The sequence below is a fragment of the Varanus komodoensis genome, unplaced genomic scaffold (assembly GCF_004798865.1).
Source record: "Varanus komodoensis strain SLA01 unplaced genomic scaffold, ASM479886v1 scaffold12, whole genome shotgun sequence".
Classification (NCBI taxonomy): domain Eukaryota; kingdom Metazoa; phylum Chordata; class Lepidosauria; order Squamata; family Varanidae; genus Varanus; species Varanus komodoensis.
Window position 1 is genome coordinate 1,340,525 of NW_025335349.1, and position 144,179 is coordinate 1,484,703.

Sequence of the window (144,179 nt, forward strand, 5' to 3'; positions counted from 1 at the left end):
TTTAAATCCCCCAGGACACAATAGCTGATACTAATTTGTTGAAACATTTGTTTTAAGCATTTTGAGAAGAACATTTTGTTATGCATTTAGGAACTGTACCAGATCCAAACATTTCTCCTGGAAATTGGAGCCAATTCTTCTGTCTCAGTATTTCTTTACCTGACATATTGGCAATACAGCCAGTGTATGTTTTCTGCTACCAGTGAAAGTTTGCCATGGGTGTTTTAAATTTAGGTGTTAAGCTTCTAGCAGTTTCAGGAAGGGACTTGGAAGAATGTGTTCCTTATGCAAGTTTGTTTGTCAGAAGCTAAACTGAATGAAACTCATCAAAATGGAGTTTGGCCTCAAAAGTGAAATATTCATCTGAAACCTGAAACTTTCAGAGGTCAAGGGGGGTCTCCATATGTGCTAAAACTGGCCATCACAATGTCCCAGGCAGCAGGTGAATCAACCATCCATTGTGATTTGAAATGCTTTAATTGCTCTGCTTTTCTGCAGTGCACTATTCTTTTCAATAGGCAAAGAGCACATCTTTGGAATGAGCCTTTCAAAATAACTGAACAATTCTAGATAGTGTGATTGATAGCTGGGCCCGTAAACATAAGCTAACAGACTGCTCTTTAATCCTATTTGCATTAAATTAGTAGAAATCATGCCAAACAACTAAGTCCAATATTGTGCTAGTGGACATCGGCTCCTCTCCCCACTTACTGTTGATAGAAGCCATTCCATCAGCCTGTGAGATTAATGGGGTATCGTTTTAAGTAATTTATAAACTGTAGTCTGAATTGATGGAAACATAAAGCTGTGCTATGCATGCTCATTTAAATATAGATCTCCAAATAGGTGTACAGTGGGATGACCCCCAAGATGTGTTTCTTAATGTTAAAAGCTGAAGAATATATTAGTGATAGTGAGTCTCAGAAGTCTGTATGCTAGATTACCTCCATAGTATTTTATAGTACTGTCTTTATTTTATTTTATTTTATTTTTATTTGGGTAATTTTTACCCCGTCCAATACCCAGTGGGTCTCAGGATGGCATAAGTTTGACATAAGTTTATCAAAAACCTTCATAATTTGGGAGAACAGGAATAACCCAGCTTCAATAATCTATGCTCTGGCACTATTCTAGCTGGGCTACTGCAGTACACTCTACATAGGACTGCCTTGAAAACTGGTAAGAAGCTGCAGCTTGTGCAAATGTGGCAGCCAGATTAATAAGGGGGCCCAAATTCTGGCAATTTTGTACAGGCTGCCAGGACATTTCCAAGCCTAGTTCAAAATGCTAGTTTTAGCCTATAAATTCCTGCAGAGCTTGAAATTGCTAGAACACCCCTTTTGACCTAAATTGACCTGGACACTATAATCTACATATGAGGCTTCCTCCAGCTGAGGATTGGAGGGAGACAACAAGGACACTCTATTCCAAATGCAGAGTGGAGGGAGCAGCCCAGGCAAAAATCACCTGTGCACCCTGCACTGGATGGGTGTTTGCCTCCACATTCAGGGGCTTACATGCATCGCTTGTGCCCTAACCTGGGCATTTATAGCACTAAAATAATGAAGGCCCACAACAGTCCGCATTTAAATCTAGGACATTGCTTTTGCATTTTTAGAATTTGTTCTGATGAGGACACATCTCTCTACTTGATGGACTGTCCACTGTATGCAGATCTTTGTTCCATTCAAACTGTGATAGAAGACAGGAATGTTTATTATTAAAAGAGTAATGGACTTTGGCTTGTTTAAATCAGATGAAGCACTGCTAGAGATAGTGATCAGTACAGGAAAGGACAAATCTGTTTTTTTTTCTGGTCTGCCTCACCTTTGCTCATGTTCGTTCACACATCTGTTGAGTCTCTTCATTAATCTGCATTTCTTTTTTTAAGTATGAAAATCCGTATGTTTGAGACATACTTTATATCAAAATACACATTTCTAAATGTATTTTCTATCAAAGTTTGTTTCTAATTATAAAAGTCTACTTCAGCTGTTCCAAACTTGGCAACCTCTCAACATTTTGATGAACAATTCCCAATGATCAGGGATGATGGGGGGTTCTAATCCAAAACATTGGAAGTGCAACAGGCTGGAGGGCATGTTTACTTAGTGTAGTGCTGAATGGTTTAGTACTCTGTTTTTTAACTGTGACATTCATTCCTTTTATAGGCAATAGTCTATATACACTAATTTGCACTTGTTCAAGATGTTTATAAAAACCTTCAATTGTAAATCCACCAGGGTCATTGAGCAGATTCATTTTTGCTGAAGTAAAGGAGCAGGAAGGGTATTCTTGAGAGGGGAGAGGGAGAGGGAGAGAGTCATTCAGAAATGTGTTCATTTTATGTATTTATATCCCATCTTTCCAGTAAAGCTTGTGCTCCACATTAAAAAGAAAGTGAAAGTTTTTGGATTCATGCCTGCTGTAAGTTCTCAGCATTTCACCTCACCTGTATCCTTTTTATTATCTTCTCAATGACCACCTACTCCTTTTTTTTTTTTTTTGTGAGAAAGAATATGAAAATACTTTCAAGATATTTATTTGAAAAAGGTATTCTTTGACTTTTATTAAAGCAAACACCAGTTTGGACTTTTTGTTTTCCTGCCAGCTTCCAGCAAAGATACTGAATAATGTTGAACTGGAACTTCTACAATTTCTTACCCTGCAATCCAGACATTTATTCCTAGTTGCCAGACATTTCCTAACACTCAGCACAGATTTTATTTTTCTTCAGAGCTTGCTACCTAAGGGGCTCAGTGCCTTGAGCCAAGTGAGTAACTAACTAGTCTCGTCACAAATGAATGATGCCTGCGTATTTATTTAACATTTAGAAGAGCACCGAAGCAAAACTTGTGGTACTTTATTCCCAAAAACAAAAACAGAAAGATGGCAATGCCTACAAAGGGATTGTGGTAATATTGAGAACTTGTTTATACATTGCCTCTGTCAGCAAACTGGCATCAAATACCAGTTCTAGATGTTTCAAGGACTGACCTTATACAGAACAAGCTTGACATGAAGCAAACGGAAGTGACCACCTCAAGCACCAGAATTCAGGGCACTTCAAAATGCGGCGAGTTGTCTCCACTACCTCTCTAGCCTCTGGGATGAGAAAGAGCTCACCCAGGCCCTCCTTTGATCCCTATTTGGTCCCTAATTTTGTCTTTGGTCTTGACCAGAGAAGCAATAACTTCAGGGAGCTTGCTTCTGCTCTCCCTGGTTCTGACTGCTGGTTGCCCTTGGACTATACAGCGCAAAGGAAGCACTCAGTGTCCTCTGCCTGAAGACCAAAGGCAAGGACAAATTTAGGCATGTGAATCTGGGCTGACAGACATGTCTACCCATTTAGCAGGTTCCCCCTAACCCTGCAGCACTGGGGGTAGGCAAAGGGCTAGAGAACAGTGTGGCCACCTCTACATTGATAAAAAAAGAGAACATGTAGCACTGAAAAAAAGGGGGGGGAGGGGGACATTAATGTCAATATAATTTGTGTGCGTTCACGGATAGATATGAAAGTAAAGAGATAGTTACTGTGTCATTTCAATCAAAATTAAGTAGAGTCATCAGTGGAGAAGACCATGACTAATGGATCTCCTCTGTCCTGTGGACAGATCAGTCTACTGCCCAGGTATGAACTGTTCATGGAGTAATTCAAAGCCCTTGCTCTGTTTTCTCAAGTTTCTTTAAATGGATTTTGACCAGACAGTCTTCCAAATAGAGGACACCTTCAAAGAGAAGACTTATCTCTGAGAGCCTTTCAAATAGAGGACTGTGCTTTGTAAAGTAAGGCATACAGCCATGGTATTGAAGAGTCTGCCATGAGGAGGATATGGTGAGAAAGGCCTCTGTACCCAGCCTAGTCACAGACCTCAATCTGGATCCAATCCATTCTAATTAAAAAACAAAACCAGAATCGCTGATAAAATGAGAAAATGGAGCCAAGCAGCTAAAGGCCTCAAATAAAACTGGCCTAAAGGCAAACTAAGAGAGAGCTCAACAGAATGTCTTGGGAAAATATTCTAGCATCTCAGCACTGTGACAAAAAAGTGCCCTGCCCTTCATGACTGCCTAACACACCTCCAATGAGAGAGAAACATGAAGCAGGGTATCTGGTGTCAGTCTTAGCATTCAGGCCAATTTGTGTATGAGGAAGCTAGCTGTTCATGTCTGATGTGGTGCAGGCCAAAAGAATCAACAGGTGTCTAATGTAGGCTATGAAGCATACATGTGATTGTATGTAATCAAGATACACATGCAAACAGTTCTCAAATCTGGCACTGAAAACAGATTTCTCAGCTTAGCCACAGTGGGCTATGACTCAGATTAAGTTCTGCCAATGCCATACACCCACCAAATGTGCGATGTGCTTACACTGTCACTTATGATTCAGAAGCCTATTATGGGCATATGGAGAGCAAATCTCCCAATTCCCATTAGTAAAATGTCAACCTTAATTCATCCTTTACTACATGTCCATATTTTCTTTTGGAATTCTTATAAAGGATTTCTATTATCTGGGATGGTTCCAGGCTAAGTTGGTCACACTTTGTCCCATTGAAACCATTATGGCAAGGTCATCCTAACCATGTTAAGGCCCATTGATTTCAGAGGGGCTACAGCATGACTAACCTAGCTTGAGTTAAATGAAACATAAGGAAAGTCCTCTAGCTTAGTGGGTAGAGCACCTGCTTTGCATGCAGAAGGCCCCCTGCTTCAGTTCTGAGCATCTACAGGTAGGACTGGGAAGAACTCCTTCCTGAAGGAAAGCTGCTGCCAGTCAATGTTGACAGTAATGGCACTGATGGAGCAATGACTGGATTCCAGCTGTCTTATGTTCAGTGTCATTAAAGCATGACTAACTGGCTGTGTTCACAAAAGATAATAAGCAACCCTGCATGGTTGCCATGGCTCATGGTCTTCTCACTGTGAACTACCACAAGTGAATCAAGTGGTTTCTATTTTATCATGGTTCCACCTTCTGCACTCAGTCCTTTCACTGTTGCCATGTATCCCATCGGCCACTGTACCTGAAATTTAATCCCAAGATGCCTATGTCACCTGCCTCTTCTTCATTTGTCTACACAAAGGTACTCCTGAAGTGCCGCTATTTCCAGGGTTAGTTGCATGCCAGGTTCTTAGAAACCATGATCCTGAGTTTAGACATCAAACAACCCATGATGGTACAAAGAAAACATAGAACAAACCATTGTGTCTTATTATGGTTTTCAGAACCAAAGTATTATGGTGAAATACTATGACAGGGTTCAAATAACATGATAGACCAACAATGGTAACACCCCCCTTCCCCCACCATCACAGCCTGTCAAGTTGTCTGAACCAAGCCACTTAGTCTGGGTCCAACTGTCTATCTGCTTATCCTGTGCTCGGTGCTTCCTGCTTCTCTTTTTGTCTCTGTTGTTTTTAATGGCAATAATTTCTTGCTTGCTCTTAAGGGTATGTCCTGATTCTTAAATTAAATGGAAGGTGAAACCAATGCACTCAATTCCTTTCATTTATTTTACCTATTTAGACAAGTGGAAATTCAAACAAGTGTGTTCTGAACAGCTGTTTGTTTTTTCTATTTAGGATTGAAAAATTGAACATCCTGAAACAGCCTATGCAGATCCCAGAAAGGTTAGACCTGATACTTGCAAACATGTCTGCTTCTCCTATGTAACCCTAACCCTAACCCTATGCTTTGCTCTTTCTAAATTACTGTGTGTGATGTGTGAACCTGAACCACTGTTTTGCTTTGGGACTGAACATATCAGTGATTAACCCATAGAATTCATTCACACTGGGTCAAACACATGAAGTACAGCATATTTACGACTGCAATCCAAAGTACACCTACTACAGAATAAGTCCCATTAAATGCTGAGCAACTTACTTCTGAGTAAACATGTTCAGGATTGCATTGCAGGAATATAATGCAAAACTCCAGTGAAGTTTTGTTTCTGTCTTTCCATGAATTATATTGTCTTAAAATATCCCGCCAAAGCCCACACAGCAGGTTGTGGTAGTGCCAAGAATATAATAAAGTTTGTTTTTTTAAATGCAGTTACAGTGTTTTTGGTTTCCAGACTTCTGGTTCCAAAGTAGTTTAAAATATTTTACAGTGCTTATTAGTGGTTGATGTAATAGAAAGTGTTAATGGTATCAGGAAAAAAAATACAACATCATAGCTTCTTTTTGATGGAACACCAGCCTAAAATTATATGAGGCTGCACTGAACTTTCCAAGCCATTATTTAATACTGGGATAAAAATAAAATAAGAAATGAGCTGCCAGTATAGCCTGGTCTGCTGAAAAAGAAATGTATTTGGAGATGAATGTTTGGGACATCATGGCAGGTCTGATTATTCCATCAATGCATGAAGATGATCTAATACACTGGTTGGGAATCCAGATGTTATTGACTACCATTCCCATTATCCTTGGCCATTGACCATGCTGGCTAATGCTAATGGGAACTGGGGTCCCATGTCATCTTTATGGCCACATTGTTAGACTAACTGAAAGCAAGTAGATGGCACCGTACCTTCTCAGATGAGAAGTTAGCAAGAAAAGGTAGGGTGTTTTTCTCCTGCCCTTTCCATCCACCAGGTTTCATCTCTCTGAAGAACTGTGTCAGAAACATCCAAACATGCTGCCTCTAGCTTTTAATGAAGGTAGATGTGTGTGGCTGGAGTTGATTTAGAGCAAAGCCTTATGCATGTTTAGAAACAAAAAGTGCCACAACTCCAGCATTCCCTAGCCATGCTAGTGCTTAATTTTGGCTGGATTGTGCCTACGCTACAGAATACAATAGCATAAAATGTACAGATTTTATTTTGGGCATTGTGTTGATCTGAAGCAATCTTTCCCCAAGTTAAAAACAAGCATGTAATTCAACTGCAATTTACTCATATTAGCTTCCAGTTGCCTCACAAATGCACATTTCTTCCAAAAATATGAGCAAAACTGAATATTCATTAAAATCTTTATTGGCATAAAATGTATGTGGTTTAAGTTAAATGACAAAAAATAATATGCTTTCTGAATTTACCATTTTTCTGCTGTTGCCATCGTAACTTTCTCTTTAGAGTCCAGAAATAGCACACATAAATAGAATATGTAAATGTCTGGTCTTCTTTTGTTTTGTGCTGATCTTTTAAAAGGATGCCTTGCTTTAGAATGATAAAATCAAAGACTACAGTCTCCAGCATTTCAGGTAACTGGTTAGCAATATAATAATGATGATGGTAATAATAATAATTTATGAAGAAATTATAATAAATTATAACTCTCACATAAAGAAACAGTGGAAAAAGGTCTCTGTTGTGGAAATGTCAGTTTCCCATCCAATATGAGACTTCCTAAAGACGTGCAATTATCCACCATCATACAGGGAAAAAATTCTCATTAGTTCTACAATGAAAAGCTTTTTTTCCATTAATGGCTGCAGGAAGAGACCTGTTGCTACACAGAAGTGCCCTCTGCCAGAGAAAAAATACACTAGATGCTAAGCAGTAGAAGAGCAACCTATATAGCTATTCACATTTGTCCATTCAACAATTCATATTAAGATGCAATGAAGATACTATAGAACCCAAGAAATATGTGGGAATGCATACAACTAGCAAGTTTTGCAATGTAACAGTCCTTTGATTTTTCTTTCTTGTGGTTTGGCTTGGCTTGCTGAAGAGTTCATGTGAGTGTATATATGTCTGTATGTATGTATACTGGTAATTTCCAGGTTATGAACATCTGGGTTACAAACAACTCATACTTGTGGATTGCCATAAACCTGATATAAATATCTCTAGTGAAAAGCTCTTTATATTTCTAGGAAACTACATAATACATTTGGCGACATGTCATCAGTGGCCACATAGTTCCCTAGAGATAGTCACAGCTATATCTAGGGAACTATGCGATGTGTTTGGTAACATGTCTCTTAGTGGCTGTGAGGTTACCTAGAGATGCAGTATTCACAGCTTCTATTCTGCAGCATCTGGACCCTAGACTCCAGTGGTGACCACCACACCCTTCAGCAGTACAATCAAACCCCAGCTCTCCAGCACCAGGTCCATCTCCATCAACATCAGTTAATTTTAGACTTAATGTTAACTCAAGAATGTTCTAAACTGTTTTAAGAACGGTTTCTTTTGTTTTTTATAATACTGCACCCCTAGACACATACATACCTCCCTCCCTCCCTCTCTCTCTCTCTCTCTCTCACACACACACACACACAGAGAGAGTACCAGTAGTTACTTTATTATTACTGTATTATAATCATATAATCATTATTACAATGCTGTATTGTGTTTAGAATGTTTAAGTGAATAGGGACGTGTTTCTTAAGTGTTTTATAGGCATAGTAAGGTAAAATATATACATATACTAAGACAAGCATTTGGCTTACTCGTGTGATCTGACTTACATATAAATTAGACTTAAGGACATTCTCAGGAATGAAACTCATTCTGAACCCAGGGACTACCTGTATGTATGTTTTATGTGGCATGAATATGCTTATGGATTTCTGTGAATGAAGATTTCCATGTGATGATAATGTATACTGCAAGTGTTTTTTCTACTGTGTTTTTGGACAATCAGATTGTTAGTATGGTGTGGAGAGAATTCTTTGTTGAAAACATAAAGATATGGTGTGATTGTTTCTAATATAGTTAGCGTTCAGCAGGCAGAGAATACAATCAGTCAACCTTAAGTAACTGACCCTGACAGCAAACATACATCTGGGACATTGTGTTGTCTCTACCTTTCCATAAGAAATCTAAACATAAGATAACTTTAAAAGGCACTTAGAACAATCCTAAATATAAGCAGCAGTCCCAATGTGTATCATAGATACTTCTAGATTATTTTAATCATATAAGAATTTTGCTTTATCATCTGTTGAGAGTCCTGTATGAGTATGCTGATCTCACTGCCCTGAGGAAAAATTGTCTGTCTCTAAACCACAACCAAGAACATTATTTAAATTATTGAAGACAATTAAATTCATGGAATATAATCAATGCCAAAGTGTTTTGTTCTGCTGCCACCTGCTGGATATCTCCTATGAAATAACATGAAGCATCTGTAGCAAGTATCTTTTACTTTGGCCAAAGTTGGGAAATGGGGATTTTTTTTTAAGTATAAAGACTTAGCAATTTCAGGGGACAATACTGAGGGAAAACCAGAACCAGACAACTTATTTTTTCCAAGATAAAATAAAAGCTTCATCGATAAACCTGAAGGACATTTTATAAACCTGAAGTTTCAGATATAATGACAGTTAAAAATTATTAATTTATACTAAAACTAAGAACCCCATAAAATTCCTGATCAGTATAAAAACAGCAACAGTCAGAAACCTACAAATACTTATGTTTTGTAGTATGTATGTTTTCTTTTTGCATTTCAATGAAATTGTAACTCTTGAGTCTTTTTAGATTTCTTTGTAATAACAGACAGAAGCTTACAGACAAGAATTCACCTAGTCAGTTTGAATCCATGGTATATGAAATTCAATTTCTCAGTGCTTTCCGGCCTGGAAATACTTTTGGCCACTGCCTGTGCACTTTTTACTCCTTCCCAGCATATAGCAAATCCTGTCTATAGGCTGCGTGCAGTTTATCTAGAATCCCTTTCCCTTTGGTCCTTCTGTTTCTCAGTTTCCTTTCTTTCCCATTCTCCCTTTTAGGCCTCTGCCTTCCCCATCCCCTCTATGGGATGAGAGCACCAGGGATGCTCCAGTTCACCAGGCTTCTCCTAACCTCTTGCTCCCATTTTTGTTTGCAACTTATTTTTCCTTTTTCTGAGGGAAGCACACATATCTGTATATGCTTTTCAAAGCTATGCATTTCCCTGTATGTACTGAAGTGTGAACATGCATGCATTTGTGTGTGTGCACATGTATAAAATGACCATAAAACATATTTTAAGGGTAATTCAAGTTCAGTATTGTGTCAGCTTTTCCCAAAAATGCATTTGTTTCATTCAGAGTTTATTTGCAAATTGAAATAGACCTTTTGACCACCCCTACCCATTTTTCCCTATATCTCTGCAGAATCACTATGTGCTGACTCATTTTCTATTGATATTACCTTTCCATGAGTAATTAAAACGTTTGTACAGTGTTCCCTGATATCCAAGCAGCTCAGCTAGCATCTGGCAGGAAGGGGCTTGAAGGCACCCATCACATTACAGCCAGGGTGTTTTTCTTTTTCTTTTAGAGGTGAGCAAAAGGCAGACCTGGTCTGTTGGGGAATGATTTGCAGCAGCCTTTCAAGGATTTCTGACTGCCACTTGTTTAGTAATAGAAACAAAATGACCCCTCCCACATTATACTGCTGACATGGATAAAAATATGGTAACAACAATTATGTGAAAGGACTATGAGGATCACTTCTGATAATCGTAACTAATTCCTAGGCTAGAAAGCATTTAATTCTGTGTGTGCCTTCCACATCTGTTTCCAGTTGGTGGCCCCTAGAATTCTAGTAGAGAATAAAGATCTCACAAATCTAGTATAGAAGTCTAGTCCCTCCTGCCTCATAACATGCTACATTAATGCAGCAGAAAATATAATTCATTACAAATATCTTGATGCATCAGGAATGTTGACTTAATGAAAGTTAGTTTCTATCTTTTTGAACTATTTCCTCCTGTGCTATATAAGATGACAAATCAGTTTCTCAGTGGAGTGCTTAGGGCCATGTTTGCATACTATACCTTCCTTTCTACAATAAGATGAATACTTTGTGGGCACAACTGGACATATCCATGTGCATGCAAAACATATCCATGCAAAACATATCCCTGGATAAGACAATGGGGGTTCCATACAGGCATGCTTTGGATCATATCCAGGGATGATCAAACAGGAGATAATCCTTTGGAAAAATGAGTTTCTCAAGTAAAGTCTTGCAAAAGAAGGCAGCTCAACAAGCAAAACAAAACAAACAAAACCCTGCATTAATAAAAATGACTATTATTATAACAATTTCTGTAAAAATTTATTTTACCTTGAATGTCAAGCACCTTACAAATGATGGAAAAAACAACAACAAAGGGCCAGTTATAAAGTTTTGAAAAGCTTCAGTAACACTCACTTTCCATTAATAGTTAAAATGGATTCAATCTTTTATGGAAATTGTACAACTGAGTTGATAAAGTTGCCAGCAGTGCTTCTTGATTGCATCTCATATTACAAAATGAACAAAGAAATGCCTTGCTTAAAATGCACAAAGAAGTAGCATAACAAACACTTCCGTTATGTAATAAGCATAAAGCATATCTTGTAAACTTCTGTTTGACAACTGCAGTCCTATGGAGCATAGCAAAAATGGCACCAAGATCTATAGTCAGGCTAAAAAAAAATTAAATACAGTTTTATTGTGCAAAGTTTTGTTTTTTAAGAAAAGCTTTGCCAGACCATAGTCAGAAAACAGTTGCTTTACGATGTATTTTTAATTGTTTAAGGCAGGGGTCTCAAACTCGCAGCCCACGGGTCAATGGCCGGGACAGGTGGGGCACGGGGAAGGGGCCCTGCGGCCTCCAAAGCGCTGGCGGCACCCGGGCCGGCTTCCGAGAGCGACGCGGGATGAGCGGCCCACCCCCACCGCGGTGGTGGAATACTTGATGCGGCCCAGCCTCACCCAGACTCTACTTCCAGAGGCCCCCGGGTAAATTGAGTTTGAGACCCCTGGTTTAAGGTGTCCCTAGAGATTGGAAATGTCTAATTGAATTTTTGCATGAATTCATTAAGGGCAATGTAACTGCATGAAAATGTCTGATGTTAAATTAATGATGAACACAAAATCTTTAGTGTATGCATTTCTCAAAAGAAACCTGCAACCAGTGAAATATGAACCAGATACAATTGAAAGAACTTCACAAACATAGAAAATAACAAGTAGCCATGTACTATTAAAATTAAGACACTGTATATCCAGGGAAGACAACCTGTGGCCCCTCAGATGTTTTGGCTTATAACTCCCATCATTCCTCATAATTGGCTATTTTGGCTAGGGCTGATGGGAGTTGTAATCAAATCATCTGGAGGGCTACATCCATATGGCATATATGGGATTAATTAAAAGTATTTCACAGTGATTTAGACCTGATCACCAAGTACCAAAGGCCCAATTCTGCTTTTGACATTTTTTTTTAAATGCCAGTGGACTTCAAAGGGAAGTGTCACAGGGCAAAATTATAGGCTTCAATGCACTCTTTCCTGGAGATCAGAGCCCCAATCCAGCTGAAGTTTGCCATGATTCAGAGCAATGGGACTTAATTTTTTGTCATTTCAAAAGGGCAGTGATAACTAAGTTTAACTAGATCAGGGCTCAGAGGTTTAATCAGTCTGTAGGCCCCACATGTTTAGAGACTTAAACTGAATATGGAATATTTTACCATATTACTTTACACATCAGAGGTACTTTAATTCCTAGAAAATGGGATTATTGCCAGTCTTCTTCCTGAGACTTGAAAAATCATAAAAGGCAAGCACCAGGCTAGTCTGCCACTGTCACAGACCCAGATTAATAATTTGGTCCCTTTCTAAATGGATCTCTTCCTACAATTACACTGAAGCATAAAGAAGGGTCACAAATTCCAGGTGGTCCAGTTTGTCCAGGAATTCCAGGATTTCCACGGTCACCATCTTTCCCTGGTTCCCCACGTGCTCCTGGAGGTCCTTCTTTACTTACGCCAGGTGGGCCTTCAGGACCTTAACAACATATGGGATAATACATGGGGAATGTTTAGTATCCATACAACATTACAATGGAATGAAAATTTGTAGCCTGATCCACCCCACCAGGCTGGGTCTTTTAAATAATTAAAGCATTTTGATAGCCTCAATTTTAAGTCACCGGCATGAATCATGCGTGAACAGGGCCTAAGCCTTGTTTAGGAGCCTATGCCAGCAGCCAGGGATGTCACAAGGACACTCCTCACTTGACACTAGCAGTAACACAGCTGCACATTCCAGCCATCCTGGCTGAGATGCTTCTTGCTTCATTTTGGGGCAGCTTCCCTGGCACATCTGTGCTGTCACCAATTGAAAAGTCTCCCCCAGATTGAAAAACAGAAAGCGATAAGGAAAAATGAGTGACAGAGCACAGCAAGGCTGTCTATGACCAGATGGCTAGGCAAGGAGGAACATTGTGTGCCTTGGAATTTACTAGCCAATGTCATGTCAATGGACCTGCAGTTTAGAATGTGCCAGGAGGGACCCGAGGTTCAATTTGGATGCCAGGAAGTACTTCCTGACAGCTAGGACCCCAAGGGTATGGAATGGGTTTCCATGGGAAATGACTGAAGCCCCATTGGTGAGGGTGTTCAAGGATAGGCTAGGCATACACATGGTCGGAATGTCATGAGTGGAGCTGGCTGGAGCTGGGGGTCAGACTAGATGACCCAGGAGACCCCTTCTGACTCACTCTGTTTCCATGTTTCTATGTAACACACTAAAGCTGCAGGAAAGGGCTTAACCTCCAACTACTTGAAATTTTATCAGTGCTTGAGAAGATCTCGACGTAAAAGGGCCTCTTTCAATTGAAAGCTAACAACTACCATTCTTTGGGGCTCTTCCTAAGAGAAAGTAAGTCTTCTACCTTGGGGTACAAAGCCAAATTACAAGGAAAAACCATTGTTAGTTTTATGTGCCCTTCAACTGCAGCCCTGATCAGCCATGAGGCTTTAGAAGATAGAGCTACCAAACAAGAAAGCAGTATTGTATCTCCTCTGCATAAAGCGACCACTTTCACACTATAATCTTGATGACTGGATGATGTCGTGCCAAAAGAGTACCACTAAAACAGGAGCAGGGGACAAGATTCTTGATCCTGGGGATAAAATTTCCCCCGAGCCAATCTGGCAGCTGGTTTGCATCAGGGGGCAGCCCCCTGTCTGCCAGCAACATGAATCCTTCTCATCAGCGATTGGAGGTAACTTCAGGCATTCCAAGTAAAGAGGGAACAGCTCCTGAGGAAAAAAATCTCTGCAAGCTTGAGGGTCTCCACTCCTGTATTCTATGTAACCAAAGTATGAGGGATTCAGCTAAGGGATACATCTTCAGAAGATGTAGCTCCACAATAATAAAACACAAAAATTGGGCTTGCCAAACAATACCTGGAGGTCCTGGAGGACCCTGCATTCCAGGGACTCCAATTCCTTGGCTTCCTTTAGCTCCATTTTTTCCTGGTGTTCCTGCAAGGTACCAGAGACACGTACATCGTCAGTCAGTCATTCCCAAACTGTGCACGAAGGCAAACTAAGGTTCTGAAAAATGAATTCAAGACTCAGTTTCTGGCTGATGGAATTGTTTGGTCCTGCCTCCATCTAATCAATGAGTGATGTGTTGATGGTGGTGGTAATTCAGCTGTCTTTTTGCATCTGGTATGATATGGACATTGTGTAACTTCCAAAGCAGACATAAAGGCTCAAAAGAGGCTGTCTGCATAACCCTGCGGGTGTTGCCTCCTTTCAATCAGGAAACACCTTTAATTCAGGAAAAAAAAACAGGTCAGAAGCTTTCACAATTTGGAATAAATTCAACTAATGTGTAAGAATGGAAATGTAGAACTAGATAGCCTGCATGTAATGGTTAAAGATCCAGAGACCCACCTGAAAACTCCTTATTTGGCCATGAGTCACTGGATGCCTGGATTATCATTAATTCCCTGCCTCACAGGATTAATGACAGGATAAACTGGGGAAGGAAAACTCTGAGTTTCCTGGAGGAAGGTAGAGTTTTAAAGCAATACATAAATAAAATAATTATTGAAATGACAGAAGCTAGGAGGATGCTCAGTGAGTTGATTCAGCATGGAAACATGATTTCACATGCATTTAAGGTTGTGTATCATCAAATGAAATACCTGGAAAAAAAATAAACAAAAATTTGCACCAGACTGCATAGTTTAATTATCCTGTTTATGTTTTCAGACTACATAGTTTAGTTAAAGATGTGCTTAGAGTCATCTGGTAGTTTATGTATACATTGGAAGACCATGACAAGGAAGGCAAGTAGAGTATTTGAAAAGGTCTTCACTGGAATGTTGGAGAAGGAGGTTCACAAAATATCACTATTATTACATTGCATTTATATCACAGCTTTTTCCTTTTGTGAGGAATTCAAGGCAGCTTAAATAGTCCTCCTCTACTCCATTTTGTCCTCACAAAAGCAACCCTGTGAAGTAGGTTAGGCGGAGAGTCTGTGACTAGTCCAAAGTCAGCCAGTGAACTTCATGGCTGCATGGAGACTAGAACCTGGGTCTTCCAGGTACCCAGTTCAAGACTCAAATCATCATGCTACATTGGCTCTCTTTACTATGTAAACCTTTGAGGAAAGTGACTACTACTGGGTCTGTTTTGCCTTGAGAGGAGAGGAGAGGAGAGGTGATATGATAGCATTCAAGTACTTGAAAGTTTGTAACAACGAGGAAGGACAGGATCTCTTCTCAGTCATTGCAGAGTGTAGGACATGAAATAATGAACTCAGGTTGCAAGAAACCAGATTCAGGGTAGATATCAGGAATAATTTCCTGTTAGAACAGTACTACAATATAACCAATTACCTAGGGAGGTTGTGGACTCTCCCACACTAGAAGCATTCAGGATGTAGCTGGACAGCCCTCTGAGAGGGATGGTTTAACCTGGAGTCCTGCACTGAGCAGAAAGCAAGCCCAGACTGCAATGGCCCAAGGATGGTATCGCTGACATTCTTCCTGATTCAGTATCCAAGGAATATAATTCATGAGACTAAAGCATGAAATTATTAGGAATTGAAAATACTAACTACATGGAATAAATATTGCTCATGCTCTTCAAGTTATTGTGCTAATATAATCTTTCTGTTAACAATAAACAATTACATGCAGCCATTTTAGCACAATGATTATCTTATAGCACAGGGCTTTTAGTTTGGGGTTAGCACATTTTAAAAAATCTTTTTCCAGGCACCATTGCAGGGTGTGTGTGTGCGTGCATGTGTAAGTATTCCTTCACTGGGTTTGAAAACTATAGAAAAGTACCCAGTACTTTCAGTGCTGCTCAGAAACTTGTTAGTCAAATGTGTCTGATCTCAAGTCTGAACACAATTGAGATGTAGTCATGGCCATAATCCAGAAGTAGGCAAAGTGGTATTCATAGGCACCAGTGCACCCACAAAGACTTTTCTTGGTGCCCCATCTCTCTCACTTTAAAAAAAACAAAACACATTTTCTTTCCAGCTGCCAAGTTTGCTGTAAAAGAGATTTCTGTTGCTGCTAGCAGCTGTGAGTTCAAAGGAAGAATCGAATGTGTTGGGGCTCAACCCCCTACCTGCACTTTGAACACTTAGGAGGTCTTTTGAGAAGTTTTCTTGTCCTTTGCCATGCTTCCCATAGCAGTCATCAACTTAAAAGACCCCACCTACTCCCACCACTCTGCATCTACATGTCTAAACTTTGGTAGGGCTTCTGCCCTCAAAATGGGCAACGGTGCCTGAAAATTTCATTCAATTCTGCCATGAAATAAAAAGGGTATAGAAACTTTTCTAGACTTAGCAGATATATCTGTTCCAATTACACTACATAGTTAAGATCAGCTCTCTCCCCAAAATGTGTTTCCTTTGCTGACTTTCCATTTGTTCCACTATATAACCTCTAGGTGGTGCTGTGGGATACTGTGAAAATGCAATTACACTAGTGGGAACTTGAGTTTTGTTTCAAGATGTCAAAAACCCTACTTTTCCCCTCTGTAATAAAACCTACCAGCATTCCCCTTAAATCAGAAACTGAAGAGTAAAAACACTGTCTAAAGCACCTTTAAACAATTGTGAATGAGGAATGAGAGCACACAATAAAAGCCTCATGTAGAAAAGGTCTAGGTCATTATAAATAGTCTCACATTCTAGAGAGTCATAGTACAGAACCCCCCTGCCCCTAATTCATCTGCAATCTAGAAGGATCCATCTACTCAAAAATAGTTATTGTGCCTGCAGGTTTTTTTTCCAATCCTAGTCCACCCCTACCCTGGTTCAATTCGTGTTCAGAACAGCTGCCTACGCTTAAAAGAGAAGTGTGCTTTGTGAGATATCCATACGGTTACCTTTTGGCCCTCGTGATCCGTGACGTCCGGGGGGTCCTATCAAACCCGGGGCCCCATCATTCCCTTGCAAGCCAGGAAAACCTCGAGGACCTTGAGGGCCAACTGGGCCTGCTGGACCGGGAGGTCCTGGGGCAGCAGCATGAGATTGACAGTGATCACAGTGTTGTAGTCTTCCATTCCGAAGTATAGTAGGCAACTGGGCTAAGGAAAAAACAAACAAAAATGCTTAGTCCAAGAGGGCGCAAGTCACCACCAACAGAAATCCACTGAACTTCAGAGTTTATAAGATTGCTAAAAAGTGTTAACTCAGTTCAGCCATTTAAAGTTCCGGCTGAATCCTGGCTCACAATGTGTTCTTTATAAGCTGCTGTCCTAGTGGAACAAAATTCTCCGACACAGTGCCATTCAACATTTTGGTCCACAGCTCTTAGTATTCTTGATTGCTGGCTGGAGCTTCACCCTGCAGCACTGGGAGGTACCAGGTTGGGGAAGGCTGCCGTAGGCCAACAATAAGCTAAAACAGAAACGGATTTCAATTTGCTGGACTCACTTCTTAGCACATCTGCACAAACTTGCCGAATGAATTCTTCTGAAAAACTTCTTCCCTGAATGGAACACGGAGAAAAAGGATACATTTTTCATTTTAAAATTAAATTGGATGGCAAGAACAAAAAGATGTGTGTCGGTTGGCATACATACAGGTTTCCCATCTGACCCAGGAGTTCCTGGAGATCCCCTCTCTCCTTGCTCTCCCCTTGGTCCTGGTGGACCAATGAAGCCATTAACTCCAGGTTCTCCCTTTTGTCCATGGAGGCCACTCACGCCAGGATCTCCTTTTTCACCTTTCTGAAATCAGAGAAAACGACTGCCATGAGCAACAACTGAATTCACAAAAAGCATGTGGCAGTGTGGGAAGATCTGAGAGCAGAGATCCTACCTTACCCAAAGCCAGGATCAAGCCAGCAAAGTGGAAGGGAAGGTGGAGTTGCCTATTAGGTCTCTTTCTTAAGATACTACTTTCTTCCAGTTGATTTCAATAGGTGCAATTAATCTGTACGAGCTCCAGGGATGGTGAAGACCTGCTGCTGTTTCAGAAGTGTGTCTGGAGATCAGAAAAACTAAGAATCCTTCAGCCTGACTTGCTTCTGAGCATGCCTAAAGTGGATGGCAGGGTGATAACAGACAACAGGAAAAGGCAGAGTTGCTCAATTCCTACTTTACCTCTATCTTCTCCCACAAGAAAATCTACAACCAAGAAGAAGTACAAGCTGAAAGTGGTGGCCCAAGATTGACAGACAAATGGTCAAGGAATACCTAGATGGAATAAACACGTTCACATTTCCAGGGCCCAATGAACTCCATCCCAGAGTCATAAAACAGCTAGCGGAGAAAGTCTCAGAACCACTGGCTATTATCTTTGATAAATCTTGGAAAACAGGAGAAATGCCAGATGACTGGAGAAGGGCTAATGTTGTCCCTATTTAAAAAAAAAAGCGGGGGGAGATGAACCTGGGAACTACAGACCAGTTAGTCTGACATCAATCCCTGGAAAAATTCTGGAGAAAATTATTAAAAAATCTGTTTGCAAGCATCTTGAAGAAAATACAGTGATTAATAAAAGCCAACCAAAAATAAATCCTGTCAGAATAACTGAATCTCATTTTTTGACTGGGTAACCTCCCAAACAGACAGAGGGAACACCATGGACACAATCTACCTAGACTTTAGCAAAGCTTTTGACATAGTATCCCATGACATTCTGAGAAGCAAATTAGCAAAAAGTGGACTAGATGGAAAAACTGTTAGATGGATCCAAAATTGGCTGCTAAATCGGGCACAAAGAGTACTCATCAATGGCACCTTCTCAAACTGGATGGAGGTAATTAGTGGGGTGCTGCAGGGTTCAGTCCTGGGCCCAGTGCTCTTCAACATCTTTAATAATTTAGATGACTAGGTACAAGTAAAGATAATCAAATCTGCAGATGATATAGAACTGGGTGGAATAGTAAACACCCTAGAAGACAGAAAGAAGATCCAGGGTGATCTTGATAATCTTGAACACTGGGTTGAAAGCAACAGAATGAGATTCAATAGGGACAAGTGCTAAGTCCTCCATCTTGGAAAAAGAACCCAAATGGATTGATACAAGATGGGGAACACATGGCTCAACAAAAATGAAAAAGACTCTGGAATAATTGTGAACAATGGGCTAAATATGAGCCTACAAAGTGATGCAGCTACAAAAAGGGAAAATGCTATTCAATAATAGAAATATTAGTTCCAAATCATTAGAAATAGTAGTTCCCCTATACTCCTCAGTAGTCAGACCTCATGTGGAATACTGTGTCCAGTTCTGGACACCAAGATTTAAGAAAGATGCAGAAAAAGTAGAAAGGGTCCAGAGGAGGGCAACAAAAATGACCCAGGGTTTAGAAACACGGTCCTCTGAGCAGAAACTGAGACAATTGGACATGTTCAGCCTTAAGAAGAGAAGACTGAGGGGGACATATCTCCCTCTATATGTACCTCAAAGGCTTTCACAAAGAGGAAGGTAAAGATCTCACTGATACCAGATTGTAGGACATGGAATAATCAACTCAAGGTGCAACAACCCAGATTCAAGCTAGATATCAAGAAAAGCCTCCACGCTGTCAGAGCAATACGACAGTGGAACCAGCTGCCTAGAGAGGTGGTGGGTTCTCCCACACTAGAGACATTCAAGGTGAAACTGGACAGCCATGAGTGGGATGGTGCAAACTGGTGTCCTGCAACAGCAGGGGCTGGACCCGATGGTCTTCATGGCCCTTGCAATTTCACTATTCTATGCCTCCAGAACTTCCTACCCAAACCCACTTCAATGTTGCGAAGCACCAACTGGAGGTTTGTACAACTGGATGGCAATTTCAAGGTAAAATTTTCATAAGGGCAGAGTGATCTGAGAACATCTGGCATATTCTATGGTCCCTGGGAGGACATCCTAGAGACCACAGAAGCACAGCTTTAATGGGCTTATCAGAAAGTGTGTACATTATGCAGTAAGGTCACTTCACAAACCAAAAAGACAACAAAATGTTTTAGCAGCACATTTTGTTACCCAAATAGTATATTCTGTGCTAGTATATTCTGTGTATATTCTGTGCCTTTTTATGTTTCAAGCAACTGAGTAGGTGCCTCCTAAAAGAATCTGAACATTCTGGCTACTGGATAACGTGGAGTCAAATGTGCTTACGTTCACTGATTAAAGTGTGTTGAACCATGACTTACACTGATCTGGACACTTTTCTCATGTTAATTGCAATGGAATAAAGCATTTTCACCCTCTTTCTTTTGCTCTCTTTGAAGGAACAACAACAAAGCAAGATAGTGAAAGTAAGCATAAACACATAGTCATAGATAGTAATGCCACTCTTGCATCAGTGAATAGTCTTTCTCCTTTAAGCTATTTATTGGCTAGTGGAAAATCTTAGGAAGGTATTTTGAAATTACTGAAAATAAAATAGTATTCACTGTGAGCTCTGTGACTGAAAACTGCAACAACTTGCAGAATATGGCAAACAGTTAGCTGAAATAACTTTTCAAGGAGCATATTTTTACTCCTGAGCCAACAACATCCTGCTCATGACTTTGATGGCCAGCCATTACTGTTTGGTGGAAGCAAAATAAGCCAAGTTTGTTTGCTTTTTCAAATGAAACTTGTTACAGATACCAAAAGGGGGGCATTAAAACATATTCTATATTAAAATGTTGCAACAAGCAGCATTAAGGTAAAACCTGAAAATAAGAATATGGTGTTCTTCACAATATAAAATAATTTTAAAATTTATCACAAGCATTTGTTTAACAGAATATGCACACAACAAGGGTCTATAGGTTTGCATTCCTAGTCCACAGGGACACACACACTTGACCACAACCTCAGTGAAGCTGCTACCTCTCCAAAGGAACTGGGCATGTTTACCCTTGAAGAGAGAAGATGGGGTGGGGGGGGGTGGGGAGAGGAAAGCTTGCTTCAAGTACCTAAAGGACTATCACACAGAAGAGGGCAGTAATGTATTCTCTATCATCTATGGAAGTCATAAAATAAACAGAACTAACAAGAAGGCAGATTTCAGCTGAGTATCAGGAAAACTTCCTAACAGAACCGCCAGACAACAAACCCACTATCTAGAAAGGCAATGAGTCCCCCTTGTTCCACATACTCAAGCAGACCAGACAGCCATCAGTCAGGGACCGGATTGCTACACTGAGCAGGGTGACAAGGTTGGACTCTGGGGTCGAAATGTCCCCTTCCCACTCTAATTTGAACTTCTGTGAGCTAAAGCAGGCATTAATGTAATTATGTCTCAAATTGCTTTCGTTTTTTATTCTAGAAGGTGGAGAGGGCCCAATCCAGACTGGGCCACTAGTTTAGGGAAGATGTGGTGACTTTTAGAGATCCAGATTGAGGCCCTCCACCTAACTGGCCTAAAAATGGAAAAAAGACATCATTGCTAGATATGGATTAAAAGTAATTTTTGTTTTGGACTTGAGTAGTCATTGCATTGTGCTGAGAGTTTTGCTAAGGGAAGACAAACAAACAAATTATACATGATCAAGCATTGCTGTTGGCCATCTGGTTCACTGAAAACAAAGGGGATGTTGTACAAGCTGTGTGGACTAACAGTCAATTCCATCCTTGTAAGAACAAGCTGCATTTCTTTGCATTTGACTGTACTTTGATCCTGTGGATTTATTTCAAAGTTCACAATCCTTTTAAACAACTGCTTCATACAATAAAATATGAATATTTGACCTATTCTGTAACACTTGCTCTTAGCAGGTCAACACCAGAGGGGGGCATCCAACATTCAAGGGATGAAAGCAGCACGGGTGTTCCCATAAGCAGAAGCCTCATTTCATCAATGGAAGTCCTTTCAACTCACTGAGCAAAAGAATGCAATGTCACCCCGTAGTTGCTCTGTTCTGTCAGAGTTTATTGGGTCAGCCTAGACACTTATAAGAGTACACAAGCATTTGAATTTCATCTCTCCATCCTTACATTATAGAACCAAACAAATACCCAGCCTATTAATTTTATCACAAATGCCTGGGAATTGAAATGTACCACCATTTGAGAAGATCAACGTATTCTTGCTCATATGACTGGCCTCTGCCATTGTAGCTGGGAATTCTAAATGCTTTGTAAACCATCTCCAACTTCCTGGACTGTCACCTAAGGCACAGACCGCCTTAGAGAAGACTGAGGAACTCCAGGAAACTTGTACTTCATCTGCTGTGAAATTGCTCCAGTTTATTCATTCATCTGTGCTGCATTAGTTGCCTCTTAAGAAAGGCAAAGAAGAATTACATTTGAGTGGGAAGTGTATGTTAAAGTATGCTGGAATTAATCTCTAAAACAAAATTATATTGCGATACGTCACAAATTTCTGTGGGCAGACCTGAAGAGCCATCCTAACGCATACCATAGTCTGGTTGAGGGGGAATAACATAAGGAAGAAGGTCTCCTTGTTGGTGGCATGGGCTGTGAAGCTACACAAGCACAGGACTGTGTTGCCACTGCTGGGAGGCCCCAAAATGTGACATTCTGGAAATAGCCCCTTGCTCCCCTAGGAAACGGCCGCATTGGGCCCCTCACCTTCACCAGCCTTGAGCCATCTGAAGAAATTTCTCTCCCATATTTGCACCAGGAAATAAAAATAAACCAGTGCTCTCCACCTCCTTCCCTGGCCAGTGGGTGGCTGCAAGACTTTGGGCATGATGAATCTCCTGCCACAATACTCCAAACCCCAGCCTCCAATTTCCTATTATTTTCCCTTTTATTGTGCTATTTTATTTGCATTATTTTGTTATTCTTCGTTACTATTTGATTTCCACATTTAACTACCTAATTTACTAACTGTATGATCATCCATTATATATTACCTTATAAAAGATATAATGATTATATTCCTGTTTAGGGCTGATTTGCTTATATCTATTGTTTTCATCATGTTTTCAGTAATTTTCTATACAATAATTAATTTCATGAAACAAAGACAATAATTGTATAAAATCAGAAGTATATCTGAGTTGCTTCCCATCCATCTTTTGATCTGAAATGGTCTTCCAGAACATTTATACTCACAAAGCAAGGGAATGGAAAATTATCTTTGACAACCATTCACATCGGCTTAAATACAATATAGTGCAAGCAGATGTCCACTCATGCAACAGAACTTCCCCATACTTTCCTTCCTGCTGTGGTCCCTCAGCCCTCCCAAGCAAATTAGGGGGGCATACAGGGAGAAGGACCAATCCAATCTACCAATGGTTTCCATTCTACCACCAGATGGCTGCAACCTACAATCTCAACTTCTTTCCAAAGCATATTACTGAAAATTAGGGGTTGTGATCTAACAGCCTACTCATTATTATGTATTAAAAGCATATACCCATGAGTTCTTAAGACAAATAACATACATTCAGGCCAGCAGAAAAATCACTAGCACAAGCCAGTACAAAAGACATGCTAAGATTATGCAGGTGAAAAAGAAAGGGACAATAATTTTCAGGGAGTATAAAAATAACTGCACATACATACCTGCCCTTCAGCTCCATTTAATCCCATAGCTCCCTTTTGAAATCAAAATTATAGAACACATTATGAGTTATTGTGAAGATGTATCTTTTTCTATTCACAAAAGGTAAAACTATAAAAAGTAAAAAATGTTTGTTAAAATATTGTATCATACAAACAGGTCCAGGGTTATCAAGCATCTAGATATTTAGAAGAGCTATTGATGATGATTTATTAGACCATGACTGGTGTTTTGTTGTTGTTTTTGTTTGGGGTGGGGCATGGCCCTGAAAAATTAACTCTGCAATTTTAAGAAGAGAAAGATAGTACCAGTTCAGAAATAAGCACCCAGGACTGGATACTGTGAGTGAACTCCTGCTGCAGGATGTTGGGAGACACTATTTTCCTTACAACTGCCTTCCCTAAAAAGGTGCCCTGGAGTACAGAGAGACCCCCAGAAAAGTGTGGAAGGAGGCACAGGAAGCTGCAGGTCAGCAAAAATGGCTTCCTCCCCTTCCACTCGATCTCCATCTCTTCTGCAGGTACTGCAGTCTTGCTAGCAGTCTGTGTACCCTCTCTTTCAGGCTATTGTCTATTACAGGAGAAGCATTTTTAAGGATATAGTCAGCTACATTAATTCAACATTAGAGGAGCTGCTGCATATCAAATTTGCTTGAAGAGGCATCTAGACAAGATTATGAGCATGCAGATTTTATACACATTTTATTGCATTAAAATATTTAAATGGTTCATATACAGTAACTATTTAAGTATGTCCATGTGCCCTCTGAAAAAGCAACAAAGGCTCAAATTTTAAACAAAACAATTTATTGTACCTTTTGGCCTGGAGCACCTGTTCTCCCACTTTCTCCCTTCTGACCCTTAAAAAAAGAAGAAATAGAGCCCATTTTACAATAAATATTTCATTATATGAAAAACCCTATTTGGTTGGATACAGATTTAGTTATAAACATTGAAGCCTCACTGAAATGGGTCACTTTTAACTTAGTCTAAGTATCTTAAGATGCACAGATTTGCATTAATTTATTTATTAAAAGGAGTTACACCCTATTTTTCCAAGTTATAATGTTCACAGTGATGTATAATTTGAGAAGTCATAAAATCATATGAAACATCATCTGTTTATAATTTGTCAAACTCCAAGCAAATAAGGAAAGTCCCAAAATTAAAATCAGCTTGCTTATAAGGAGTACTTAAGCGAAGAGCACAGCAGCAGATTTTTAATGCCATGAAAACAGAAAGCAGGTGTACACAAATTGTCACTGCAGCAAAAGCCTCTCTCTTGCTGCTATCAAGCTCAACCATTAATGGTGGAAGGACCAAGAAAGGGACCTAAGATTCCCATCAAGAAGACAAGCAGGGTCATCCAGGAGAAGCAGTCCCTCAGAGCCAAGAACAGATGTGGGGAAACCAATAAGGGTTCAATATACTTCTTAATAATTGGGATGGTGAATTGGTTTAGTAATTGGTTTAAGTCTATATCCAGAAATATGAATAGGTTATTAGGATGTGTTTGTGTTGTTACCGCCATAAGAATTTATTTTATTTTTTTCCAGAGAGAAATGACTAGCCTATTTTTAGGTCTTACTTTGGATTAGGCTGTGGGCAACATATATCCAGACTCATTCATGTGCCATGGCTGTTCCATGATGGTTGTGAAGCCATTATGGGCTTTGTATGGCCACTGGGCTACCCAATCTCTGGTGTATTTGTTAAGACCAATTATTACAGAAGTTAAAATACTGATATATAAAGAGTACCCTTAACATTTAACATATATTCCTGAGTATTTTAAATATTGAAAAGGTAACATACCTGGATGCCTTTTGCACCCTGATTTCCTTTCTCTCCCTGAAAGTAAAAAAGCATCATCTTTCATTAAAATATCATTTACAATTATTCTAGTTTACAATCTATATATAAATAGAAGTGAAATAAATGACTAAAGACAGACATTAGAACAACATATCTGCAACTTTCTATACTTTAAAAAGCCCTATCGCTTAGAGCTGGAGAAGTCTTTCCACACAGAAAAAAAAGGTGTTTTTATGACAGTGTAAATTCCTTGTGTGAGAAAAGATAACTTAAATTCATTTCTGTGGTTCCATTTGTGCAAAACAATATGCAACCACTTGCACAAACTCTTTCACAGTGTCTCAAGATGTGTGCTAGGACAAGGCACCGGGCATTCTCTCACACATCTCACAATGTCTTCTGCACAAAAATTTGTGATGCCACACCAAAGCCAGTATTTTCTTCCATTCTCAGATTTTTGGATCGAGCCCTATTTATTTAAAATATGTATAACCTGCTTTTTGGTCAAAGATTCTTGAGGAAGGTAGCCTCATAAGAAATCATCAACATCCAACATAGCATAACTGTCCTTACATTCTCACTGCTACTCTTGGTAAGACCAACATTATCAAAAGACAATGATCAAAAGACTACAAAATATAAAAGCCATTCCTAGAAATCACTTACTGTGAACTGCAAATATTACTTTACAAGATCCTGTCCTGCTTCCATAATAGACAGTAGAAGTCTCACTAATCTAAAATGTCCATGGATGTATGATTTTCCTGTACAATCTTGGACAATTAGTTCTCCATCTATTCTTCTCTTTGAAATCACATAGTGACTAATTGTGGCTCTCTTTTCTCTTGTTCCACCTAATGCCCTTATTGCCATAACTTTTTTTTACATTTATGCATACCCGAATTACATTTCCAACAAGTATTAAAAGACAAGAACTAAATAACATTGAGTCTAAAATGTGATTTGAATTAAGAACCCACTATGTGCTTTTTATGATGCTGAAAATTCCCAAAATGAACACACTGAGATCTTTTTCTCACATGTTTCAAGTTTTCAATTGTTGTTTTTCTAACTGAAAACAATGAAAAACATGCAATTCTAAATCATAAAATGCTTTCCATACTGGCTGTAATAACCTCCAAGTTCCCCCACACCACCACTGCCTCACACATACAGACACGCGCACTCAGTAAAAATTGACTGGTTTGATAAAGAAAGCATCACCCATTCAAATAACTCTCAAGACTGGGGGTGAGATGTCTTTAAGTATCTTCCCAATGCAGTATTTTGTTCAGACTTATGAAATGGCAGCAGACATACCTTCAACCCCTGTGTGCCAGGTATCCCGGGATAGCCTGGTTCACCCGATGCACCTGGTCTCCCTTGTTCTCCCTGAATAAACAACAGCTCCATAAATCTGAGATTATACAATATATGATTAAAGTCTATGCTTTGTTTTTGTCATACTTAAACTGAAATCCTATACAAAGTTAACCAAGTAGAAACGCATAGACTGACTTGTAAATGTAGTCAGCCTAATGAAAAATCATCCTCGCGCTTACTTCTCTTTTCAGTGCTTTTCTTACTACACTGAAAATGTTCATTTATCATTATGGATACTGAAATACTTTACCCAAAGCTACAGATCACAGATTACATGTAGCTAAATCACTGGGTTATACCCAGTGTTACACTCAGGAAAATTGCAGGAGTTGGCATTGTTCTGCTAGAGGTTGCACAACCATTATCAGAACCAGCACAACTAATAAAGTCATATTGAATTGTGCAACATCGTGATTATTTGTGAAATAGCACTGTGTTGTACAATGGCTTGCACAGAGGCTTGTGCAACGGCTTGTGGAAGTGGAATTGAAGTACCGGATTTCACAATGCACTAGGTTAACTGCAGGCATTCTGCAAGTTATAGATGCTTTGTGCTACTGGATGCAAGCTACTTCTTCCAAAACTGGATTTAAACAAACAAACAAATAAAATGAAGGATGGGAAATTTGTGTTTCTCCAGATGTTTCTGAACTGCAACTCCCATCAGCCCTTGCCAGCATAGATAATAGTGAGGGAATATGAGAGCTGAAGTCCAGAAACAGCCCATCCCTGTTTTAAATTACTCTACAATTTTGCTCAAGAATAAAATCTATTTAAATTCCCAAATGTTAAAAGTGCTCAACCAAAGAATTTTCAATTCAAGCTAATAGAGAGGAGGGAAGGACGCGCTCCAACGAGTGAAGCTCAGGGAACCAAGGTTCAATTTAGATGCCAGGAAGTACTTCCTGACAGTTAGGACCCCGAGGTATGGAATGGGCTTCCACAGGAGGTGGTGGAGGCCCCATCGGTGAGGGTGTTCAAGGATAGGCTAGACATGCACATGGTGGGCACGTCGTGAGTGGAGTCAGCTGGAGCCGGGGGCCAGACTAGATGGCCCAGGAGGCCCCTTCCGACTCTCTATGTTTCTATGTGTAAAAGAAGCTGTACAGTTGACAAGTCCTTCTGTGCATGACGCCCCCACTGGACTTCTTAAGTTTTAAGCAGAGGTGCAGAACTTTTTCAGCCTCAGGGCTGCATTACATTCTGGAGAAGCCTTCAGGGCCATGTTCCAGTGGTATGAAGGACTGATGATAAAAGGGTAGGGCTGAATGACTGGCATAGTGTAGCTTAAAGTTCTTACCTACTGCCAGGAATTAAGACTTGGGAGGGGCATGTCAAACTTTTAGAAAGGGGACACCAGAAAAAGCCAGGTGTCTTTGAAAGAAAAGGTGGGGCCAAGGGAAGGGAGCCGTAAAGGGCCAGATTCACCCCCAGACCTGTGGTTCTACCCCCCTGGTTTTAAGGGCCCAGAATGGCATTTCACTGATATGAAACAGATTTGTGTCACTTGGTAAAGTTACATATTATGAGGCACCATGGGACTCCCAGGCTTGCAACTGCTTCCTAAATATAAGGGAAAGGGTATTTGTAAGGAAACACTGGTGAGCAAAGGGTTAAGCACCCCCTTGCTTTGGATTCCCCCCTACCTATCCATCATCCGCATCCTTATTTATGTTACCTTGGTAGAAACTGGTTTGGAAGCAGACAGTTCTGTCCATTACTTCTAGTCCACAGACAAATGTTTTCTTTAATACCTATCCATGTTAAATAACCAAAGTGTTTACATGTGAGGGCACAACAGCTCAGTTCAGTTTTTGATAGGACACCATGGTATCAGGCTTCAAGAACAAACTGTGTGATGCCCCATGCTCGCATGTTTAAATCTCCTTCTCTTTCCAGGAGAAGCCATTTTCAACTACATGTCCACACTAAGGAAATGGTGGTTTGTTAACCTTATTCTTTGAAAACCTACAATTATGTGAAAACTAGGTTTGAATCTGGTTTGTTACGAATGACCACAGTTTAAATGAAGTACTGTACATCTGCACATCATGGGGAACTGTAGAGACTTTAAAACCAAGCAGAGGTAACCTTAATGTAGATGCAATGATGGACTATGCTTGAGACAGAGAGATTTTACATGCAAAAAGGAGAGGGATCATGTTTACATTGGGACTTTCACCTATAATATCACACACTCATAGGACTATTATCATGAATGAAACTTACATATAAGCAGGGAGCCTATGTCTTAATGTCTTTAGAAGGGTGTTGGTTAACAAACTCTAACAGGCTTATATTCTGATTTCCAATAGGGCTCTTAGTTTTTCTAGCAACCACATCTTTTAGCTTCTGTAAGGAGTAAGGGTATATTGATGCACTGGGCATAAAGCAACCACACAACCTTTATGTGAACTGATCAGCTGGATTATCATGCCTAGAGATATCATTAGAAACTGAAACTTAGCCACATTTACCTTGACACCTGGCAATCCTGATTTTCCTTGCAGTCCTTGTTCACCCTTGCTGCCCTGTGAATATAACAATTATAACTGCTTAACAGAGCAACATAAAACAGGACTTCAATAAAATATCTTTCAAACTATGTTTGGGGCTAGCAAGGTGCTCAACGTTTTGTGAATTCTGAATGTTAAGAATCTCTGTTTACACATCATATAACACTGAACAGCTGTATAATTCATTTTATTGTGGTTCTAGAACTAGTCCCCCTCACAAATTTCCCAATAGCAACAAATATAATAGAATGTTGGGAACTGAGTATAAATAGTGTGAATTGAGGGTAGAACCTTTTAATTCTATCTGTGTTTTGCAGATTCTCTGGTGGCTTTCATTCCATCATCCACTCATCTTTTGAATCTGATTTTTCCTTCCATCCTTCCTTCCTTCTTTCTTTTTAGGGATTTGAGCATTTCATTCTACTTGTGCTAAGGTTCATTAGCACAAGTACAGATTTGTGCAATTCCTCTCCTCTTTTTTAACTGGTCCAAATATCAGAAGAATCTGCATGGCTCAAAAGAAGGTGGTCCACCGAGGAATCTGCAGGTCAGATTTATAGAAGTCCAAATCCATTTGAATCTGCTGGAGATTTCTCAGAAGCTCTAGTATAAATTAGTGGGCAAGAAAGAATAAGTGATTATGTGAGGCAGTGAAGTAAAAATGCTCACGCTCTGGTCTGTAACTTTAGACCTTTCACACCTTAATTACACTGAAAGGGTCCATGTAAGGCAGCAGATTTATACCACTGATCATACTGTCAAGGTTGTTGTTCATGCACGGACATCTGGATAACAGAGTAGCCTGTGCACGGAGCCTCCGTGTGTGTAATCTTCCATGGAAGGCATGAAGTTTCCCCATGATTCATCTCAACAAGTAAGTATCAGGAAGCAGAACTGGGGGTTCACATGATCAAAGAGGCAGGGCCAGGAGCATAGTTCTCACTATCCCTTTCAATATATTAACAGAACTTTTGTTTCAGTCATTGGTAATAACAAAATCACCTCAGAAGTTCGTAAATCTTACATGAATTAAGGAGACCGCAAGATATCTAGAATAGGTCCAAAGAACATGCTACACCATCTATAGGTTCTAATAAGTGTTAATTTTCTCTCCGTTTCTCAACAATGCAGTATGGAAACATTAACATTACAAGGCACCAAACAGCATTTTTGCATAGGTTGGAACACAAAATGTACCTTAGACCCAGGTCCTCCAGGTAAACCTGATGTTCCCTCAGGTCCAGGCAGGCCCTAAGATGCCAAAATCAAGGTCACATGTAAACAACCAGGGGAAAAAACACTTCCCAGTCAAGCACTAACATATAAATCTAGTTATGACAAATAAGAGAGACACAACTCTAAGACCTTCATCTTGATATAGGGAGAAGGGATGGCAGCTGGGAGCAAGACTATAAATAGTAGCCATAACATTAGCAGTACAGTGTATCTGATGCTTCATATGTGTTGGATTTAATCCCACAATTAAGTGAGTATTATGATAAACACATCAGTTAAAAAATTTAAACCCATCTTGTGATAATAGAAAATTGTCTCCTTTCCTATTGACATCTAAAAAGTTAATCTCTTCTTTTGGGTTATGAAAGAAGACCTGTCAGAATGTTTACTTTTGCTCACAGGGCCATCAGATGACTGGTTCACTTACCTAGACCTGCCTTCATTTTAGGCTAGTATTTCACAGGATTTCTTTCCAATATTTCTGATTGACTGGTCAGGACCACAAATACGCAAACTATCTGTAGTTGTTGCATTAAATCCCCAACAAGTATTATATATCAAGAAATAAACAGTATGAAGTCCAAAATGCTATTTAAACTATGGTATCACATCCACCTTTTATGACGCTTAGTTTCCCAAATTATCAACTACAAAGATTGTTTCTCTCACAGGTTTTATGTTTTAAACTGCCACTGAAACATTAGAAAGCCTACAAATCTAAATTATGGAATGTTTTTGAAACTAGCCTGCGTAGTATTTGGAAGCTTCACATATGAAGACTAGAAATGATGAAGCAACTATTTAATAGCTAAGGTAATGTAACTTGAGCAAAAACAAATTATTTAGCAATATATAATTACAGGATAATATGCCATCACTACTTCCTTCTCCAAAGCTGGCCAATAAATCAATAAATGACTGAACTTGGCAATCATACTTAGTATAATTGTTATTTAACAATGACTTATTACACATTTCCCTGAATGTATTTTATAGAAACTGTCAACAGGACTTCTGCCTGTTGTGAAACACACTGTGTATGACTAACATCAGAAAAACCCCACTCTACATTTGGTTGATTTCCCTTTCTTCTATTCAAAACATTCAAATATTCCACATGTTGAACACTCCATCTTATCATGGAAGAGCAGACAGAAAAAAAACTGGTCATGAATTAAGACCTCTGGAAAACTAATTTTACTAAATTATTAGGTCTAAAATAGCCATCACCACTTAAGATGTTAGAAAAATAGAAAGTGCATTAGATGGCAGACCTAAAGCTGCAGCAAAGCCATTTCAAAGGTAATAGCAACCAGTAAAATAAGATAAACTGATATAAAACTTGTGGGAAACATAAAACCTACAGACCATGCCTACAGCCTAAGGCTCTTTACCACAGAAAACTGTCCCCCTTTGTCTCTAGAAAAACGATCCATGTGTCAGCTGCCACAGAGTGTCCAAAGTGATATAGAAAGCATTGGCAGGATGGATTGACTTGAAGGTTTTGTGTTGCTTATTCCTGCTTTATGCATTTTTGGTAAAACAATACTTCAGCTTTAAAGCTACTGCTCAGAAAGCTGTCTGATTTATTTTGGTGAAACCATGTTTTTCATTCTGACCCAAAATGCCATGCCTGCTGTACACATGGAGGTGCTACACCTGTAGGCTTGCTTATTGACTTGGTGTGCATTTAATGCTAGCAACCTAAGCTTGACTGGGATATTGGGAGCAGGCAGCAAGCTTGCTTGCTACTTTCCATCCTCCAGGAATTCCCTCTCCCTCAATAGTGATAACCATAGTGTGGTTCCGTCTGCATGAGTAATAACCATGCCTAGTTTCGAAACCAACAAAATATAAGCTGCTTTCACTCATGTTTAAAGCTAGCAGGAGCATAAATATAAATGATTCACTCCGCTAACATTAACCAGGGAAAGGATGGAACAATTTGCAAGCTCATGCCTTGCTTCCAATCTCCACCTGCTAATACTAGCTACAAGACCACATGGCTGTACCAGGCCACTGTCTCCATTGCTAATGACAACAGCTTTGAAGCTCATAGCTGAGACTGAGCCACTGCACTACATTAGCTCAGATCACTCCCAAAAGGATCCTGGTCTAGGCTAACAGTCTCATCAATAATCTACACAGAATCCATAACTCAAGAGCTGTAAAGCAAACTGAAACATCAGCCTAAAAAGGAAGCATCCTCCAAAACCATTCCCACAAAAAAGGGATAAAAATATAGAAACATCACTTGCCATCAAGTTTGAACTATGCTTTGAGGCCTACCATCTGTTGAAGATTAATACCATCCACTTTGGAAAAAGAATAGTTTGTGGAAGTTATTAACAGATCAGAACAGAGGCGCCTCTTAGTTATAAAAAGTTTAATATGATGGAAATAATAATCATATCCAAGTTCCCTAAAAAGTAGGTGACATGTGTCCTGTTGAGAACTCACACGCAACTCTTTCAAAGGATTTTGGGGATAAGAAATAGCTTTCCTTTTCTAGGAAAGTTTTCCAGTTCAGTTTACATGCAGTACAAAGTGTACAATGGATTTTACCTAACATTTAAAGTATTGTCTTTTTCTTTTCTATTTTTACAAGCTCAGTATTTATGTATTCTCTGACAAATGGCAGGGTTGGAGAACTTGGTTGGCTGCAAAGTCCACAGGGTAGATTTTCCCCATTTGCTTTTGTCTTTAAAATTCCAAGGTATCCTCATGCCTACAAAAAACATTAGGTAATTAAACATTTACAAGAACATAGACATACAGGTATCCCTGATGATCCTTTTGTTCCTTCTTTTCCTGGTGGTCCAGCTTCACCCTAAAATTTAAAAACGTATTTTCAAATATACTGAATAATTGCAACAAAACTAATTCAAGGATTACTTTTAATAGGAACAGTTTCAAAGGACTAGGAGTAAACTAATTAAGAAGCAAGAATCTGAAAATATATTCTTGATATATCAGTTAAAGGGCAGACCAGCTTCTGAATTCATCTCATAGCCCTTACTGAAGGCCTCTTTCTGCACCTCAGAGAAGCCAGAAAAGTAGCACAGGGAATGAATAATGCGTTTTTACCCATATGACCCCTGGAACTACTCATGGGCAAGATGTATGTTATCACTTGTTACAAGAAATGCAGAGAGCAGTGAGGGAGGAAAAACTCTGCCTTCCACATGTCTTTGTAATGTATGGAATGGCTCCAAGACAATTTTAGCTAATAAATAAAGCTAACAAAGCTAATCTGCTGAACCAGGCATCCGTATATGGAAGCTGTTGTGGAGAGCAGCGGAGCCCCTTCGCAGCTCAAAGCCACAATTTAACTACGACTCAAATAAATACATAGCAATTAATTTACCACAAAATACTGGGGGGAGGGGGAGGTTACTGAAAAATGTGAGCATCCATCTTCTAATCATACATCCTTATAAGTACCTTGTCTCCTTTTATTCCTTGAACTCCAGGGATCCCAGGAATTCCCTTGAAAAGAGAGGAAACACATTTAAGCTTAAATAAACACCACTATGTCACCCTGTGAGCAACTTGGCTGAGTGGGGCTTGGACTATCTTTGGGTTATCTCCATTTCTAGACCCAGCATTATAAGCAATGTACAACACTAGCTCTCAGAAGAAGAAAAACCATGCTAAATCAGACCAATAGCCTATCTATTCCAGCATTTTGCTCACACAGTGCCAACCAGCTTCTTGTGGGAAGTTCATCAAGGCACATGAGTGCAACAGGGACCCAGAGAACCCCAACTGTCCGGAGAGCCCCTGGGCTATGGACCAGTATATAAATGTAAGAAATAATAAATAATGGGATCTTCTCATGTTCCTTAGCAACTGCTATACACAGGAATACTTCCTCTGATACTGGTGGCAACATGTAGCCATTATGCTCTATGAATTTGTCCAATCCACTTTTAAAGCTCTCCAAGATGGTGGTCATCTTGTGGTTGCAAATTTTGGAATTTAACAGTGCTCACTCTTTGCCATGAAATACTTTTATCTGTTCTGGATTGCTCACCATTCAGCTTCACAGGATAACCCTGGATTCAAAGGGAAGGAAAATGTATCCCCATTCGCCTTCTTCACACCATGGATCATTAGTATCATCAGCAAACTTGGCCACTTCACTGCTCACTCCTAATTCCAGATCACTGCTGAACAAGTTAAAAAGCACTAGTCCAAAAGCAAATCTTTGTGGGACCCCACACTTTACATTCTTTCGTTCCATGAAATGACCATTTATTTCTACTTTCTCTTCTTTAACCAATTACCAATCTATAAAAGGACCTTCCTCTTATTCCATGACTGCTGGATATGTGAAACTCAAATGTGAAATTGCTGATTTTTTTTTAAGTTATGTTTTCTTGTGTGTCTCGAACAAAACCTAAAGAGCAATTGTGAGAAGAGAAAAATGTTATACTTTCTTACACAAGATTTAAGTTGAATTGCTCATATTCTAATGACAATATGTATCAAGTCCCAAAGCTCAGCCTCTGTACCAGAAGACTGAAGCGTGGCCAATGCAACCCTTTTAAAAGGGATTCAGGGAAATCTGGGAAATTGCAGGCTACTTAGCTTAATATCTGATCTAGGCAAATTGGCTGAAAATATTATTTAAAATAAAATTACTAAGTATACAAAAGGACAAGTTCTGCTAATAAAAGAATCAACATGGCTTCTGCAAAGGTACATTATGTCTCACTAACCTTTCAAAGTTCTTTGAGAGTGTCAATAAACATGTGGACAGGGATGATCCAGTAGACATTATTTACTTGGACTTCCAAAAGGCTTTTGCAAAGTCCCTCATCAAGAACTCCTGAGCAAACTTATCATGGAATAAGAGGAGATGTCCTCTTATCGATCAGTAACTGGTTAAAGAACAGAAAGCAGAGAGCAGGAATAAATGGTAAATTCTCCCAAGAGAGAGATGTAAACAGTGAGGTTCGATAGGGTTCTGTATTAGGACCAATTATTTTCCACTTATTCATAAATGATCTAGAATTAAGAGGAAAGAGTGAAATGGCCAAGTTTGCTGATGACACCAAACTATTTAAGGTGGTTAAAACCGCAAGGGATTGTGAAAAACTGCAAAGTGATCTCTCCAAACTGAAAGGATGGGTGTTACAATGGCAAATACGGAGAAACAGAAGCAAGTACAATGAGGCACACGGGGACTAAAACTTCCAACTTCTACTATGTGGTGCTACTTTTCCTGAACTGTGGTATATATTCCTGCTGATATTCTATTATTTTCTATTATTTTTATCCAAGCCTTTGAGAGATTTAACCCCCTTGACTGCTCCTTTTCAGCTCCCACTTTAACGGATCCATCATTTTGGAGATTTTTTTTTATTTAGCATTAAACATAACTTGCTCAGAAATTTTCTGCCTCAATATAAATTAAATTCGATACACCAGTGGCATTATTTCCAGCTGATTCAATGACATCATATTCTGCCCTAGGTTGTGAGCAGCAAAACTAAATTCAGGGTTGCCTTCCTATTCGTAAGTCCCATGATCGACTCTTCTAAGGGACAACTGTTAAGGATTTCAGAGATTAAAGTCTTTGTCTTGTCCACAACATGTAATGCCTTTGTGTGTATGTGTGTGTCCAATCTTTTTAGTCCTTCCCTACCATTCTGAAGCACATTGGGTACAGATGTCATGACAACTGACCTTGGAAGTTATGCAGGGTTGGGACTGTAACCCCACCCCACACACGCACTGTACCAGACAGATCATCAGCTTCAGCAGGGGCTGCCCCACCTCTTCCCCCCATCTTTCAGCCAGTATCCCAGGGGACATAGTAGCAAAAGTCCATTCTTTCCTCTTCCCACCACAGTAAAAAGTACTTTTTCCACTCACTACCAGTTTTTCCCCTTTGTTCACTTGCACAAATACACCTTCATCTAAAATAATTATGGAAATGTGTGTGTACATTCAGGGCACACACATGGCAAACCAGTGACAGACCTTCCAAAGTGCTGCTTGAATGCTTTGGCTGTCTACTCAGAAAATGCAAAAAGCAATCTCCAGAAAAAAGCTAGGGAGAAAGGAGGGAATAAACCACAGCCCCAGGAAGAGGGCTCACAATCATAGCAGGGGACACCAAGCCAGTGATGGACACTTGCCAGTGATGGCAAGAACAATGGCTATAAAGATCAAGATATTCCTGGAAGTGATATTCTAATCCGTCAAAGCATTTTATACTTTTAAAACATGTTCCTTTTTCTAAAATATCACTTCCAGAATATCTTTGTGCCCAATGCTTGCATTTATTTTTTTTCTGTCAAGTTGATTTTATTTGTGTGTAAAAGGTTTAGTTGCATCAGCATGAGATTAGATTTTGTTTGTTCATTTCAGCAAGCCAAACTACTGATGGGAGAATTTTTGCATGAAACTCCTTTTTCTTTTATTACTGTAAAGAACTGGCATTAAGCAAAACCTTCCATGTTGGATCTAAAAAACAGCTGGTTCATCTGAAGTTGTGGTTGTGCTTAGCTTAGTCATCTTTTACTTTTGTATTTGGGCATTTTCTGGGAAACAAGGAAAATAGTGCTGCTCTTCCCCAGTGAGGATTTTAAGGGTTTTTTTTTCAATTCCAGTTTTCCACCCCCATTGCAACAGGGTGTGACCCTTTCCTCCTACACCATAGACAGCACTGACAGGGATGTACTAAGAAATGTACTGTGTCTTTATTGAAGAACTACCTGCACATCATGGTCTGATTTGGTTTGACTGGATTATGTGCTGAGTTTCCACATGTTATTTCTAATGACTCATTCAAATGGCAACCCCAGCTTGTGACAACTTGTATTGCTTGGATCAGCCTTTCACAACCTGATGCCCTCCAAGAGGTTTTTGAGTTCAACATCTATTTGCCCCAGCCAGCATGGTGAATGCTCAGGAATTCTGGGAGTTGTAGTTCATCTCGAGGACAGCAGGACAGGAATAGGAGGGGTGGGCCATGGCAGGAGTGAACCAGTCATACTTACAGTCAGAAGCCGCTCTGTCTAATTCCCAGTACAAGGCCACGCTGAAGTGGCAAAGTGCAAGACCAGCAGCTCATGCTTGTGCTGAAAATGTCACACAGCCAAGAACTGCCATATGAAGTCCAAAAGTAGACCATGTGAACTTGGCCCAAGCTATCACTTCATGTGGCAAACTTAAAAAAGAAGGAAGGAAGGAAGGAGGAGAAAGAGAAGGAAAAAAACGAAGAAGCCGCAGGTTGCAGACTTAATCCTGAACAGAAGCAATGCCTGTTTTGTTCCTACAGCTATTTTCTAAGCACACATGCAAGAATAAATCCCATAGAACTCAATGCTGCTTATATTAATCAGAAGTTAGCACTTTATCTTAACATGCTTTAGACAGTCTTGAAACTAGCAGTGCTATGTGGTCCCAACTGTTGGCTGTATAGCACTAGGGACAAAGACTATGGATCAACATTCATTCATGCTCCTTTCAGTTTCCTATGAAACAGGCAGAATATTCCAATGTCTCTAGCATTATATATTGGCAGCAGGCAAGGCAATAGATTTATATTGCTCTCTATCATCAAAACAGCACATCTGCAAAACGTTGTCCACTGTCTTGTTCACATACCTGCATACCTCATAAGCTTCCTAGTGTACCTACTAAACAGACAGGACACTAAGCCCAAGAGAAAGTGAGTCCATGTTAGAGAAGGGTTGAATTCAAGGCTCCTAGACTGAAGTCCAGATGTTGATTAGACTGTAATAGTTACTTTTCTTTCACCATTGCCAAAATATTATTACTATTACTATTAGTTGCATTTCGATACTGCCCACAGCTGAAGCTCTTTAGGCAGTTCACAATATCAAGTCACCCATGCAGATTTCAATCTACCCCAACCCTGCTTAGCTTCCAAGATTAGGCAGAATCAGGCACTTCAGGCTATACAGAAGCTATCTATCTATCTATCTAAAATGTGTACACCGTCCAATTACTAACTTCTCTGAACGGCTAACAGCATAAATAAATTGATGACCCACTCTGGCTGCAATTAAAATACAATAATACAATTCAATATTAAAATTTATTAAAATATTGATTAAATAAAAAGGTCTTAACCTGGTGCCGAAAAACATAATGATGGCGCCAGGCGGACCTCTCTGGGGAGTGCATTCCATAGTTAGGGCGCCACCACAGAGAAGGCCCTCCTCCGAGTCTCCTAATATCTTTCACAGAGGGTTCCCGGAGGAGGGCTTCTGTTGCCGATCTCAGAAGCTAAACAGAAAAGCTTTCCCCAACCCCATGTCCTCCAGATATTTTAGACTACAATGTCCATAATCCTTGGCCCCTAGTCATACTGGCCTGCAATAAGGGAGTTGTAATCCAAAATATCTATAGGGTACGAGGTTGTATAAGCCTCATGTAAAGCTTAAATAACTTCCTTAGTCCTAAAGATGCTGTAATGCTTGATATTAAGTTTGCAGAAATGCAATTTGAAAAGACCCACCTTTCTAGCAGCCACTGACTTTTTACTACTTTGCTAAAGCACACTATAATCATTTCTTTCTGACAAGGATTTCTGTATCTCCCTTCAATAAACAGTTCCAGAATTGGTTACAACCACCCATCTGCCACACATACCAAGAACAAGCAATATACAGTTAGACAAGGTTGGCAGCATTTAAAAAAAAAAGAATCAACTAGTGTTTTTTAAGCCTAGGAAAATGAAAAGGTCTTCACCTGGTGCCAAAAAGAGTGCTGTGTGAATGCCAGACAAACCTCTCCAGTGAGTCAATCTGGTAGGTGAGTAAATCCAGCAGGAGAGATGCCACAAGCAAGAAGACGCTCTCCCATTTGCAACTTCCCTCACTCCTTCAGCACTTGGAGAAAAGTCTCAAAAGACAACTTCAGGAAACATGCTAGCTGGGGAAGGAATTCTTTTCTTCAGATACCCAGGTCCTACAGAGATACCTTGTATAGGCCTGTAAAAACACTTTAGGAATACTCATATACCACACATAGCACCAAACCTCTGTTCAAAAATGCATGTGCATTTCTGAACCACACCTTACATATACTCCAATGTTGGGTTATGATGGTATTTTGTCATCCAATATAATTTCAAATGTGCAGATTTGATCCAGAAATAAAATATGATTCTGTGAAGCCATTCTTCTTCTGTAAAAACATTACAACCAGGTGTTGAATTTAAAGTGTTACGGGTTTTTAAAAAACCTTTTAATGAGACAGCCTTATACTGTATTATAAGGCATTATGAAGTCAAAGGAACCAAATGTAAAGTGAAGCTGAAAACTCAAGTATTATGATCAAGTAAATATTACGCTTACTGTGAACCTGGGTATGCTACAGACTTTATTCACCTTGGCTCTTCCAAACACTTGGCAGCCTAATTGCTGAGGGACTTGACACACATTGATTCAGCCAAGTAAGGTGAAAACTTTTGTGACTAAGAGCGTTTCCCAGGCAAGAAATACAAAACTAACACTGCTTCAATGCAAAACCAAAGATTTTTAAAGTGGCAGTCATTGATCCAATATGAATTGAGGTTCCAGTCCTTCTAACAACAGCATGCCTACTTCAGTGGATTATTTAGTATGTTCTGTTGACACTGATGGGTTTCTGAGCTAAGAAAAGTCAGTTATAGGTACTATAACTGATACTAAGAAAGTCAGTTATAGGGACTCCCCGATTGCACATTGTGTATTTCTTTCTTCATAAAACAAAATACAATAAAGTAGACCTAGTAAGCATGACCAACTAGAACGTAACTAGATCTAGCAATAGCTGGTGGAGAAGAAAATTTTATCAACTCAAAGCTTGGTACAAAAAGAAATATCTTAACAGAACACAGAAAAAATAATGAGGCGGAACAATTTGGATATCCCAACTAAGATACTGTGCCCCTGGCTGATTTCTGAGGAGGATAAGATAGGGGACAAAGTCTCAGGTGGAAAACACAGTGGGTGTTCGTGTGAAAGAAGGCAGTCCTCTGACTATCCTGGTCCCAATCCATTTATAGCTTTATAGATAATTATTACCAGAATTAGATGCTCCAGAACATGAACCACAGTCAGGATGCTGGCATCTACATTAATCCAGAAGGGTCTTTTCTCTGGCTGATCCACTGTTACAAGTTCAGAAAGAACTGCATAAAAATCCCCTCCACTCACCCAATCAGAAGCACATTACCTCCTGAATTTGTATTATTCAGAATTAATAAGTCCAGCTTTGTTCTACTACACCTGTATTTTCTGAAATACCTTAATGATCTAGAATTAACAGTGGATGACTTTAGTTTACTTTGAGGTGAAGAAATACCATATAAGCTTAACCAAAGTATTTGAAGTCATTGATTATTTTGAAGCATTTTTTATTTCTAGGGAAGCTTATGCCATTTAGCTTTTAAAGAGTGCTACACAACTCTTATTATTTTAGATAATTTGTTATTTTAAAAACATAATTCAGGATAGATGTGGGGTCATTGACAAAATGAGCTAATTTCTCCATAGAAAAATCTGCAAATATTTGGCCCCAACCTTGAATCTTTTCACTGTGTGCACAGATTCTGATGCTGCTGGGACAAACATTTGTATGAGGAACTGCTAAAGAGGGGGAAACCACTCAACATCTGGATGGATTTTATTAACAGAGCAGACACATTTACTTTTCCCTTCAAAATTGAATTTCCTTGTTACACAATCTCTTTTCCTTGATACACAGAAAGCTGGCAGGATAATATTTGGCAAAAGGATCACTGCTGAAAGTTTCATACATAGCATAGTCCCTCAAACTGCAGGGTTGGCCTCAAATGGGGTGTGTAATACCCCAAAGAGTGGCAAAAAGTTCCAAGGGGTGTGTGAGTTTCAAGTTTCCCCAAGTTTCCCCTTCCTAACTAAAAACTGCATGGATGGAAAGGACTCTTAGCTAAGGTTGAACATTTGATCAGACAAATATTGTAAAATAATTACCAAGTGTTTGTTAAGCCCTGACTTCATTGGAACCCCCTTAATTGCCAGTTCTGATATTTGCACTAAGTTTTAAAAACTAATTAGCTATTACTGTAAAATTGATGTTAAAACTAATAATGAACAAGTGGGTTCTGCAACAAAATGTTGTAGTATGTGACCCTACTTTTCAAGATTCTAGCCAGTTCATTCCACACCTTCTACATCTGCCCATTTTTTATTCCTTTATCCCAACACGTCCCACGGCATTCAGTGGCTACTGAGCAACCACAGTCCTCACTGGGCTGGGCTCTTCCCACTTAGGGAGTTTTCCCCTTAAGGGGTTTATGTACTTCTGGGCACCTTTGGGTTTCTCCCAACTAGTTGATACCTTCCACCTGTTTTCCCTTGGGACAACATAACCAAGGACTCTCACTGCCTAAACACTGGAAACAAAGGAAATGATTAATATGACTTTTAAACAGCATTTATTAACAGAGTCTGCAACAATGCACTGCGGCTTTCCTCTTTGGCTGTTATCAAGGAACACCAGGGTCAGCCTACAAGTTCTATTTAAAAACCCAAACCACTGGAGACAAAATAAAAGCGAAGCTAATTCCAGCAGCTATTTTTAGAAGCCTATTTTGAAAGGTGGTCTTGCTCAGCGAACAGCCTGGGTGGTCCTAGGCAGCAATGCTTATCTGGTTGTAGAGATGCCTGCAGATACAGCAGGATGAGGAAGATGCTTTGCTTTGCTACCCTTTCTCAATTTCTCATGCCTGCTGAAGGACTGTGAGCAGGCTACCCTCACTTCCACCCTTGCTAACAAACAGCATGGAGGAAGCAGTGAGGGCAGGAGCCCTTGGCTAGCAGAAGAAATGCAACCTGTGGGCAAAGGCATCACCCTAGGATCACTGCTGGAAGAACAGTAGTAGAAACAATTCTCTTCGAATCTCTCAAAGATCAGTTACTTTCGCATGACTCATGTCTTCTCAGTACCTAGGACATCTGGGTGATTCCCCAAATACACAGAGAAAAATTAATGATTAATCCATGGAACATCATGAAGTGCATTTCAGGATATTGTGACTGATGGAATTATGGCAGCCTCCTATTAACACTATTTTCCAATTGAATTATCACCTCCTAGCAGCTGCAGAGGCCGATTGGTGTCTACTCAAATCCAGAAGGGCCTAGATAATGGCATTCTTCCATCCTATGCTTTTCTGGTATAGTTTTCTCCATTTCACAAATTGCATTAATTTTACTTGATAGGGCTGGCTTGTGCCCAAGCAAGATGTTCAAGAAAGGCAGTAAAAAACTTTTAAACTTTGGAATGGTTTCACATTTACAATCATCCCCCACCTCACAAAAAGAAAGAAAGAAAGAAAGAAAGAAAGAAAGAAAGAAAGAAAGCACGCAAGCAAACCACTAAACAGATTCTTAGCATGCAATACAAAGATTTGGAACGTAAGTCAACAGCCAGCGAATTGTTAAAGGTTGATCTAACAGGGAGACATTACCTAAAGTGTTAGAGGAATATTTTGAGTACTGAAATGTTCTGGCATATCTCTGAGTTTTGCTGGAATATCTGTTAAATTCAATCTGCTTCACAAAAAATACAATTTTTGCAAGCACTGCATGAACTGAAAAGATAAAGAATGGCTGTCGCTAATCTAACACTAATATGAAACAGACTACTCATGCAATTGTTAAACCACCAAGGGAAAGAGAACCTTTGGAAACACAACAAATGGGAAAAGTGCCACTCTCTGGGAGTGTTAGAAACATTGTATGGAATAATTCATGATTCACTGGCTTAAGGAGAAAATAGTCTTCGGGGAAGTCCTTTGTAGGATTAACTCTATCCAGCATTTTTTCCCCCAGCGGCAAATGAGGGAAGAATTTTAAAACAAATATCCAATTTCTCTTTCCTCTTTCTGTTCATGAAGATTTACTGTAACAGCAAACGAACATAAAATCTAAAAATACACATACATGCATACAATTTATGATCTAAAGTGTACTAAAATGGGCCATTTTCTGACATCCCTACTCTCACTTGCAAAATGAAAAAAAAAATCTTCTGGAGGTTGAGTGAGAAGATAATCATTGCATCCTTTCCTGACTAGCAGCCTGATCACCATGATTCACCATTGTTCTGAGTTGTATCACAATGCCATAGCCTCCACCTATGATAACTGCTGATGGCACACCTGCTATGCTTTCCTCCATATTTTCTTACATGACACCTTTCTGCATTTGAAGAATTCTCCAGTTAAAATCTTGAGTATAATCCAACCAGTTAATTCCACTGTTTTTGGCAAGAAGAGTTAAAAGATTCTAAGTTTTCTCCTGTTACACGAATGTGTAACTCTCCCATTTAATTCAATTATTATTTGTTTTAATAATTTATAGGACTTAAAATGCAGTTATCTTTGGCTGGATTGTGCTACTTGCAATTATTAGTAGGTTTCCTCCATTAAACAAACATTTTGAATGGAAGGCACAACCCTTCTCCATGTGTGGGAAAGACAGGCACGGGACTGCATGGGGCTTCCTTTCCTCCTCAAGAGTTCAACTGCATGCCAAGCAACTGGTACAGGAGGCCTGGTTGTACAGCTGCTCCTTTTTCTCCTCTACTCGCTATCTTCCTGAGTCCAGAACAGGAAAAAATGCACAAGTTGAGGCCCAGGAGATACCAAGGATGACTGCATGAGTTTCACAAGGTGCTAGATGGCTCACCAAGAGCTGGTTGGAGAGGAAGGAGCACTCTCTTGGGCCCTATGGCCAATGCTCCAATGTGCAGAAAGATCACTGTGTTCATAGGTACATGAACTGAGCTGCCTGGTACATGACATCCCCTTATACTCAGAACCAGGACTGCTTCTTCCTAGCTAATGAGGTGGTCTGTGAGCTGCCTTTCAAATTTGCTAATTTGCTTGTTTATTTATTTAAAATTTTTATGTGCTGTCCCTTATGCATGGCATCTCAGGACGGCTTACAATTATTAAAACAAAAACACAATAAAACAAGCATATCAATATAATAAATAACAAATAACCAGGAATATAAATTAAATAAGTAAAATAAAAAGTGACTGTTGACCATTAAAATATTAGTTTTTAAAATAACAATTAATTAAAAGGGTTTTGACCTGGCACTGAAAAGAGTATAAACTCGGCGCCAGGCAAACCTCTCCGGAAAGCACATTCCACAGTCTGGGCACCACTGCAGAGAAGGCCCTCCCTTTTAAGGCCTTCACTTTTAAGCAGGATTTTCCAGCAGAATGTACAGAAATATTAGACAGCTGCCCCACGGGTGTGGTCATAGTCTTCACTTCCTACAATGTCCCTGCAATCCTTCCGGGCATATTGAACAGAAACAAAGAACAGCTGCCCAACTGGGCACATGGAGATCGCCACCTTTTTTTCTACACAATGCCCCTGTGAGGGATGATGCATCACTGCATACTGTTCCACCTGGGGACACTTCCATTCAAGCCACAGGGCAGCTATTGCATGTTCTAGCAGCAGCTGGGCAAGAGGAGCTTAGTCAGAGAACGGGCTCTCAAGAAACCGCACAGTGCTTGAGCTATGATGGCCCTGTATGATATAGAAGGAGAAAAAGGAATGCACAGAGGTTGCTCAAGAAACCCTGCAGTTAAAAGAAGCATTGAAGAGTTGATAGCGGCCAGTAATTCAGGCTCTTGAACAAACAGTGGTCAATGGAGATGTGGAGCTCCAAGAACCAAAGAACCAAGGAAAATATAGGCCTGAGGGACAGAAAGCCAAGAAGCACCACTAATGGCAAGAAGGAAGTGAGAAGTCAAGGGATGTTTGCAGGGTCACAGATAAGCATATTTGACATGTGAACCAAAAGGACATAGAATAACTGTTACATCACTCCAAGGAACCAAGGCAGCATACATGATTCCCCTCCTCTCCATGTTATTCGCAAAGGAACGCTTGGAGGCAACATAGGCGGAGAGACAGTGTAGGCAGAGAGTCACCCAGCTGGCTCCATGGCTGAGTGGGGACTAGAACCCAGATCTCCTGAGTCCCAGTCCCACACTCTTAACCACTGCCCCAGACTGGTTTAGGGTTGCAGGGTCTTGTACATATCAGGAAAACTAGAAATGTGAAATAAGTTTGAGTCATATGATATGATTCTTGGCTGGGTAAAACATTTACTACAATAAGACCATGATTGTCCCAGATGGAATCCAAAGTACATTCAAAAAGGAAATTAATTGCAAGAAAGCAGATTTTAAAATAAATTCAGATAGCCCATTACATTTAATTTTTTATTAATCATATATTTACCTTACTGAGGAACAGATACAAGCATAGTTAAATATAGAAAGAATGAATATCATGGTAACTAATTATTTCATCATACAGGTAGCTTGGAGCAAAAAATATATTTTAAAACAGCATCCTTGCCAAGTGAATTACTAATTGCATTCCTAATGTAATACAGCAGTTGGATACAAGCAGTGTGCTTAAGCCTCCTAGCTCTGTGCCAGATTTTGTTGCTGTTTGGTTTGTCTGAACAATGAAAATATTAAAACATTCCAACAAGATGAAGCTAAGATTATTGAAGTATTCATTTCAGATATCCTTGAAAGCAAAAAATAAAAATAAAAAAATAAACTATTACCATTTGGCTGGGCTTGCAGTTTGTGAATAAGCAGCCTCTAGGCATTCACACTAACTTCAGAATCTTCTCTGCAAAGGCTCACAGATGTATCTACATAGGCCTCCCACCAGATGTTTGCATTGTATATGCAAACTTTGGCAGGCAGGTGCCAGAAAATGTGCACAGCATCAGTGTGGGGCTCTACAGTACTGCCCTGTTTCCCTCTCATGTAATAAGGTAAAGCTATTGTGTTGTTGTCTTAATAGACAGAATTCCATAGAGCTCATTCGAACTCTGCCAAAACCCATCCTCCAATTAGCAATGTAAGAAAAACCCGCAACACAGTTCAGATTTCTAAGAAGCTGGGCCACAATTCTAAAGCAGACCACCTTTTCCTGAGGTCCATGGATCATTATATTTATTTTCCATGTTTTTATAAAATGTAGCTGTAGAAAAATACATACATACATACATACATACATACACATACATACATTTTGCACATTTCCCACAAGGGATAAAGTATGAAACTGCGTTTTTGGAGGATCTGCATATTTGGGAAAATTTGTGCAAATTTGCACAAGTATGATTTTGTGCAGATTTGTATAAATGCATTTGTATGGAATCTGGTTCAAGCAACTAGCATACAACAGAAAGAAAGGCACCTGGGAATCCATGAAATATGGACAGAACAGTTTTTACGCCTGTGCATCATAAGAGCAAAAGAAAACGCATGCTGGGTCATAACAATGGTTCACCCAGTCCAGTATTCCATTCATACAGTGACAGAACAGCTGCCCACAGGATCCCTCAAGTAAGACGGGTACAAGACCTTTGCCTGTCCAAGCTCCTCAGCAACTGCCTCTGATAATGGAGGGAGCACACAGCCGGCAAGGCTAGTAGTCACTGGTAGCGCCTTCCTCTATGAATTAGTTCCCCTTGAAAGCCATCCAAACTGGCTGGTTCAACACATGGAAGTAAATTCCATAGTTCAGCTGTGCACTTCAAGTGGAAGTACTTTTATCTGTCCTAACTGCCCCACCAATCAGGTTCATGGGATGACCCCAAGGTTTTGGGAGACAGAGAACAATGTCTCCTTCTCTACTTTCTCTTCACCGTGCATAATTTTAAACACTCCTTACTGATGTCGTCCTTACTTGCCTTGTTCTAAGTTACATCTCTACACCCAGTTCAAAATTTAGGGCAAGTTTGGGAAAGCAGGAAGTCTTTCCAGGAGGAGATGCTATTCTGGAAAGTGATTGTCTTATGTACAGCTGAGAGAGAATAATATAGATTAATTTACCACAAACTGAATTTGTTCCTCATTGTAGTAGCAGATAAATATATAAACCATTGCTACTGGATTTGTGCAGCAAACGGTAGCACCAGAGGCCAGGAAGACATATTTGTGGCCCACTGTAATCTTACTGTGGTTTTCTGCTAGTTTATGAAAAGCTAAAGGTTTACGATGTTGAAGTCCCTATGGAGAGTATCTAATGTGATCCTTCAGGCTTCAACTGAATGAGCTGACTGCTCTTGATGAAAACGTACAATCACACCAATCTTAATTAGCATGGTAGTGGCTTTGACTAAAAATTAAGCCCTTGAAACTAATTGATATTTCAGTAGCAATTACATATTAGTTCCTTAAACTGTGGAACTCACTTCCTATTGGTGTGTCCCTTCTGTGTGTAGCATTCAAGTTTGAAGACTTTCCTCTTTGATGCTGCATTTAATGTGAGATTATTTATATTCCAGTGTGTTTTACTTAATCCTCATCTTTTTTTATTTTTTTGTCATAACAATTCTGTAAGGTAGGTTGGGCAAAGAGCCAGCGACTGGCTGAAAATCTCCCAATGAGTTTATGATCAAGTGGGGACTAGAATCTGGATTTCCCGAGTCCCAGTCCAAGACTGGATCTCATAATTAGAGGTTAACTATATAATCTACATGGGACTGCAGGTGGAACAGTGGTTTAAACCGTTGTGCTGCTGGGCTGGTTGATCGAAATGTTGCCAGTTCGAATTAGCACAACAGGGTGAGTTCCCGTTGCTCCGTCCCAGCTCCTGCCAACCTTGCAGTTCGAAAGCATGCAAATGCAAGTAGATGAATAGGTACCACTTCGGTGGGCAGGTAACAGCGTTCCGTGCACTTTGGTGTTTAGTCATGCCAGCCACATGATCACGGAGACTGTCTGCGCACAAACGCTGGCTCCCTCGGCTAGGAAACGGAGATGAGCACCGCCCCCTAGAGTCAGGCATGACTGGACTTAATGTCAAGGGAAAACCTTTACCTTTACTTCATATAATCTACAGTTAGATTATAACCAGATCACATATTTGCATATAGTTTCTACATATATCCTGCCTGTTTGCTAATGTGGTTATTTTTATCTTTGTTTCTTGCTTTTCTTCTTAGTTATGCCTTGCTTTATGAAAGTGCAGGCATAAAACACAACTTAATTTTTTTAAAACAAACCAACAAATAATATGGCTTATGACTGCTGGCCAAGCAAGTTTCCTCCCGAGAAGCTCTTGACAGATCAAGTAATTGATGAACTGAAAGCCTCATATGGTTTCCCACAGGCCTCAAAATCCCAAAGTTTACCTCTAAGGTAAATATTGATTGTGACCTACTCAACTTTATTGCATATCCTCAGCAACCAGCATTCTCCATTGCAGTCAAAGCCAATGTCTTCTGCTCAGGAGAAATGCAGATCTTTTCACCAAATTACTGAAATACTTGTTTTTAACCATAATAGTTAAGGTAAACAATGTTTTGTGAAATTGATCATTTTTACAAAGTTTGGACATACCAGGAAGTGATGCTTTAATCCTGACTTATTCTTACTAACCATAGTTCAGTTTTGGATGTCATAAGGAATAGTGGCATGCTTAAAATTAAAAACAAAAACTTCCAGTTTCCTCAGTCTCAGAGATGAAATGGAGGAATATATGTACATTCGAATACTGGGAATACTTTTTCTTTTTATACCTGAAAATTATACCTGAATTTTCTTATTATACCTGAACCAAGTCTTTTGCCTTTCCATCTCAACTGAGGCGCATATCATGGCTAGGTGGAATATTTAAGAAGGAGGATCTAAAATACACACAGAAAGTTACCTGGTTATCTTTCAAGATTTATAGCCCACCTTTTTGAGAGATTCAAAATGACTAACAGATAATGAGAGACAGACCATTTTTTTCAAGATCTCCATTCCTAAAGTTCATTGGCAGATGTAGAACACTGTTTACTTTTACGGAATTCAAACACTGATTTTCCTGGCACTAGATATGGCTGAAGTCAGTGCAATGAACAAAAATGTGTACTCCAGTCCAGGCATGTTCATCAAGCATCTCCTTCTAGCAGAGATTTTTGGACACAGAAAGGTATTGTATGTTTTTCCTGACCCAATTTCCTTCTTCCTCACTGCACCCTATATCCAGGCCAGTGCAGCCACATGACAACTTCCCTGATGCTCATTCACATGAAGAACTGTCAGTCAGAAATACGTTTTAGTACTGTTTGGTCTATTATGCTGATATCCACTGCAGCTGTTTTTATCCCATTGCTGTTTGCAATTTTATTTTCATGTTGTATTTTTGTAGTATCTGGTTTTAACTTTTTACTTGTAAGCTGCTCCGGTTTTTGTTTTGCTTTGACAAGGCATATAAAATAAACAAACAGGAAAGCCATCGATTGGACACAAACCTTAAGTTTAAACATCATCATTTTGAATTATACAGGAGTGGCTACTATAATTAATTTACCTTTCTGTCTCATATTTAGCAGCAAATGGCGCGCATGCGTGCGCGCACACGCACACATGAAGAGCATCTAGAATTATAGCTTCTAATCTAGTTGGCTTCTTCAGGAGTTGGGGAAAGTCAGTCAAAATAATAAAGTTGAACAGAGCTGGGGGAGAGGTCCAGTTGATCAAGTGCATGAACAAGTTCTAGTGACAAAATATCTGAGTCTCACTGACAAAGTGTCAAATTAAGAAGTGAAGCATACACATGAGTTAAGTATACACGCAAGTATAGGCAATGAGGAAAGCAGACCAAGGGAGTCAATGCTTCCACGACTTCTGCTGCCAAATAACTTGATTTTTAACAAACCAGGTAATTTTCTTTAAAAATCCAGCAATAAATTTAGTAATTAAGAAGGGATGTGAAGACTATCCAGTTTATTTACAACTATCTACCAGCTGGATACAAATTGTGGGTATGTGCTCAGTGCAACGAGCTCCTGGACCTCAGAAAAAGGGTTTTGCTTTCTTGAGGCCAAACTTGCTGACCTGTAGAAGCTAAGAGATAAGTTCTACTACTGAAAACAATCCCCTAGGATGTCCATGTGCTCAGCAGCACCCAGTTCCTTAAATCTTAAGTACATGTCTGCCCACACTAAAGCATTGCTTTACACTGGTTTCTGTTGCTAGATTTGGGAGTTCTAGTAGTAAAAATAAAAACAAAAACAAATTCCATAACTCTGGAGCAAACCACACTAGTTCTGGAGCAGAATGAATTTAATTTGACAACACATTTCTAAATAAATAATTTTCTTTTTAAAATAGCTGACTCTCATCAAAAGTATCTCAAGAGATTAGTGAAAAACATAACTAGATGTAAGCCTAGTTTAAAAAAAAAAACTTACAGGGTCACCTCGTCTTCCTTCTGGTCCTGCAGAACCTGGTTGTCCAGCTTCTCCCTAAATATTGATAGCATATAGTTAAATAATAATCTGAAATGTTAACTTTTCTGTACATGGTTCCATACATGAAAGGACATGAGCTCCATCCAAAAAACAGATGGCTAACGCACAGCCATAAAAATAATATCTTACATATATCGCTAGCTCCCTTTTCTGCAGTTGCCCTACCTCTCGCTACCATCTCATGCCACTCCTATACAGTCCTGCACGCATCAGGAGTGTGGGCCCTGCCTGGCATCCAAAGGACCGTGTCCTCTTCCAGTCATGCACTAGGCCTTCCCTCCCAGCAGCCCCCCAAGCTCACCTCCTCCAGGCCTCCTGCAGCAGGAGCCGCCCTGAGAGTCAAGCCAGGAGCTTTCCAGACCAAGAGCAAAGGAGGGGAAGTTCCATCTTGGAGTCAACTCTTCACATAAACACATCTCAAAGAGATCAGGGAGAGGTCAATGGCAACATGGCCCACCATGTGTTGCTAGGCTGCAACTCCCATCAGCCATCGTGAACATGGTGGGGGTGGACATGAGTTGCAGGCCAACAAGATCTAGAGGGGCACATGTTGCCCATCCCTGCCCTGGGGTATAAAGCGGGGAGGGGGGAGTCAGTGATAGTTCACTTTGATGGGGATCATCAGATGAAAGAGATGTCCCGGTGCATATGCCATGCAACTGCCCTACACTCCATGGTTTCAGCCTGAGAATGCATTTATATCATCTTTTTGTAGAATAATTTCTTTTGGCCAGTGCATGTATATTAATGGATAATATCTCACACCATGGGTTGGCTACTGGAATCAGCTCTTCCAGGCCACTCTTCTGACTGAAAGACAGTGTAGAGTTGGAAAGAGCAGCATCTGCCCTCAATACACGAACAGACCTCATGGCTGACAGCACTGTGTTCCAAGCATCCCTCCTCTGACATTCCTGAGCACATGGACACATAGTATCTGGTCATCCCAAACAGAAATCTCTGCTTAAGAACCTTGTCAACAATCTTGAACTCTTATATGTTTCCACGCACCAGTACAACACCATCTTCTACAGCAGCAGTTTATAGGAAAGAAATCTCTGTGCAGTATGCGTAGTATACATGGATTATTTCAACTAGTTTAGCCAAGCATTGAGGCCCCATTGCCTTTCTACACACACAAAAACAACTGATTGTGAGCCCCAGGTCATTTTTCCTCATGTAGTACGGTAACTTTTCCTGGCACACCACTTTCAGACTTCAAGAACATCTGACTGTTGCGTTCAGAAGTAAAATCTATTCAGGAATTAATTTTATGGGTTCATGTGAGGGATAAGGTGCATGTGCAGGGGGGACTGATTCCTAGCTCCACCGCTTGGTGGAATTCTCACTGCTATTTCTGATCTCAGACTGGAAATAACAGAGGGGGTCCAGCCTTACAGGAACGCCATGTCTCTCTCAGCAAGGAGGAAGGCTGAAACGGCTGAGGCAATGATGTTATTGGGCTCGGACGTGGCAAGTGATACTGTCTGGCCTATAGAAGGCCTGTCCAGCCCCACCTCCCTACATTGTTGTGTACTGCTGGTTTAGACCATTCAGTTTGCCTTCACCAGAATTTTAAAATTGCAGTTCTAAATGAGTCTCAGAAAAATCCCTAGTTAGCCTTTAACCATGGTTACTGACTAGCTGTGAGGGGAAGGTTAAGGGGCAAGTTTTCTTCTACTCCTTGAAGGGGAAAGCCTGCTCTGTAATGGGAGAGAATCCGGGAATCTCGATGCTGGTCCCTGATTTGTTCATTACTATTATCAAATGGGCAACACGATAATTGCAATGTCCGATTGCTTGTGAGAGAAGGTGGTTTGCAAGATGCTTCAATGTGCTGCAGGATGTGCTGCTGGTAGCACTTTGAGGTGGGGAGGCTATGCTTTCAGAAAATGCTGCAATCAGAGAACACTCACGATGTGGAATTGCACAAACCATGTCCTGCCATGTCTGGGTCTGCCGCAAGACAGCTGGGGCTTGCTGAACCTGATTTCTGGAGCAGTTTTAGAATCAACAGAAAGAGGCAGGAAGGGAAGCAAGAACTCACCCACTCCGCAAATAAGGACTGTATTTGGATCATTCCACACAGCAACATCCCCATGTGTACGACCACACTGAGGCCAAATTGTACAGAGTATGGGTTTGCTGTGCAACAAAGTATTCCTCTTATTGTTTCCAAGAATAAATATGTTTTTGATTTTTTTAAGAAAACAAGGAAGACTCCAGCAGAAATCTCCAAAGTTGCCTCGCTTGTTAAAATCCTCTGATTTTGATTACAATAAGACCAAAGTAAAGTGATGTTTTATAGAGAGCAGATGTTAAAAGGCAAGCTGACAAAATTTTCCTCCAGCAGAAATTAGAGACTACTGCTTTTATAGTTAAAAGTAACTTGAAAAAAGTGCTGTAAGCGCCTTTTCCTGTTCTGTTTTAGAATCATCTTGGAGTAAATGGAAAATGTAACTCTCCCCGATCAAAATCACACACTAAAAATAGGATTTAAAATAAAATATTGACCTCCACAGCAATAGCTGGAAACATGGCTTGCTCGGATGATCCTCCACCACATGCTCTTCCTCTTTCTGTTTCTCATCTGCAGCCAGGGGTGCCACTGGTCATGCAGACAAAATGGCACCAAGCACAGAAAAAGAGGGCGGTTTGCATGCTTCAGGGATTTCTGACAGAGGAAAGTGGAGGCCAGGGGACAGGGTGGAGAGCACAGGAGGAAAAAACCCCACAATCGGATTTCAAGCCCTTTAGAAAGATTTCGTGAGGAGGATGGGAAGCATGGCTGGTGCTAAACCACATGGCTCTCCTTGCTCTTTCTTTCAGTGCATGGAGGGGGTGCTTTGAGACTCCTTTATGGGTTAAATTGCTGAGGTTGGCCTTCCTTTCTCTGGCAAGAAGTCCCCTGCCCTCAACATCCATGAATACCTGTGTGCAGATGTTTATACATTACACTAATTATATATAGTATACTGTTTGAATACACCCAGTATTTCAAATACCTTAAAACCTGGGCTTCCAGGTATGCCATCCTTTCCATTCCTCCCAGGATCCCCCTGTGATAATATAATTAAGATGCTGTTATTTTCCAGAATGTAATAAGAGTACAGTAAAAACAAAAACAGTGGTGGGGAGGGTGACAGGTCAAAATCCAAAACAAACTTACAAGACGGCCAGGCATTCCTGGAAATCCCAGTGCACCCTTTTCCCCTTTTGCACCCTGTCAAAAGAACAGAGAAACCGCTATGTTCTTGCCCGATGGCCAAGAGTGTCTTCAAAGGTTCTTTGCTGGGTGCTGCTGTCCTTATGTGTGCAACCAGGAAAGAGCTTTCTCTATAGTGGTCCCAATCTGTGGAATGCCTTCCTCATGCAGAACGGCCTGTATACCTTCAGGTGCCTGGTAATGGCCTTCCTCTGCATGCAGGCATTGAAACTTTAACATGTTGACTCACCGGTATTTTGAGCATTTCAGTATGTTGATATGTTCACTGTATTTATCGCCTTGGCTGTTAGGTTATGGCTGTTTGGGGTTTCTTTGCTTTTAAATAATTGCTAAGCACCCCGAGGGCATCTGCTCATTGCATGGAACATAAGAGGGAAACATACAGACATAAAATGCAAGACAACTCCATTGTTGGAGCCACAAGCCAGCATGTCAACACCATCTGTTAAAATTCCAGAGGTGCTGCTGTGCTTCTCACTGTGGCTGCTGCAGCATATACTGGGCCACCACTCACAAACCTGGGAAGGTTGCACTGGACAGCTAACTGGTATGGAGGGGGAGGAAAGTGAGGCAAGCTCAAGGCACAGCAGGATGACCTAAGGGAATACAGAGCTCCTGCCAAGAGCAAGGTAGAACTCGTTTAGGGGAGAACAGCTTGGCTTTCTTCCCTTTGAGTGAAATGTTGTAAGGTACACAGGGAGCCCAATCATGGGCTATGGTAACAGCATACGGAATCCAGTCAATCAACCAACCAACATTAGTTGTGCCTACATTTCAGATTTGCTATGAAGTAAATCTGTATTGCCTGGCTGGCTAATAGACATGAGTGTACATTCTCCCCAGAAAGGAATGGAATCTCCCAAAATCAAAAATCACTTGGCTAATTTCTAAATTCATCTGAGGTATAGGACCGCCCCCCCCCCCACACACACACACCAATTCCCCCCAAAACACTTGGATCACACCAGAGTAGGAGCAGCGGGGGCAGTGGGGTGGCATGCAGAGAGGGAGAAAGCTCTGTGCCTGCACCCAGCCCACTGGCACCCCGGGTACTGCAGAACAGCCTGCAACCTTTTTATTTTGCCAACATTTTAACACGGAATTGGTTTTATCTTTGATTTTATCATTAATGGTAGGATGCAGCGTGCTGTTTGTTGATATGTTGTTGTTTGTTTGTTGTAAGCAATCCAAAGACTCTGGCATATAAAAACTTTAAACAAACAAATAAGAGCAAAAGGGCAGGTGGTCAGTGGGAAATGTGGCCACAGCACTGGGTGCAGGGGAAGAGGTGGAGCTCTCTCTTGCCCGCTCCCCATGCACAGCACCAGTGCTCCTGTCCCCTGCACCCACGGGGAGGGAGGGGAGCCAAGGAGTCTTCTCCGGCTCATACATGAATCTGCCAAAGATTTGGGGGTTGTAAAGCTCACTATGGCAGGCCTTTATGAGTCCCCAAAGGTCGGGGTGGAGAAAGGGGAAGGCCTGTGGCTCAGCAAAAGAGCACTGCTTTGCATCCAGAAAATGCTCAGAATCTTGTGATAGGGCCAGAAAAAGTACAGCCACTGCCAGTCAGTGTTAATAATATTGGGATAGATGGACCAAGGGCCTGACCAGTAGAAAACAGAATGTGCCCCATATCTCTAGTAGTACTGCAGAACATTAAATTCAGACTTGCCTTTTTCCCATAAATTCCTGGTAGTCCTTGGTCGCCTTTGAGTCCTTTCTCACCCTTGATCAAAATGCATATACAGAGATTACTTTGATTTTGATATTTGAGAAAGGAAATGACACAATACAGAACATGTCAAATGTAGCACCCTATTCGGGGTGACAGCAAAAGCAATGCCTTAAGTGGTAAGGGTATGGTTTAAAATGAACACATAAATGCTTTCCTGGAAGCAAATGCCTCAAGTTGCAGCAAGCATAAATTGCACATAATCCCATTGTTTTCAATAGGTCTATTCTATATAGGAGCAGCAACAGATGCAATGCCTCCACCACATTTTAGGATGTGTACTTTTCTTCATCTTTTAAAGCCTAGATTCTTTTAAAAAGTAAGGTATCACCAATGAACTGTTGGGGTCATTTGTAATCATTTAGAACAGGTTCAATGGAAAAAGGTTAGATTCAAAGTGAATGCAGAGGGTGTCAGAGGTGTAATCAGATATGGAGCAATCAGACAAGTATTTTACTGGGGAAAAACTTTGGGTTGACGTTAGGCGACACAGTGACTGTCAGCCTTGTTTAAGTCATCGGATTGATATGAAGAGAGTAGACCAGTTTCCCAGATCTGGGCAGGAGCTATACTGAGCAATGGCTCACTACTCACAAAACTTTGGCTATTGAGTGGTACAGCAATGTTGCTGCTGATCATCATCCTCATCCTCATCCTCCTCTCCCAGCCTCACTGATGAAACAGATGGCTGCCTAACACTGGATGGGCAGAAGATGGCCACTCTTACATGAACGCTCACTTGCTGAACGGGATCGCTTGCTTATAATACTGGGCAACCTTTCAAACCAAAGTACCTGGACCAGCTGCCACAGCAACTTACATATTTTATTTTTCACTTGAAAATCCCTTGATACTTTTTAACATCCTACCCATTTTTACAAGAAGCATTTGGTTTGAACCTTAGATGCCGGCATCCCATGTAATCCAGGGAAACCTGGAAGACCGCGTTCACCCTAGAAAAAGAAAAGATCTATGATGCAACTGAGCAAGACAGAAAAAAATACAAGCGGCAAGAGGTTCTATGATCCATAAGGTTTGGCATTCACAACCACATTCTCTAATCCAAATACTCCTTCAGCCTCTCACTCATCCTACGATATAATTCAGTAAAGAGCCCCTAAATTCTTTCAGCTGGTCATGACTCACAGATTCTTCTGAACTAATTAAGCTACAGCCATTCATTCTTAGGAACTGAGAAACCAGTATAGAGAATCAGATCCAAAATCCAATACTCTGGCTTGACAAAAAGCTAGAAAATCATCAGGGGCTCATATATCTGCCAGATACGGCTCCCAACAACAGCACTTTGAAACCGGCCAGGAACAAACTAACTGGAATGCACAAAAGCATAGAGCTATCCAGGGTTCAGGTTGCCCCCAGGCTCATAAAGATTCAACCCAGGTACAGCCTGTCATATCAGATGTATATTATGGCTGCACTGAAGAACATTCATATAGGCACCATGCATTTCGGGTGCATGTATTAAGAAAACAATTTACGATGAATTGTTTGTAATTGTTACTTATGTCTATGGGATTGTGTATGGAGAAAGTTTATTAGGTAGCTCTGTTTATGAGTTTGGCTTCCGTACTGTTCCCTACTGTCATTGCCAGATGTTAAATTTCCACACACACACAAAGAGAGCAAGCAAGTTTTTTAAACTACTGCTGATGATAATTTATTTTCAAGCTCATCTTGATCTATTCCAACAAGACAGCTGAATTATATCTTAGCCACCACCTGATGTGAAGCAGCATTAAGAGCAGTTGATTGCACCAGCAAGCATATTAAAAATCAGCATCTGGACAGTTACCAAGTTTTTAGTCACATCCTCTGAAATACAGTTCAGAAGGAGTGCTTTAAATGCAATCCACTGAAAATGTACTGTAAATAATGTTATTATGATAGAAAAGTACGAAAAGTTTCTACATGTCCCACACTGGTATTCTGTATCACCATCATCTTACGCATCCAAGCCTAATATAACAAACAAAGAGCATTCAACTCAGGGGCTCCACGTGTGAGTTCAGACATTAATTTGTTGGCTGGCTTTGAGCTAAATCCTATTGGCAACCTACATCACAGGAAATGAAGAAGTAAAAACATCTGATCCAAAGGCTCCTTGTACATCTAGGAGTAATGGTACAGCTAGGACTGGACCTTGGGGCAAAATCTACATCACCACAACCTAGCCCCATTCCCCAGTGATCACCCATTGATATGTTGGAGGTGGGTTTAAAATGCAAAACTGCAGACACCCAAAATATATCAAGGCTGGCAAACTGCTGTGGTTTTGTTCTGATGTATCAGGAATTCAGGAGCAATTGTGACACATGGATCAGCAGTTGTGTGAAAGAAGAAAAGCAGGTGCTTCCCAACTGAAGGAACACTCCTGGCTACATAAAGGTGTGCAGCAGAACTACATCTGGCTCATTACCTAGCTGCATTAGGACTTCTAGGTGCACTAATGTTCATGAAAAGGCCCCAGGTGCTCACACACCAGAAACACTGGGGACATTTTAGGTACAAATCTTAAATGCACCTGTGGAGCTAAATCTGACATTTTTCAGGACTTGGAATCACATGCTTATCAGGAGCTTAATGAACACATTCGAATTAGTCAACAACTTCAGTACTTTGTAAATGGAAAAGAGCTATCTAAAGTAGTAGAAGGATCCTATGCCATACCAAAGTATGCTACGCTATACAAAAAACACATTGCAGAAAATTCAGATGCTCCAGTTTTCCTTAAATGCAGAATGAGGTTTTAAAAACAAAGTCTTTAAAGCAATTCAAGCAACACTCACATTGACACCTTTTTGCAAAGTGTAACTTAGAAAGATGTGTTCAAATAAGTAGAAATGTTAAAGATACAAACCTAGCTAACCTTTAATTGTGATTTGTAAGGATGCAAAGGCATTTTAGAGTCAAAATCCAAAAATGGGGGGGGGGGGGTCAAGAAATCCTTATGGGAAGTAATATAAGCTAAACAAAGGCACATATTACACAATGTAGTACAGATCTGACAGGCATTAAGGCCATGTATGGAACAGTTGGGACATTGATTTGTTATGGTTATAATAATGCTTTAGGGTTAGACAGGAAAAAAGATCTACAACCTTCAGCATCCCACAAGCTTGGTTTAGTGCTTGGAGCATACTGGGAACTGAACAATATTTTTCTGCCTAAACTTGCATAGGATTTCAGTCTTCGTAAGTTTCTGTTTATGAAAAGGAAGAGATATTAAAACTACTCGTACCTTTGTCCCATCAGACCCAGGTTCACCCTTCAAGCCTGGAGAGCCACGTGGCCCCTAGCAAAAAATGATCAGACATTACTAACTTTATCAGCCCATTATGAAACCATCATTCATCTACACTTGGAAGGATTAGTGTGTAAGCATTAGATCTTTGTACTGCAAAAAAGGGGTGGCAAACTTACTTGAATCCCTGGGGGTCCTGGAATACCTGGAGTTCCAGCTCTCCCTTGGTGGCCCTAAGAAGAGAAATCAAAACATTAAACCGATATATGCTTGAAAAGTTTGCCTTTAGTGATTTAAAACATTATTATAATTGTCAGTTCCACATATTCATGAAGTGTTCATGACAGTTCTTAGGAAGTTTTAGAAATGATCACCAGCAATAATGCTAAATTACTTTTTTATGATCAGGCTATGAGTTAGAAAGCAATCACACTGCAGCTTCCCCATTACTGGCTGGTGAATGCTGGTAACTGCAGCATTTACTTCTGCCTAAGTATGCATAACACTTTTGAATTGACCCATCATTTTAATCGTTGAATAGTAGATTGATTTTAGACTGGTGTTTATTGTATGATGATTGGTTGCTGTGGATCAGTTTTGTTGTTTATATTTTCAAATTTCCTATTAGTATTATGTATATGTTTTGGGTGTATGGTTTTGCTCTTCTAAGTGATGCGCACTGTTGTGTGAGGGTTCACTAAAGAACGGTATAAAAACTTTAAATAATAAATGAATTTTTCAGAGAATTGAAGAAAATAGGGAATTGCCAGAGACAACACTGTAGCCACATGACTTTCATGGGAGGGAAAAACATGGAAGGTGCCCCAAATATGAACCCAGCAGGCTGTCTACTTACAGCCATTCAGAGACTGTTTCAAAAAGAATTCACTGTTTTGTTAGTTTCCTTTTCAAACCAAGGAACACTGTTGAGAAAAACAGACCACATCAGACCACTGACAGCTGCATCCACTACCTGAAGCAAATGCACAACACAGAACACTGTGTGTACCACAAGCAAAGAGCAAGTACTCACACATCCACTGAAAGGGTCATTGTGGGCAAACCCAGCTTTGCATAGGATGGAATACACCTTAGTTTGATATATTGGATGTTTTTCCTAGAGTTATGCAGCTGTCAGTTAAAAACATTGTGCTTGCCCATCTGAGTGAAGTCACAGCCGGGGTATCTCCTGCCATGGTGGATTCCTATAGCCTCCAGGGGAACAGCTCTGTCCACTCCATCCCCTTGAGGGGGACTTCCAACAGCAAGAGGGAGGGGTGGGCAGACACCTCTGTGTTACATGTGACTTCAAAATGTGCCAGCCATACAGTTATGTGCTGGTTACACAAGCATGCCATTAAAAATGGTTAAAATATGTTTTGACGTGCACAAATGACTCTGAGATGCATATCCCTTGGGTCCCCCTTAGCATGCACACCAGGGTTAGGTTTCACAGTCTTGGCATTATGGTGCCAAGAGATGCCATCCCTAACCCTAACCCTACCACTAACACTAATTACATTCACAAAATTGCAAAAGGCTATCGTGCCATAAATGGTTGTATATTCTGTAATGCTCATTCAAGCTAAGCTGCATCTCATGCTTCCTGGTAGCAGGAGAGCAGTACCAATTCCATATGCACAAATCTCTAGTATAGATCAGTATCCCTTCCCAGGTAAGCATGACCTGTTACCATTCTCGAACCATTAATATTTGTGGTCAAAGATAAGGCAAGCTTGAATATGCACTTTGAGATCTGACGGTGCAAATGACAGTGACATTTCAGACCTATACCTTCTCGTGCATAAAGCATCCGAAGGAGTGAAGCAATTTGGTAATCATATTGTTAGGAAGAAAGATGTCCTTAAATGCCATGCCATGTTTGTAAAGAAAAAGCAAGTCTTAAGAACTGTGGTGAAAGCCAGGAAATTCTCAGATTTTCTAGGACAGCATCTGCAAAAGTGGGATCATTACTACAATCCCAAAACACAGCCAATCCTGGGGTGGAAAGATGGGTCATAAAAATTAAGAAATATTTTCATCCTTCACAAAAATAATATAAGTTGCAAAACCCCCCTTTTAGCCTTTGTCTTTAAAATGCTGCTAATGTATCTGGCTTTTAGACAAAGTACATTGTGTAAAGAAGATTCATCTTTAGGTCATGAACAATAGGAAAAGCACAGAACTGCTGGACAGAACATCAGTAACAATATCCTGCAGCAATTTTGTTAAAGGAAATGCTGGCACCAGCAGAAAAAAGTGCTTTATTAGGTGAGACATTTGATATTATTTTAAGAATGTCAAGAACAATAATCCATGTGTAGAGTTGGCATCTGGATATCTCAGCAAAGCCAGTTCTGCCAGGCCATTTTTGAAGTTGCAAACTCCTTAACTGGACACCAGGAAGGAAGAATAAATATTTTATGAAATTATCATGTGCATCATTTCATAAGGTCAAATTCTCCCTTTTAAAAAAGTCAGTTTGGACACCTAAGTTCCCAATATGCAGGTCAAGAATAATTTCATTTGCCCATGTTTTCCAGATAAGTCGTGTTTTGCTTTTTAAAAAAGGAGTGAAACAGGCTACCCTCTTTTTTTAAATGGCCATATCATACTTTCTGACATACTGAAGCAGCCTATGGAATAGTCAAGAGCCTTTGAGACTGCATCGCAAAGAACCTGAGCAGAACAAAATCTGAATTTCCATTTAAACTGATATGTCTAACACCTGTACCTATTGGTACCACCTTCTTGGTGTATGAAATTGTTTGTTTATTTATTTAAAGCAGCTATACACTGTCTCATGTAAGCCTTTGAAGGTGGCTATAACATTTAATTAAGTGTTAATTATAAGCTAAATTATAAGCAATAACTATTACTTTTATTATTTTCACTTAAAAGAATTCCTACATTTACTGCTAAGATCTCCAGTCATAAGTCTATACAGTTATGCACAGTTCAACAAAGCAGGACCAGACTGTATCAGGAGATCTCTGATCAGATTTCTAAAATAAGACTAATAATCAGTGTGTATTGGAAGAGGGAGAGAATAATTGGAGCTACCCTGCTAGGAGAAGGAGGGATTAATAAAGTCCCATGCTATCATTTTCTTGAATCTGCTTGCCCCCAAAGTCGATCCTTGTGCATGAGTCACAAATTGGCATCCAAGGAATAAAGTCTGCTCAATACTCAAATCAATATTTATGACAACAGGAAAGCACAATTGAATCCACTTGTGCTTTTTAATTTTCAAATTATCTATTCATTTTATCCTCCATGAAAATCTTCTCAGTCTGCTTCATGTAAATACTCAAATGGGGATTTGTGGCTGATGACCCCCACTGTTTACCAGTTCCCATGTCCCTGTGAGAATATATCCCCATGGAAAGTCCTCTCTGTATTCATGGAAGGAAAATGGCTCTAATCCAATGGAATATTCCATAGTATTTAAAGGCCTATTAGATGTCTCTTGCGTGCTTTATTAGAACTTCCCACATTAGGAGAGGCATCTAATATCAGACCACGTAGCAGGAGTTTTTTTTATCACAGCATTTCTCTCCCTTTTATACTGATTCAATTATAGCAAAGGGAGACACTCAGAGGAATAATTCTTTTTACAGCCCATTTATTAACAAAAAGGAGAAAAATACTTGGAAGTAAACTCTGCTGAGTTCAATGTGTACTTGACAGCACAGCCTACGAGGGATGACTCATGGGATCACAAAGTTCAATATGCTTAAGTGTGTTTAGGATTGCAGCCTACATGTAGCAAATGACTCATAGGAGGATTGACTTGAATCAGTGAGACAGACATCCCTCTCCTAATCATTTCTACAAAAGAAAAAACCCAGTGGATTTACTTCCTAATGAGTGAATATAGGATTGCAGCCTGACACCTAATGATCTGTGTGGGCAAACAGCCATGAAGTACTGTTCAGTAAATAAACATCCCAAGCCTTCAGACATAGTATTCTATAAGCAGTTACCAATATCTTTTCTATGGACTTGCACATAGGTTGCACAAGCGGTACTATGGTATGTATGCATGTATGTATGTATTTTTATGCCATCCATTAGCTGAAGCTCTCTGGGTAGTTCACGAGAATTAATCAAATAATTAAAATGCAAGTGCAAACACCATATAAAATTCCAATGCACAATTTTAAAACAGCTAAAAATTTCAATATAGACAATATAGAACAGTTTAACATCTAAAACAATTACCTTTAAAAACCAGACCTGACTAAAGAGCAGATATAGCCCATCATATGCCATTAAAAGTCTGGGAGAACAGAGCAGTTTTAATCTGATGCTTTATAAAAGCAAGACAATTGGAATGTCAGCGGAGAGACCATTCCATACCTGAGAGGCCACCACTGTAAAGCCCCTCCTCCTTGTGTCCTCTTTCTAGGTCTCCCTTGGAGACTGCAGTCAGAAAAAGGCTTCAGATGAAGATCAAAGGGGTCCAGGTAGACAGAGGCAGGATATGGTTAGGGTTGGTATTGCGGTCCCAAGTCACATCTCAGTGACATTATAAATCAGCCACCCCCAGGTTATGCTTTCTGGACTGTGGTTCTCTTACTGGGAGACTGGATATGAGGAAAACACCGTGTCTGAAGGGCTGCACAGCCGGTTATGCCCTTCCAGCAGCAGCACCTTTGTAAATGGAAGCTGGTGCTGAGAGGCAGGGTGCTTACAGCATGGAATGTCCTCCTGTGCTTGCAACACAAATGCTCACTCTGGTGTCTCCATGATCCAGGGAGATGGTGTGCTATGTTTTGTTTTGCATTGTTTCTCTTCCTCCCACCCCACATCTTTAAAAACAGGAGCAGAAAAGTTGTGTGGTAACAAAGATATTGCACTGCATTGTGCTTTGCATTTTCTGCTCAGGTATGGAAGTCAAGTAGGGCTTGGAACCCAAAATATAGAACTGGGTTCCAAACATATGTACTAGATTTCATCCTGATATCAAAATGGTCCCCAAGTGCCAATAAAAACTGCCATACATACTGGAGAGCCAGTCTGGTGTAGTGATTGGACTGGGGACCCAGAAGATCTGGGTTCTAGTTCCCACTTAGCCATGGAGCTCACTGGGTGACTTTGGGCTAGCCCAACCTACCTTACAGGGCTGTTGTTGTGAAGGTAAAATGGGGGTATGCAAGTCACCTTGGGTTCCTCACAAAAGGAAAAAAGTCAGGATCTAAATGAAATCTAACAGCATAATAAAACAGCAGAAACATAGGTTGGGCCCAGTGATGGCCGTCCACACACACGGCACAAACTGCTGGGAAAATGGATTTCTCCTCTCCTGCTGCCCCACCATTTGCACCTCTGGTCTCTGCTCTGGAGAATTTGGGGGCCCCTCTGGATGAGATCTGGGCAGAGTGCAAGGCCTGCAGGTTGCAGAGAAGAAAGGAAAGTCTGACTACACCGTATTGGATTTAACTGCATATATGACATTCAGAAGAGGCAACTGTGTAGGTAGTCAAAACAAAGTCCTCTCTTTCTTCAAATAATCATAATCTAAGACCAGTGAACACTAAACCTTAGTATTTGTTTGAAACTGAAAACAAGTTCAGCACAGTGTCCCTAGACTAGGAAGAGTTATCTGGGGAATGACTAGGTCCCATTGAAAACAATGTTGCTCTCAACAGTCTAGTTCCATAGCTCTGAAGTATCCTATGCACCTGAACAAAGAAGAAAGCTTACTCTCTTTCTGAGGAGTAAAAGAGACTAGGGTTTCCATCTTAGTCAAGAGTAACTTTAAGTTGGTTCCTGGGTTCAGTTCACAGGTTCTCAGTGCCCCTCTCATTTTCTAGAATACTTTTTAAAACATCGTTTTCCATACTCAGAAAAATGTGCAGCTTGGTAAATTGTGACTCATATAAGGAAAATATACAGAAGTGCCAAATTTCAGGGATACAGAAATGGTTTATTTTTCCTCCGTGGTTCATTATGCTGTGATTTATATCATTACTAGGAAGATATGACCAAAACTAGGAACAAAAAAGCTACAGCAAACATGTGGATTTCAGCTTTCAACAATACCAGGAATGTACCTTCCACTTACCACTAATGGCAAAAGGCTATCCTATCATAGCCCAATAAGTAAAACTACACTATGGTGTCTATGCCAGAAATATCTTCTCACAGCCCAAGAGGGAAGACAAGACTAAACAGAGGCTCACAGCTGTGCAAGTCACCTGTACCAAAACTATGGTTTATCATAGAAAGTTTCTGCATTCCTTGAAACCAAAAGTCATTTACCTTCCCTGTACTGGATCAAAAACATACTAATTCTGAGACACACAGAAAGACGGCTGTCGAAATGAAACGCATGGTTTGCATAAAACCAGATCTAGTGCAAAAAAATGCATTTTTGTTGCAATGAAAAAATACATGTCCTTTTTAGTAAGGAAACTAAACCAGTATAGGCCAGATAAATCTGACTGCAACTGCACAAAACTACCTTCAACAGACAGCAAGTCCTGTTATTTAATAAGGGCAATGGTTTATTCACAATTGCTCTCACTGCTTGAGCTCAAGGTTCAAAGAGACAAAACAATCTTCTCCTTTGCATGTTCTTCTCTCCCTCCTAGGCAATAAGGACTGTTTGCATTCTGTCTATGGCACCCTTGAACATTTGTCGCACTAAGCCCTCTGGGCTATTAGGGTGGTATATAAATGCAAATAATAATAAATAAATAATAAATAAGCAGGCTCTCTCCTATCCAGGACTGCAAACTTGATTCAGACCTTGGTTTAAAACTGTTATTAAGAGAAGGAGCCATGATTAGCTTTGGAAGTAGACATGGCATGGCACTAAATCACAGTCAAAGCCAAAGAATTGAAGGAATACTGCATTTGAGGCAGTGAGAAAGAGGATGAAAGTCCATAGCTCACACCTGATAATTAACAGATTGGCAGCTTTAAGTCTTCACTAGGTATACAGAGAAAGACCATCACAGATATATTAATGGCCTCATATCTGGGTCTATGACCGCAAACCTAACATTATAATACAAGATTGCCAAAATAAAGCTCTTTGGGAAAGAATAACACTTAAACTAAAATTGGAAAGTAATATAGCGTTCAGTCTCCCTGCTTTGTTATTAATGGCATGCCATCTTTTAAGGCAAAATAAATTCCAGCTGGATTCTGAAGAATGGGGCTGGATGGCCATGGCTCAGTAGCAGGACATGCTCTTAAGTTCATTCTCTGGGAAAGAAAGGGGAGGGCAGGCCATGGGTCCAAGAGGTGGGATGAGGGAGACCAATTACACAAGTTTAGTACACACGGAAATATATACTGCAGAAACGCAATGTATAAAAAGGTTCTGATATAACTGGTCTGAAAATATGATGGCAGAAATATTGTGAGGTCGTTGGTTTTGGGTACACAGCTTATGACCCATCTGTAAGTCAGACATTACAAGGCCATTGATGCTTCTAGTGAACATTCCCCCTCCCCTCCCTTGGGCCTGCAGTTTAAGATGTGCTTTACTGAGAAACTGAATCTTCTTGCATTTAGTGGACTTTTAGACCTCACTGATACGGGCTAAAGGCAGACAGAGTTGGCTGTTTGTTCTATTTTGCAGCTTCCATTTTTAAAGTGAATTGTTTGCCCCTGAAATTTATGCACATTTCACTGACTCAAAAAAAAAAAAAAAAAAAAAGTGCACATTGCAGCCTGCTTTAAAAGCAAAGGAACACAGGTTGGCTCAGTTCACACCAGGGTGAGTCAATGCCTTGGGTTGAGAGTCAGGAATCCAGGGGTGTCCTCTTTGCACATCCCTACCTGCAGCCCGCAGGTCACACTGTTTGCATCCTTGCAGTGTATGACGTATGCTGTCCAGGGAAACTGCCTGGTACCCGTTTTGTTGTCTTTTCTGTGCCAAATACTTGTTTTATTCACATAGGGTGCTTTGGAAGGGATTGTCAGTAGTTTGCTACAGTTTTTTGTCATGCCTGACTGCTTTTGCCATTTTAACACCGAATTTTCCTGTTGAGCTTTTACTGGGGTTTATTGCTCCGTGTGTCAGTCTTTGGTGGAAAGTCTAAAATGAAGGCCCATACATGTGCATGTACATAGGCTTTCCTTGTGATGGCTAAGCCCTGCACTTTCATGAACCTTTCCAGCCCTCCAGCAAATATTTTATTTATTTATTATTTATTTATTAAAACATTTCTATGTCGCCCCATTTGCCGAAGCCTCGGGGCAGCTCACAACATAAAATTAAAATACAAGAAATAACAATATAAAATATAATATAAAATATTATATTTTATATAATATAAAATATGTGGAATTCAGGGACCAGAGACTGCAGGGGTGCCTCACCCCCTGCCCCCCGGTGTGCTTCTTAGCAAGCTGCCTGTGCACAACCAGTATCATGGACCAGAAGCTACTGTCGGAACACGATATGGAGAAACAGGTTTCTCATAGGCAAAGGCATCAGACAAGGGTATATTTTATCTCCCTCTCTGTTCTTTCTGTACACTGAACATATCATAAAGGAAGCTGGATTCAGATCAGAGGTAGCAGGAGTGAAAATTCATGGAAGGTATCAAATGGTCTAATATATGCAGGTGATAACATATTACTTGCAGAAAGCAACAGCATACTGAAACAACCTCTGATGAAAGTGAAAGAATAAAGTGAAAAAGCAGGACTTCAGTGAAACATCAAGAAAACAAAAATCATGTCTACTGAAAGATTACATTAATTTTATCATGAACAATGAAGAAAGTGAAACTTTAAACAGATATTGTATACCTTGGCTCAATCATCAATTTAAAGGGAAGCTGCAGCCAAGAAATTAGAAGACTTGGAGAGGCAGCAATGAGGGAACTAGAAATGATCAGCAAGTTTAAGGACATTTTGCTGGAGACCAAAGCCAAGATCATCTGTGCTATCACTATGCACAGGTGTGAAAGGTGGACAGTGATGACAGCTGACAAAAATGATGTGTTTAAAATATGGTTCTGGAAGATAGCTTTGGTGAATACCTGGGACTGATAGGAAGGCAAACAAATGGGTCCTAGATCAAGTCAAGGCAGTACTTTCCCTGGAAGCAAAAATGATTAAACTGAAGCTGTCATACTTCCGGCACATCATGAGGAGGAGGAGGAGGAGGAGGAGCAGCAGCAGCAGCAGCAGCAGCAGCAGCAGCAGCAGCAGCATCCCAATATGAGATGGATGAATTCCATAAAGGAAACCACAGCCTTGAGTGTATAAGAGCCATGCTGTCAAAGACAGGATATTTTGGAGGGCACCAATCCATAGGGTCACCATAAGTTGGAGATTACTTAACAGCACATTGACAACAAACAAAAACACATGAAGTGGCTTCATTTTCTACTGGAGGATATTTCAGCATTTTGGTGAAATGGAGGATGTATAATTTAGATGAAATATACAAGTAAACCCATACAAACTTGAAACCATTTTTTAAAAATAAGCACTCATTCTGCTAGCTATGAGCTCTGTTTAAACCCTATTCCAAGGTTTCTGATTCAAATTCTTGGACTCTTCCCCAGTGTAATCCTCAGTACGTGGAAATGTGTATTTTTGGTATTATTTCTCTTCATACTAGTACTGTGTCAGCATCCAAAGGGAACCACCACAGTAATTTCAACCATCTGCTGTACTTACGAACATGGCCAAAATGTAGCTAAGCAACCAAAATAAGAAATTTGGACATTTTATAAAGTGTAACATTGAGATCTCCAAGTAATTGGCAATATTCCCAAGATTTATAGTTTCCAGCAAACATGTATCTAAACTTTTCCATAAAATGCTGATACAGAAACTAAATATACCACTACCAACATAACATAAGGTTCTAACCAGGAATATATTTTGAAACACATAAAAATCACGGTGTAGATTATGGGCAAAAATACTGTACCTTAGGTGGCATTAACAACATTAATGATCATGTTGCCTAACTTTCGGTTTGAGAAGAATGTTTTTGGAAACATTCTAAAGGCTTTGAAGAATTAAAACCAAATTATTTGACTATATTATTGCCAATCTTAAAAGAAGCTGTACAGTTCTTAGCCTAAAGTTCTGATCCTATTTCAGCATTTTAGTTTTCCCCAACTTTAATTACCTGGAAAAATTACCTTATTTAGTTATTTAGCAAACTTATATGCCGCCCCATTCGCTGAAGCCTCGGGGCGGCTTACAAACATAAATAAATAAATATCATTAATACAATTATATAAAATTGGAGACATCCTAGCCAAAGTTGTTAAAATCAATAAATAAAATCAACAATTAAAATGATGTTTAAATTAAAAGGTCTTGGCCTGGCACTGAAAAGCAAATAACGACGGCGCCAGGAGGACCTCTCTAGGGAGCGCATTCCATAGATTGGGCGCCACTGCAGAGAAAGCCCTCCTCCGGGTACTCACCCTCCTAATGTCCTTCACGGAGGGCTCCCGGAGAAGGGCCTCTGCCGCCAATCTCAAGGGGCAGGAGGGCACATATGGACATAAGCGCTCCTTAACTGATTTGAACCTTTAGATTGAGCCTCCTTTCTGACACTTCCACTCCTTGTGTATAGCTCCTATCTTAATGAGAACTATTCATTCAAATATTTGCCAGAACACTGAGAATATGACTTTGCAAAATTTGCTTTTATTTTGCTACCTCAAACCTCCAGCTGTTATGAAAATGCGAGTTATCATTTTGTCTAAATCCAGTTGCAATAGCAAGCCATGACTGGTTAACCATAAACAACCCATGAAACTAACCCATGGTTTGTTGTCAGGTAGTTCCCTGTGAGTTGTTCACCACAGTTTATCTCAGCAGGGTTCAGTCAACACATAAACCATGTTTCAGCAACAACCCATAGTACAACAGTAACCTATACTCAACCCACACTCAATACCTGATTATTTATGATTACCATGTTATTTCAACTCAGTTTCTCTCTCTTTCTTTAGGCTTCCTGTCCCTGGCCCCAGATGAAACCAAATATGAAGACTGCTAGGCTTATCTTGCTCAGACACCCACATTCAATGCACAGCCATCACAGGTGGGGCCAGCAGTATGGACCCACTTCCCCTTAATCAAAGCAGGCTTATCCCTTTCTCTCTGCCCCCCATAACATCCTAGGTAGACTGTGAAAGCACTGAAGTAGTATTGGACAGCCGTGATGGGCTCAATACAGCCAAACAAATGGAAGCCTAAGGCCAAACTGCATGGTACTTTAACAGAATTTTTTAATAATGTACTGAGGATCTGTCATACCCACTTCTTTAAAAGCAGTAGCCAGATGGAGAGCCCCACTATTTTGTTAATTTGTCTTTTTTAATGTTCCCGTGCAGATATCACACCTGAACTGGGCCAACACAGTATACAAAGGGTTTTTTTTAAAGGCAGAAACTTTTTTTAAAGGAAAGATGAACTAACCCTTCACCCATTTGGCATATATTCAGTTTCTCAGGCACGTTATCATATATACTTTTCTCATTTACATTTTGTACGCATTCAATAAGAGTTGGCTAAAAAAATCTAGGAAGCATAGTGCTAAGATTAGACACTGTGATGCAATAAAGTATATGTTTAAGCCAAAGGCTGCATTAATACAATCTTCCTTTGGCACATATTTCAATGCAAGGTGTGAATCTTTCCCAATTTTCCCCAGTAGGTATTGAGCAAGTTATTACTGATCCATAATCCCAATCTTTATACTGAATTATCTGTCATCCTTAATAATGTTCTGATACAATGTAAAGTTAGTTTGCATTACAATTACTATAGATGACTAAGTTTGTAGTACTCACAGGCTTACCATCTGGACCAGGTTCTCCAGGATAGCCATGGTTCCCAGGTTGTCCAGGATCACCCTGGGGAGAAGACAGACATGTTGGAATAGCAGCAAACACCTAGAGACGAGCAACAAGAGGTTGCACTCTATTCCCTGCTTTCAGTGGGGGCATTCAGACCTCCAACCAGCCCAGAACAGAAGCCCTGTACTGTGGTTCACGGTCTGCTGTGTGGAGTAGGGCGCAGACATTTTAAAAGTGGGGGAAGAAATGGAAAGGAGTAGGTTCTTTCCCAGCCTCCTGAAAACCTCCCTTGCAATAGGTTTTTAGTGGTAAAAAGCTCAAGCATGGGGCTTTGTTGTACCTTTACTGCTGGTGGGAAGCAGGAGAAAGGAAAAATAAAAGGAATAATAACCCACAACCTTTTGCAGTGTTATTTAAGGCTTGTTTCTTTTAAACAAGCCTTATATAACACAACCATGCCACCTTGGTTCAGATGACATGACAGACTGCACCCAAGCACACACCACCGCCTAAACTAGCCAACATTATTGTTATTGTAACAGCTGTGGGGATCATGCAAAACTGGGTCTTTGTCCTTCCTCATTCTATAATCTCCCCAAGCAACATGGGGAAGAGACTTTAAGCACATGGCACATATCCCTTAACCCCGATCCCCCGCTTCCAGCACTGGGGAATTTTCTAGCAGAAAAATTTTCCTGAAATCTCCCCATATAGTGCAGGGAAGGAAGGGTTTTTTTTTCTTTTTTTTAAACTAACCACACTCTTCTTCCCTCCCATTCTGAGACACCTAAGACATGTTGACATATTTTGTATGACATTCAGAAGCCAGAGATGTGCGCAGAAGATGCCGTTAACACTGACATGACCAACCTGCTTTCTCTGTGTATGTACGTCCCTCTGTGTGTGTTTCTCCTTGATGGAACATGTCATTGAACTTCAGTCACACATGCCTTTCAGGGAAAACGAAGCATGTCTGCCACCAAAGTTTTCCATCACTTTGCCTAAAGCAGCTTAAGTAAGAGCAGCTAACCATGCATCTCCTCATATCCGCTTCTGTGTATTCTCACATGGTCAAACTAGACACTATGTTCACTGCGTGGATGCAATTACCATGCGCATTTTCAAAACTGAAAGCACCAGCCACAAGGTGGCCTGGGTAGCAGCATGGCTACAGCAGTGGCGGGAGGGGTGCTTAAAAATCCCCTTGCGCCCTCGCCCAGGCATTGCCCCTGCGGAGTTCTCTTCCAACTCCAGTAGCTTAGAGGGCAATTTCTGACATGACAGCAGGAGAGAAGGGGTTAAATTCTCCCTCCCCAAACTCCGCAGTCCCATTTTGGAAATGCTTTTCTGAGACATGCTCTTAAATGGTGGGCTGGGGGTCTGCAAGTCAATGGGCCTATTCACTAATCTTTCATTTTTTTGGCACTTTTAGAATTTACATTTTCAAAGTCATAAAGCCTTGGCAATAAGCCTGGAGATGTTTTATGCAAGAGCTGGTCTTCACAATACAACCCTTAATCTCTCAGTGGAATACACTCTCATTGACTCTTGTACCGTCTTCACAAGATATGGCCTTGCACTTGATATTTAAGCTGTTACAGACTTTTCTAATATGCATAACTAAGTAAAACATCTGGACGGTTGATGTGAACAATGTAAGCTGCTCGGCTGGGAACTCAGTGAAGTGAATCATTTAGAATCACTGCAGCAGATCCAGGATCTTCCTGGATCCACTCATGGAAAGTATCCCAGTTTGCTCCCTCCAATCTTCACCAATAATAGACCCATGGAAAGATGAGGTTCTGTAAATGAATACAAGTCTGCTAATGTTCAAAAATGATTGCATTGTTGTCATAGAGGTAAACAAAATCAAAACACTATTACATTATATGAGAATTCTACTCACTTTGGGACCTGGTGGTCCTTGTTTTCCTGGGGGGCATATACAAGGAGGTGGTGTAGAGCCAACATCACTAGGTCCATTCAAGCACTACCAAAACCAAAAACATGTTTCAAGCCAAATGGAAACATTTTTATGTTTTAACAACTTACCCTGGCAGGGGTTTTCTTGTTTAAACCCCCACTAAAATCAAACATGCTTGCTTGTATGGCAGTGATTGTGTGATTCCAAAAAAAAAAAAAAAAGACCCAAACCCAAAACCACCACCCCACCCTAGTCTGTCCCCTTCCAGATGGACTACCGCTCCCATAATTCCACAGCCAGATATAGAAGATCTAGGTCACATCCGGAGACAACCAGGTTGGGCAGGATTCCAGTACAGGCATGTTGATGAAATCAGCAAATGGGTTTTGTTTTATGTATTTTAAATCAATAATTCCCATACTAAGTCTCCTGTGTGCCCAAGCACCAATCCATGTATACAACCTACCATGAAAATGTGTTTCAGTGTGAGAACTAAATGCTACTATTCATTCTACTATTAAATACTTTAATCTAAGTAATGCAGTACCATTTGCACTTGAAATGCAGTTTACACAATATTATTTACTTTAAAAAGAAGTACTAAACACAAAGGGAAAAAATGAAATTGTCATCATATCAAAAAGGGTTTGAACAGAAAACTTGGCTACTGCAGACAAGCAGCATGTTATCACCTCTTGCAATTACAATGAATGTCTCGTGCAAAAATAAAATTAAATTAAATTTAAAAAATCCAAAAGGAAGTTATAATACTACCTTAAAAGCCATGATTTTGCCTACCTCTCCATTCTGAAAAGAAAATAACACATTTTTAGAAGACTATTAAAATTATTTAAAATCAGCATATACAGAGAGATGTTGATGATTATATATACATATATAAAGGCACACCAAGGGCACACGTATCATCCTACAGATTGTAATCAGCCCGAGGAGTCATGTTGTTAATTAAATGATTCACTGGAACTATACCTAACATCTGCATAAAGGGAGTTTTTAACCCTTTATTCTCCAGCTTGGTGCCTCTACCTTTGTTTGGATGTCTTAGACTTCATTTCCCATCAGCCTCAACCAATATGGTCAATAGTTAAGTAATTGGGAGTTACAGCCCAAAATATCTGGAGGGCACCAGTTTAAAAGAAGGCTGCAAGAGACCCACATATGGTAGAAAAATCCATCACCATGGAACTTGCAGGTATGTTGTCCAGTCTTGTGAGTAGCAGCAGCCTGATTTTTTTAAACTCTGAGACAGCTGACAACACAGTTATGGCACACGTTTTTAAAAATGGGGAAGGAAGCTGCAGCCACTTATAGAAAACTCCTTCTTCCCCACTAGTAGATTATATTTAAAAACATGCAGCAACCCTGCCCCACCCCCTGCCCTGCAAAAAACCCCGAGTTTTCATCCTACTCACATTCCCAGGTATCTCACAGGCTGTTTCCCTGTTGTTTTGTTCTGGGTCGCAGTAGATCCGTAGCTTTTGGACATCAAACTACAATGCAAAGATTACAGACACATGACACAGTTCTTTCTGGTGGTATTTAATGAACAGATTCTCATCGGGACTTTCTCTGTGATTTGCAAATTCACTTAGGGAGCAGTCCTAGGCATGCTTAGACAGAAATCAGGCCTGTAACTCCCAGCCACATTTGCTTAGGGAACACTGAGAGTTGCAAGTTCTGGGTGTACAGTATTCGTTAAATCCGTTCCATGTTTGTTTTGCAGATTATCAGGCATCTTTTATCCCATCTGACACTCACTGAGGCTGGCGGGCTGTGGTGTGTGTGTGTGTGTGTGTGTGTGTGTGTGTGTGAGAGAGAGAGAGAGAGAGAGAGAGAGAGAGAGAGTGAGTGAGTTTAGGGATGTGTAAGAATTTCAATCACTTGGATAAATCACTTATACTAATGTATAGTAACCCATTTATTGGAAAGTAAATTCCATTAAACATAACTGGATAAATTCCATTAAATATAATTGGATATGGTCCAACTAAATCATGCTTAAGATTATGCTATATATCTAGTATTAGGTAAATGTATCTCACTTCCACATAAGTAGTATTCTGAATGGGAATATACCTGTACAGTCTCCTCTTTCCCAGAATATTTTCCTATTTGAGTTACTCCGCTAATATAGATCCCTAAAACAGGATGCAGTGGTTTCGTTTCTGTTTCTTGATCATCTATATACAATGTCACATCTGCTTCTGTTACTAAGAGACGGATTTGATGCCATCTTTCATCAAACAATGTCTAGAGAAAAAATAAGAGTGTATGGTAAATATATGTATGATTTATATATACATATTCCAAAATGGAAAAGCATTACATTACTTGCATGTAAGACTTGCATGCTGCAATTAATCTAGGATGTTATTATCTCTTATAAACTTAAAGAAATGGCCCAATATTACATCAGACTTATCTGAGAAGAATCCAAACTCTGGATTTTTCCCAGTTATTTCCTTTTGATGAAATATAATCATGTCAAGTTTCATCTTCCATCTTGTGCCTACCCAAAATAAAGCTATACCATTAATCTCCATGTTTTAATGATACAATAGCATCTATATTCTGGCATGTACAGCCTGCCTTTCTAAGTCAAAGGTTTAGTTAAGGCAGCACCAGGAATAAAACACACCAGAAAAAAGTCAATTCTAAAAGACAACAGGAAAAAAAATCAATATGGCAACTTAGACAACCATTTGGAGAGCAGCACAAATACTGCATGAGGGAGAACTGAGGCTGCTTGCCTGCAGCTAACGCCATGCCATTCTGGGTTGGTGGCAGCATTCTCCTTACTGTGCCACAATGATTCTGAGCAGGTATGTGCCATCCAGTATCAGGGCTGGTTTCTGCTCTTGATTCTTACACTTTTCAGAAGAAAAGATGGCCATTTTGACACAGCATGCTATTCAGACTTGACAAGAGGCATGCATATTTGTGCTCAGTTCTCCATATTCAAGAAGCAAAGGTGGTGTGAGTATCATCCCAAGGCTTAGTTATAACCACAGTGAAGTACTAGATCTCTTCACATTTTAGTATAGAGTGCCATAGACATTTCAAGTGATGTTCTCTTTACCTTTACACGGGGCGCAGTAAAAGTAACAACTTGAGTATCATTTATAAGGCTTGTTGTAGTAAATGACAGAGTTCTGTCTTCTCCATTTATAGTAACAGCTATTTGTGTTCTTCCATCCAGGCTTAAAATCCTCCATAAATCCCATGTTTTTCTGACTTTAAATCTCTGAGTGGATACAAACACATATGATGGAGGAAGTCCTTCTGGAAAAACATCCCTGGGAAGTGATTTAAATAAATCAGCAATACATAATTTCTTAGAGAATTCCAAGACAGTTACTCTGTATATCACAAGGAAATTGTATTAAGAAATGGTACAACTCACTAAAAGGAAGTACCTTGTCAATTCTGACAAATCAATGCGTGAGGTTACTTCATAAGCTTTTGCATTTGTAGATGGGATCTGAATTCTCTTTTTCACCTTTTTCTTTACACCTAAACCTAGAAGGATATCAAATCCCTTTTCATCCCGGGATGCCACAGGAATTCTTGTTGGGCAAACAGATTCTATGAAGCAAAAAATACATAAACCATGTTATTTACAGATACGATACCAAAGTTCTAACACACATGACTTGGAACGCTTAAGGGGCAACCTTAGACTACAATAGCACAGTAATAATAATTTTGGATGGCATGGCCTAAAAGTCCAACTTTACCATTTACTTCAGTGTGCTGACTACTGTTGATAGTACCTTTTTCCCTCAGTGATATAACAACTGTTGAACTAGCGATATCACTAATCCTCCCTGTATTGAGTCTGATGACCACATTACAGTAGTGTAGGCAGGACACCCACATGGTTCAGACAACCTGATTCACAGAGTTCTATTTACATTGTGTAAGATAGAAAAGCACACCGTAAGGGTCTCTAAAAAAAATCACAAGCCCAAAGAAAAGACTCAAATGATATACAGATGAGACTCTATTACACCAGCAACCAGACAACGGAAACACATGTTGAAATGAACACATGCAAATGGCATTTATATTGCACTCACAACCACATAATACAAATAAGTACAACAAAATGTCAGTACAAATCCATTTCAGCTCTAGGTCTTTTTCAAGTTCATTTGAAAATAGTTTCTGCTTCCTAAAGGGAAAGATTTTTTTCCTTGGCTTTTTTCCCTCCAGATTCCAGATTGAGTTGTCAGCTGCAATATGCTCCCACGCATTTTGTGATCAGTGTGATTCTTGAGAGTTCAACCCGTGAAACACAGTTTTTCTACACAGCACATAAGTTTTGCTGCTTAATATGAACTGATATAACACACACAGAGAGACGGTTCAGAGCCCAGCAATGCTCACCCATTCACAGTCAATTGAGCTTCTGAAACACAATCTCAACCTTCTCTTTACAACTCTTTACATCATCAAAATAAAAATGCCTGAAACTTGACTTAATTGGTGGTGGTGGCAGCAGCATCACTCCTTCAAAAGCATGACTGATTTTTAAAGCAACACAAACGACACTAGAAAGTTATTCCAATGGGAAACAGACATAGCACTGAGTTTAGTAAGTTTATTACAAAAATACTGTAAATTTCTCATTTAGACCACTGGAGTTGACTGACTGTAGTATGAAAATCCCCCACACACACTCACACAGGCATACACACAAAATCTCTGAAAAAGTAAAATATGAGAGTCTTGTCTTTTCTGAATAGATATAGAAAACTTGTTCATTAGCACTCCAGATCTTCAGCTATATCATTAAATTCCAAAAAGTGTGAAGTCAAAGGAGCTGCAAGTGTTGATATTCTAATTTTGCTAAAATGACCAGTGAGCTGGTCACTCTACGTGTTTGGCCTTCATAGGAATAAGAGCACAGAGATTAAAATGGTTAGCTGACATGTGGCAAAATGTCTCAAAAATCTTACCATTCTTAGGATTAGTGAACTGTTTCAACTCTAATGATTGTGCACAACTAGAGCATTTCCCATTCCTGTGTAAATGCACGTGTACATATCAGAACTATTTTATCTTTCAAACTGAAAGATCTACAATATCCTAGATATCATATAATGGGTAAATCCTAGCAAACTGAAGTATAATATATCAAATGCCAATATTTCAATATTTCATTTTATGGGAAAAGACATTCTATTCTATTTCATCCATTTAAAAAAAGTTTTTATAAACCAATTTATCGTGCATTGACTCATATGTATGGTACATCTCAGGTCAACATAAGGCTGTGCTAAGAAGCCTCAGAGTGAGATCTCTTGATTTCGATTGTTGTACTTATTTGTCTCTATTTTGCATGCAGAAATTTGAATGAGCAGGCTTATGCTTTACTCTTAAAAAAGTTGTGTATTATGGTATTCTTATTGCTGGATTTTTACATCAATCTGCCAACATATAAGTGATAACATCCAGATACTCTGTCTCATGGAGATCCTCATGTCTTGTGAACCTAATAGAAGAATTGACCATATTCATTCTGTGATGTCTGAACTCGGAGAGCAGAGGAGAGCAGAGTCTGTTCATAAACATTATAGGTTTGGATATGCTAGGAAACTGCAGTTTTGAAAATCAAAAGTGGGAGCTTTCAATCTCCTCCTCTTCTACATAAATGGGACAGGAGGGGAAGAGGCAAATGGCACAAGTCTGAAGCCCACTGCACCTCATTCTCATAACACTAAACCATGGGTTATATCTGAACCAGAAGAAGAGCAGCCATGTTTAATCCCATGACGGGTCCATCTACTTCAGCTTTCTGCTAGCACAGTGACCAGCCAAATGCCTGTGGGAAATTCACAAGCAGGACATGAGTGAGGTAGCATCCACCCACTCATGTGATCGCTGGACTCTCCAGCAACTAGTATACCTAGGAGTCTGTCTGTCCCTTTAAAAGCCAGTCAGTGTTGGCCATCCCTACACTCTTCCAAAGCATAACTATGCCTGTGGCTTACACACTCCCTTCCCAAAAACCAAGAAGAGACAGAAGATTTGCCAGCCACTGCCTGTGCTCTCTCTTGCTCCTAATCTGATGGCCTGCTTTACTCTTGGGTGCTCTTGTCCATTCATTTGTAGGATCTAGGATAAGATGGACAACATGAAGTCCCAGTATCCACACCCTAGAAAATCTAGAGCCAGACCTAGAGCTCGAAAAGCTGTAATATAAGTATTGCATTAAACCAGTTCAGTTGTGACTTCTTTGAATGCAGTGGGCCTGCAATGGACTTGAAACCACTTTCATTTTAAAACAGTATGATGCAGCTGAGAAAAAATTCAAAGTTGGCCAAACACGTCTTTAAAACACACATACAGAACACAATACTGGGCACATAACCTAGAATGTTAAAAAAAATAGAAAAGCACCAACATTTCTTCTCACTGACATAGAATATACAGTAAAGTCTCTGCTTTTCAGACTTCCCAGGGAATAGAGAAGTGGAACTCATCCCAGAAAGAAGGAGGATGCCAACGGAGAGACAAAGGCCACCCTCTGAGAAGCCAATGATGCACTCCATGGGCCCATTCCCAGCAGCAGCCCCCAGGAACAGGCAGCAGCAAGATTTTCAAGGGCACCCTTGGCATGCGATGTGAGCTGCAGCTCTTCGAGAAAGGGACAGGCACTCCTCAAGGAAACTGCACATCCAGCCTTAGGTGTGCTGTAATGGTAGATGGTGCGCAACACTCAGAGCATGTAGCATTGCTGAGGTGCCACCGCTCGGTGGTAGGACACCTGCTTTGCATGCTGACAGCCCCGTGTTTGATTCTCCAGGAAGCGCTAGGATAGCTGCTGCCAGTCAGTGTCGACGGAGCTGAATTAAATGGACCAGTGGTTTGACCCAATATTGGGCAGCTTTCTCATTTCCTAAGAGGAAGCAGAAGTAATGAGGAGTTTCTGTGTCATGTTCTGTTATGGTGCCAACAGCCATTAAAAACACTGAACAAAACTGATCCACTCAGTCTTATGATGGCTTCCAAATGTGTGTTGACCAAGGGCCCATTTTCACAAGCAGCCCCATCATAACAGCTGCTGCTCATGCAGACTGGAAGCTAGAATGAAGGCAGTCAAAGTGAGGGCTGCCTGTGCATGAGATACGTTCCATGCACTGTATTTTGGAAAGCCACCACTAGAAGGGGTAGGCTAATCCTGCCCCCATATATGCTTATCAGCCATTCACCAACTCCCTCTGATTGTAGCAATGGGCGTGCAGCTGGCATGACTGACTAATTCTCTGGAATTAGCTGGGGAACTGACCTCTTACCCATTCGGAACCAAGAATTTAAGGGAAGGTTATTTGTATCCAAACTTATCCTACAACTGCAGTGTCACTGGAACACTCACAGTTACATAGACAGCAAAGAATGCATTGGAAACAGGAAGCACCAATAATAATACAACATCTTATAGATGTATTATTTATATATGTAAATTCAAATGAAGCACAAACTTTAACGAACAACATCAAACAACAGCTGCAAGGTTTAGGGCAGTGGAGGCGAACCTATGGCACGTGTGCCACAGCGGGCACGCAGAGCCCTCTCTGTTGGCACGCAAGCCAAGTTGCCCCAGCCTCACCCCAGCAGCTGAGCATCGGATAACAGTGCACATAGGGGCCATGCGCATGCTCGGAAAGGAGTAGTGGTGCCAGGCAATGGCATCACAAGCCACGAAACAGCAGCAGCGACTCGTCTGAGTTTTCACATGGCTGGTCACTGCAGTGCCAAGGAGAGAGAGAGAGAGAGAGAGAGAGTTGCTTGGACTGGCTGTTTTCAGGTTTTATTGCAGTGTTGGCACTTTACAATATATAAGTGGGTTTTGGGTTGCAGCTTGGATACTCTGTCTCTAAAAGGTTCACCATCACTGGGTTAGGGTTAGAAAAACAAGGTGTCCTGGCATGATTTTGATGGTTGGAATGTGTTTAGAATGGGCATAAATGATGCGCTGTGCAGAAAAAGCTACTCAAGGAAGGCTTTTTCACAATCGCCCCTTTCAATGGTATTTACTCCTATGTTAGGGTTAGGGAAGTGCACCAGGGTAGGGTTAGGCCAATGGTAGCGAACCTATGGTACGCGTGCCACAGTGGGCACACAGAGCCCTCTTTGTTGACATGCAAGCCAAGTTGCCCCAGCAGCCGAGCATCAAATAACAGCACACACTGGGGCCATGCACATGCTCGGAAAGGAGTAGTGGCACCAGGTGATGACGTCACATGCCACAACTCGTTAGTCACAGCTCATCCGAGCTTTCACATGGCCGGTCAATGTGCTGCCAAGGATGGATGGATGGGTGTGTGTGTGTGTGTGTGTGTGTGTGTGTGTGTATGGCTTGGACTGGCTGTGAGTTGTTTTTTCTAAACTAAAACCTCAGTTTTCAGGTTTTATTGCAGTGTTGGCACTTTGCGATAAATAAGTGGGTTTTGGGTTGCAGTTTGGGCACTCAGTCTCTAAAAGGTTCGCCATCACTGGTTTAGGGTATATCTCTGATATTAAATTATGCTAGTATTTTGTATTGTCCCTGCTCGTTTTTTAAAACCGAAAGGATAAAGGGCAAGACTAACAACTTATTACCCCAGTTTCTCTGCTCAGTTACAATGAAAGTGGTAAAACAGAAGGCATGCAGGATTTGATCTTGCTAACTTCTGATCCACGAGTAATTAGCTAGAAGAGCAAAGTACATATCCTCCATGGGAGTGTGCAGGAGAGAGAGGTTCTGCCCCAGTCAGCTGATTCTACAGCAGAGGATCAATTCTCCCGCATTTCTGAAAATGTGCATGTGAGGGTGGTGATTCAGAACCCTGCTGGACAAGAGGACCATTAACCACCAAGGAACCAATTAACCACACAAGGCAAACAATTCCTCTGGATGTAAGTGATTCCGATCGAGGACAATTGCAGAGGAAACAAGAGCTACCTTGCCCAGATATGAGTCATGGATCTCCAAACATTCCATGTAATGGTTTTGACAATGACAATGAACTGTAGGGAAGCACAGAAGTAGTAAAAACCTTCATCTCAGCTCTCATGTCACCATGTGAATTTTCAAAAGGTCACAAAGCGCAAAGCTAACAATTCTCCTGAATCATTTAAACCATTTTAAAACTAGCAATCAACATACAAAGAAGCTGTGAAATACGTATTGCATTGGACTTTTTGTTTCTTTTCATGACATGCCTTAAGTGTTGTTTTTATTTCTGTGCTATGTTTTAATTAAGATTTCATTTGAATATGGATGAGCAGCCCTTTTAAGAGGAAAGGCAGGATACAAATTAATTTATTTATGAATAAGGTTAAGGCTAGAATAGGAGGCCAGATAGCAGAACTACAGTAAGGCAAGAAGCCTAAACTGGCAGTACCACCAAAAGAGCCCAGGGGGATTCTGCTCGCAACAAACGGCAGCCAGCAAGCCCTGACCAGACAGCAGTACCTGGGGGCTTCAATTCCCATAGAAGGGATCAGGGCCTCTCCAGTTTCTCCACTCACTCTGCTCAGGCATGCGTGTTAGCTGCCTGCAAAGGCTGCTACAGAAACTGAGGCTGGGTCAGCCAGCCTCGCTTTCATCACTTCACAGCTCGTCTAGACTTGAAAATTGCCAGATGTGGTGATTACAACATCTGCCTTGCCATGGAGACTCACTTGCTCATTCCTTCTACAAATTTTGTTTCTTAATCCGAAACCTGGGCTTCCTTTGGCTGCACAGAAACATCCTTTTTCAGTTCTGATCAGCAGGAGAATTGTGTGCTGCCTTTCAAATAGGCCCAACATTTAAGCCAAATTTTTAAAATCAAATGCCTCCTTTGTATGTAAGAGCACAATCCTACACACGTTTGGACAGAAAAAAGTCCTAAACACAGCCCTATGGTGAGGCGGTGGGAAATGCTGAGAGTTGCAGGATTTTTTTTCAGTTGAAGCATGCATGGGATGGTGCTGTAAGGCAGTTGGGATTGTGACGTCCCAGGGCCAGCTCACACACTTCCCAGGAATCCTGTACCTTCCCAGGAATCCTTCCCAGGAATCCTGTAGCATCCACAAACGCCGTGCACATGGACTTCCTGGTAAAGGCTCTGGTTTAAAGTCCTGGAGAACAGCTGTCTGACATGCAAACCAACTTCCTCCATTTGCGGTTTTCAGATATTTAGAACTTCAACCACAATAAGCTCCACCAGGCATGGCCACTGCCAGGAATGCTAGGATTGCAGGTCTAAATATCTGGAAGGTACCAGGCTGCTGTGAACAAAGCTGAATTAAACATACTAACAGTCCAATTCTGTACTACATCATTTCCCACAGATTTGTAAGTCATTTGCAACCAAAATGCAACACTGAAACACTCTAATGGAACATAATTAATCTTTAAAAAGTGTAATTGCTGTGAAGAGAGTCATCGATATTTACCTTCACAGAGTTTCTGCTTTATTACTTCTCTTATTCTGGATATTGCAATATAATCTTCAACATAGAAGACATATCTTGATGAGGGCTTGTTAGCAATTGCTCGCAGTTCATCCTCTTCAGTTTCTGAACCAACCCCAATGGCAAACAGAGTGATCTTGTTTTTTCTTGCTTCAGCTGCTATATATTTGACTTCATCTTGTGACTTACCATCAGTAAGAACTATTGCAATTTTTGTAAGGAATCTTGGGGATTTAGCAAAGAGGTGGTCAATTGCAAACTGAATTGCCTTCCCCGTTTGCGTATTTCCACCCAGGTACTCTATGTATTCCATTCCTCTGACTAGGTTTTCATTGGAGTCATAAGATGCAAGTGGAATTTCAAGTACAGGATAATCACTGTACTGAACTACTCCAACTTGAATAAACTTTGGTCCTATGTTAAAGTTACTTGTAATATTGACAAGCCATCTTTTGACTATTTCAAAGTTTTCCGGGCCAACACTGTAAGAACCATCCAAGATGAAAACTAAATCTGCTGGTGCAGTTCGGCAACCTTAAAAAAATAAGGAGAAAAATAATTAAAAATGTCCTGGGATTGCTGATTTTTTAAAAAAGCTTCACAAATTAGCTTTAAATGTAATCTCTTCAGAATCCTAGCATCAAGTTCCCTGTAGTCAAGACAGCATACTTTTCCAAACATAATATGACCTGCCCAGAAATTTGTTTAAAACCTTTCCCATCTTTACCCAAACCAGATCTCAAGATGGCTTAAATTAACGCTGAGTGGGGCTTCCCTCCTGACGGTGCCACATTTGCCTAGAATGAGTGAGCTGAGAGAGGACATCCTCAATACAGGAGCCTCTGCTCTGGAATTCCCTCCCTCCTGATGCACAGGCTTGCAGGCTTTTCTTTTTATGCCAGCTAAAGTCCTACTGGTTTACCCATGGACTTTTCCTCCTTTTCTTTCACTACATTGCGTGAACTCTTATTTATCTCATGCTGTTCTCCCATTCAATTATGTTTTAAGTCAGTATTGTATTCTTTTGCTGTACTTTAATTTAACAGGAGTTAGATTAGCCACAACTGTCTTGAAAATCTATTGATTTGAACAGGAAGCTATCTTACTCTGGGATCTCCTATTAGTGATCTCATGATCTGGGTATTTTGAACCTTAAAGCAAAATGACTGTTGGGTTAAATATAGACCCCTGTCCATTTGGAGACTATCTATTTGAGCTGGGGTGCAGGGAGGGGATCACTGGGTATTTTTTCTAGCCCTTGGTGGACTTAAAAAGTATACAAGCCATTTCAGCAGGGAGAAAATGTGGTAGAAAAACTTGCAGTATATCCTAAATCATGTTGATTCCAGTGTGTCCCAATGCATTTTACTAGGTAGGGGTGATGGTTTGAAGGAGAAAGTTCAAACACGTAATTACAAAACCCACCCAAAATAGCATAAAGAGATGCGGGGGGGGGGGGGGGGACACACAACAAAGATCATATATCTATAGCATGTTCTCTGTGCTAATACATTATAGAATGACACCATTGCTCTTTTTCATTTATTCCCCGGGAAAATTAGGATTCTCTGGGGTCTAAACAGAGATTATGAAGCTACCTGCATTTTTTAATGCCCACAGACATACCGTATGCCCACAAATTGTACCCCAGTTTGTTTAAAACTAGACCTGTGTTGCTTTGCTTTTATTTGTTTCATACATTTAAAATTATGATATCCCTTATCATACTAGGTTTAGTTTCCTTTTTTGAGAAATGAGAACTTTCAAACAGATGTATTAGTCATCTGGTGAGGTGGTGGGGAGAAATGTAGCAATTGTTTTTCCATAATATGTAGGACATGGCTTAAGCCATTAAAAAACCTAGAGTGGTTTGTGGTCAAAACAATTCACTGGAAAAAAAAAAAACCACAAGCTTTCAAACATCCAAACTAAATGGTAGGATCTAACCACATTGGGTTGCTTCTAACCACATAGCATCCATCCACGTACAAAAGTATACTAGATTAACACATCCTTACATAAGCCTTCATTATCAGTTCCCTATACTACACCTCTCCCTGGGTGGTCACATGGGTGCTTACACCAAATGACCCAACAGACATTGCCTCTGATCCATGTGTGGACTTCCCATCTTTCTTCTATCAGCGGGAAAACTCATCATATACAGATTAATTTCTCAGTCTCTGTGCAGAGGTTTCCCCACTCATGTACAGCAAGAGCTTTAGGACTGCTGCCAATATACAACAGGGTTCTGTTGTTGAAATCAACACCATTTAAAGTGCTGATATAAAATCAGGCAAAACAATGAAGAAATCATTTTATTTAGAGTAAGTTTCCAGTTTGCAATTATTTTCTGAAATTCATGCCTATTTATGTGTTGATAAACTTAAAATACTGGCTTTACAATTAAGCAGAGGCTTTATACAAGCATAAACCTAGATCAGGGCTGGCAGCATTGAGCACATACGCCATTTCTGCAACCCACCACACACAGTGTTCTTTGGACCCTCCTGCTTGGCACAGCAAAGGAAACAAAGTGCAGTGGGAAGGACACTCCTTTCTTCAAAACAGAATTACAACTCTACTTGGAAACACTCCCGCCTATTTATTGGTTGGTAAGTCCTCCCTGTCCACCTTGTTACCCTGCTAAATCAGAGTGATTTTTGTAGCTCATGTGGTGAATTCAGCAACCGCAGCAAATTCAGTGGTACAGATGGGAAGTAACATGGCCCCCTGAAGTCACCCACCTTTGATCTGGATTATGCAGGCCACATGCACTACAGAATTATATCAACTTAGGATCAAGAGACAGATACCTGCATACATATGAAGCAAATTCACTTACTTGAAGGCAAAGGCTGTAATCTTGTGCATTATGCAGAAGAAATCCCATATAATAAAGTGGCTTTTAACAAACCACATGGGAAATCTATGATAAGCTTGGGAGCCATCTTAAAAAAAGCTTAAAAGCAGCTGCAAAGCATGTGAGGCCTGCATTAGGGGAGCAATGCTGAGAATTGGGAAAGGCAGACACACTTCCTCACTAGACTTCCTTATCAGAACCAAGCACCTGTAAGCTGCTATTAGCTTTGCTCTCAGGAAATAAGGTGCATGTTTGCATTGTTCTAGATCTATAGGAGGATAATAGCAACTTTTTCAGGGAGATCAAGATTAAAGAAATGGTGTGTGAAGGAAGGTTACCTCTGCAGCAGTTTTCCCAAATAGCAATGCATGCTGATGTTGGGTTAAACGTTTGTTTCAAATGTCATCTAAAGACTGACCCTTACTTCTATTTAAACTTGCAAGAACCAGCTAGTAAGAGTCCAAAGAAGCAAGAAGAGAAAGAAATCAACAATCAGGTCTTCACTCTCCAGTTTGTGCAAATTTACACAAACTGTGCAAGAGTGGAAGCCCAAATTTTGCACAAATCTAAAATTATCAAAAAGATCAAAGTAGCCAAGCTGGAGTGTGCAGATATGCAGTGGGCAGAGGATGCTTCTGTGTTAAGTGCTACAACAATTACAACAAGCTGAGTCTAATAAGTCAGCCCTCCTTTATGCAATTTATACAATTTGTGCAATCTCTGCTAATGACTTACAGTTATTGGCTCCAAATTTGCACAAATATTTCAAGCAATTTTGCAGAAGTCAAGAACAAACTCCCAACTCAACCTGCTTTTGACTGTCGGGTCACAAATGTGTCCAAAGCTCTTCATGCTCAAACAGAATGAGTTTTCCAGTGTTACACATTCCTAATTCGCCAGGGCTTAAACAAATCTATTGGCTTCCTGTCTATTTCCAAGAACAACTCAAGGTACTAGTGCTTACTTTAAAGCCCTACACAATTTAAACCTAACTACCTTTGGGCAGGGATGAGAAGAAAGTATATTTCCAGATGTTCTGGATTCAGTGCCTAGCATTCTGGATCACAGGTCCTGCTGGCAAGGGATTCTGGGAGTTATCCAGAGATCTACTGTCTGCCCATCCCTCCTCTAAGGGGCTGACCTCCAACATGAACCTGCCCATCAACTCAACTCATATTTCTATGGCCCCTGCGAGTGCTCATTATTGTTTGAGCCGAAGTAAGTGGCTTTCTGGTGGTAGAGTCTGGTCTGCAGAACATTCTCCCCAAAAACGTATGCCTGATATCTACCCCTTTTTTGCAGGGGAGGGTCCATTGTTGTAATGTTTTAAAGTCACTTTTAGCTGCTCTATAAACATTGTTTTATTGTATTTATAATGTTAACTTGTAAGCTGCCTGACAATGTTCATGTTGAAGGGTAGCATATAAATTTCTTCATTCAATCAATCAAGACTTAAACCTTTTAAACGAGAGGCTGAAACCTTTTGAAGGACTATAAAATAAAACATTTTTTTCTACTGTTAGCACAAGGGACAAACATCCATCAAAGATAATTTACTAGTGAACATGAATTCCAAAAAAATTATTGCTGGCTTCAACAGGGCATAATGTATATAGCAGAGCAGAGCTTAGCTTCAGGTTACTACTCAGTAACTTTAAGCTTGCCACATAATTTCTCCAGAGTGTTATTCAATTTATTTCTGGTTTGAGTGGTTCAACTGAAGGCACATAAAAACCTAGGCACAAAAAACCAAAAATGACCCCCCAACCCTCCCCCTCAAGATTCACCAACATGTGCGCACCCAGACACAATTTTCAATCTGCTTTGTTTCCTGATTCAAGTCTCCTAATTCAAATGTTACAGTAGACCACAGGTCTCAACCTCTCCGTGCCTGCAGGCGCATTTGGGATGCTGACAAACTGCCTGAGTGCCACCACAATTTGACCACTGCAGGATGGTGGGGTGGCCAATCACAAAAAAGTTACAGAATTCTTGTTTCTTTATGTTTGTGTCTACATGCGGGGGAACTTTCTCTTTTACTCTGGTTTCTCTCTTTCCCCACTTTCAAGAGAACAGAGTGATTTCATTTGCATAGGGCAAGGACAAGCTAAACTCCCTGGAGAAAACAATCATGCCAGGGAAAGTTGAAGGCTGACGAACAAAAGGAAGGTCAAATATGAGCTGGACTGAGTCCATAAAGGGAGCCAGCCTTGAATTTAGAATGGCTGAGCAGGACAGCCATGGGTAGGGTATTGTGGAGGCCTTTCATTCATAGGGTTGCATTAGTCGGAAATGCCTTGATGGCACATAACAACAAGGATAAGCTGCCCTGCTGAAAATCAGCAGGAAGTGGGGAGAATTCAACCCTCTGTCAAGGACAGAGCCTTTCTCCTTGGTGAAGAAAGTCCTTCTCCCTATTTCCAGCTGCTGTTTGACAGGGAAGGCTTTTTTCCTCCTCCCTGGAATAATAGGAATTACTCCATCCAATTCAATAGGGAAGGGAAAGCCCTCTGCCAAAAATCAGTTTGAGGGAAAGGAAGCCCAGCCCCTGCCAAGGACACTGCAACCCCAAGAGCCATTGGTAGGGGTACAATTTTTACAGACTTTTTAAAAAAGCAGATGTCTTCCCTGTTGTTGTTGTTATTAGAAGCAAAGTCATGTCCGACCCATCGCAACCCCATGAACAACATTCCTCCAGGCCTTCCTGTCCTCCACCATCCCCCGGAGTCCGCTTAAGCTCACACCAACTGCTTCAGTGACTCCATCTAGCCACCTCATTCTCTGCCGTCCCTTTCTTCTTTTGCCATCTATTGTTCCCAGCATTAGGGTCTTCTCCAGGGAGTCCTTCCTTCTCATTAGGTGGCCAAAGTATTTGAGTTTCATCTTCAGTATCTGGCCTTCTAAAGAGCAGTCAGGGTTGATCTCCTTTAGGACTGACTGGTTTGATTGCCTTGCGGTCCAAGGGACTCGCAGGAGTCTCCTCCAGCACCACAATTCAAAGGCCTCAATCCTTTGGCGCTCAGCCTTCCTTATGGTCCAGCTTTCACAGCCATGCATTGCAACTGGGAAAACCATTGCCTTGACGTGAGTTGTTGTTTTGTTGGCAAGGTGATGTCTCTGCTTTTTAGTATGCTGTCTAGAGTTGCCATAGCTTTCCTCGCAAGGAGCAAGTGTCTTTTAATTTCTTGGCTGCAGTCCCCAACTTGGAGCCCAGGAAAATAAAATCTGTCACTACCCCCATTTCTTCCTCATCTATTTGCCAGGACGTGAGAGGACCGGATGCCACGATCTTAGTTTTCTTATTGTTGAGTTTCAAGCCTACTTTTGCGCTCTCCTCTTTCACTCGCATCAAGAGGCTCTTTAGTTCCTCTTCACTTTCTGCCATTAGAGTGGTATCATCTGTATATCTGAGGTTGTTGATATTTCTCCCAGCAATCTTAATTCCAACTGCTGATTCATCTAGCCCTGCCTTTCTCATGATGTGCTCTGCATGTAAGTTAAATAGGCAGGGCGACAGTATACTGATTGGTTCAATTTTGAACCAATCAGTGGTTCCGTGTCCAGTTCTCACTGTTGCTTCTTGACCTGCATATAGGTTTCTCAAGAGACAAATAAGATGGTCTGGTACTCCCATCTCTTTAAGAACTTGCCACAATTTGTTGTGATCCACACAATCAAAGGCTTTAGCACAGTCAATGAAGCAGAAGTAGATGTTTTTCTGGAACTCCCTAGCTTTCTCCATGATCCAGCATATATTGGCAATTTGATCTCTAGTTCCTCTCCCTCTTCGAAATCCTGCCTGATCTCTTCCCTACTCCCCCATATAAGTGAATGAAGAAATTGCATCTTCATTTTGAGATGGGGGAAAGAGCTTAGTGGGTACCTCAACCTAGACTTTCAAAAAAGTCTCTCTGGCATGCATTGCATTGCAGATGACAGCTGTAGGCTAAGGTTTAAGAAACCAGGATGTCTTAAGCCAGGCACACAAGGTACTCGTAACTGAACTCAGGGTGGGGAAGGAGGAACAGGAGACACATTCCTCATCCAACAGATGGGGTCACAGAATGTAACAGACTTTTCTCATGACTGCCCAAACATGTAATTTCTAAATCCCATATTACATAGCTGAAATACATTAACAAAACCTAGGGTCCTTTAAAGAGCACATCCCTCTATTTTCATGATAAATTATATTAGCCAATGGAAATCAAGCCCTTGTTATGCAACGTTGTTTAGATGTTAGTGCTGGAAGAAAGATTAAGCAAGAGAGAGAAGTGTAATCTTCTCTGGAAAAGCCTCTAAGTTTGATCAGCTAGCCATGATTAGCAAATAAAGTTGATTCTTACTTGATCTTACATCACCATCTTCAGCTGATATGTAATCGTGCAGTAACAACATTATAACTGTCTGAAGAAGCGTTATGTTCTTTGCCATGTATACAGTATTTCCTGCTCTTCAAATCCTAAAATAAACTGGAAAAACACCATTATTTAAACAAACTTGTATTAAAATATAATATAAATGTATCTCAATCAATCACTGTGTAGCCAGTTACTACATTTATATAGCTAAATTGCTTTAGAAGGACCAATAAGAGGAATTAAAATTTATATGGTTTCTCTGACCATCTCTGGGGTGTACAGAGATCTTATGGCCCAGCTACATGAAACAGGGGCATGGCTTTGACCTGCTTCCGAGGTCAAGAACTTATGCAACCCCAGACAAAGTGTTCTCTGGACTCTCAGAAAACAGTCGCACAATACCTGAGTCATATAATGCCCCAAGCTAGATAGTGCCTCCTACAGATGAACTGAAGGTAGTGCTAGTGTTTAGTGTTTCAGTAGTCTATGTAAGTACTGCAAACAGGATGAAACTATGAATCAAAATGCAGCTGTGTATAGGCAGCACATGGCTTGTATGAACTATGCACAGAGATGCTTCAACACTAGTAGAGTATCAATAGCATGATACAAAAGGAATCTCTGAAGCATAAGAATATCCGAAAAGTGACCTGAAGCATGTACACAGATTTCTCTACTGTGATTTTTACATGTTGGAAACCTTCGAGGGAATCAACAGTTTCAGCTCTTCAGCTACCCCTCAGGTAATCAGCAACCAGAACAGGAATTAAGTGGTTTACAGCCATTATTAGAGCCAGACATTTTCTTGACCCATTCAAAAGACTGAGTTTCATTCAGATCTAATAATGGGATGCTAGTAAAATACCAGGATACGCACTGTGAGCAGAAAATTCTTGCATAAATTCAACTTACAACTGGCTTTGTTAATAAGAACATTATTTTCAGACCGTTTGCTGAGCTGGTTCCAAACAGAATATGACATCATGCTGACTTTGCAGAGGGACTGAACTGGAGCTTATGATCATGGTCTAATGAGAAACTGATTTAGTTTTTGCTTTTTTAGCTAAAAGCTAATTCAGTGCCATCTCCAAGTTTGGGACTCGTTCCAGGAGGAGACCCTCGATGAGCTGCCCATTGCTGCTGAACAAATGCAGCAGCAGCAGATGCTGAACCATCCTGCTCTCACTCCTTCTCTTCTTACCAATCACTCTCTCCAGAGGGCTCGGGCTTTCGGTAGCTGAGGTGCGGCCTTCCGAAGGTGCACCCCAATGCCAATCCCGCTACCCTGCCTGAACCCAAGCCTAAATTTCCATGTTTCTTTGCAGGTTTGGCAAGGAATCTGAATCAGTCTGCCGAAACCTGGATGGAAAACAATGGCAGAAGGTGCAGCATGTGTAATTACAATATCGTTGCAACGGGTTTATCCTATTATCTTTGTTTTCCTTTCTGTGCCTCCCGCGTTTGACATGTAAGATCCCCAGGACAATGACCTGTCTTTGCTTGCTTGCACTGCCTGTAAAATGCCATGTCCATCAAAGTATCCCCCGTTACTTATAATATTTGAGATCATTTTACCTAAATAAAGAAGCAGGAATGTGCTGCATGAAATGGAACTGCTTTTAAATAAGAAGTATACCTTTAATAAAAAGTATTGTATGAATAATTCCTACTGTACTTTCTGCAAAGGCACAACTGGTACCTTCAACTTCTTTTGTACTACAACTCCCAGCATCCTTGGCTATCAGTCATGTTGGCTCTGTGCACCAGCTTTGATGAGTTTATTAGACATTGTTTAAAGTTTCCCATGCCATGAAACCAGGAAACTTTGATTTAATCTCAAGTTTGCAATCTGATCCTGATTAGTAAACCAAGAGAAAAACATAATTTCCTAATTTGGGTGTAACAGCAACTGTACTTGAAAGAAGAGAGAAGCACACCTCTCATTTCAGCTTCCTAACCATGGTTTATTATGCCAGTATTGATCTATTTGAACTGAACCTCTAGTTGCAATCCTGCATACACTTACAGATTTAATAGGATCTAAGCAATCTGGCTACATGCAGCCTTAGCATTTCCCAAGCGGGATGTGTAACAAAGCTGCATGTTTTTATTTCAATTACATTCAGCCTATGACAGCAAATCAGTAGAAGGCTTTACCCAGGATTTTCACTAGGAATGCTGCATTTCTTACAGTTAAATGGAATTTCATAATTGTCCAACTTTGTAAAAGTTCTTCCTATAAATTAAGTGGGTGTTTGTAATGCTGGTGCTGATATAGGCACAGATATGCTCCAATTGACCCCTACTGCTCAGATTGCTTTTACTTCACTTGTACCAAAAGCGGTATCAGAAAGCTGCCTAGAAAATCAACACAACAACCCTTCCAACGCACCTAAGGACTGGAGAGGATTTAGATGAGACAGGGAGCAAGCACTTTTAAGTGTTTACAACAAGAAGCCATCAAGAATATTCACTGACCCAAGCAGAGATAATACTTACCCATCATTAATCAAGTGGCTTGGACATTCATTTATTCATTTTTTTTTATTCATATGCTGCCCAATAAGCCATAAGCACTCCAGGCAGCTTGCAACACATTAAAATCCCTAATGTACAACACCATCTACAACATGATATAATACACAGTTCATAATAAAATCAATCAACAATAAAAATCAGTAAGTAAAAACTACTAAAATTAAGGAAGACAAAGATGACGAAAAAAATAAATAAAATAAATATCATATATGGGGATCCAAAAAATAGAAAAACACAAACAATTTAAAACATAGTATCAATATATTGCATAAATTGATTATTCATATTTAGATCAATTACAATCAGGTTTCAGACCTGATTTGGAACAGAAACAGTCCAGGTCACCCTCACTGATTTTTTTCTTCAGGGAGTGGATGTAGGGAGCAGAACCCTCTTGATTCTTCTGGATGTCTCAGTGCCTTTCAATACTGTTAATTATGGTATACCTTCTAAATCATGTATCCAAGTGAGAGGCATGTCAAAACCATGTCTCCATGCATTTCACAGCAAACCACAAAAGGCTCATCAAGACCACAGCATCAGTATTAAAGATCTTTTGCCTGATCACCCACTGCCTTGGGCACGTAGTCTGTCGAACACAAGCTGGACATGCACAGACTCTCATTTAACATTTCATCCTGGACAAAACCTGAAGGCAAATGGCAATGCTTTGCAAAGTAGCTGCACATTTCAAGAACCTCATTATGCTGAATCAATCTGACAGACACTTCAACATTAACAAGCAAAGATCCTCCACAAACACCTGTACAGCGTACACGCAACAGCACTCCTCCAATCCTGGAGTAGACTGAAATATCCCTAGAGCACAACTATTTGCAGCTCACACAAAACATCTCAGTTGCTTTGACTAACACCCTAAAACACAAACGCCCATGAAAGAAAAAGCAAAAGACACTCCCAAGTTATGAACAGTGGAAATCCAAGTAGCCACATCAAGTATACCAAAGCACGGTCTCTGCTTGGCTTCCACATTACATCTAATTCACTCCTTCCAGCCTGAGCCTCTTGTATCCAATTGAAAAGGTGCTGTGCTTCAGCTCCTTAGTGTCCTTTTCCTAGCTGATTTTCCCATGTTTAAAGCCAAAGGCAGTATGATTTCAACTTTTTTCCAGTGCTCCAAAGCTATGTTAAAGGTCACTTAGATTAGCCTGTTATCCCAAGAGGAAGTTAACACTTCTCTCATGTTACAGTGTGACGTGAATGGCTTTCACAATTGGACCATTACATTTGGCTTACACATGGAAATCTATTAAAATATCATGGCAATCATGAATGAAAGGACATATCAAATACCCAGATTTCAGCTGTAGTCCATTTGCTTTTTTTGGACAGGATAACGCCACACATATTTACAGCATGGCTAAAGTAATCATTTGGATTGGTTGGATTTATCCTTGGCTTGGATTTGGATTTATTGTTAGAGTTAGAGACATTGAAATCAATATTCTACATCTCACTAAATCTGGATCCAACCCGTTATATATAACTACAGAGAGCACTACTAATCAGAGGAGATATGATAGCACTGCTCAAGTATTTGAAAGGCTGTCACAAAGAAGAGAGCTGTGATCTCTTCCCTATCATCCCAGAGTGCGGGACACAGAATAACAGGCTCAAGTTACAAGAAGTCAGATTCCAGCTGAACTTCAGAAAAACGTCCCGACTGTTAGAGCAGTGACAACAGAACCAATTGCCTGGGAAGGTTGTGGGCTGCCCCACACCAGAGGCGTTCAAGGTGCAGCTGCACAGCCATAGGTTAAAGATGCTTTGACTTGCCGTCCTGTGGTGAACAGTGGTTGACCTGCTAGCCTTATCAGCCCCTTCCAACTCTGTGTTCTGTGATTCTATCATTCTAATGTTGGCTCCAAGGACATAAGGAATGGTGGGACACACCTATCCATGGTGTTATCCTCAACAGAGTTGCTAAAACAGACACTAAAGCCTTGGGAGGAGACCAGCATTCTTCTTTCCTACCAGATCCATCACACTAACACAGGCTTCCCAACCTGGTGGTCTTCAGACACATTTGGGCCACAACTTCCAGAATTCCCATCCAGCAGGGCTGAGAATGACTGAGAATGGTTATGTATGGTTAAGATAGTGCTTAAAGCATTCAGTCAGTTTTCCCCATCTTTGTGCTCTCCAGATGGGTTGGACTATACCATCCATCACCACCTAACACTGACCATGCTAGCTTCATAGGATGGAGGCTCCAATCCAACATATCTGGAGGGTACCAGGATGACTAAGGTACACGTGAACTATGAGCCATGATCTTGCCAATTACAGTCTTAAATCTATTTGACAGCCTTGGGAAAGCTCCTTACTGACTAAGATCATGCATGCAAGGTGCTCTGAACCCTTAAACAACAAGCCTATTCTAATGAGGATTACAATTACATTGTTGATGAATTAGATAGCCCTCTTAATACTGCTGGGCTGCATTCAGCCATGTCAACAATCTAAAATAAAATAAAAAAGATTCCAACACTGCAGTGCTTGTTTCAAAGCATGTTACTAGAGGTATAACAACCATTATTGAACTTAATTTTTTCAAGTGTGGGGAGAGGCTGTATGTTTATTTGTGATACCACTCGACTGAACCCACTGAACCCACAGACTCCTTGTCTACAACAGAGGAAGTTCTTGTTGCGCACCAATCTTTGAAGGAACACAGAAGGTCTGCATTGCTGAACGCCGTTTGTTCTGGCAAGCACAGACACTATTGAATTTGACCCACTTTACGACGACCTTGTGCCAGATGAAACAGACTATTGGCCATTAAGAACGCAAGCAAGGGGGAGCCTTAACCACAGCATAGGGGACCCCTCACTTGTTATGTATGATTTATTGCTACGGCGTTTCTTATGTATACACTGTACAGTGAATGAATTATGTAACATGCCAAAACTGTCAGTTCAAAACATTGGCTGTAACTATTAGCTAAGTCAACTCTGGAAACCATGATTTCATACAGCCAACGAAAAAAGAATCCCATAGATGTTTCTTTCTTTATCAAGCAACATGAGATTCCACAGGACCTTCCTTTCAGAAACTAAACCTAGAAAAATAGGACAGGCAAATCAACAGACTGGGTGGGACGTGTTCCAGCAGAACTGACGATCAACTCACTACTCCTTGTGTGCATGCTTTTAAGGAAAGGACACATTTTGGAATGCCTGTCTTTGACATGAACATTGAAATGTTAAGTAAATGAATGCTGCTTTGAGGAGAGGGACAGGTACTCTATGGGAAAACACTTGCTTTGCAAGCTGCAGATCTCAGGTTTAATTTCTGGCATCTCCCACTGAAAAAGGATTGCAGGCAGCAGTGCTAGGAACACTCAGCCCTTGGCCTTGGGGAGTCTGCCCCTCACTGGAACAGTCAGTACCAAGCTAGATGGACCTATGGTCTCCCTTAGTAGGAAACAGCAACTGGGTTCAAACAACACAATAACCCATGCTTGAGGGTAGTGTGTTGGTTGTTGTATCATGTTGCCTGAACGCAGCTGCTCCAGCAAGCCATGGTTTAACCACAAACCACCCTGGAAGAGAATCTATAGCTGGTCACTGGGATGTGACCTGGGGTTTGTTACAAATAATCACAGTTCAATGACAATAATGTGCAGTTTTTGTGCTGTTTGAACCCAGTCAGAGGCATACAACATTGTGTTGTTGCACTCCAAGCATGGCTGACTTATATAGCCTGAACAAAGGTCATATGCTTCAGTGACCTCTGGAGGGTTGGCTTTTCAGAAAGTTTTGAAAGGGAAAGTCATTAAAAATCTGCAGCCGCTAGATGCTGGTCTTATAGATCATACCAGTAGGTACAATCTTATGCCTGTTTAGACACCCAGTTTCTGTCCAGGCAGACATAGGGCCACATCCTTACAAGCTTAACTATTGTCCAAAATGCAAGGTAGGAAAGAAAAAGTCTAAAATCCAGATAGAGCAAACAGAATAGAAGGAAGGTGGAAAATGCTTCAAGGGAAGGTGCTCTTAGTAAAAGAAATGGGAAGGATGGTGTTGTTTGAAATTACTTTTTAAAGAGGTAGCAAGTCATGAATAAAAAAAGGTAGTCAACGATAGATAGCAGTTGCAATTAGAAATATGAGGAAGATCAAAGTCTCAGTAATATGAACATATGAACATTCTTAAAATGAAAGGAAGAGTGGACTGAAGCAGCAAAAAGACTCAGTAAAAATCGTAGAGGTGACTGCCACGGCAACCTTAGCTAGTCAAGTGAATAATCCTGGTGACAGACCGCTGTATGGAAGTAGGGGTTCTATGTGTGAGTGATGAGAGATTTCAAAAGGTACGCTATAGTACAGGAGGAAATGAGATTTAAGCAATAGGAGAAGCAACCAGTAGGGTGCAGTTTTGAAAATGCAATAGAGAAAGGAGGTGCATGGACAGGCCTCAGTTTGGATCTCAGCTACGAGATGGAAGGAGGCAAATTAATAAGCAATAGAGAAAACGACAGAAATATTGACAATGGCAGAAGCAGAAACAGTGTGATGTTTAAAATGAAAGATAAGGATGCCAGCCTGTGGATCTGTGTGTTTCATCCTATAGTTATCCCTCCTTATGATATCACTAAGATTATAACCATAACTTTTTTTCAAAACTGCGAGTCTCATTAGCCCAGAAAACATTCTAGAATGGACAGAACATTATCAGCTTGTATTCTCTTGACTCCATGAACCAACACTTGCTGTTGGAAGATTCTACTCGAAACAAACAAAAGACCCTAACCCCAGCCCTAATCCTGAACAGGATGCCTGTGTGTGCAACACAACTGATCAGTAGGACCTAAAGATGGGCATGAGAGTGTTTTGCTGTCCATCTGTAGAGATGCAATGACTTTCATTTAAATCTGCAACATTCTTAAATATTAGAAAGACCATTTTACGACTACTCATACACAGTGTTCTAGAAATCTGAGAGGAATAAATAATGCTCTCTGTGCCAGAAATCTGACATTTCTGAAGGTGGCAAGTGCACTTTCATGTGTATTTTGGAGTGTATTTAAATTCAGGAAGAGCATTAGCTTGGAAATGTTAGAACAGTGCCCAGAGCAGGGAACATGGGTGGAGCACTAATTAAAACGACAATGGGCACACATGTTATGCATACACATTTGCAGTAAAATATGTAATTCCCTACACTGCCAAGTAGGAACAATTTCTGGAGGGATGGGGAACTCATGGTCCTACAGATGTTGTTGGGCTACAGTTCCCATCCTTCCTGACTACTGGCCATGCTAGCTCAGGCTAATGGGAGTTTGAGTCCAGGGGTATTTGGTATGGAGGAGTAAAAGTGCATCACTCTGATGCAAAGGAATTGCATACACAAAAAACCTGCAACATTCCAACTGATTTTAATTTTCCTTCAATGCTGACTTTGGAATTATGAAATCTAGATTAACTGGTGTGAGCAGATAAACATCTGTTGCACATTAACTCACAGGGAGAAGAATAGTAGAGATTGAACCCACAGTCAGCTGTAATTTATACTCCCAAAAAAGCCTGCAGTGAAATCTATGACTCAGCTCAGACATCGTGCTAGCATTCTCTGAACTGTCCTCCTCCCGCCTCGCCTTCCTGCCTGCCTCTAGCCACAAAACACAAGACACTGTGACATCCAAATCAGGCAAAACTGCAATTAGCACTAATTAGGACTGCCTTTCCACCATGGTTTGAAGCTGGCTCCTACACTCATCAGCCAAGTCCAGCACCTTCCTCCTGCATTAGCTCATGTCCCTACTGGAGCAGGAGACGCACAGAAAGGGACTCGGCTGGGTTTTGCAGAAATAGGTCCAGCAAGCCCTGCCAAGCACAGTGGAATCTCTCGTTCTCTCTGATCTCTGACTGGAGATAACAGAAAAATGCCTCTGTGGGACGCTTGCTCTCCCACTGTGGGAGCATGTGAGGAAATCCCTTTTCTGCCACCAGTCAGAGAGTGGTGACAACACAGAGAATCCTCTTCCCAAGACGGGGAGTGGAAAAAGGGGACAGAGTGGGCTGCAGGTCAGATCGGGTAACTCCCTGGGAGTGCCAGATAAGGCCTGCAGGCTAAGGGGTTTCCTCCAGTTGTGTAGGGCCTCAGAAAGGACAGTCCTATGGTTCCTGGGACACTTTTCCAGAAAGCATGGTTTGGCTCTGTTAGACAGAACTTCATTGTAAAAATGGGCCTTCTGCTTTGAAAAATGTGTTTTACTGAATTCCAAAGTAGGCTTCTGAGTAGCTGAAGTTCTTCTGCAATGTTTTTTTAAAGGAGTATGTTTGAATATTTTTTAATCTGTTTTAAATGTTGAAAAAATTGTGTGTGTGTGTGTGTGTGTGTGTGTATGTGTGTGTATAGGTTAACAAATTCAAACACTAAAGCAGAGGAATTGAAACTTAACACCAATCACGTGGTGTTGTCACCACCAATACATGACAACAACATATATGGATTCCGGGTCACGAATCGTCTAGTCTTATCCACCATCTACTCTGCAAAAATAATGACTTGTTTACATAATAGTCATGAACCAAACTGGAATGCTTCTTACACTGTGCCAAAAATAAATTCATTTCATGAACTCTTTGATCTTATGGAACAAAAGTAGTATAATTTGGTTCTCTGTGCACAACTACAGAGAACCACATCCCGACAGCTTGATGTTATTTTCCCCCCTCTGTTCTCTTCATTCCATTTTTAATGCCATAGTAAACCAGCCTACGTGTTGATGGAAATTGTTTGTGGCATTTTAAATGTTTACAGTTGCATTTTGCCCATTCCCACCTCTGCACCGATCCCTAAATCACATACAGGAAAGGGGAAAAAAAGCTCACTGACTATCTCGTCCATACAGAGCTTAAAGTGGAACTACATGTTACATGTAGCTCCAAGATTATTTTTAGTTTTGTTTTTGTTTCCTGCTTTTTTAAAACCAGACATGCAGCCTCTAATATGGCAATTGGAAGCAGATCATGAGCACAGCCGTGGGGCGTGGGATGGGACTTCTCAACCCTTCACTCTACACCATTTTCCAGTTTATGTCCCCAGCCACAAGGCTCCTGAAAGAGTCACTGAAAGTAGGCACCACTGCCAAGAGATTATGCTAGGCTAAGTCTGAACATTTTTCTAACCAGCGGCCTGCTTTAGGAAGCGAAGACCGAGGCAGAGCGAAAGGACTGCCTGCCCCTGGCTGGAGAGGCAACAGATGTGCCCCCGAGTGGTCAGGAAGCGAAGACCAAGGCAGCAGCCACGGGCAGTGACCAAAGGGTGGTGCCAAAGGACATTGTCCATTTGGTGGCCACTTTGGGACTGCTGTGCGTCAGCATACCAAGAGGCTGGTCCCACAGCTTAGAAGCACAGCATTGTTTTCACCATATCCATTTTAAAATATGCATATTTTAAATATGCATTTTAAGTGCCTATCTGGATGACTTTGAGGAGCAAACGGGTGTCCCCATTACTGTGGTCATGTGTAGGGGAAGGTATGGTGTGAGGGGACCAACAAGCCAGCGGAAGAGAAGAGGGGCTGGATACCTCACTGCTATCCCCAGTTCTGTTTTTCCCCCATCCAGATGAGTCCTGGCAGCCTACCCTTGGATCTGAATGCCAGGTCGGCTCAGAATAAGACCTACCACATCCATGGCTTGATTGTGGAGGCTGACCTGGCTTGCATTACTGAGACCTGGGTGGGTGAGCTCGGAGGGGTCACTCTTTCTCTGCTATGCCTTCCTGGGTACTTGGCACAGACCCAGCGTTGACTTGAGGGCAGGGAGGGAGTCTATAGGAATACGATCTCCCTCTCTAGGCTCCCTGTTCAGTCGAGTGTAAATTTTGAGTGTTTGCACCTTGTGTTGGGTGACCAAAACAGATTAGGGATTCTTCTGGTCTCCCACCCATCCTGCTGCCCATCAGTTCCCTGACTGAGTTGTCGGAAGTGGTCTTGGATCTAGTGTTGAGGTCCCCTAGGATGCCGGTTCTGGAGGATCTGAACTTCCATGTCATGGCTGCTGTATCCAAGGCGGCGCAGGACTTCATGGCCACCATGACAACCATGGGGCTATTTCAATATGTTATTGGCTCAACACATGTAAAAGGACACACCCTTGATCTGGTTTTCTCAATTCGGCAGGAGGATGCTTACCTGGAAGTGGGCGAATTAACACCAACCCCCTTGTCATGCTCAGATCACTCCCTACTGAGGTTTACATTTTTGGTTCCCTTTCCCCTCTGCAAGGGCAGGGGATCTTTAAAAACTGTCTGCCCCCAGAGGCTAATGGATCCTGATGGTTTCCAGAGGACTCCAGGGAAATTTCCAGCTAGTATGGCTGGTGCCCCTGTTGAAGCCCAGGTCACTCTGTGGAATGCAGAGATGGCTCATGTGGCTGACACAATCTCTCCCAAGCGCCCTCTCCCCTTGAGCAGAGCCCAGCCAGCTCCTTGGTACACACCTGCACTGAAGGCAACAAAACAAGAGGGGAGACGGCTAGAGCAAAGACTGAGGAAAACTCGTACTGAGTCCGGCTGAACACAGGTTAGAGCTCATTACTGAGCCTACCCTGTGGCAGTGAGAGTGGCTGATTTCATTTTTATACCACCCAATAGCCCAAGGTTCTCTAGGCAGTTAACAAAGGTGGTTTTTTTTAATTTAATAAGTTTAAAACCATTGTGTCTTCTCAGTGTCATCCACCAAAGCTCTTCTGAGTGGTTTGTGGCCTAATATATTCTGGGCCAGAAAAAAAAAATTGCAGAGCCTTCGGTAGCTTGCTGTGATGAATTTGCATGCACTTAAGTCGCTCAAATACATCATTAATTGAACACCACAACTGATACAGTTTCACTAACATCCAGAGCTCTTTTTGTTCCAGGTTTATTGGATGAGCTTTACTTATTGAGGATACAGACAAGTTGCTTAGTCAAGTCCAGTCCACCACTTCTATGCTCAATCCTTGTCCCTCATGGTTTAGAACAGCAACTTCTACTTGGGCCCAGGAGCCTGTAAATGTATCCTTGAAAGAGGGAGTGGTGCCAGACTCATTAAAAGAGGCTGTAAATAAGCTGCTCCTGAAAAAGCCTGGCCTGTACCCAGAGGATGTTAATAATAGGCCAGTGGTCAACATCCCCTTCCTAGGCAAGGTGTTTTAGTTGATGGTGGCTGAACAGTTCCGACTCTTGAGCTGAACTCTTGAATGGAATGGATTATCTAGATCTATTTCAATTAGGCTTCAGGTCTGATTTTAGAATAGAAGCTGCTTTGGTCGCCCTGTGGGATGACCTTTGCTGGGAAAAAGACCGAAGACGTGCAACCCTGCTGATTTTTCTGGACCTCTCAGGGACATTCAGTGCCAATGACCATGGTATCTTCCGAATAGGATGGCTGGTTTAGGAGTAGGAGGCACTGCTCTGCAGTGGTTCTACTCTTACTTGACTGGCCAATTCCAGAAGGTGGTGCTGGTGTATTATTGCTCTGTGCCATGACAGTTATGCCAAGGAGTACTGGAGGGTTCCATTTTATCCCCATCCTATTCAACATCTATGTGAAACCACTGGGGGAGGTTATCTGGAGGGATGGGTTGGGATGTTAGCTACCTCTCTTTTCCATCACACCAGATGAGCAAGTGGTTGTTCTAAATCAGTGCGTGAGCATGGTGATGGACTGGATGAAGGGAAACCGGAGACTCAATCCAGAAAAGAGAGAGATGATATTCGTGTCTAGTTGGGTGATATTCAACCTGTTCTGGATGAGACGGCACTCCTCCTAAAGTTTGGAGATGCTCCTGGACCTAGAGTTGTCACTTGAGGTACCAGTGGATTCTGTGGCATGGAGAACCTTTTATCAGTTTAAACTGAGAGACCAACTACGACCCTACCTGGACAGAGAGAGCCTTGCTACAACTACCTACACTCTGGTAACCTCTTGTTTGGTTTACTGCAATTTGTTGTACATGGGGCTGCCTTTGAAAATGGTAAGGAAACTTCAACTGATCCAGACTGTTAATGGGGACTGGCTCAAGAGAACACATTACACCAGTCCTCTTCCAGCTGCACTGGCTGCCAGGCAAAGTCCAGCCCGATTCAGAATGCGAGTACAGTAGAACCACCATATCCACCGACTCAGCAACCACCTTCTTGCTTAACCACGGCTGACCGGAATCCGACCATCTTGCACGGTCCCACTGTGGACTACAGTATATGAGTTGGGTGGATGGGGGTGAGGGAGCCAGCATTGGCTGCTCCCATGTGGGGCAGCAGTGGTCAGGCACCCAGGAAGAGGGCTGTCATTGGGGGTGGGAGAGCTGAGGCTCCGTCTTGGTGGATAGACAGAGATTTGGAAGGAGCGGGGTAGCAGACAGGTTGACAGCCCACCTCATGCTTTCTAGGCTCGCAGTACAATGTCTTATTGTGCCTAATTTATAAATTAAACCATCACAGCTAAGTTTCTATGTTGTAAGCCGCCCCGAGGCTTCGGCGAATGGGGCGGCATAAAAATGTTTTAATAAATAAATAAATAAATAAATAAATACAGCATGTACAGTGTTGTGTTTGCTACTACCCATGGTTTCAAGAATCCACTGGGGTTCTTGGAACCTATCCCTGCAGTTACAGGGATCTGCTTTACTAACATCCAAAGCCCAAAATGGCTTGGGGCCAGGTTATCTGAAGGATCGCCTCTTCCCATGCATACCTACCCAGAACCTGAGGTCATCTTCAGGGGTCCTTCTCTGGGAGCCCCTTCCAAAGAAAGTGAGGCAGGTGGCTACCAGGAGGAGGCCTTTTCAGATGTGGTACCCCGATTTTGGAATGGGTTCTCCAAAGAGGTGCATCTGATGCTTACTGTGCATTTTTTCAGCATGAGGCAAAGACCTTTTTATTTTCCCAGTATTTTAACAATCTAACTTTTAAATTTTGTTTTTATATATCCTGTTTTATTCTGTACCACTGCTGTGCTTCTTTGCTGAAAAATAGCAGTTGCAATTGCAATTATGGTTTTGTTCTTTTAAATTAATTAGTGAGCGGGTGTCTTTTTACCTTTTATTTAATTTTCTGCCCAAAGAGTTTTGGCTATTGGTCAGTATAAAAATGAATTAAATAAATAATGAATGGTCAAGTTTTAAAAGCAATGCTGTGGCCTGCCACTTTCACTTTTCATTTTGCATCAACTTCATATGCTCATTCCCTGCCCTTTCACCCAACTGCCATAAATTCACCAGTGCTCTGGGTAGGGATGTATTAGCAATTTGTTTTGCTTCAGGACATAGCCAATTCACACCTTCCAGATCCAGAGATACTCTGTGGTTGAAAACTGTATATTTCTGTGTTTACAGTATGAGTTGTAGACCAAAACATTTGACTTAAGCAGCATCCCTGTATTTGAAAAACTGCATGAAGAAATGTGGGCTTCTTAAAAAAATCTGCATCAATATGTTTTAATTGATGGGAGAAGAAAGTGTGCATTCCAAAAATCTACACAATTTGTGAGAACATTTGGAAAATTGTGTGTGAAAATGTGCACAGACTGTCATGCAAAAGGAAAACGGGGGGGGGGGGACCACCATCTGATAGGGACTCAAGCTTTAAAATGGAATTCAGAGAACTTTAGTGAGCTTGAGTTTTGCTGATATGCTTATCACTATACCTGGGGCAATCAATACCATTAAGTCAAGATTTTTAAAGGAAAGGACAGAGATTAACTTTCCATTATGCCTGGCTTTACAAAAGAGTTCAAAGGACATACCACCAAACCATTCCAGAGGCTCAAATTTGGGGCTGTTATGGTCAGCTAGCAGTGGCCCACTCGGTCAGACCATACTGATTCCATCTTGCCAAGGTCCAAGCACCGAAACTGCAGGTCTCAGCTTAAGTGAAAGGCCAGCTCACCTGACATGTGCCCTGCAATGCAATATATTTAGACAGCTAAATGTCCAGGTGCCTGAACAATTAAGATTCTCTTCCAATCCATATCTGAGCAAGGGATGAGCCATTACTGGATAGCCAAAAGACAAAAAGAGAAGCCGCTTCTGCAATCTCCACTTAAGCAAGCAGGGAGAGACCAGAGGAGATAAAATCTAAGAAGAATGGATGTATGTGTGCTTGGAGGCGGTTCTCTTCCAGCACAGGTGCCAGGAAGCTTGAGGGCAGGCAAATGGAGAGATTATTTCTCTGGGATAGGTGGCCAGGTGTAGATTTCTCCAACTAAAGGACAGCAGATCAGGTCCTACTGGTAGGTCTCTAGATGATTTATAGTAGCTTTGCAGAGACTGTAGACTCCCTGTTCTTTAACAATAGCAACTTCCCACCCTCAATTATCCATCTGAAATAGAGACATTTGGTGGCATTGAGTAACCAAGAAGGGAATTTATATGTGTGCAAGGACAGTTGTGGTACTTAAAATAAGTTCCTCGACTCAAAATTCAAAGCCTACATCTTTTTCAACACATTCCAGTTGGAAGATTTCACGATTCTAAGAAAAAAATACAGCCAATCCCACAAACCTGAAGCCTGCCCACACTTGCTGAAGAGAGCCAGACCACTTGGAACTGTAGGAACAAGAAACAAAAGCATAAACCAAATAGTTCTGAACTTCAGACATACATATTGATTCAGTGACTGTATTACAAAACTATGAAAGAAAGTCAGACACAAGTGCATAAATTAACTCAGAGTAAAATGTTCACACATTGTGAATGTAATGCAGACAAAACATCAGATAAAAGTGAGCTGTTTTACATAAAAGGTTGGTGCTTTCATTCATTAGCACTACTGTATATCCATTTTCTTTTTTTTAAACATCTGGCTGTCAAGATGCAAGGGCACAACTTTAAAAGAACCCTATGAGGTCACCTTATCCTGACCTTGCCAACAGAATTTTCCTTCCAATGCTATATGGAGAAGTGTCCCTGCTCAGTCCAGTTCTGAATCTTATGAAACTGCATACAATTTGCCAGGATTCCATATACTTTCCTACTCATGTTCTAAGTAGCCAAGGGAACTCCCAAGCCAGGATTTTCCAGATGGTGCATAAATATGCTATTGACCCATCAGTTATCCAATGACCCCTTTTTTGTTCCAGGGTTTATATTAAGAGAGTTGCAGTCATTTTTACCACCATTTTCAAGATCTAGGAATGGGATTTTAGGCTTGCCAGTGGCACAGGGCACAAAGGTCAGACCCTATGTAGGCATGTTTAAATGTAACACCACAAGAGACTAGATTCAATCTACAGTTCCTGGTGGAATAAGACCACTCTATGGCAATCGAGTATGTGAAAGAAGAGGGAGCAAGTTTCTGCTTTTTTCCATATCCAGCTTCTTGTGCTATTCTTTGTAGAACGTGTATAGACTCCTCGTAGAAAGGAGGATATAGAAAAAGTGAGCTCCTTTTCTGCTCCTGTTCTTCCTCATTGTGCCTGAACATAGGTGATCTAACAAAGGAACCTAATCCTTGGATTAGCAATAGGGGATAAATATTGCTTTATCAATTTTTTCAAACTAACATGCAATGTGAAACACAACTATTCTTTAACATTTACTTTTGTCGGAATTTTGCAATGAATTTCTCCAGTCAAAAGTATATTAGGCTGCACTCCAACATGGGAAATGAGTCAGATAGTTTTAAAGGAAGCTAGGCAAGTTCATGGAGAATAAAGCTGTCAGCCACTAGTCATACTGGCTGCATATTCTATCCATGATCAGAGGCAGCAGGTCTATGGATACCAGCTGCTGGGGAGCAAAGGTGGAAGAGGTCAGTTGCCCTCATAGCCCGCTTTGGCCTTCCCCACAGGCACCTGGCTGCCTTGAGGGCACAAGATGGAGAACTGAAGAGGCCTTTGGACTGATCCAGCGCGGCTTGTCTTCAGTTCTTAAAGCTAATATATAATTTTGCCCAGATGAGAGAAGAGGGAAGGCAGAAATGGCCTGCTGTGCGACCCACGAGCCTGTTTGCAGTGATTCTAGATGAAGCCATTCTCCAGTACAAAGCAAGGAGAGAGATTACCTACCTAAAATGCACAAACATTTCTCAGGTTGGAAGCTAAGTGTATAGCCTGCTATACAGCTTGCCCTGACACACACATTCTATACACGGCTATAGAAATCAGGTTCAAGGTTAGTAATGCTACATAGAGAAGGGGATTTTTAAAGTAACCTCCTATGCATTATCAGCCATGACCATCCTTCTATAACTTCCTCTCCACACAGTGATCACTTTCAGAAGGGAGATAATTCCCCTCTCCTGTAGTACTCATGGATCAGTACCCAACACTGCCAGTGCACAAACTCCAATAACACTAGCAGAGTTTTGGTTAATATTTCCATTATGCAAGTGGTTGTAAAATGTATTATGCAAACAGTTGCACAACTGGTTGCAAAACCACAAGAGTTATGGTCACCTATTTGCACAACAGATTACACAAGCATAATGCAGAATCACTTGTGCAACCACGCTTGTGCAACAGTAATTTTGGAATCTAGTCTCCACTAGGACAACATCAGTTCTGCTAACAGCATAACACAGTTGGATGCTGCCCCAGTACTCCAACTTGTAAAGCCCCCAGAGGACCCATTGTTCAGAACGCCCAGTGCTTATATTCTACTTTAGAAGAAACTAGTCAATCAGGCAGGTTTTGGTCACCTTACAATAGGCCCATTTTCCCTGATGTCATCGGAACCCAAGGAAGCTTTCTTCATCTTTTTACAAATTGCCTTGGCTCTACACCAATTTATGCAAACAAGCAACTTTGGGTAAGCCTCTTGAAATCCAAAACATATGAACAGCAGTCCATGGGGAGATCCACGTAACCACACGTCACACATAGCCAGCAACTTGCCACCACAAATAATTTCTGGATAATCCACACTGGCATTGCAAAATCCACTGGCATGCAGCCGCACTCCAAAGGCTTACCACATGAAGCAGCTACCATAATGGTTTGGATTGCAAATTTCAAGCAACCAGTGTGTGGTCAGTGAAACAGGACCTTTCCTATTCCAATGAACTGATACATTTTCATGCAAACACTACCAAAATGCATAGTATGAACATGCCTTGATGACATCAATATAATTAATTCAGTATCATGCCATTACTGTTTCATTGTCAAAATGTATTTATTCAAATTCCACACATTTATGTCAACTTAGTTTATATCTGGCCCTGTAACTCCACTCCAGTATAAATAACTTAACATTTTAAAGGTTTCCGCAGAACTGTTTGGAAGACAGCCTTGAAATCTACACCTGTCATATGTATACAGGAACAGTTCCAAGAGAGTTCTGTGCATTGCATGGCCAATTTTGAGCCACAATCTTTTACAGCCCTTTCTCTCGTTCATCTTCAAGTCAACTTTTTGAGGAAAGTCATGATTATCCCCACTGTATGCAGAAAGAAACTTGAGAAAGGGGGGAGTGCTTTAGGCCGCGATCCTATTGAGATCCCACACATAAGTAGAGCAAAGGTCGTACAGAACACAAATGGGCCTTACTTCCGATAAATTTGCAAAAACTCCAATAGCAGAACAAGCCTCAGGGGGTTTTAAAGGCTCACAATTCATGGAAGATCAAACGATGCCAATTTTTAGAAAAGCCTTGAACTGGAAACACTAGCGCTCTCACTGTTCGGTTAGCCTAGTGAGCAGCAGTGGAGATTAAAAGAAACTGTAAACATTACATGCCCGTCCAACGCAGCCTTCACCACTGAGGAAGAGTGTGCATGGGTGTCAGATTGAGCCGCATGTGGTCAGCAGCGCAGCTCAGAGGAACCAAGGCCACATGTGGAAAAAGTGGCATGTCCAAAATACGCACGCACCAGCACCCCCATTCCGATGACAAAAAGAAAGAACTGGACGAGAAACGAAACAAGATTGTAAGCAAGGGACATGAAACATTCCTTCTGGCAAGGAAATCAACTTTGCCATTCTACTTCAGCCGGGAGGAAAAATGCCACCCAAGCATACCATTTGCAATACCAACTTCAAATGGAAGAGGAAGGAGGGGAAAGCATCCTTCATGCTGACCAGCTGTCAACCCCAAACTCCACTGCGTTTCCTACCTGCTTTCAGTTTGCACACTGAGAGAAGCGGCTGCTGCGGCTGCTGCAAAAAGAGTTTGCTGCTAGATCCAAGCTGAGAGTGGACAGAGCTGTTGCGCTGCGGAGAAACGCGCACGCACACGCACGCACAGGCGCAAGGCAAAGAGCCCGAGCAGGAATGCGGGCACCCGACGTCGGCCTCCTCTCTCTTCCAAATCCCAGATAACGGCGTGCGTGGCTTTCCCCCTCGCGGGTGAGCAGTTGCAGCTTGATCAGCAAAACAGCCTCCCGGTACCTTCACGCACACATTTTCTTACTAGGCATGTTGCTGGGGGGTGGAGCCCGGGAGATAAGAAACCCTATAGGAAAGGGGCAAGGCGGAGTAGGATCCTCTTTCCTCCGCTCGCCCCACTGCGCCTCCACGCGAAGAAACGAAGGGGAGGGCAAGCAGCCAGGGACGAGGAAGCCAAAGGGGAGGCATAGCACTCTGGAGGTGGGGGTGAGGGAGTGGGGAGAAGACAACCGCCCATGAGCTCATGAGGAGACTGAAGTGCATGCAGATGAACTGCTGAGGTTGTCCGTGGACAGTAAAGCACTGATCGCGTTGGATCCTGCTAGCAGCAAGCGGCTCTCGCTCCACCATCAAGACCAGGGCCAGCTGCAGGGCTTTCCCGGCAGGGGACGCCTCCCAAGGAGTGTTCTCCTTGCCCTGCTCCGGAACAGCTGCGAGTGCTCCCCAGCCTCTTTCTCACCCCTGCCCTTGCTTATCAGGCCAAGTCCTTGAGCAGGTGGGCAGCGGCATCTGCTGTTCCGCTTCCTCGCCACCACAGCTGTCCGGCCAGAGCGAGCAGCAGGTGAACAAGCGGGCTGCGATGGGGAAGAGGAGGAGCAAGGCCAGGGGCTCCTGTGCAGGCCCCTGCTGCAGTGCCTTCCCTTGACACGGGCAGAAGCACAGCCTTCCCTCTCCAGATGCCCCAGGATGGTGGGTGGAGGCTCCAAGCCACGCCCGACTGAAGGCCCTGGGCAGCTACTTCATGGGGGCACGTGGGAAAGCACGAGTGAGGGGTCCCAGAAAGATCAGTGAATGCGGCAACATGTTCTTGATGTAGAAGCCTCATCTGGAAGTATCCCAGATGAGGAGAACATACACTCCGACTGCAACATCCCGCCATTTCCTCCATCACATGATGTCTCTGCTGGGGAAAAAGAAGTGGGAGGAAAACATGGGAGGGTGGCCCACTGAAGAAAGCAGCACAGAGACCCTTCGTAAAATTCTGTGCCCGGCGCAACTGCACGGAAAAGCCTTGTCTGGAAGCTCCATGGCATCACTGCAGAGGGCAGAGGAGGGAAGCAAGTTCCAGTTGCCCCTGTTCATGAGGGACAGAGCTGGTAAATCATTGTCCCTGTTTTCCTTTGGGGGATGCCTTGTGTAAGCTAGAAGAATCAGCCTTCAATGTGGAGAAGTCTGTCAATATTTTAGAGCTTAAACCTTGGATACCTTTAGAGTCTGCCTAGCAAGCGTGTAGGCACATGCAAATGCGCAAACACTGGAGAGAGGTATTGAAGTAGCAGCTGCAGGATAATTAAGTTTTGCTATGGTATTTCTTACCAAAAGAAAAATGACCTCAGCTTTATAATCCATGGAGGACACGGATATTATTATAAAACAGAACAAAATGCAAGAACAAAGAACATAGCAGCTGATAGAGAGCTTTCAACTGTTGGTGTCATAACATGGTGTCTTTTAGAGATCTTTGCTTTAAGAGTTCCTCCACAATCCTATGCCCACTTACCTGACAATAAGCCCCATTGAATTTAATGAGACATGTTCTGACTGAGTCAACATGACTAGGATTTCACTACAGTGTTATTGGTATGTATTTTCGACCATGAAATTTGGAAAGTATGGGGCACCATTCTTGGAATGTTCTTCCTTATTCTCTCTCTCTCTCTCTCTCTCTCTCTCTCTCTCTCTCTCTCTCTCTCTGACACACACACACACACACACACACACACAACCTCCTTGCAAATAGAACACTATAGAACTCCCTTACCCAAATGCTAGCTTTCCATCTGTGACAATTTTTGTTTTGTTTAATGGAAAAGAAGCATCTAAAATTTTGATTATACTCTGAAGTGATAGAGCTGATTCTAGTATCTCAACACCATCCAGTAAAAACAGTTCCCAAATAAAGAATGCTACCACCGTTAATATAAATGCATGAATAATCAAAATGTGCTCAACAATCTATGCATTTGTATTTAAACAAGCTTAAATTCTAGCCACAAATATATTTATTTCAGAATAAGTCATATTTCATCTCAATCCTTTGCAGACTTAGGTGTTAAAATCAGTATGCTTGGACACGCTGATTGCATCAAATTGCAGGCCACATGGCTTACTACCAGCTGCAGCCAAATTCACTGACTTGGGGTGCAATCCTATGCAAGTTTAGACAACAAAAAAGACAGGCAGTTCGTTGGTCGCAGGCCTTTTTGCTGTCTAAACTTGCATAGGACTGAACCCTGATGGACTAAATCCCATATAGCTCAGTCAGGGTAAACACGCATAGGAGGCTCAGGTTGTATTGCAACTACCCTTAGAATGCTTCTGTGGGACCAAAGCAGATGACTAATCCAACCATCGCATGGCAGGCAATGTGCCTGCCCCCCCCCCTTTCCTCTGGAATGCATTTCTCATAAGAAGGGTCTGGCTGGATCAAATCTGCTCCAGCACTGTGCTCACACAGTGGCCACTGTCCCTGGAAAACCCTCAAGCACAACAGCACTCTTTGTCCCGTGTTCCCCAATCACTGCTACACATAGTCATCCTGCCTCTGGTACAGAATATAGCATAAAGCCATGAGGACTAGTAGCAATGAATAGCCTTAATCTCCATGAATTTTTCAATCCCAGTTTAAAGCCATCCAAACTCGTGGCCGTCGTTACATCTTGTGGAAGTAAATTCCATAGTTTAACTAGGCACTGTGTGAATAGAGTAATTGCATATCTTTCTGAGGAGGAAGCATGTCCAAATGACGGCCTGCCCAGTTTTGGGCCACACATGTGGTTATTTACACAAGCAGTCATTCAGATGGGCAGTGCCAATGCATTGGCAATGCCATTTCTCAGCTGAAATGGCATGCAGTTGAGTTGCATTCAAGCTGGCCTCTTTCAGTTTGTTCCACTGATACCAGAGTCACCTCCTTCCACATGGCATGTCCGTGATGTTGAGACGAATAACGGTAAGCCAATAACACTGTTGATTAAGCTGGTTGACATTGCTCAGTATCAGTGTTATGGGTAAGCCTCAGCAAGACCAGATGTCAAGTCATATTTAAATCTTTTACTTGCCTATGGAAGTACTGTATATTTTCCTCTAAGTCTACATTTTGTGGGTAGAGGGAAAGTATCTGGTTTATTCCTCCATTGGTTCGATTTCATGACCAAAGCTATTTGGCCAACAACCCTCATGGAAGAAGTTGTAGTGTAAAATTGAATCCATCTCAGCTAAAAAGAAAACTGGGTGGCTGATTCCAGCATCCAAACAGAGGTTTAAAACTGCATTGAAAAACAACCACTGTGCAACAAATGACATAGATCAGAAAGCATAGTCACGGGGACTTTCTTCCCACATGCATAAAGAAGAGCTTGCTTCTAAATTTGCAGCATGCTTAATCCCAATCCTCATCAGCATAGACCTGACAACAAACCAAGTTATTATTTGTGAACTATGTAGTATCCTATTTATAAGAAAACAGATAAAGTATGCTGACCCATAATATAAATACTGATTATGTCCAGTAAAAAGAATGTGACTGCCAGAAACAGACTCATTAACTGAAAAATCATAGATGAAGGTCCATGTCATTGCCCCCAGTTCTGCTTTTTCCTTTCGCTCATTTCCTAAAAATAGCAGGCCTCTGGCGCCAGTACAGACCTTTTTCTCACTGGTATTGGAGACAAAGAATTGAGAAAGTGGAGACCATGGGATTGAACAAATGCCCCATTCTCAACAGCCACGTTGAAACTAAGTGGCCTACAGAATACACTGGTCCATTCTTCAGCACCACCATGCCCTTCTCATTCTTCCCTCCACATGCATGACTTCAGAATGTCCCCAGTCATGTATGGGCATCGCAAGCACATCAGAAGCCCTGTGGAAGTGTTGCGTACCTGGACAGAGTGACCAAGCTCCAAGGGGGTGTTTCTGCCCTGCCCCTTTCCATTTTTGCTGTCTACTCGTGGTGGGTGATTGGCTGAAGAGGAGAGCCATCAATATCCATGGAAGCTCACACCTACCAAAGACAGAATGCTGGAAAATTGGCATCCTGACTTGCCTGGAGAGCCTCCATGGAAGTAGGAGACTATCCTCTGCGGAAAGTCGCCCTCCACAGGTAGAAGGTGACAAATGCCAACGTGGTGTGGTGGCGGAGAGCTCAGATCTGGGACTCGGGCAGCCTGGGTTCTGGTCCCTGCTCAGCCACGGAGCCCACTGGGTGACTTTGGATGGGCTGAGGGTCTGTGACTGGCCCAAACTCACAGGGTTGTTGTGGTGGGCATAAGACTGAGGGCAGCAGCAGGAGAATGATGTAAGCTCTTCTGAGTTCTTTGTAAGAAAAAAAAGTGGGATATTAATCTAAATAAATAAATGCAACAATGGAGCCGGTCAGGCTGGAGGGCTCCCTCTGTTAGTATGGCTGCTGTATTGCAGTCAGGAGCACTTGAATGGGGCTCGTGTTTGTCTGGAGAGGAGGGAACCCTCTGTGTTCTAGGCCATCCCTTTGTGTGGTCAGTATCCTCAAGAACCAAATGCCCGACTGCAGCTGAGGTATTCATCAGGATAAGAGCATGCTCCAGCTGCAGCTCCAGGCACAGTTAGCCTCGAACCTGGAGGTTTGCAAGCATCCTATGCAGGGTGGTGAGAGCAGTGGAGCCAGCCTTAATCTCCCCATCCTCTCAGCCTGCATTTTTGCTTGTGGGATTTTTTTGCCTATCTAGCTGGGCTGCATTGGAGGGAGATGGAGGGAAGCTACGGAGGTCTGAGGACAACACGTGTCCTGGCCTCTCCATTCTCTTGCAATGAAATGCTCCCTCTTCTGAGATCGACTTCTTTCTGCAGCAGCTGCAATGGACTGACCTCCCCTTCTGTCAGGGAAACCCGGTGCATCCTGTGGACCCTCAGGTGCTGTCAGGGGCCACTGGATTGCTCCCCCGGCTACTTAAATTCCCACCAGTCAGTGGCTCAAAATATACTTGAATCTGGATCCAGAGTCAGTACAAAATGCTTTATAAGAAGATATAAAGAAGATATAAGAAGATCTCCTTCCTGAATCACCTTTGTGTCACCAGGAACCAAATACAAATAACAGGTAAGGTCTAATATTTCTCAGCGATCATTTATTGCTCAAGACAAGTCATTCAGTCATTGGGATTTACTGGAGAAATTTCAGATTGGAGAATCGGAAAAAAGCAGGTACATTCCAACACAAAGATTGTATTACTCCCCGCCTAATGCTATCTCAAGTGCTGACTTGCATGAGGAGCATTTCAGGCTGCTAGTAGTTGCAGATTAGGCATTTAACAGTGCGCTTGTACCTGGCCACTCAAGATCAAGCCCCGCAGAGCTCAAATGGGGACTTATTCCCAGCTGTGTTCAGGGTTCAGCAGCATCTCAAGATCTGAAAATTAGCTGCTTTTGTGAAACCTTTGAGATTCAGTCACCATGGAGAAGGGAAGACTGTTGTGAGGAATATGTTAAAAATGCCATTCGCTTGGCAGAATGTTGTAGATCCATATAAAATGGAATAATCACATCATCTGAAAAATGGACATTGCAGATGTTTTGCTTTTTGTGGATTCACAAATACGAGACATAAGCTGACATGTATGAATCCAAAACAAGATTATTTTGGTCCCATATGTTTGGAATGTGGGGAACAGATTACCAAGAGGGCTAAATTGACCAGATTGTTCATCTGGAGAAGAAGGCTATGAGAACAACTAATCCAGCAAAGGTTTGCTGAAACACTGAGGGTTTATAGCTTATCTCTCCTTGATTCACCAGCAGCAGCTTCAGTGGCTACTCCGGGTTTTCCTTCTCATAAGTAGATCCTTGCTGTTCAGTAATCGCTGTGTGAAAAGGTCACCTGGCCACCCAGCAGGTACTCCAGTGACTGCATCCCCGCTGAGCCGTCACCAGCAGAATTCTGGTAAGAGCAGGAACCATGACAGCTCCCCGTGGGGTGGAAGGACGAGGCATGCTTGCAATGGGGTTGCGCACATCCCCCCATGGCTTCTGTGGGAGTGGAAATTGCTGAAGAATCCCAGTCCCCCCTCCCAATGAGGTCCCCCCAGGCCCTGACAAAGAGGAGGGGAGTTTCATATGGGATATAAGGAACACATAATGCGGCCATGGAGACTAAACCAGAAGAGTGCTGGGCTAGAGAAGCAGGCTGGGCTTTGTGATGGCAGGAAGAAATGGAGAGCACGTGAGTGTTACAGTCTCTTGCTTGCTGTAGTCCAGGGCCTGGCAAGGGAGGGCTCACTCTCCCTGTAGATGACCCGGCTTCTTGGGTATAGCCAAGAGCAGTTGCAGACTCTTGTGCATGCCAAGAACTTGGAAACCAGTGTGAGCTGTCATTACAAAGTCAGGCGTCTGTCACTGGGGCTCACCTGGGCCATCCTCACAGAGGCTTCTGGAGATGCCGAGGTCTGTTTAGTGTCATCCAGAACAGTCAAAATGGGGATGCTAACATGATCGCCCTGCCACTTGAACCACCTGGCTCTCTCTGTCATCACCTTGGGGAACAGCCTTTCTGAGGAGCCCAGATTTGTGCCTTTGTGTTTTGAAAGAAGGGGATCTTTTCTATGCATGCTTTCCGCGTTTCCATTATTTCCTTTTCTGTGTATGCTTTCTGCATTAGAGTTACAGCACTAAACCAGCGTCCTGAAGAACCAGTGACTGGGCACTCCATTAGAAAACTCTTTCCACGGGGACAACCGAGAGAGTTAACATGTTGCTCAATATTCACATAATGAAAACGAATAATGCATAAATGTGTCGTTGTGTGGTCCCTGGCAGTGCAGCTCTGGCCTCATTAAATCATTTGAGAGGAGCTCTACATTTTAGGAAGGGCAGTGAACAGCTAGGCTTCTGCTGCATATCTGTGCTTTTGTAGGCTCCCATCATTTCTTCACAAAATTTCATTCCTGCGACATCAAAGAGCTGAAGATGAGATTTGTAATATGATAAATGCAATCAAAGCCAGCAGATGAGGAACAAAACAACTGGAGAAGGCGACTTGGATGCGAGGATTACCAAAACAGAAGGCTCAGTGCTGTCCATCTTAGCGCGTTTGCCAAGTTGTTGCCCCAGAGTGGAATAAAAGGACACTTGGAGAAGAAGAAATAATATCATACCCCTTTTTTTAAAAAATCCCAATATCTTCTGGTAGAAAGACTTCAATATTTCCCACATGCAAGGCACAGTAATTGTATATAACTGCATATGAGAGAGACAGAGAGAGAGATTTCTATGGCCATGATAACAAAATGCTTTCCAAATGGTGCAAATATTGATGTTCTAGAAACACGGATGAAATCCATATTAGGGTCAGTTTTCCATACATAATTTTTCATAGGGAATGAAGGCTCTGGGATTGTTCCCAAGGCTCAGTTGCCTTCTGAAGAAGGTTTTAAAGAAAGAAGTAGCAGCATTTAAGTGCTTGGATTTGTGCTGTGTACTGTGAAAGAGACAAAGCACATAATTATTTTGAATTCTTACATATTTAAATTATTTGCTGGTGGACTGGTGGAATTCCTGCTCTTTAGCTAACCAACTGTGGCCTTTCTCTAGGCCTTTTCTCTCTCACAGCCATAGCTGAATGACTTTATGGTCCTTATTACCAGAATTCTAATAGAAACCAACTGCTACTAATTGCAAGTTAGGCTCTTTGAAAGTCTGCAGTTTTGGATGCTCCTTCCCATGCTCAGCTTCTTAGCTGAAACTGCAGACCTTTCATCACCAGCAATTTTATTCTAATACACAATACTTCACATGGCTTCTGTACCCTTTGTTGATGGCACGGACACGAGCAGCTGGCAGATACCATAGCAAAACTAGAAATGGCATGATTTTGACAGTTCTCAGTTGCCATATATGGAAAGCAGAAACACAGTGGCTACAGAATGCGTGCCTCTACTGCCCTGTTTACTAAGCAAGGAGAAAGCTGGCTTTCCATCCCAATCATTCCTTGTGGTTTGTGCCTCATTATATTTTCCTCAGTGCAGGAGTAGAAATTATATCTTACCATGTGATCATTCTTAGCTCCAACAGGGTGTTCCAGTTATCACTAGCCAGGTGGCTTTTATCCAAAGTAACAACCGTTCCTATCCTATCTCTCGCTTTATTCATCTCTTTAAAGGCTTTCTGGGACTAAGAATGCCCCTTGCGCAAAGAACAGCATGACAATATCCCTTTCAAGTCAACTAAAATGGATAAACAAACATTGAGAGGCTTCATCCTGTGGCCGTCGCCGTCCTGTGTGAGCTGTCGGGCAGGCAAGGCAGCCGTGCCTCGGCTGCAGCACCAACACTGTCTCGTAAATTGCAGGGATCCACCGCTGCCGGAAGCAAATCCCGAAGGGTTGCGTGCGGCCAAAACTGTTGCAACAGCAACTGCTGCAGATGCCCGTGACAGCGGAAACGGCAAATACTGCCTCCCTAGGCTCCAGTCCGTGCAGCTGAGCTCTGTGTGTGCAGGCACGTATGACAGCACTGCAGTGAATTAACCATGGCACCTCCATTAAAACCCAGGCTTAGACATAATGAGGTAACCCTTGTTTATTTATTATATTTATTGCTCAACTTTTTCCTGCAAGGAAGCCCAACGCAGTTCACATAATCTTCCTCCTCCTCTCTATTTTATTCCCACAACTACCCGGTGAGCTGGCTAGGCTGAGAGTTATTGAGTGGCCCAAAAGTCACCCAGTGACTAGTGGGGACTAGAACCTGGAGCTCCTGAGTCCCAGTCCAGTGCTAACCACTATGCCACACTGATTTTCTATTTAGATTGGGAAGCACATGCATGTGGAGCTGTTACAGAGGAATTATGTGGAAGGAAGGACGGAAGGACGGACAGAAGGAAGGAAACCCCCTCAGCCAATAAAGTACACTCAAAAACACCACCCAGATAAATTCTAAAGTGTCCTACAAATGAGGCAGAAGAGGTGCAGCCACTTTGTGAGTGGGCAGTGGAAAGGACAGGCAATGACCCTACTAGCACCTCTATCAGCAGAGTCAGTTGCAAGCATAGAGCATCTCTGCCCCCCAGGCTTGGAACTGCCTTCTGACTGCGTGTCTGCTGTGCGTGTCCCTTAATGCTTCCTGCTCTGGAGCTGCACCTCAGTGGTGTGTGTCCTCTTGCTCCTGTTCTTCCGTGCAGCCTGGACTGCTGAATCCTGCTTTGCACCACAGAATGCTCTCGAGGGCCTTGCTCTGATCTGATGACTTCAACTATAATGGTGGTAGCTAACCAGCTGCATCACTGCAAGCCTGAATGCCTGCTGCGTTGTAATTATGCAGTTACAATGGGCTGGAACTGGCATAGCTGGATAGCGGGATGCCTCTCTTGCCTCATACTCATTTGGCTAAAGAATGTTCTCTGTAATAACAACATACAGAGAGAGCGAGAGCGAGAGCGAGAGAGAGAGAGAGAGAGAGAGAGAGAGAGAGCGCGCTTCCTGAGAACCTGACTCATAGGCTGCATTCAAGAAACACCAGCAAGCCTGCATGGTCGCCATGGTTCACAGTCTTTTACCATGATGTACCCAACAGACAAGCAAGTAGTTTCTCTATCATTGTGGTTTCCATTCTTCCCACTTAGCCCTCCTGCTGCTTGCCTGTAACCCATCATACTCTGTGCCTGAAATTTCATGCAAAGCTGCATCACTTCCTGCCTAAGTCACCTGCCTCTTCCTCAGTGTCCGCATAGAAGCTGGATGGCTGGAACAGCACCTGCAGTTGCCCCTCTTTCCAGGGGCTTCTCTGGGAGTTGCATATGAGGATTGTCGAAACCAGGACCCTGGGTTCAGACAACATGGCATGCCTTGGTGGTAGAAAGTAACCGTAACCATAAAACAAGCCATTGTTTCTTAATATGGTTTTGAAAGACTACATTTGCCATGGTGAAATACCATAACTGGTTTCAGGCAATACGTCAGATGAACAATGGTGTAAAAACAAGCAAACCAAGCAACCACTGAGGCTTGCTGTGTTTTCTGATCCCAGCAATAGACTTATAAAAGGCCTGGCAGACCAAGGCATATTCACAGAAGGCTAACTCGCAGAAGTGTGGTGTAGTGGTTAAGAGCATGGAACTGGGACTCAGACGACCTGGGTTCTGGTCCCCACTCAGCCATGGAGCCAACTGGGTGACTCTGGGCCAGTCACAGACTCTCAGCCCAACCTGCCTCACAGGGTTGTTGTTGTGGGGATAAGATGGAGGAGGAGAATGATGTAAGCTGCCTTGAGCCCTTTGTAGGAAAAAGGCAGGATATAAATCGAAAAATAAAAATAAATAAATAAGAGTAATATCCATTTATTGCATGAGCTAATGCACATTTAGCAACCATCAGCACCGTTCAGATTCTGGAATGATGCACTGTAACACTGCTAGCCCCATCATTTGTATCTGTTTCAGTTTTGTATTATATTCCAACCCAGTTTAAAACTATCACCATTACCACCAAATAGAAATTTTGAAGATGCTACTGCCCAGCTGAAATTATTACTTTTCCATTGAAAAAAAAATCAGGAACATTTGGGGGGAATAAATCAAAGCGATCCTCTCCATTAGTCCATGACCCTATGGCTATGTGGAACAAGCGGTTCCACTCCTGAGGCAAATTTTGCTGGAATCCTTGGCCGGGATGTGGAAATCTAAATAAAGGCCAGTTTCCTCTCTTGGACTGCATTGCTCTCGTTTGGGACTGGCGACATTCAGATGCTTCCTTTTCAGGCTGTTGTAAATGGAAGAGCTGTGCCGGAAAGGAAGCCGCATTCTACCTTCCCTCGTTCCAGTGAGGAGACAAATCAGCCACGGTGGGTTCTAGCCCTGCCAGCTGTCATTTTCCCTTCAGTTGTAACCTGTCCACAGCTAGCATGCTCAGGCTTAGCACATGTTTCATGACCACCCCTTTGTTTATGCCTAATGGAAATGCTTGGGGGAAATGCCATCTTTTGTAGGCATTTTCAGTTGGAAGGCCAGGGCCGGGGTTTATTCTGATGTGCAGCTGGACATATTTTGTGCACTTGGAAAACATTTGCAGTGGAAACTTAAGTTTTGTGCAGTTGGGAAAATGGATTTCAATAAGGAGCACGGCTGTTTCTTAAAAAGAATAGCTAATAAAATAAGGTAAAGACGTGGAACATTAAGATATTACTGTTTCTTTTCAGTCTTCATAACCTTATAATTATCAAAACCATGTATTAACTCATCTATGTTCAAGAGTAAATGTGGCCATACAACCGTAGCAGATACCAATATGAATACAAAGAATACACAACTGTGCTGTGCACCCTACTTCTTCTCACATGATACCAATCACATCAACTTTTCCCTCTGGCATGGTTAGATCAGCATCATCTGGGACTGGGTGGGATGAGCAGAGTTGCTTGGAGGCCTCTGAGAACATTTCCTTAAACCACACCTGCTCCCTTGCTTTAGCAGTGGCATTGGTTCTCTGCTCTGATTTATTCTTCCATCGGGATGCTGATGCCCAAAGATCCCATTCAGTGAGAGGTATTTGTGTCCTGACTCAACTAAGAGTCTGTTTCTGGCGATGGACTTCAGATGACACTTGTGCTGTTAAGATTTTCAACATCAACACTACCAAGTTTTGCTGCTAGAAGATGTACTGTGAGTGTCGTCACATTTCTGTATCCTTTGGGCAAAACAAGAAGGTGGACCTTCTTGCAACCATATTGGTGCTCTCAGTTTGAGGTATTTTCTCATATTCTATTATTTATTTATTTATTAAAACATTTTTATGCCGCCCCATTCGCCGAAGCCTCGGGGAGGCTTACAACATAGACCATTCTAGTGAGGATCCTGCCAGACTGAGGTCTATACCTATCACTTTGTACCCTGCTTCCATGTTTCATGAAGGATATAAGGTGGCAAAAACCTTCATCAGCATCAGCTTCAAAGGGTTTGTTTAAGAACTCAACAGGAGTATCAACTTCTTCATTAGAGATGATGCCAACATCTCTCCTGTCAGATCCTACTGGTAATGATTCTCGCATCTCTTCTTATAATCAGTTGAATTTATTTCAACATCATTGTTTCATCTGACTGTGTAACAGCTTCATCCTTGAAATCCCTGACTCACCCACCAAGTGAATATTGTTATTTCAGTCCCAGTAGTTTTGATTGTTTTGTCAACTGCTCTGAGTAGTGAACCCATTTTTTGTTTGTTTGTTTGCTTTTGTAGCTGCTTCTGGTACCCTTAAGATTGTTAAGTACATCAGCTACCAAGGAAAGCTTATCTTCATCCAGGAGAGATGCAAAAAACTCACATGTTGCCATCTTTCCAGACTTTTTCATGAACTAGTGGATGCCGAGACACTAAGACTGAATGCAGGAGTGAGGAGGAAAATTCTGTCCACCTGGGCTCAAAAAGCTTGGGGACTGCAAGGAAACGGTAGTTGTTGTCCCAAAGTTCTCTTAAACATGAGTCCTAATGGGTAGAGATATGTGCTCAGCCCTACAAGCTGCTGGAATGTGTCCAACTTCAATGACCAAGTTACAAGATTCCAGCGCTCCTGAAGCAGCATCTCTCAGAGAGGCTCCCAGGATGAACCTCAGCCCAGCCCAGCAGACTTACCAAAGAGCACAGGACAGGCAAATGCATCTGGGGCATTTTCAGAGAGCGTCATCCATGAGATTCTTGTTAGACTGCAACAGTGTCTGTTTGGTTCCTCGATAGAGAGAATCCAGCTCACCCACCCACATCATTGTACAGTCCTTGGCTTCTAAACATTCTCCACCAATTCCTGCTGGATTTATCCCCCATTGTTTTGCCATATGGCAAATAAATTAGATCTGTTTGTGTTCGAGTCAGACCAGGAGCACCAATCGGCCCCTAGCCCTTACAACAGATTGCAGGTTAAGGACAGATGTTCAGATGTACAATTTCGAGCTACAAATTTGTAAGAGCCCTTATTCTGTGATAGCTTTAAAAACCTAATATCCATAGTATAGTATGCCATACAGAACCTCCGGCATGTTTTGTGGGAAAGTATCCATCTTGAGGAAAGTTAACTTCTACTTGCCACACTTATAATCAGAGGAAATAGTTCTCAACCCTTCAGTTCCACCCTTTCTGAGGAGGAAGTCTCAGTCCTCAGCTATAGTTTAGGGAAATAAGATAATCTCATCCATTCTTTGGAGAGTATCTTTATCTTCTTTTCTCTTTCTATCCCTCCTTCCTTCCTTCCTCTCTATCACTTAATGTCACTAATGATTCCTATTTACTCTACCCTCTTTTGTAAGTTTGTTTTTCTAACAGAAAATTGTTGGAGGGTAATTATGTACTTGGGATAGCAGGAAGCTGCATCAGTTTTTTTTTTTTAATGCCCAGAACTGTAGCCCCCAAACTTTTTTCAGGCTGCCATCCCCTTTCCTGGGCAATAATCCTAGTGCAGCCACACCTCTTTCTTTGCTTTAGGTCTATGGCTCTACTGCAAATTTAAAACAACCAATCACTGCCCGCCTGGATCTTTGGGAAGTACCATCCACTTTGGGAATCGCTGGCTTACAATAAAGCTGATGCAGAGGTTGACGGGGAGAGGGGAGGCTTGGCAGAACTATCGAATAACCACAGAGCTTCAATCTATGCATAGTCGGAGAGGAATTCTTCATTTTTATTTCACATGCCCAAGGGCTGTGTGCTGCTACTAAACCAAGTTCCAAAGCAGAGCCCTGGAAGAAATTAAGCACCTCTTGTTTTCTTTAGTACAAGGATGAAAGTAAGCACATAGCGATGTAATCAGTAGTCCTCTTTCTTCTCGTCTTTACCTCTCTACCTGAGGGGAACATATTTAGGGCTATTTAATTTAGGCTGCAAACCTAGGAATAAGTCCCCTTTAACTCAACAGGGCCTGCTACCAAGTTCACATACATAGGATTGCACTGTAACTTGCAGGGAAAGCTGTGATAGCATTTTGGAAAATCATTAACAGGGTGATGGAAGAGATGGGGATTTCTTCTTCACCCCTAATAGCAGAACTTGGGGCCAACTTGGCCATAGACCCAGGCCAGCTAAAGCACTTATTCACACAATGTATAATTAACTCCTGGTCACTGTTGGAGACCAGCTGATGGACCTTTGGTCAAATGCCTTTGTGTTGCTCTGCCAAGCAAAGAAACTGACATTTTGATCCTGCTGCCTACAAAACTGGACATTTTCTCAAAATGTTTCCATTAAAAATAATTAACATCTGGAGAGGATGACAGAATTTGGCCGCACGTGTATTAAGTTTAAATTCTATTAAAATGTGAAATGTGGAAAGGGCAAGGGGGAGTGGGAGGCACCACCCAGCAAGATTAGAGCCCCCGGCCAGCCGTGTCCAAACCACTCTGCTACTGCTCCGGGACAGGAGACTGCTGCTTTTAATTTATTCCCCTCACATTTTCCCCTGAAGAAAACAAGCCAAATCAAACCAGAGGAAAATGGTACCCATCTCTCTGCCGAATGCTGTTTTGCCTCCAACAGAGGAAGGAAGCGGTGTGGCATCGCAACAAAACATTGGCACAGGTCTGCAGACCTAGGTTCAGGTTCCCCACACAGCTGTAAAGCTTGCTCAGTGATTCTGGGCATTGTTCTCTCTCCACATAAACCAGCTCACAGGTTGACATGGGGATGAAATAGAAGGTAGAACAACTTTTTCTATTAACTTGAAGGGAGCATAGGATAAAAATCTATAGGATTAAAATCAGTTCACAGGACCAGAACCTCCAGCGATCCAGATGGGAGATCTGCTGTGAAGGAAATTTTTCCTTCTGTGCACCTCCCTGTTGTGGAAAGAGATATAAATTTGCTTTCCACTCACCCAAGGGCACTCCTCATTGTTATTCCACAGAATCCAGGGCTAAGTTAAAATCAGTTTCAGGAGGTCAGCCTTGGATAATGCTAGCACCAACTGCAGTGTGAAGCAAATTTACTATTAAGGGGACGGGACAGAGAAGGAAGAAAGGCTGTCCCACATCAAGCCCCCAGAACTGTCAGGAGTCACTGCTTCCTGCCAACGAACCAGAGTGGCTCTTTCCATCTAAGCTAGTAAGAGAAGAAGCTTGTTCTCGCACATGAATTTTTAACTACTGCAGGTGCGAATGAGAATTCCAGTGGCCCGGGAACAATTATTCAGACTTGCAAGGCAAAGACTGCAAATCTACTCTTGCGAAGACTAGTCCTTCCTGATGGTGCAAGCCCAGAGTGTGGGAAGGTGGGAAATATGTGTGCAAGTGGAAGGACAGACCTCCCTCCTTCCCAAGGTCTCACTTTCTGGTTGTACAGTCTGCTGGCACATGTTCCACCTAATATGCAGTGAAGCAGCTGCAGCTGCTGTTTCTCTGTGGTTTGTCAGAGTCAGCGCAGGATGCTCTTGCCAGCCTGGAGCGTATTATTTTCTGCATGCGCACTGAACCAGAGTGCCTACTCTTCGCCATGCCAGGATGGAAGTACCCTGTAGAAAAGCGAAGGTCAGCCCTTCCAGTTGGCGAAGTGCAGCATCCAGCTCAGCCAGCTCCCAGCTGTTTCCCCTCCACCACATGGAGGACCGTGCAGCAACGCCAAGGGGACGTAGCGGAGAAGGTCAGCCTCGCCAGCGTATCCCGCTCTTCACACACACAATCCTCCCCGGGTGAGCAGAGTGGCGGCTCCTCAGACTGAGCATGAGTTGTGAAGCTGAACTCATCCTGTGAGTCCTGCTGTCCCCAGCCCAACACGTACGTACTTCTCTTGCTCTTGCTTTAACTAAGCTTTTATTTTAAGTTTTGGCTATTAGTGCTATTAGCCACTTTGAGTGGTATTTTCTTGGTGGAAAAGCATGGTATAAATCAAATAAGCTGTGGAATCACAGCCTCAAATATCAAATGGATACTTTTGGCAATGGGACACTGAAGGCAGCATGAGGAGGCATTTAAAGAATTGTCGACAATGGTTTTCCTTGAGATAATGCCAGTTAACGCCCTCTACATTCATTTAATTATTATATTTACCATATTTTTTGCTCTATAAGACGCACTTTCCCCCCCTCAAAAGTAAGGGGAAATGTCTGTGTGTCTTACAGAGCGAATATGTGTGTGCAGTAAGTTTGTCAGATGTGCAGCCCATGGGGAAGTGATAGGGAATGTGCCTGTGATTATGTGCCCATTTGATTCAGAATATTTTTTTTCTTGTTTTCCTCCTCTAAAAACTAGGTGCGTCTTATGGTCAGGCATGTCTTATAGAGCAAAAAATACAGTATGTTCTGCCTTTTTTTTCTTTCAAGGAACTCAAGGCACCTTACATAATGCTACTGCTCTCAATCTTATCCTCACAACAACAACCCTGTGAGGTAGGTTGAGCTGAGAGAGAGCCTGTGACTGGGCCAAAATCACCCAGTGGGCTCTGTTGCCAAGCAGGGACTGGAACCTACCTCCCCCGTAGGAGGAGGAGTCCCAGTCCTACACTGTTAACCACTATACCACATGATCTTGCTATATTTTTAATGGAAATAAAAGACCATCTGAAACTGAGGCACTAATTCCAATGTCTGAACATCTGGATAGGAAGCAAAGTGCAGCAGTAGCAAAGACTGCTACGGCAAGCCACAAGCAGACCAATTTGTATTGCTTTGGAAATACATTGGTAAGCTGTGCATACAGGTGTGGTATTGGGGCTTTTAAAAGAGGATTACTCTTAATCAGGAAGATGAACTGCAGTGCAAATCAGGCCTGCTTGGATCCCTTATGGATATACAAACGAAGGGATTCAGCACTGGTGTCTCTGTGATTCCCGAATGGCAGGCACATCAGACAAGTGCTAGTGCAAGATGCTTGTGCAGTCCGCTGCTGCCCCACAGTGGACAAGCTCCCATGGAGGAGGACTATTTTTCTGGATCCTTTTCCCAGTTAAAATGGCCTGTGTCAATTCCATGAAGAAAAACACACTTTTCTCAGGGATGACAACATAATTTTATTTTAAGGTTTTAATTGGTGCACACGACCAAGAGAGTATTTTTTAAAATGCATAAGTCACCTTTCTAGATCAAGTCCACCCACTTTAATGAGTTTTCTTGATAGCCTTCCTAGCAGCACAAAAGGCACAATAAAATTCTTCTAGTTGATCTAAAATATATTTCATAATCAAAGGAAAATATGACAAGATATTTTACTTGCTAACTGGAAATAAAAATGTTGTCCTGTGTATCACAATAATGACCAAAACATGATGTTTCCCTTTTTAAAAAAATCCTAATTCACATTCCCGAACACAAGTGCCTTTTCCCCTCCAATCACGAAAAAAATACACATTTCTAAATATGAGCAGTTTTCTCAGTTTAAAAATACACATTTTTCAATGCATGTTTTCTGAATTTAAAATGCTCATTTACTCCCACATGCTTAAGTGGGAAATGTGGATTGGAGGAGGGAATATGTATGCATGTGTCCAATTTGGGAAATGCTCTTTCAAACATGAATTCCAGAAATTGCAAAGGTGTCACAATAATTGAGCTCCAGTGTCTGTCTGGGGTGCTAAAGAACATGTTTGCATGATTTGTGAACATGGACAATGTTCTTGCACATCCCTGCCTGCTTCCCGATTTCCTGAACATTTTGACACAGTTCACAGGATAACATAGCAATGTGATAGAGGTGGGTTATACATGAGCAGGTGGTAAAATAACACAGTCTAGAAATAGACTGAATGGATTGTGCCGTGTGTATAACTGGATAGTCTAAAGATAAAATCCATTATTTATATTATATACATATGCAGACCTTCCTAACAGACTTGAGCTCCTTATACTTTGCATCTGTTGCTTAGCAGGTTTAATAGGAAGCGCTTTGTCCCATTTTCCATTGTGAGTTACCAAACTAGATAGTGTCATAAATATGTTGTGTGTAGTACAAAACAAAATTATTGACAAAAGTTGCATGATAATACATGATATAGAAAACTAAGCAGAGGAATTATATATATAGGTCCAAAGGATCATAAGAACAAAAATAAATACCTCTTGATGTAGGGGAAGTTCTATACTAGAGCCCCTTCCATTTGTGAGGGAACGCGATCTTGCTATTTATGCAAGATGCAATTATCACAGCTGGAGCACATGCTAATGAATCCCACATAGTTGAAAACTACATGCAGTTGTGTCACATACACATCTAGTCATGGAAAAATAGAGGGAGCTGGAAAAGGGGTGTATGCAGGGAAATGCCAAGGAAGCGAAGATGCTGTTTGGGAAAAGCAAAAGGTTCTGACAGGACACTTCCTAGTCACCCTACCGTCTCACCAGTCAACTGGAGCCACTCCTAGGCCCCAAATAGTACCACCAGTTTAGCACCCACTGATAAATCTATACTGGCAAAACATGAAAAGCCGAGATATTACTGGTCTGAAGACATCCAGAATATCTGACAGAAATAGTGTGAGAAGGACCTGATGGGGTGAACATTATGCGACAGGCGTTACCACGCTGGTAAAAATGCCTAATGTTGATTGTCCCCTGGATTTCCTTCCAGGCCAGCTATGCCATAACCTTTGTCTCCTTTCTCTCTATGGTCACCTATTTAAACAATAAAGCAACTCATATACTGTTGTAATTCATGTAATAACAGTCCTGCATTGGTAGGATTAAACCCAACATTGTGTGAGGGAACTTCTGCTTATGTAACAGATGTTTCTCCTTTTCTTCTCCCCAATGTAGCCCCTTGCACACCCTCCAGATCTCATCCAGAGAACCCCCCAACCTTCTGAAGTAATTCTGGAGAACCTCTACGCAGAGGGTAAAGAAGAGAGGAGAAGAAATACATTCGGCCAGCAATTTCTGATCCACTGACAGACAGACAGCATTAGATCTATTCCATTCTATCAGAAAAGAATTGCACAACTCTCACACATGTCAGCTTTTGGTCCTTGTTTTCCTGAGTAACCAAGCTCCTCCGAAACACTTCATGATCATGTTCCCCATCAATACCATTTATCTCTGGATTACCCAACAGGGAATTTAATTTCCTATATTATGTGCAGGTGCATTACTTGACCATTTTGCTCACTGGAAACACATTCAGTAAGGTCAAAGGCAATGGGATGTCCTTTCAAAGGCGATGCCAGTCGTTTTCACATGGTACTGCTGAAAGCTTTACCTGCCAAGGTCCAGTACTCACATCACTATGGCAGCACCTGTTTGCCAGCTGTGGGATGCAGGATGCTGAACTGCTTTCATCCTCCAGGAGCCAAAGCTTCAACAATCTTCCCTTCGGTGCTGAGATAGTTTCAGACACTCCCCACAGTAGTTCCTTCCCACACTGAGCCTTGGGAAGCTGGTTTAACATAGACAAAGAGAGAAGTCAAAGTTCTATAATGGGTTCCCCCAACATGATCTGAGGTTTCTCAAATTCCTCTGGAGCAGTGGGAATCCAAGTTGTCGCTGTAGCCCAAGTTATCTTGGTTACATGAGCAGCAGGCCTTAGAAAATTCACATAAAATTAATTACCATGGCCTGACTTTTCAGAAGTTCATTGGAATATATCCTGCTACAGATAATAGACTAGTTTAGACCTTATACTCTTTGCATACGATCTGCAACCAGTCTGTTAGAGCCTAAGCAAACATACCTAAAAAATATTATTCTCCACAATAGAAAGGAGAATAAAAGGAGAAAAGACTAAAGCAATGTCTGTAAAGAAAACCAAGAAGATAATCCTGCAAAAAGCACTTAACCTAAATCAGTTTGACCCTTCAGTGGCCTTCTAACATTTCAGAGCAATTTCAGACATTAACTGTTCAGCCTGTTCATGTCTATTCAAAAGTTAGTTCCACAGCCTTACTTCCAGGTAAGTGCATATAAGATTGAGGCCTAATTCACAGAAACTGTTAAAGAAAATATCTACATTTTCCCCCTAATGGATAACTTCTCTATTAATAATGTTATATGAGCTAATGGGAAAGGTGGTCGTTCTGTGAAAAGAACGGGGCAGCCAAAAGGACAGTGCCAAAAGAAGTCACAGGCTGATTGATGTCGAGTGGGGAACGCTGATCTTCAGATAAGGAAGAGACTGTTGAAAACAGAAAATGTCCTCCACTTTCTGCTACCCATAAGACGGGAGGGATTGTTCAGTGTTTGCTTTTGGCACTTGGGATATTCCTGGTAGGCTGTGGTCTTGTCCTTATGAATATTTTTATGCACAGCTTGCAGGTTTAAGATCCATGCTGTGCAATCTACTTGCAGTATCGGGAAGCCGTTTTGAGTGCACTTTATCTGGATCATTATGCGGTTTGAGCTGTTGTGAATCCACCTGGTAAATGCAAAACACAGATGGCTGTTTCCATGTAAAACCATAAATGTTTGTCCATAAATATGTATGAGTGCAGCACCCACTCAAAGCACACACTGTCTGCTAACACTTGTGTGTTGCCCCCAGCTAAAACGGGCTTATTACAATGAAAAAGTGTTTCTGTACACTTTACTCCTACACACTGGACCAATTCTTCCCCCCTCCAGCATTTTCAGAGCAGCACTTGCATTATGCAGGAAAAGGGAGGGGACTTTTAACAAAATCCATGAACTCTGCCTTCTCATTCTTCCCAGCTTTAGTCAAACCATGTCTTCCCAACTACTTTTGAAAAACAATTATTAAAGGGGCCACTATGCAAAGCCGTGCATCCGCTCTCCCCCTCCCCAACCCTATAAATCTGGGTACTGCCCAATCCACAAATGAATTTAGCAAAACCTTTTCGTGAGGCCAGTTTATTTAGGTATGTTTGCTACAACTTTCTTCCAAGGAGCCTGTCAGGATCAGGGCCCAAGTTACCCTGTAAGTACCTGCAGAACCAGAAACACCTTTGCAGGCACTTGCAAGGAACACCTGTGGAGCAATTCTGCAGTGCAGCTGGAGGCCCTAAGACCAGCAGAAAAGGCTTCCTGACAGTGCTGCTCTTTGGCAGAGCAATGCAAGTTGTCTCTGGGACTTTCTGTGCCTTGTTCCTGCCCTCCTCTGAGTAGTTTGCTCCATCTTGTGCCCTTCCTACTGTTCTTGTCCTCCTTTAAGTAGACTCTGCCTTGCTCTAGTCTCGCTCCTACCTTTGCTGCACCAACTCATTGGAAGACCAACCTTGGAATTGTGCTTGGTCTGTTTCCCTTTGTGCATGTGAAACCTGCCTTGACGCTGGCCATGGTGAAGCTCTGGACTCTGCTTGATCCTGGACCTGGTGCTCTGCCCATTCCTGCTGCTGCCCACAGCCTGGCCCCTACAAAGCCGAAGGAACGTGACCTTCCTCCTCTCCTTCCAGTCTTTACAACAACCCTGTGAGATGCTGGAGAAGTGACTGGTCCAAAGGCACTCACAGAGCTCCACCACAAGAAGTGAGACTTGAACCTCAAAACACAGTAAGCTTATTGTTATAATCATAAGTCATAACATTAAAAGTGCTATAAAATAGTAAAAATAAAACAATGAGATAGTAAAATAAAAGTTGTAGCATTGGCCCTACTTTGTTGTAACCTTTTATTTACAACTAAAAATGTCCTTCTGAGTTTAAATGAGAGCAGGGCAAAGGTGGCAGTTGATTGCTGGCAGTTGGGAACAGGCCTGCAAGGAGGAAGATTAGTTTTTTCAAGTTCTGAGCCCTTAAGTGCTTCTACCTTTAATAACTGGGTTCTAATCTCATTGTAAATGGGGCAGTGAAGGATGTAATGAATAATGTCCTCCACTGACCAGCAGCACAGGGGCAGAGGTGTTGCTCAGCAGGGAGCTTATGGTATCTTCCTCCAAGATACGCGGAGGCCATTGTCTGCAGGGGCAAAGATGCTGAAGCCTTTCTCAATGGGGCACTGGCTACGTTAGCCAGGTACTGGGGAAAACCTGTGGTGGTGGTGTTTTTACACTGAAGGTACCAGGGTGATGATTTGAATGCTTGGACTACAGTGGCATGTTGTTGGCATCTTTTGCAAAAAAGCCAAGCTCTAAGGCTTTCTCTGTCCCAGGAACTGAGTTCATCCAAGGATGGCAGGGAATACACCTGTAGGATTGGATACAGGAGTTTAGTCCATTGATTCCTGGCTGCATAATGGAGAAAACAGTTTGGCAAAGGAGGATTCTTGAAGGCTTTATAGTTACTTATAATGCCCCAGCAATGCAAGGTGTAATCTAGCAGTGATGGAAGGTAGCCCTACTTCCATCCTTAAATCAGCAGCAGCAGCCGTGCCCTGGGGGAGGCCCAAGATCTTCTTTATGAAGTTATTTTGGACTACCTCCAATTGGGCAATGGCCTTTTCATTCCATCCTCAAATCTCAGTCCCATACATCACCTTGCCCTGGGATATTTTAAGTGCGGGGCAACTAATTGCCCTGCTTAGAATAAAAGAATGCTAAAATGGCACCTACTGTACACTGGGCGGTTATTGAAACAGCAGATAGGTGTGCTTTCTGTGAAGGGGACTTGTGGGAAGTAATACCCAAGTACTTAAAAGAGGGGCATTGCTATATTTGTTGAGCATTAATTGTTCATCTGTGTTTAGTATTACTTTTGCCAAAGACAGCTATCTTTGTTTTACTATAATTAATCTTTAGTTTTTTTCCCTTTTACAGTAGCAGCTAATCTGGCCAGTAATCTAAGTCCAATCTCTATAAGAAATAAGAGCCATATCATCTGTGAGACTTGAACCTGGGTTGTCCCAGTCCAGCATGCTAATCACTGGCTTTATCAAGGGACACAGGCAGCTGCCTTACACTGAGCCAGGTGCATCTTAGCCAATATTGTCTGCACTGACTGGCAGCAGTTCTCCAGGATTTCAGGCAGGAGTTTTCCAGCCCTGCCTGGAAATGCCAGGGAATGAGCCAGGTCTATTCTCCTGGCAAAGCATGCCCTCTGTGGCTGAGCTACAGCTGTTCAGAACATTGATTTTATAATATTCTCCTGGCTCAAATGAAGGACATTTTCATGATATGTGTGAAGAGACGCTATTTTAATGTTTCTGTCAAGTTGGAATGAACGTGCTACACCACACCTAGACCCATGAGCCTAGAAGGCAGTCCAAGATGGTGGAGACCCAGTGCTGACACCGTGTTTGCAGGACCTGTGATCTTCCAAGTAGTCGCTCAGTTATCTTGATGTACAAGGATATAGCTTTGGGCAGTTTTTCAGCACAAAGATGAATTTTTCTTATGCTGGCTCTGGCAAAGAAGGAAGAAATGACATGCATTCCCCTACCTCCACCACCACCCCACTCCTGCTAATCCAAGAAAGAGGTAGAAATCAACGGCAAACAGCAAGGATCCAAACTCCCCCAAATAGCAGGGGGCCAGAATCACTCCTCGGGCTCATAATTCCTTGCAGGGTTCTTAGAGCCAAGTTATCACCACAAGAGGGAGTGAGGCATTCAGTAATAGACCACGAGGCTGAAGCGCAGCTTATTATGCTTAGATGAACAGAAACGCCCTCCTGAAAAAGATCCGCAGCATAAAATGCTTAGGGAAATAAATCATGACGTCGGAATGCGCCCCTCTGTGCCACATTCAACACAGCATAATTAATACAGGGGGTGGATTCCAAGGCTAGCGAAAGCTGAAGCTGTGAACCTGTTAAGAAACTGGATGGAGAGAGAGAACCAGCCCCTGCTATCAGGGTGAACTGATCTGGCCAAATGGTTTTCTGCAGAGAACGATCCAAGCACCAGCTGCCACATGCCCTCAAAGGGCTCACTCACCAAGAGAGGGGATTCATCAAAGGCATTTTTTTCCACAAGAGCTGTATCATTTTCGGCAAGCATGTCCCCTTTCCTTTCCTGGAATTCCCCTGGCCTCACAATAGCCAGCCAATAATGATCGAAACCACTGAAGATCTGGGACCTTTGGTGAACAGACTGATTTTGGGCACACTGTTAGAGGGGGGCATAAACAACCTGGCTTGCCTTATCTCCCAGTAAATGAATGCCAACTTTGCATTGCCTTCTGTGGCATGAACTTGCCACCACACCCACCTGTTTTCAGCATGTCTTCTGGCGCCTTAAAGGTATATTCTGAAGGTAAACTGCAAAAAAGCTGCATTCCAGTAAATGAAGCCCAAGCATGTTCATTGATTTAAATAACTATTAGGAATATTTTATTAATCGCCCATTCGATTTATAATGTGACATTTTGGTAAACTGGCTGGCTAAGAATAAGGATACTTACTTATATTTAATTGAATGCTGAATTATCTCAAATGCAAATATTTTCTCTCTCTGGCACACAACTGTTAATTTGTCCTTTCTATTTATGCTCTGAAGAGTCAATGTGGAAAAAAAATAATGGAAAACATGGAGGTAGCCCTGAAAATAATAATAATAATAATAATAATAATAATAATTATTATTATTATTATAACATTTCTATGCCGCCCCTTGCCGAAACCTCGGGGCGGCTTACAACATGATAAAATACATTGAAATACAATAGTACATAATAAATTACCATTAAAAATGTTGAGTTCATGCAGTAACCTTTACTCTGAATTATCAGTCCACCCAGGGAGTCAGCTCTCAGCACGAGAACGGCCCTGTGCGAATGACCAGGATTAGCCATGCCCTTGATCAGCCTTCCCCACCCCGGTGGCCTTCAGAGCCATTTGGACTACGGCTCCCACAATTCCCATCTAGCAGGGCCATTGACTGGGAATTCTGGTTGTTGCAGTCCAAACGTGTCTGGCAGTCACAAGGTTGGGGAAGGCTGCTCTTGGTGGTACACTGGCCATGCCCCCCCCACCCCCAGTGACACGTGCTTGACATCTGTCTGAAGGAGACCATGGCTACCTCTGTAGGGTTTCTAACACAGGAGAGTCCCTGGAAAATTAAGTTTCCATCCATGTGGAGGAAAGTGTGCAGTCTTAGAAGCAGCTCCTTTCAGGATCACACACTGACCAGAGGCACAAAAGGCAACATCAATGGGCAGAAATACTGTACGCATTCACCCCCACCTGCTCATCCATTTCCAGAGGGGAGCCTAAAATGTTCTGAACACTTGAATAACTATAATGTTGCATTTTCCCCATCCACCCTCAAGAGCAGACGATTACATGAAACAAGAGTGGGGAAACACACGGTGTATTCATTCATATTAGTACTATCCCCCACCCGCAATAATTGAAATGAATGATATCACAAAAGGGGTCAAGTCTTGTGAAGAAATGGCTGGTTTTATTGAAGCTGAGATGCTGGACTACTGTACCCATGGTAGAACATTGTGGTAACGGAGCTTCATGGTCTGGACTTGGTCCATGGGGGTCTGAGGAGGTTTTGATAGCTGCAAGAGGGGGGAGTTAGGACACTTGGATGTTTGAAGGGAATACGTTGAAGTGGATGCTGAGGGAAAGGGGAGTTCTGTATCATTGTTTATGTGATGGTTTTATTTTACTTGGCTCTGGAAGGATATGAACAATTGCTGTTACCCAAGAAGAGAAACACAACATTGTCATTTTGGCAGTTTATACAGCAACAGCAATGTTACCCTGGAGAGCTCAGGCTAACGGAAGAGAAATACCTCAAGTGGTGAAAATAGGCTGAGGATTCCAGCATTAAGGTTTTCATTTCCGTATGGTCAGGAGCCATCCATGGTGGGATCAGATTTTCTATAGGCATTTTCTATAGGTTAATAAATTGAGAATCTTGGCAGCACAGGAATGATATTGTTCCCACTGGCTGCATGGCCTAGTATGAATGAGGGCTGGATATGCCAGGTCCATTAACATTAATATCAATATTCTTTTAAAAGGCCACTTAATTTTTTTGATATGACTGGATAGGACCATGTCCAGATACACTGTCCAGAATGTGTTTCACACAGACACAATTTCAGCATCTCACACACATTTTTATCCAACCCTTCCATTAGGCAGTAGGGTAATATTGTTGCCATGTCCCTACAAGCCTCACACTTGTAGATCAGGGTCCCAAACCTTTTGGACCTGGGGGCGTATTAGGGATTTGAGAAACTGCTGTGAGCATCAGCACAAAATGGCTCCCATGCAGGATGTGCCTAGTTTCATAGTGGATGACAAGGCAGCCACCATGTCAGGGGCAGAAATAATGAGCCTCATGTTGGGGAAGGGTACTTTGCGGCAGAGGTCCAGTCCTATTTGGAAGACTGCCTCCAGAAGTTGGGCTTGGGTCCTGTGGGTTCAGTCCTGTGAATTCTCCGGCATGGGGTTCCTTGGGGGTCTGTTCTGTCCCCCATGAAAACTCCAAGTGAATTTTGCAGTGCATCGCCATTGCTGATGACCTGTTCTAGATGGTGTTTCTTCCCTCTTAAAGGAGCAGGTTCATAGCTGAGGAGTCCTCCAGGAACGTTCTTTATCACCCAAGGCTCCGGTAACCTCAATGACATGGCATGCCTTCTACTAACCTCGGCTTGTGACCCTGTTACGTCCCTATCTGGGCAGGAATAGTGTGGTTTAGTAATCTACTCTCTGGTAATATCCAAGATAGAGTACTGCAGCACATTGCACTCTGTATGTGGCCACTCTTGAAGACTGTTCAGAAACTGTGGCTTATCCAAAATGCAGCAGCCAGTCTGAGCATATGCGACCAGTTCTTGCCTGCCTGAGTTGGCTACCTGTACGCTTTGAAGTTTGAAACTGCAATACTTGATGGAGCACTTCTCGCAAGAGCTGTCTCTCTGGACACTGCAGTGAGTATCGGGGCAGCAACAAGGAGGAGGGCCTTCTCAGTGGTGACTCCCCAATACAGAACGATCTCCCCATGGAGGTCTGCCTGATGCCAAGCTTGCCATTCCTTCAGCACCAGTTTAAGACGGTCCTCTATAACAAGGCATTTAAAGAAATACATGGAGATTCTGGGGCTTGAGGGAACTACCTTGTATCATGTGTTGTTTTTGCTTTCACATTTCTTTAACATCTTGTGCTCTGTATTTGTTTTAAGAAGCTACACAGCAAGTCTAAGGTATGGGGCAGTAGTTAAATATGTAAATAAATGAGGCTGGATGTGAGGAAAACAAGGCGAATGGGAGAGAGGGGAGAGAGTAGGGCTAGAGGCTGGGAGCAGAGAGAAACAGCAAGATGAACAGAGAAAAGGCAATGCTGGAGGCGAGGCCGGGGTGGGGGAAAGGAGCAGAGCGGCCCTGAAGAGGGGGAGACAGTGAGTGACCGCACTGGGGAGACTTGTGGGGCTGGAGACTGGGAAAGTGGGGAAAATAGCAAAGCAAAGAGGCTGAAGGGAGAGAAACAGGAAGGCTTGAAATGGAGAGAAAGAAAATTGCCCCAGCATTTTCGAAGGTTTTTCTTAAAACAATTTTGGGAGGAGGAGGAGAAGGGAGAGGTTTGTGGCTGGCTCAGGGGTCCCCATGCATGCCATGGCACCTGTGGGAGCCGTGAGGGTGGTGCTTGCTGTAGAACATATCCCATCGAAAATAGTGTGGGACCGAATAGTTACAGGCTAAACAAAAAGCACAAAGGCAGGGCCATCTATGTACAAATAGATGATAGGCTTGGTCTGGTGCCTGGGTCTCAGACAAGAGCAACACTTGCTTAACCCTTCTACTTCCATCTGCTTTCTTCTCAAGGTCCTTTCCCTTGCCAGCAAGAAGGCACTTTATGTCCTAGCCAAGGAAAAGGGAGGGCAGGAGAATGGGGTGGTGGGGCTAAATAGCCCCTCATCCTACTGCTTCTCCTCTGCAAAACATGGCCATGCTCTTCCACTTATGCAGCTGTTCGGCAGAAACCCAGATATCCAGCCGGGACCTGAGATTCCCATTCCTGTGACAGACCATAAGCTATGGGAGGCAACAAAGCATGCTCTGGAAAGATTTATCCACCCAGTGCTCTGCATCCTTAAAGAAAGTTGTAAGCTATTAGCCCTGATGAGATGGGAATGAAGGGACAAAGTTCTAGAGAGATTAACTGTAAATGTTACATTCACACACCATGAATGTCCACTGAGAAATAATGAGCATTTTTCCTGAGTAAGAAAGATCCACTTTGATTATCATCAGATGGTACAGATGGAAAACTTTAATTAGCAGATGTGTGACCCTCCCCCCCCCTGACTTTGTTGTAAGTTATTCGGACATTTATTGGAGTGCAATAAAGGGTACACACATGCACACAACATGGGCACCATTTATCACGCCCCTTCTGCCATTTCTAATCTGCTTTCCCTTTTGCACAATGGAACCCGCTTTGAGTGACAAGCAATAATCTAAAAGAAAAATGAGAGCTACGAAAAGGATCGTCAGATCCTGCAGAGAAATCCCAAGTGGGAAAACTGACATAGTTAAAAGAGCAAGGTAGCATCTCACCTACAAATGCCTCCAGACCTTAAAAGGAATGTCCATAGACCTTGCCGGGTTCACACCTCCTTCCGAGACGGGGGAGGCAGGGGAAAGGGACGATTCCATGCACACTTTCCTGGCCTGGCTTAGCACAGAGCAGCACACAGCTCCATGTCAGAGTCCAGCTGCTCCATCTCCTGTGCAAAGTAGGGCTGGAAGGACAAATGTCTGTGGTCAGTTGGACTTGTGGCTCAGTGGTCGAGCACACGCTTTGCATGCACAGGATCCCTGGCAACTCTGGGTAAGTGGATTACAGAGGAATCCCGCCTGGAAGCCTGGAGAGCCGCTGCCAGTCAGCGTTGACAATACTGGGCTAGGTGGCCCTAGAGTCCAACTCGGCCCAAGGCCGTTTTCTCCATTTCTGTGGTATCCATTTCAGTAGAGAAGCCGCTGATGAAAGAGTTTTCATCTTTCACAATTCAGCTTTGACATTCCCAGAAGAATATTTGGGGCAATCTAAAATGGTGTAAACATGCATTGAAGAACTTATTTTCACTGATTTGCATGGGCAAAATGCGAATTTTGCTATTTATCCGTATCTATATGAATAAAATGAACATATGCACATGCATGTCCTCTGTCTCATTTTTGGCAGTTCACATCTCTTTCGGTAGACACCGTATGCGCATACTCCAGAGCTGGCTTAACTATTTGTCAGGTTCTTTTCTAAATACATGGATCTATGGATGAGATCTCCATTTTAAGAAGGCAACCCATATATCTCTACAGCTTAACGACAGCCACACTTTATACTTTTCTGAAGCTGTATTGGAAGATTTATGCAGTAAGCTGGAGAATTTGTATTTGAATCGTTTGTATTGGCAGGTGACGCTGTGGTGCGCTGGTCCAAGTGAACGCCAGTGGAGGACTTTTTCATGCCTTGCACACCAGGAAAGGATTCTGGAGGAGCACGTAGTCCCTGGTGGTGCATCCTCCCCTCCTGGTGCCTGGTGGTCCCCATCTCAGTTGGGGCTGCACACACTTTCTCTATAGTATAAGATAAATATAAGGCGCAGCTGTAGGCTGCATATATGTATGTATGATACCTAAGGTAGTGTACAGCCATCCGGACTTCAGCAAAGCTTTTGACAAAGTGCCCCACGATCTCCTGATTAGCAAACTAGCTCAAAGTGGGATGAATGGAATGATGATCAGGTGGATCCACAGTTGGTTACAGAGTCGGACTCAAAGGGTGCTTATCAGTGGCACCTCCTCAGACTGGAGAGAGGTAACCCGGGGTACTGCAGAGCTCAGTCCTAGGTCTGGTGCTTGTCAATGTTTTTTATTAATTATTGGGATGAGGAAGTGCAGGGAACAATTCTCCTATTTGCAGATGGTACAAGATGGGGTAGATGGCTAATACCCTGGAAGCCAGAAAGAAGATTCAAGCTGATCTTGATAGGTTGGAGCACTGGACTGAAAACAGCAGAATGACATTCCATAGGGACCAATGCCGAGTTCTGCACTCAAGAAAAAGAAACCAGATGCATCGTTACAATGGGAGGAATACTTGGCTCAATGGCACTGCAAAGAAGGATCTTGGAATTGTTGCCAATCACAAGTTGAATACGAATCAATGATGTGATGTGGCTGCAAAAAAAAAAAAAAAGGCAAATGCTATTTTAGGCTGCATTAGTAGAAATACCATTTCAAAATCACTCGAGCAATTAGTTCCCATTCACTCAGCACTGGACAGCCCACATCTGTCTCCAGTTCTGGGCACCTCAGTTTAAGAAAAATGCAGATGAGCTCAAAGGGGCTCTGAGCACATGCTCAATTATAGCAGCGCTGAGGTGAAAAGCATGACTTGATTAAATTGTGTGAGACAAACTCATAAGTTAGAAAACTAAGGCATGTACAGAACGGCATCGCTCTGCATCTCTCCTGGCGTCCCTCTACTTTCATGCCCTCCAGGGGGGATTTTCAGGTCCTGGACCCAGTCCAAGAGGCTCAGGATTCTGATCTGCAAGCCTAGCATACCCTTCTTAGCCAATAAATCAGAAAAGGGAATTCCCATGCATTCCGCCGCAGAAATAAGATGGGGCACTCACCATCTTCCTTGTCTCTTCTACCTCAGTCACCCTTCCCTATCAATTCCCAGTCCTCTGCATGTTTGCAGGATGCCTCGTTGTCCGAACCCCCAACCCCAGGCTGAGATTTTCCCTCCAGCACTTCCAGGCCCTTCAGGTCCACAGCAACTGGGACAAGTGCCAGCCTGGGCCTGCCTGCCTTTCTCCTTGCATCCTCTATATTTGTGCCCTCATTTTCCGAATCCTGCACACATGCAGAGGTCTGGGAATCGATGGGAGACAGTGCCCAAACATCGAGGACACCAAGAACCGCTCAGTGCCCCATCTTATCTCTCCTGCAGAATGTATGGAAATTCCCTGTTCCGCTATATTTGCAAGATCACAATCCCAAGCCTCCTGGACTGGTTCCGGCACCTGAAGATTCCCCTCCGTGGGCACGACTGTAGAGGGATGCAAAGAAAGAGGCAGACAGATGCAGGTTTTCGTATGCCTCCGTTTCCATGGACTTGAATGGCCCGGAAGTACTGCAGGGAAAATCTCAGCCTAGGGTTGGGGTTCAGAAAACGGCTTCAGCGCCCCTCTTGCCCCTCCTGCAGAATGCAGGGTGCCTCAGTGCATCATCGTTTAGGAAGGAGCCTGCCTGTGCCACAGGTCAAGATGTGCCACCACGCAAAATGGCGTGGCGGCGCTCAGTCCCCGAGAGGGCATCGCAAGCAGATGCATGCGCATGAATGCCTCGTATCAAAATGACAGCAACAAATGGGTGAGATTTATTCTGGTGCTAATCTGCTACCACTGTGACGTGGTGTCTGTTCTGAACTGTATTGATTCCTCCTCCTCACAAGCTGCTAGCATCACCTTTTCGCTCCCCACCTGTCATGTGAGGGATCCACTTTGGGAGTGGGAATCCACAAGATTCCCTGGGCGTGGCTGCTCAAACTCCGGTCCTGGGGCCACGCTCCTGGTGAGATCACTCAGCATTTGCAAGGCACTCGTGGGGAATGAATCAGGCAGGCCCCACAGGAACACTGGGCAAGCACTGTCCCTCTTCTTTTGTTCGTGCTGCTCCATGTGATTTGGAAAAGGGTTATCTGCACAGCACTCAGTAGGAAGCAAGGCCTGTGGGTGTGCTGTGCAGGGCGTGCCCCTTTGTGTTGCTGCACGCGATGTGCAAGAGGGTTACCAGGTGCGCAACCTTCGCTCCGCGGATGCTGGAGGAACAGATTCCATGTGCATCAGCACGTCCTCAGTTTTGCTTTTCTGCTGCTCTCAGATCCAGCTCCAGCCCTGCAGTTTCTCACCCCTGCTCCTCTTGATCATACCTTGCTCTAGCCAGGCCCCCACTGCAGCCTTCATGGGACTAGCCACGTGCTCCATAGGAACCATTTTGTGCTGGTGCCCACAACATTCTCTCAATTTCCCAAATGCACCCACAGATCGAAAAAGGTTGCAGACCCTGATCTACTGGTATGGAGTTTGTAGGGACACAACAACAATATTAATGCTGTTAATTGTTAATTAAACAATAGTAATCTGCTGTCTAATGGAGGAGTTCAGTAGAACTGTGTGTGAGAGGCTGAGACTAACCATGTCTGTATGCACAGTTGGCCACTCAGATTACGATCCACCTAGGAGTGGACTTGTGGCTGAACGCCTGTAATTGCCCTCTGTAATTCTGCCCGTGCTGCCTGCTCCAGGTTGTATCTAGTACAGTCCGGATGGACAGGTTCAGATCAGACATGATCTGGCCAAGTAATGTCAAATAATTCAGTGGGTTAAGACCGGAGTGGGAAGATGTTGATTGACACACTGAAGGGTGTTTCACTTAGAACTATCTAGGACTCAGTTTTGGATTTAACTTGATACAGTATAGCTGGAATTGAAGGGCATGCTAACAACACATGAACAGGGTGCTCTCAGTTCACATACTCCATCCATCCCTGCAAATTATGGATTAATTAACTACAACCCACAGTTTGCCGCTTTTATGTGCTAAGCACCCACTCACCATTTCAGCTAGTGAAACACCCCCCCCCCCACCCAGCTGCCTTGCATTGCTTGGCCTTTGTTATTAGTGTAATCTCTGTCTCCAAGATATAATTTCTTCCACACCCCTCTGGCTAAGAATTCCAGCTTGATAACATTCCTCTTTTATAAAGAATTATCTGTACCCAAATCAAAAATAATTATTTCCAGTGGATAATTAAGAGCAATTACCTTAAAAGACATGAATCCCATATTAAAAAGCCTGTTCGTTTTCACATCTTGGCTCTGAGTAACTGCCTGACCTCTAGTGGCTTCTTGGCACATTCAGAATGACTATTTGTATTTTATCAGTTTGGATTCTAACGTTCTAAAGCTCTGCTTATACCTCTGTCCAGGAATATTAGATCCATCTGTGAATTACATCCTCATCCTTTAAAATAGTCTTTGTCTTCCATAAAAAACAAGTAAAGCTACCACAAAATAGTTCATAACTTCAACAAGGGTAATCGTGTTAATGTTACGGGGCAGTCAGACTGTCTGAAGTTGCATTTGCTCCTGAGGGAAACAAAAACTGTGCTTTTTTCCTCCATAATCCCTGGGCCAGTGGAAGCTCCACCTCTTCAGGAAGGGAGAGGAACCCACGGTCATTCCCCTTCATGGCAACATCTTGAGTTGAACTGGAGCAGAGTAATGTTGAGCCACCTCCATGTTTTTGAGAGCCCTTGAGCAAGGCATCTGCACTGGTCCCTCTCCTCTAGCAAGTTTACCTTCTTGCCACCTTTGTCATGGGTTTCTCTTGCTCCTCCCCCTTTTTTCACCCTTGCTATCACTTGCCCACCTGCAGGAGGCAGGTGCACTAAGGAAGAGGAAGAGCAAGTCCAGGAGCGCTTGCCAGCAGCGCTGTAGACCCCTGGCAGGTGCCCTCGGGGGGAATCGTGGACCTGACTCTGCACCTGTTCACGTTTATTCACATGTGGATTCCATTTGCTCAAACTGGCTAGCAAAATTTGAAACTACGTGGTTGAATCCACAGTAGCACAACTGGACTTCCACTTGTGCACCATGGTGTCCTACTCCTTTCTCCCCACTGCAGTCCCCTGCAAACACCTCAAATTGGAGACTTTCCAGAAGGGTGGGGACCGGGTACGGCAGGGAAGGAGCTGCGAGAGGATCCACCATGCAGGCAGACAAGCCTTCCATTGGGGCAAGACAAGTCTTGATCTAACTCTTATTCTCTAAATCTGTCTCCACCATCGCAGCATTATCACACTTTGGCACTATTCGAAGCTAAAGCAAATACTCCCCACCCTGCCCCACATTATCCTAAATCAGTGGTGGCGAACCTATGGCACGTGTGCCACAGCAGGCACACAGGGCCCTCTCTGTCGGCACACGAGCCAAGTCGCCCCAGCATCGCCCCAGCAGCCGAGCATCGGATAACAGCGCACATACAGGCCATGTGCAAGCTCAGGAAGGAGGAGTGGTGCCAGGCGATGACATCACAAGCCGCGACTCAGTAGCTGTGACTTGTCTGAGCTCTCGCATGGCCAGTTAGAGCGCTGCCGAGAATATATATATATATTTGCTTGGACTGGCTGTGAATTGTTTTTCCTAAACTGAAACCTCAGTTTTCAGGATTGATTGCAGTGTTGGCACTTTGCGATAAATAAGTGGGATTTGGGTTGCAGTTTGGGCACTTGGTCTCTAAAAGGTTCGCCATCACTGTCCTAAATGATTTCTGTAGGATATTATCCATAGAGCTGTAAGATCAAATATTTTCTGGAGTTTTAGGGAGAGGTTTAAGGTAGAGGAAAATCATATATAGACTTATTCAATTTGACAGGCTACTGCTTAATATGCTTGTCTTAACTTTAAGATGTGTTTCTATTAAATTGATTTGACAGCTTTGAAAATTCCCTTTTCACTCTGAAATACTGAATGTCCACCAGATTTTTTTTCACCAACATATTCTTAGTGCTTTTCTGCCATTCTGCTAAAAAGGGGAGCAAGATCTTGTTAATTTCAGAACTTATAATAATCTTGGTCGACGAAGAACAGTTAATAGTTAGATTGTAGAAGCTATCATAGAACAAGGCAATGGGTCTATCCAAAGATAAGCACACATGAAAAACACTCTTAGTACAGCAAATTTTTCCTGCAGTCATTAGATGAAAATGCGTACTTGTATCTCGCATCAGGAGCAGATCAGTTTTCATGCTTGGTTGCAGAGATGAGTCTTTCACGGTCTCTTCTTAGCCCACTTTATTTACTGTATTTATATGTCCCCCTTTTTCCTGCAAGGAGGCGTGAGGCTTATACAATCTTCCTCCTCTCCATTTATCCTCTCAACAACCCTGTGAGGTAGGTTAGGCTGAGCATCAGTGCCTGGCCCAAAATCACCCAGGGGCTT

The 144,179-nt window shown here is 42.0% G+C and overlaps 1 protein-coding gene and 1 long non-coding RNA gene across 6 annotated transcripts in view; both read right to left on the reverse strand.

The window, feature by feature from the left end:
• Positions 1 to 170, reverse strand: part of LOC123019333 — an 11,559-nt gene extending 11,389 nt beyond the window's left edge. The window contains exon 1 of the long non-coding RNA XR_006413910.1: positions 111 to 170. This is a non-coding gene — a long non-coding RNA (uncharacterized LOC123019333). The remainder of the gene's footprint in view (positions 1 to 110) is intronic.
• An 11,419-nt stretch (positions 171 to 11,589) lies between these two features.
• Positions 11,590 to 109,427, reverse strand: COL21A1 (collagen type XXI alpha 1 chain). 5 transcript variants are annotated; one of them, XM_044421539.1, is made up of 30 exons: positions 109,181 to 109,427; positions 90,561 to 90,686; positions 83,334 to 83,885; positions 76,319 to 76,487; positions 75,982 to 76,198; positions 74,979 to 75,152; positions 74,315 to 74,392; positions 73,680 to 73,688; positions 72,864 to 72,947; positions 70,952 to 71,014; positions 59,336 to 59,389; positions 59,154 to 59,207; positions 56,794 to 56,847; positions 55,835 to 55,888; positions 54,106 to 54,159; positions 53,942 to 53,995; positions 50,877 to 50,930; positions 34,066 to 34,110; positions 33,398 to 33,451; positions 30,583 to 30,636; positions 29,347 to 29,400; positions 26,807 to 26,878; positions 25,487 to 25,522; positions 24,487 to 24,531; positions 23,675 to 23,707; positions 17,794 to 17,940; positions 17,645 to 17,699; positions 17,095 to 17,295; positions 14,134 to 14,211; positions 11,590 to 12,727 (listed from the first exon to the last, which is right to left on the reverse strand). In XM_044421539.1, the coding sequence occupies exons 2-30, from the start codon at positions 90,646 to 90,648 to the stop codon at positions 12,540 to 12,542; spliced, it is 2,874 nt and encodes a 957-aa protein (XP_044277474.1). In that variant the 5' UTR covers positions 90,649 to 90,686; positions 109,181 to 109,427; the 3' UTR covers positions 11,590 to 12,539. The 5 variants fall into 5 exon arrangements, with proteins under 5 accessions (XP_044277474.1, XP_044277476.1, XP_044277475.1 ...); XM_044421541.1 differs by lacking the exon at positions 109,181 to 109,427 and adding an exon at positions 94,077 to 94,197; XM_044421540.1 differs by lacking the exon at positions 109,181 to 109,427 and adding an exon at positions 93,429 to 94,066.
• Positions 109,428 to 144,179: the final 34,752 nt, after the last annotated feature.

What these genes read in the sequence shown, in the direction of transcription:
- COL21A1 (XM_044421539.1), bottom strand. Translation starts at nt 90,648, where the DNA reads ATGGCAAAGAACATAACGCTTCTTCAGACAGTTATAATGTTGTTACTG. An exon ending in AAAGCAGAAACTCTGTGAAG is followed by an intron (nt 76,488 to 83,333) that starts GTAAATATCGAT and finishes TTTGCTTCATAG; the next exon opens with AATCTGTTTGCCCAACAAGA. An exon ending in CTGGCACACAGGGGTTGAAG is followed by an intron (nt 25,523 to 26,806) that starts GTATGTCTGCTG and finishes TTTTACTTTCAG; the next exon opens with GGAGAGAAAGGAAATCAGGG.